Source organism: Zalophus californianus, chromosome 15 (assembly GCF_009762305.2).
Source record: "Zalophus californianus isolate mZalCal1 chromosome 15, mZalCal1.pri.v2, whole genome shotgun sequence".
NCBI classification, from domain to species: Eukaryota; Metazoa; Chordata; class Mammalia; order Carnivora; family Otariidae; genus Zalophus; species Zalophus californianus.
Genome location: NC_045609.1, coordinates 13,914,248 through 14,041,995, shown reverse-complemented (window position 1 = coordinate 14,041,995; position 127,748 = coordinate 13,914,248). Strand labels below are relative to the sequence as shown.

General features: G+C 44.2%; 2 protein-coding genes, 1 long non-coding RNA gene and 1 pseudogene across 9 annotated transcripts; 2 read left to right on the top strand and 2 right to left on the bottom strand.

The window, feature by feature from the left end:
* Positions 1 to 7,184: 7,184 nt before the first annotated feature.
* Positions 7,185 to 88,436, bottom strand: TARBP1 (TAR (HIV-1) RNA binding protein 1). 4 transcript variants are annotated; one of them, XM_027595179.2, is made up of 30 exons: positions 87,479 to 88,436; positions 82,322 to 82,419; positions 80,894 to 80,963; positions 78,594 to 78,742; positions 77,621 to 77,673; positions 75,829 to 75,926; positions 72,665 to 72,800; positions 71,965 to 72,061; positions 70,703 to 70,792; positions 65,672 to 65,813; positions 63,276 to 63,375; positions 62,147 to 62,319; positions 51,361 to 51,458; positions 48,021 to 48,182; positions 45,127 to 45,314; positions 44,481 to 44,742; positions 44,187 to 44,375; positions 42,691 to 42,881; positions 42,441 to 42,512; positions 40,506 to 40,626; positions 34,022 to 34,132; positions 31,510 to 31,659; positions 25,425 to 25,511; positions 17,793 to 17,989; positions 14,023 to 14,104; positions 11,962 to 12,133; positions 8,810 to 9,001; positions 8,503 to 8,627; positions 7,949 to 8,085; positions 7,190 to 7,637 (listed from the first exon to the last, which is right to left on the bottom strand). In XM_027595179.2, exons 1-30 carry the CDS (start codon positions 88,413 to 88,415, stop codon positions 7,469 to 7,471), a joined length of 4,848 nt encoding a protein of 1,615 aa, XP_027450980.2. In that variant the 5' UTR covers positions 88,416 to 88,436; the 3' UTR covers positions 7,190 to 7,468. The 4 variants fall into 4 exon arrangements, 2 of the variants coding, with proteins under 2 accessions (XP_027450988.2, XP_027450980.2); XR_003520087.2 differs by lacking the exon at positions 7,190 to 7,637 and adding an exon at positions 13,701 to 13,798 and having other exon boundaries at positions 8,014 to 8,085; XM_027595187.2 differs by lacking the exon at positions 8,503 to 8,627 and having other exon boundaries at positions 7,185 to 7,637.
* A 296-nt stretch (positions 88,437 to 88,732) lies between these two features.
* LOC113918746 lies at positions 88,733 to 108,393 on the top strand. 4 transcript variants are annotated; one of them, XR_003518673.1, is made up of 3 exons: positions 88,733 to 89,283; positions 104,725 to 104,873; positions 106,337 to 108,393. It is a non-coding gene; the product is annotated as an uncharacterized LOC113918746 (long non-coding RNA). The 4 variants fall into 4 exon arrangements; XR_003518672.1 differs by lacking the exon at positions 88,733 to 89,283 and adding an exon at positions 103,882 to 103,981; XR_003518674.2 differs by lacking the exon at positions 88,733 to 89,283 and adding an exon at positions 104,227 to 104,569.
* Positions 91,519 to 92,016, top strand: LOC113918737 (annotated as a pseudogene).
* Positions 108,394 to 126,348: 17,955 nt separating the features above from the next.
* LOC118356310 (10 kDa heat shock protein, mitochondrial-like) lies at positions 126,349 to 126,799 on the bottom strand. Its single transcript, XM_035724095.1, has one exon. The coding sequence runs from the start codon at positions 126,776 to 126,778 to the stop codon at positions 126,470 to 126,472; it is 309 nt and encodes a 102-aa protein (XP_035579988.1). The 5' UTR covers positions 126,779 to 126,799; the 3' UTR covers positions 126,349 to 126,469.
* Positions 126,800 to 127,748: the final 949 nt, after the last annotated feature.

Genomic DNA, 127,748 nt, shown 5'->3' with positions numbered 1-127,748 from the left:
CCCTTTCACAAGTGATTTCTCCTACCACCTAGGCTCTTTGACAGCATTTTAGCCACAGAACTTGTTTCGGAATTGGAGTCAGTCTTCTCAAACCCTGCTGCTGCTTTATCAACTAAGCTCATGTCATATTCTAAATCTTTTGCTGCCATTTTGACAGTCTTCACAGCATCCTCACCAGGAGTAGAGTCCATCTCAAGAAACCACTTTCTTTGCTTATCCGTAAGGAACAACTTCTCATCCCTTCAAGTTTGATCACAAGATGGTAGCAGCTCAGTCCTGTCTTCAGGCTTCACTGCTAATTCCAGTTCTCTTGCTGTTTCTGCCGCAGTGACTTCTCCGCTGAGGTCTGCAACCCCTCAGACTCATCCATGGGGTCTGGAATCCACTTCTTCCAAACTCCTGTTAATGGTGATTATTTTCATCTCTTCCCATGACTCCTGCATGTTCTTCATGGCATCTAGAATGGAGCATGCTTTCCAGGCTTACTTTGCCTGGACACATCGGAGGAGGCACCATCTCTGACAATTCTGGTTTTACAAAATATTTTTCTTAAAGAATAAGGCTTGAAAGTCGAAATGACTCCTTGATCCATGGGCTGCAGAATGGATGTTGTGTTGGCAGGAATGAAAACCACAATCTGGCGGTCCATCTCCAGAGCTGGTGGCTTAACCAGGTGCATTGCCCACAAGCAGTACTATTTTGAAAGGAATCTTTTTTTTTTTTTTAAGCAGTAGGTCTCAGTAGTGGGTTTAAAATATTCAGTAAACCACGTTGTAAGCGGATGTGCTGTCCTCCAGGCTTTGTTGTTCCATTTCTATAGCACAGACTTTTATTTAAAGTCACCAGCTGCATTAGCCCCTCACAGGACAGGCAGCCTGTCCTTTGGAGCCAGACACTTGACTTCTCTCTAGCTGTAAAAGTCTTAGATGGCATCTTGTTCCAAACAAGGCTGTTTTCGCTGCATTGAGAATCTGTTGTTTAGTGTGGCCACCACTGATTAGCTTAGGAGATCTGGATGACTTGCCGTTTTACCTGCCACTTTGATGGTAAGGACATGGCTTCTTTCCTTAAGCCTCATGAACCAACCTCTGCTAGCTTCAGACTTTTCCTCGGTAGCTTCCTTACCGCTCTCAACCTTCACAAAATTGAAGAAGTAGGGCCTTGCTCTGGATTAGGCTTTGGCTTCAGGGACTGTTGTAGCTGGTTTGATCTTCTATCCAGACCACTAAAATTTTCTCCGTTATCAGCGATAAGGCTGTTTCACGTTCTTCATGTGTTCAGCGGAGCAGCAGTTTTTTAAAAAAGGTTTTATTTATTAGAGAGCAAACACACGAGTTGGGAGAGGGAGAGGGAGAAGCAGCCTTCCTGCTGAGCGGGGAGCCTGACACGGGGCTTGATCGCAGGCCTCTGGGACCATGATCTGAGGCAGATGCTTAACTGACTGAGCCACCCAGGCGCCCCAGGGGAGTAGCGTTTTCAATTTCCTTCAAGAATTGTTCTTTGCATTCACAATTTGGCTGTGTGGCAAAAGCTGTCTTGGCTTTTGACACGCCTGCTTCACTAAACCCAATCATTTCTGATTTAAAGTGAGACATCGTAGGAATCTTCCTTTCACTTGGAGGCCATTGTAGGGTTATTGGTTGGCCTCATTTCAACATTGTTTAGTCTCGGGGAGCCGGGAGGTCAGAGGACCAGCACTGGCTAGTGGCGCAGCCGGAAGACACAGCATGTACATGTGCCGTCTTACACGGGCCCAGTTCATGCTGCCTCAGAACAGGTAACAGTAGTAACGTCAAAGATCACGGAGCACCGTAATGTAATGTAAGAAGTTTAAAATATTGTTGACAACTACTAAACTGTGACATAGAGACACAAGGTGAGCCAATGGTGTTGGAAGTATGGCGCCGAGACTTGCTCAACAGAGCTGCCACAGACCTTCAATTTGTAAAAAATGCAGTCCCTGCAAAGTGCAGTAAAACAAAGTATGCCTCTATCGTTAGATAATGAAGAAAGCAGGTTGCCATTGTCTGTCCTGGGAGTCAGCATTTTAATATAGGCACAAAAAAATAAGGATTGGAAGAAAAAGGTTGAACTTAAAATATACAGGTAAAATAAAGACCATGTATAAAAAAACCAACTAACATCACACTTAATGATATGACAGTAAATGCTCTTTCCCTAAAATCAGTAATGGGGTAAGGATGTCCCACTTCTGTTCAACACTGTGCTGGATTCCTAGCTACTTCACTAAAAAAAGAAAAAGCATACAAATTGGGAAGGAAGAAATGAAACTGACTCTAAACATAATACAACATTTATCAATTAAGTTCACCATTTTACAAGGTTCATGGTGCGCCAAGACAATGACAATAGTAATGTCAAAGATCATTAATCACAGATCACAGTAAATATATGACATAGTTTATAAGAATTACCAAAATGACAGAGTAAAACAATGCTGTTGAAAATACTGTGCCAAAAGCCTTGCTCAACACAGAGTTGCCACAAACGTGTGGCAAAGATAACCTCTCTGTAGAAAAATCCCAAAGAAATGACAAGCTCCTAGAACTAACTGAATCTTGGATGGCAAGAAGCAAGGTCAGTATACCAAAGAAAATTCTATTCTTGTATTACCAGCAAGGACTAACTGGAACTTAAAAAAATGTACTAAATTTATAGTAGCACTAAAAAAATAAAAGGAATACTGGGTATAAATCTATGTATAGGACCTATATCTGAGAACTAAAGCATAAAATAAAAGAGAAGATCTAATTAGATATACTGTAGTCAAGGATTAGAGAATTTTTTTTTTTTAAAGATTTCTTTATATGAGAAGAGACGGAGCGAGCATAAGCAGGGGGGAGAGGGACAAGCAGACTCCTCACTGAGTGGGGAGCCAGATATAGGGCTCAATCCCTGGACCCCAAGATCAGGAGCTGAGCAAAAGTAAGACACTTAACCAACTGAGCCACCCAGATACCCCTCAGTATTCTTAATATACTGTTAAGTTCTCCCATTTTGTTCAACACAACCCAAATCAAAGTCCTAACAAGCTTTGTGTAGACACTATTGACAAGCTGATTCTAAAATCTGCATGGAAGGGCACCTGGGTGGCTCAGATGGTTAAGCGTCTGCCTTCAGCTCAGGTCATGATCCCAGAGTCCTGGGATCGGGTCCCACATCAGGCTCCCTGCTCCTCGGGAGCCTGCTTCTCCCTCTGCCTCTCTCTCTCTCTCATGAATAAATAAAATCTTTAAAAAAAATAAAATCCGCATGGAAAGGCAAAGGACCTAAAATAGCCAAAACTATTTTTTTGAAAAGAACAGACTTAGATGATAAATATTATGTGATTTCAAGGCTTAGTCGAAAGGAACAGTAATCAAAACTATGGGTATTGGTGAAAGGACTGATACCTAGGTCAGTGGAACAGAAAGAGTCCAGAAATATACCCACATGAATGGAGTCAGCTGAGTTTGAACAAAGGTGCAAAGGCAACTTAGTGGAGAGAGAATCTTTTCAACAAATGGTGCTGGGAAGTGCACATCCGTACGCAACAAAATGAACCTTGACACACCTGACACATTAAAAAACTCAAAATGGATCATAGAACTAAATGTAAAATATAAAACTATAACACGGAAGAAAATAGGAATTCTGTATTTTAGGTTTGAAAATATTAATTTTTATATCATGACATCAAAAGTGCAATCCATCAAAGGAAAAAGTTTTATAAAACCTGAACTTTATAAAAACTGAAAATGTTTTCTCTGTGAAAGGAAATTAAAAGATAAATTATAGACTGGGAGAAAATATTTACAAATCATTAATCATAAAGAACTTGTATCCAGAATAAAGAATTCCAAAAACTCTAAAAAAAAAAAAAATAAATCACCCAAGCTTTAAAAAAAAAAAAAAAATTGGACAAATTGGGGCACCTGGGTGGCTCAGTCAGTTAAGCGTCTGCCTTCGGCTCAGGTCATATCAGGGTCCTGGGATTGAGCTCTGCATCAGGATCCCTGCTCAGTGGGGAGTCTGCTGCTCCCTCCTCCCTGCCCCCTCTCATGCTCACTCACTCTCTCAAAATCTTTAAAAAAAAAAAAAAATTATGTGATTAGGTATTGTCATTTTTTTTTTTTTATTGTTAGTGACCATACAGTACATCATTAGTTTTTGAGGTAGTGTTCCATGATTCATTGTGTATAACACCCATTGCCCCATGCAATACGTGCCCTCTTTAATACCCATCACTGGGCTTGTCACACATCTAGTCATAGTGTTGAATAATAAGTAATACACTAGGAAAAGATGCTCCACATTAGTAATGTCAATTAAAACCAGGATGATCTATCACTATCCACCTATTAGAACAGCTTAATTCGGGGCGCCCGGATGGCTCGGTCGGTTAAGCGTCTGCTTTCGGCTCAGGTTATGATCCCAGGGTCCTGGGATCAAGCCCCACATCGGGCTCCCTGCTCAGCAATGAGTCTGCTTCTCCCTCTCCCTCCCTGCCTGCTTGTGCTCGCTTGCTCCCCCTTTCTCTCTCAAATAAAATCTTTCACAAAAAACAGAATAGCCTAATTTAAAAAGCTGACAGTACCAAGTGCTGATGGGGTGCAGAGCAACAGAAACTCATATTTACTGCTGGTGAGAGTGCAAAAACAATAAAACCCCTTTGGAAAACAGTTTGGAATTTCTTATACAGTTAAACTTATACTTACCTTATGACCCAGCAATCGCACTGAGTTATTCCACCAAATGAACTGAAAACAAAACCTATGTTTACAGCAGCTTCACTTATAATTGCCAAAGACTGGAAACAACCCAGATTCCTACAACAGAGGAGGAAAAAACAGATCCATCTATGCAATGGAGTACAACTCAGCAATAAGAAGGGAATGAATTTGTGAGTCACGCAGCAACATGGATGAACCTTCTGTGCATTTTTCTATGTGTTAAGAAGCCAAACCCAAAAGGCGACGTATTATATGCTTCCATTTACAGGACTCTGGAAAAGGCGAAACTAGTACAGAAAACAGATCAGCGGTTGGGAATGGGGAAAGGGGTCAACTATGAAGGGGTCACACCGAGGAATTTTTAGGCGTTGAGATGGTCTTCCATGGCACCGTGGTGGTGGATTCGTGAGTGTGCACTCATCAAAACCCAAAGAACTGTACACACTCAAGAGTGACTTTGATTGTATGCACATTAAAATAAGGTCAACCAGGATTTCGGAGGGATTCCTGTTTAGAATGTAGGCTGTGATAAATGAACTCACTGGAATGGGTGGGTAAGAAAGGAGCTGACCTTGTAACTTTGAAAAATGGTTTCTGGCAGGATCCTGTAAGGCTAAAGACAAAAAGAACTTACAAAAATTGCTGAATTTCACAGTTTTAGCAGCTCTCAAAGTACACTAATGAGAAGCATGTTTAAGTCGGAAAAAGCAGTTAAAAATGAGTGTCAGAATGGACCCTGTGGAGCTGACTGGTGCCCGAGGTCACCTTCGCGTCTAGACCGTGTATCTGTGCACCCTCAGGGTGGAGACACTAGAGTCCCTAGCTCCAGCCACCGAGAGGGCCACCCGTGCTCCTTGCAGAACTGTCCGATTCTAGAACTGGGGTGGCGGAATATGAAAGCACCTGGAGCACTGTGTACTGTCAGAGAGGAACGAAGTTCTAAAAGAAAAAAGAAATGGGGAAAAAAAAAAATGGAAGAATGGGAGCAGGGCAGAAAGACAGGAGCCAACGACCCACACGGGTCTGAACCGAAGCATCCCGAGTCACAGATGGAGAAGAAATGAGGGAAACACAGACTGCCATCGTGAGAACACCGCAGGCACACCCACTGACTGACGAGAACCGGACTGAGTGGGCAACATGCTCAACAGAAAGTTTATCCGCGGAGCCTCCGAGTACCTCTCCCACGACACTTAGGAATCACTGTCATAGTTTTCGCAGCTGCTCCCAGTCTCTGGTCCTCCTCCCTCCAAGAGGTGAAGCGTATTTTCTACCCTTGAGTTGTAGGCTAGGCTTAGTGACCCAGCTTCTAACACAGCAGGGAAAGTGAGAACTAGCAACTTCACTGAGAAGAACGTGGCGAACGCTGCCTTCGACAGACAACCAGGGGAGTAGGTCACACTGAAATGTGATGATGAGGGCACATCAGCACTGCGGGGTCGTGCCGAAAACCCCAGACCTTAGTCTGACCACGAGAAAACACCAGACAAACCCAAATCATGAGATGTTTACACAATACCTACCCAGTGTTCCTCAAAAGTGTCAAAAGTCAGCAAAGACAAGGAAAGATGGAGACTCTGTCAGAGATCGCAAGAGACTGAGGAGACCTGACCACCTAATGCAATGCAGCGTCCTGGAAGGGAACAAGCAATCTCAGTATACGCCAGATTGGTAGTCTGCAGTTTAGTGAATGGCACCGTTACCAGTGTTCATTTCCTAGTTTTGCTAAGTGTCCACGGTTCTGTAAGATCCTACTACAGGGATCTGGGTGAAGGGCACAGGCAAACTGCACTATCTTTGCAACTCTTCTGCAAAACAAAAATTATTTTAATAAAGCCACAGAAGAAAAAAAAGTACATACTGGTAACAGATTCTGAAGTTTAAATATTATTAAAAGGGACCCAGACATGACTGAAGTTTACTGCTGGATGGGGATAAATGGTCACCCTTAACTACTGAAGTAATCTCAATATCAAACAAAAAACACCCTCAGAAGAACAGAAATAGTAAATCAGACTTCCTGGGCTCCATTCTCACCCTTGGTGATGATGTGCAAGAATAATTCACCATCTTTGGGTTGATGTTGACATTTGTCAGAATATAGACTATTTCTAACCATTATCTGAACTCTCCGAGCAAAGGTAGTGTATGAAAATTTTCCCAAAACTCCATATGAATGATAATGGCCTATTCCATGGCTTTGAAAGGAAATTAAAACCTATTATCCGAGCATCCTGAATTCTACAGGAAAGCTGGCTCAACAGCCTGTCAAGCAGGTTTCCTCCCTGGGAATAAGTAGATATAAGGCAGCAAAGAGAGGCTAATGACTCCTCTCCACGCAGGACCTTTGCTTCCACCCCACCGTGCCTCCTGGGGACGTAAGGGTGTGGTGTTCACAGGTGGTAACTGCTGTAATTCTGCCTTACTCCCATCGAAGTCCACATTTCTGACAATACTGGTTTCCAGGAAAGAAATTCTCTTCTTAAAATACATTGTTTTATTTCCACAATTGCTTAAAATATTCAAGAAACAATGCAATTTAGCTAAAAATATTTATTCAAGGGGACAACATATAGTAATATATTTAAGGCACATGAAAAAGTTTTGGCATTCAGTTGGCAAGAAAAAGAAATACAAATTATCCCGGTAAATTTCAGAATCGATTTCATTAGTACACATGGTTTTAAACAAGGTTTCAAGAGCACCGATAACTGATCTTAGATAAGGCACAAAGGTCACGACTCGGTGTCCCCATGCCTGAGCAGCTGCTGTCGGGTATATTCCCAAATGAGCAGAGCCCCACTCACGTGCACGTTAAGCGAGCGGATAATGCCCTGCTGAGGAATTTCCACACAAACATCCAATTGTTGGATCAGATTTGCTGGAATTCCCTCACGTTCATTTCTGACGAAGAAAAATGGAAGAAGAAAGGTTAGTTTTCTTGTAATACACACACTTTTTTTCCTCAGAAATCCTGAATGTCACTGAAGAGTCAGATTAACAAAGTAAAGTGAAGTCTGTGGCACCAGGGAAATAAACAAGTAACACAGATTTATGGGTCGATCTAGGTTCACCTGATCATCCCAAAAACTAGGGGTCTTTCCATAAATGTTACAAGTCAAAACTCCTGATGTGGGTGTAACGTCAGGAGTCTTGGTGAACTGTAAAATTTCCGAAAGCATTTTCTACACTGAGACTCAAAGGGATCTTCTTACCCCAACAAGAGCAGAGATCTCTCCGGAAAGCTGTACTGGGTCAGGTCTATACTCTTGGCAGTCTGTTCCACGCCAATGACGGTGTAACCTTCTGCTTTTTTCTGCTGCAGAAAATCGATGAGCTGAGGTGGTTTTACCTTAAAGTGAGTTTAAAAAGAGCAGAATAATAAATTATTCATTTACAGCCTTGGAGTAAAATCAGAGTTTCAAAAAAAAATTTCATGAGACTATGTCTTTTTATAAGGAAAAGGAATTATACTCTATTAAAAAAAATAAACAAAAAAAAACTCCCCCAACATCAAATATATTTATCAAAAGTATTCCTGAGTTGCAACAGGACATATTTACAGAATAGAAATCTAAAAATACAATAATGTGAGAGATCACAAAAGCAACGGGGGAACTAAGGGGGGGTGTATTTTACTTTGAGTATTATTTTAAGCTATTAAAGGCTGGACAACTATGAAGTACTGCAAGAGGACTGATACTAGAGGACAGAGGACCGCAGAAGATTTCAGCACATCAGTGTTTTACTAATACTACTTTCCACCCACCTCCACTAAAGGCAACCACTGCTCTGCTGAGACACTGAGGCCTTGGAACTGCTTGTCTCTGACGCACTGCAGGCTGCCCACCACGAGCGCCGAGGCCCCGAACACCTCACAGGTCCGGCACAGCCCTGCACACGACGGGCCGCGTTACTGCTGGCGGTCCTCCGCCCAGCTCACTACGGCCGCACAGCGCCCCCGCAGCTCCCCAGGAGGGTTAAATGAGGAAAATGGGCACAATGGCACTGGACCGATGACAAATTTTCAGGATCAAAAGATTTTAAGCAAGCCCCCTGGAAAACTGTAATTTTACCTCCTAAGTTAGTTGGTTTATCAATGAGCGAGGCCGCTACAATCAGTCTGCTAATCGACTTTCCAAGTTTGGCGACACGATCCTGAAATACTAGCTCCAGATCTAAATCTGGAGTGTTATTTTTCCAGGGGATAATCTTCTTCTGAACATCCATCCACTCTGACTGGCTATCTGCTTCGCCCGAGTGAGAACCTGGGAAGGAAGAGGAAATAATCCCATACATAAAAATCTGTTTACACACACACACACACACACACACACACACACACGTTTCAAATGATAGTTCAGAATGAGATCCATTAACTAAAGAACTTTACTTGGATTCAGACACAACTGCCATTTTCAAGTCATTTTAAATTTTCAAATTGAACTCTTAACAACCAATATACGACAACATTTCATGAAGTAGAAGATGCCCTTGTTGTCTACACTTTAGCATATCCCAAACTGGGAAGCATCTTAGAATTCCACAGGGTATCCTAGTTTGGTATGATTTTAGCATTTTTTCTTAGAGGTCCATAAAATAATGGTGTATCTTACAAACAATAGGGTATTCCTGAAAACAAATATACACAGTCTTTATCCTAAATTATTTTACAAGTACTTGGGGAAACTTTCCTAAAATGAAGGATATTCTCTGAAGCAATTATCTCTTAACGAATGTTAGTAACCTGTCGAATGCAGTGTTCCGAGCTGTAGCACAGGACTGAGACTGTCCTTCCAGGCTCTTCCTCAACTGCTCTACTCCAAACTGCTGACCGAGCCACCAAGGAGCACTTAGCTTACCAGCACGGAAGAGAGATGCAGATACCAGAACACGGTACTATAGTGAGAGTGTGTAATGTCCGGGGGAGGGAGGGAGGGACGGGCGGAGACGAAGACCCAGGAAGGCTCAGGGAGGAGTGTGCAAACAGCGAGTGCGGGAGGGCAGTGCAGCCCGTAGGGACGGGTGTGTGCGTGCACAGGGCGTGGGAGGACGAGACCCAGGCAGCGGCAGAACTCCGGTGTAGCTGGAGCGTGCCATGGACGGAACACGATGGCTCAGACCATAGAAAGATCATGAAAGACTTGTACAGAACGATAAAGAACTTACTCTACAGACAGGAGCCATTAAAGGGTTTTAAGAAGGGGGTAAGAGGACTGGTTTTGTGTTTTAGGAAACATCCCTCTTAGAAGTGAGGTGAGGATAAGTTGGGGCCTCTGCACCAGTCCCGGCAAAGACAAGGACAACCTGAATTAAGTCAAGGCAAGAGCAGCAGCAGCCAGATCTGGGAGGCAGAATCACCCCGATTTGGTAACAGATGAATGCGGCACAGGAGAAAAGAATGACCGAGGGGCAGCCCTGACAGAAGGGGTTTACAGAGGAGGCAAGTGAGGGCAGCCAGGGAAATGCAACTCGAGTATGTTGAGTTTAAAGAGTTTATGGTGTATCTGGGTGCAAACGTCCAGCAGGCTCAGGAAAGAGGCCAGGCAGCGACAAAGAGGAGAAGTTACATTACGCAAGTGGTGGTCTCAAGTTGGAGAAATTAAAAATGTTCAGGGACAGCATGCAGAATGAGGAAACCAGGCCAAGGGACACATTCCGGGGATACTACCAGTGAAGTCTTGGCATAAAGTCTGCATTGCAATACCCCTCTCACTTCCACACGCCAGACAAAACAAACAGAGACCTCCTTAGCCTCTGCCCCACCCGAGTGACACGTGGCTTCTCTGCTCCGACCTGCGGCCCCCAACACAATACGTGGGGAGGGCCCACGTACGCTCTCCTCCTCTCCCCTCGTCTCTGCTCAGCCCGCCCCAGCGGGGCTGCCCCCACCACACTGGTGAAGTAGCTTTTGTCGCCATTTCTGCCCTCAAATCTCCCTGTTTGAGGTCCTCTGTTTTGGGAAAGCTCTTCCCTCAGGATCTTTGCTCGACTGCTCGCACTTCACGTGGGTCTCTGCTCAACGTCAGCTCCCGAGGAAAGGTCTCTTTGATCCTCTGGCACCATCTCTACCCTGCTTTGTTTTCATGGTGCCTTTTAAGTAAGCGTGAATGCAAGCTGCCTAGGGGCGGGGACCCGGCCTTAGGTCTAGACACCGGAGGCAATCGATAAATCTTGGTTGAAGGAATAAGTTTAAGGTGAGTATGTCTTAAAATGTATTAGTGAACCATCTAGATGTTTAATAAAAAATGCACTTTCCCAGAACTCTCCTCCAGACACACTGAATTAAAATCTAAGGCGGGGGGGGGGGGGGGGGGGGCAAGTATTTGTACTTTACGCAAGTGGTCCAAGGGGTTCTTGGAAACGTTAAAATTTGAGAGAACGACAAATACACAGGACAAAGAGGGCACTGCTGGAGAGGAGCGAGGAGTCCGGTGGAGGAGGGAAACGAGGCCAGCAAGAAGCCAGCAAATGAACGCCTCGTAAAGGGTAGGGGTGATGAGAGAAGAGCGCCCGCCGCGGCTTCACGGAGGAGACAAAGACCACTTCTGACGCCCTGCGTCAGGGAGAGTGAGAACGAGGGCCAAAGGAGCGGCGGCAGTGAGGAGCATCGGGAGACCACGCTCCGCGGCCAGTAACACCAGCTGTGCTTTCAAGGAGGGGTGGGAGACTTGGCCCTGGGTCTTTCCAGGGCTCACCGGACTGTGCAGGAAAACAGGGAGGAGGTGAGCAGTCGAAGGACCTGTGCGTCCTTCAGAAAGCCGAAGGGCAGCAGTGTCACAGAAGGGGGAGAAACAGGAGAGAGAAGGCCGCACAGATGAGTAAGGGCCAGCCAGACCCACAAAGGACGAGAATCAGGAGCTCTTGCTTTATTCCTAAATGGGCCAAGAAATGAGATTTCATAATCTGACCCTTTTTAAAATCTGTACTTTTACAGAAACACATAATGGGAGAGCAGTGAATATTAATTAACAATAATATTTCAAAGAAAAGGGAAGTTACTAGCTTTATATAATAAAGCAGATCAGGCTCTCCTTGGCTTTTCATAGCAAAGCCAAGCAATTAAAAATACCAAAGTTATAGCACTTTTTCACGGTCTTTAAGTGGAGAAGGAGCAGACTTCACTGCATCGGTGAAAAGTGGCGTGATCATCTCTCTGCTCTCAGTAACTGAAGCGAGGAAGGCTATCCAAGTCAACAAGCGGGAGAATAAGAAAACATTTCTTTACCTATGTCCTGCTGAGCCCAGTCACCCGGTTTTACTTCACAGAGGCGAGTTGGCGAAAGGTACCACTGAAATCCTGCATCTAAAGGAATGTCAGTGAATCTGGTAAATTTACCAATGGCAATCCATTCGTCTTCAACCAGGCCTGAAAGGCGTGGAAGGATGTAAAATATGGTCTGAAAAGAGAATGGTAAAATCTAAATTTTTTCCCCTTGAACAGAACAAAGAAATACATGGAAACATGTTTAAAGTACAACTTATTTACTATTATTGATGTATTCTCCCAGACTATCACAATAACCATATTGTATATGTTCATTTATATCTCGTAGCAACTGTCTATACATATTTCTCATCTTCTCTAAGCCATCAGGGGATTAACTTAGGAAATGCTCGAGGGCAGGAAGATCTTCCACTTGGGTTTTTCTCACCGTATGTAATAAACCACTGTGCTCTTGATAAAAGCAAAAAGTGTTTTAGGATTAATCAATATCAATGTTGGGCAACATTTAGCTCAGGGCTATGTGTTGATAACCGAACACCTCCATAAGCGATCGAGTTCAAGCTCTTTTGATGCCAAATCTTTCCTGTTGCTACCATTAGACAAATTTGGAATCTGAACTTTGTCTTGACTGTATATTAGCTGTGACGTCAGACAGACCACTTAGCCTCTCTTGGCCTCAACCTCCTCATTTGTAAAACGAGGATAAAATCAGGTTAAAATAGCCCGTCGAGGTTGAGTAAACCGTGTGTGACACCCCTGGGCACGGTGATTGCTCAGTCATCACAGAAGCAATCCTCCTGGCCTTTTCTTACCTACTAAACGGAACAGAACCAGAAAGTAAGTCATCAAAGGTGAAAAGGTGCATACAAAACAGAGGCACAAGTAACAGAAAATCTAAAAATGAAACCGTAAACGTGTGACGATGCACACGTCTTCACAATGGTTTCTGGAACGAAGAATGGCTTTCTGCACACTGGCGCCATGTGATGACTGCCACGCAATGCTGACTGAGTAGGAACCGAGCTCAGTCCGAATGCAGAACGAGGCAGAGTTCTTGCGAGCCATCATGTTACTTCCACGGGCAGCGACGGCTCGGATCGTTAACGGAGGAGAAAATACACAGAAGGGGGGGGGACAGTGAGGCATCGGGGACAGAGATGAAACAAAGAGGGAAGGAGGGACTTACTCCTGCTGGCGAACGGAACAGAAAGGGCTGACTTAGCACTAGAGGCCCTACTATGAGTCCTTCAGAAAGGCGCCAAAGCATTCTGGGCGCTGAAGAACACAGAACAGAGCATGTTAAAATAACCAAAAAATCCTGCATTTTGCAATGAAGTCCACAGCTGCCCAACAAAGGGCATAATATTCTGTAGTGAATATCTCACAATATACAGATTTTCTTTTTATCGCATATGCACAGCAGCTACAGTCCCTGCGGAGAAGTCCTACAGGTCACATGTTTTAAATTCAAAGGTAGAACATTCTATTTATAGTTGAAAAAGGGAGAAAGTGATACAATTCATACAAATCTTAATAATTTGTATATTAATTCATATGCTAATTGTAATAAACATGTTTATGGTTCTTAAAATTACATGAACACACTCGGCTACGAGGAGGTGGTGTATCATGCGCTACACGATTCTCGTCACCCAGAACCGAAACGCTGCAAATTTAACAAAAGAACAGATCTTTTTGCTCTTTCATTAACAATGGGCTTCATTACAACAAAATCTCACCTGCACAAACGTTCTCACTCATTTCCTTTTAATGTCTGAACAGATTTCTGTTTAGAGTTAAATATTCCCCCTTCCAGACTTTACAAGCCAGACACTGCCTGAGGAACAGAAAGTGACAATGACTAGCCAATTTTCACCGCTTACGAGTGAAATGTAAGTCATCTGCATGAAGTAACAAAATTAAACTTAGAACTTTACAACGTGAAGGTGAGGTTGTAAGGGGGAAAAATTCACCTAATTATAACCCCAAGAACTGTGGCAGACAGGAGGCGCCGGGATTAAAAACACAGTAAAGAATTTACGAATGACACTCTCTGCTCACCTCCAGACAATAATCCTGCACTGGGTGAAATGCTGCAAAAAAGAAATGCTCCTGGATGCGTTGCCAATTCTTCTTGGCGTTCCTAAGGGTGAAAAATACGGTATGAGGTACAGACAAGTGAGACAACTCTGGTGGTGGTGGTGGTGGGGGCGGGGGTGGGGAACCAATTGGATAATCAGAAAGAGGTCTTGCAGAGTTTAGAATGAAAGGGAAATTTTGTGAATTTTATCTGAGGATTTATACACCCCTCCCTCCTACATCAACATGCTTTAAAAACACTGAGTTTGACCTTTTGAAATGAAAGTCAAAGACAAAGAAATAACTGTTTCAGAGCCTTACAACAAACAGCTACTCAACAAGAAGCAAACCCTCCAGCAGATGGTGCAGAGGCCCGCGCTCCGTCAGAGGTGATGGGGAGCGGACGTGGCCATCCACTGGCACCGACAAGGAAACCACAGATGGACGGCTTATGTGCTTGGGGAAAAAGAATTCTAAAAGGGAACTACAGGGGAAAAAAAAATAGATCGATCGATCGCTAGATAGATAGGAACTCTGTAAGAAATCTGGGTTGTAGTCTTCAAGTCTCCGTCCAGCAGTAAACACTTTTTCTATTCTCAAGATCCATAGCACACAGCCCAACTGGACCAGCATTCCCGAACCAAACAAATGTAATACGAGCAGGCTGTAAAGTCTTAACACATCTGCCAGGTTGTAAAAGGCAAAGGGGGTAGGGATAAAAATTACAGAACACGACAGGCAGGTTTCAGTTTAAACTCATGATCAACAGCCCAAAAGCAAAGTAGCAATTTCGAGGCATTTTCCTGCAAGACGGTTCTCGCGTGATGGCTCCCCGACCCCCCAGCACCCCCAGCCCCTCTGCGCGCCTGACAGCCGAGCCTCCACAGCACTGGGGGGAGAGAAGGGAGCGTTCACCTCCCGCGCCTCCTACCACCTGCCCTCTCGTCCCTTTGCCGCAGGGCTCCAGATCCCACTCGCTCAACTGTCCCCTCGTTGCTACTGAGCCTGTTCAAAGGGCTGTCTGTCCGATCAAAGGAAGCAGCCTACCACAGAGCCTTCGGTCGGTGCGGGAGAGAGAGCTGGGGGCAGTGGGCAGCGTGGGAAGAAAAGCCACTCATGAGAGACACCCCTCTGGGGGGAGGAAGGGCAGGGACGGGGAAGGAGATGGTCTGGCCTTGACCTGACACCTTTCCTTGCTGTTTGACTTCCTAACCGTGGAACCCTTATTTAAAACAACTAATGTGACCGAAAAGAAAAGAAAAGCTCTCCTCAATGCACACTGCTGCTACATTTCACAGAGGAGGTTTTGGAGGGAATTAACTTGGCTGTGTTTTACCTTCTTCATCGTCCTTTTTTTTTTTTTTTTTTAAGACATGAAGTATTTCAAATATTCAAGTAAAGAAACGGACAGCAATGAGCCTATGCCTGGATTGAACAGATAACATATTGTCCCAACCACTCCTAACCCACGCTAATTTGGTGTTCGCCCCACCAACGAGGCTGCTGACAAGCTCTCGCTTAAATCCAGTGGGTGCTTTTAGGCTCTCATTTCGCTTACTCCAAACCCATCCATTTCTCCGCACCCCACTCATCTAACACACCATCTCCTCCCATTTTCTATGGCCTGCCTCTGGTCTGCTCTTCCTACTTTGAAAAATGGCAAAAGCAAACCAGTAGAGATCATGTCCACGTTTAACCAATCTGCTCACCGGGAACCCAACCGGCCTGGCCTCCGCCCTGTCCTGCCCGCACTCACCGCTCTCGAGCCGGACCAGCCCCGTTCAGCCGCACAGCCCACCTCGGTGCTGCCCAGAAATCACCGTCCCCCACTCCTCGTCTGCCTACTTCCTACCCATCCTTTACAGGGCAACTCACATGTTATGTTACTTAGAAAAGAGTGTGCACTTTCTCATCACAATCTTTACTTTTCCACTGGAGGACCTATCACGATTTAAGTTATTTTCTTTGTGTGACTGTTCACTTGCTGTCCCATCCACCCTGGCTGGGAGCCACACGAGACCGGGGCATCTACCTGGCCTGCTGCCGATGCCCTAGAACTCAGCCTGCACAAAATGACTCTGCTGTGTATTCGAAAAGCAGGGATGGTCTAATGCCCATGGTCCTTTGTTTTCACTGGTTACGTCTCCTACCCAGTACTAGGATTTTCAAAGGAGTAAGTTATTTTGTAAAAGGGTATTCTACTGCTTAATAAAAAGGAGCTGAACCAACTGTTTTTAGAAATCAAAACACAGCTACCCAGGAACTTTGAATAGGATCAACCACCAACCAAAACACTGCAACACCATACAATAAATCATGATTTCTTCACAGAGCAAACTATAAACTGACAAATGCCTATTCGCATGTGAAATTTATTTAATTCCCTCACCCTTCCCTCCACTGAGGGACTGCAGTGCGCACATACCCACCAAGGAGAAATGGGACATTCAGGATTGCCTGAAAAGATCAGCAATTCTAGCTGCTGGAACATGCCTGGAAAGGTGGGGGCTGTAGGCACCGCTAAGGTGAACAACTCATTTTAATAACTAGTCTTAGCTGGGACCAGAACTTGAGGCGGCCGTCTATACACCCAACCGTGTGCAACGAATCAGAGGCATCTAGCTCCTTCCTTTGCACTTTGTCCCTCACCTGTGACCGGTCCTATGTCCTCACCTCTCTTCTCCGGTTTTCTCTAGTAGCCCATGTACTTATATTTTAGCATTTATATTATATTTGCTGAATTGAGGATCTTCCTCCTGGACTGCCACACCTCCTTTGCCCAATCACCTAAATGCTCTTTTCAACCAGTGGGTCGAGAGTAAAAGCGTGCAGAAGGGCTGGGAAGGCAGCCTGTGGCCACGGAAGTCCTCCGTCCTGGCCCCACAGGGAGCTTCGCGATGACTCAGGTCTCAGTTACACCACCTGTTACCTTGAGGGTCAAGCAAAGACCCCCTGTATGTTACTGGTTTTCCAAACACTATTTCATATTCTTAACATGCTGCTTCCAACCTTTATCTGTTTATAAAAATTTGTGAGGGCTTTTGAGCGTCTGGAAAGAAACCTTTTATACTGATTGATAGTGCCTGGGTCTCTAAAAATTATAAAAATCTGGGCATTCCGGGATAGTGATCATCAATGATAGTAAGAGAAGAGTAAAACAACAACACCACCACTCCCTGAGAGCCGGGGCAATCAGTTCAGATACCAGGAGACACTAGGGGACCGCTGCCTGCCCTTGTGTGGTGTGAGCAGAGCCGGTAGAGAACGCGGAGCCGTGCAGCCCCCTCCTGCTCCGTCCACAGCACAGCATCGTATCTGCTTGATATCGAGCATCTGTGCAGGATTTTGTCTGGGAAATAAAGACAGTCTCTAAGAAAAGGAAAAGAAAAAAGCTTCCATCATCTTTAATTAGTACAACTGAGGGGTTGAGAGCATGTCTAAAGCCAGATTGTTCTGCTTCTCAGCACTTCTTTGACAACAGAGCACAGTCACAGTCAGCAATACCGAAGATAGAGATATCTAAAGGTGTGTAAAAGATTATTTATAAAACAAAGGACCAAGGATAAGAAAGCAAAGAAAGGTCAGGACGGAGCTGACCACACTTAGAACCGTAACGAAATCACGCTCTGCCTCGTCCGAGCTCTGCTCTCCGAGCACGATGGAATAATGAGAAGCTCACAAGGCCGTGGGACCTCTTGGTCCCCTCTGTGTGCTCTGCTGGAAGGAAAGTGAAGGGCACGAGCTTTGCTTACCCTGTTCCAGGCATGTTTTCCACCTGGTTGAGACTGGATTCAATAACAGAAGTCAAAGCATCAAATTCTTCAACGTGCAGGGTCTTACACATGCTCCAGATCTTCTTAAGAGCGACTAAGGCATATAGTCGGATACTAAAGTTGTGACTGAAGCACCACTGCAGCACGATAATAAGGGCTTGCTTCAGAACTGGTTTCTGGAAAGAAAGGGGGAAAATTCTTCACATGTACACGTGGAGTGTTCCACCCCCGGTTGTGTGACCACCAAGTGGACAGAAGGTAAAAATGCTGCACAGTCCAGCTCCCTCTGGTTCTGCGGGGGCAGGGCTCCTCCTTCCTTCGCAGACACGCTAGGTGTGCGGGCATTAGCGATTTCCTCGAGGAAGAAAGACGCTCCCAGCTCTTTTGTGTCCGTTTAGGAGGCGGCCACAGTCCATGTCCCCCACACCGCAGCGCCCGGGCTAGTGTGGACGGAGTGCCTTCACACTAGCCGCCATGCCCCCACAATGTGCTAACAGCAGCCCCCTGGGCTGGAAACGTCAGAAAGGTTCTCTGAGCCCCCCTTCTGCTGCACTTCCAAGTGCTTCTAAAGCCAGGGACCTCCTATGGTGCTGTTTTCCTCCTTGTCTTTGTGAACAACTGTTTCCCTCATGACGCTCTTGGACCCGCAGAGTGCTGAGGGGTGGCAGGAAAATTAAAAAGTGGGGAGAAAAATAATAAACGTCTTAACTTCCCTGTGGTCTTTTCCTGTGATTTCGGACTGTTGCATCTTCACAGCCTGATTTCAGGCAGCGACAGTCCCTGACTTCCCAAACCACGGAGTTCCACAGACCATGAAAGGCAAAGGAAATGACCCAGATTAATGTGGAAACCAGATGGATGCAAACTTTTAATAGAATATCAGCAGCTACCTCGATGCTCGTACCAAATGGCTCATCTGTAAACGTTCGCGGGGCTGCACCTAGCTGAGAATCCTACGGTTTCTACTAAGAGCAACCGTGCTCACGGAAGACTTTACCAACTCACTGCCTGGTTAACAGCGCATTTCAACCTCCCAAAGCTCCTGTTAGAAGGACAAAATACAGATATATATGATCCTCCCTATTCCAGTCCTCTGTTCAAAGTACGGTCAACATTTATCAAAGGTCGCTGTGCAGTCAGCGTCACAAGGACACCCGGGGGGAGGATATGTGAATATATGCACACGTAACTGTAACATACATCTGACCATCCCCACGTGAGGAGCAACTTGAACAAACACCGTGCGTATGCGCAGCAAGGTCAAGTGCAGGAACCAGTCAGATGGGCCCAGCAAAAAGGCTACGTGGAGGAAGAACAATTTTTAAGAAGAGGGGCAAGGAAGGCTTGCCATACCAGATACAGATCTGAGAAAACCAGGAAATGCAGCACAGAGAAAATAGATGTACCTGGCTAGAAGGAAGATAGAAATGTCAGGGGTGGCGAAGGAAAGCGGCAACTTCTGAATGATACATAGTTAAGTATTTACTTGTATTTAGAAGTTGAGGGCGCCTGGGTGGCTCAGTCGGTTAAGCGACTGCCTTCGGCTCGGGTCATGATCCCGGAGTCCTGGGATCGAGTCCCACATCGGGCTCCCGGCTCAGCGGGGAGCCTGCTTCTCCCTCTGCCACTCCCCCTGCTTGTGCTCTCTAATAAATAAAAAAATCTTAAAAACCTCTATCACCATCTGACAGTATAACATCTATTTATCATCTCTCCCTGCACCCGAATGACAGTGGAGACGGTTTTGTTCACTGCAGAATTCCTAGGACCCGGAACAAGCCACCAGGACACATGAAAGGCACAGGACAAATACTGCAGGGAGGAGGAGGGATGACTGCTCAAAGCACCCCTCCAACGGGGCCTGTGGCCAGTTACCTACACTACAGCCCCATCCCCGAGGTCAGAGTCTTCTCCCCAAGGAACAAGCGCTTCCTCTCCTCTGAGCGGCTCGCACTGCTCTCCCGGCCCTTCTAAACCTTTCCACGGTGGCTTCGGAGCCCTCCTCCCAGGATGGTCTCCAACCCCTCACTAACCTTTCTCTCCCCGCCCCCGCCCCAAGTCACAAGAGGGTCTGCGCCCGTGCCAATCCTCACCGTGACATTCAGGTCATCGCTTCCCTGCCATCAGAGACACAGCCATGGGGAACAGGTTTGCCAGAGTCCACCCCTTGTCACAGAACCTGTAACTATTCTTCTTTCTAAAACCTTAAAAGCAGGTATTCCAACTTTTTTTTTTCTTTAAAGTTATTTGTTTTAAGAGGAGTGGGAAGGGGCAGAGAAAGAGAATCTCAAGCAGCCTCCCTGCTGGGCACGGAGCCTGACACAGGGCTTCATCTCACAACCCTGAGATTGTGGCCTGTCACAGTCGCCTCGGTCCATCTCCTACCCCACCCGTTTCCCTCCTGTACCCCTCCTGGAGCTCGCCCCAGTCACATGCTCCTTGCTGCTGGATACTGTGGATAAAGCCCCTGCCTTTCTTGACCTCTGCAGGCACTCCGCCGTCTTGGTCTTTCTCTCCTTGAAAACAGTTCTTCCTATGACCTTTAGGACACCCCATTCTTAAGGCTGCCCCCCTCGCCCTCCCATGTTCCTTCTCAACCTCTTCTCCTGTCCCTTAAATGCCGGCGTGGCTCTGGGCTCTGTCCCTGGCTTCCCTGTTTTGTCAGGCGGCACACGCCCCCCGCGCTCGCTCCCACGGCTTCGGTCCAGTCAGGGCTCCCAAGCTTGGGAGCCGCAGCACGGCTACGTTGCCTCTCTCAACTGACACGTTCCTGCGTTCGCTGCGAGATGTTCCTCGCACGCAGCTGCAGGAAATCACACAGAGGTCCCCTGTGCCCGGCGTGCTTTGTCCAGTGTCCCCTCCTGCTAACATTTGGCAGATCACGGCACAGCATCTCAACCGGGACACGGTCACTGACAATCCACTGATGAAATCTGAATTTCCCCAGTGTTCCTTGTCCTCAGTTGTGCGTGAGGTGTGTGTGTTTGCAGGTCTAGACCATTTTGTCACATGTGTGGGTTCACAGAGCCAGCATCACTGTCACGAAACTGAATGGTTCCAACGCCCAAGGATGCCCCCTGTCGTCCTTTTATAACCACCCCCTCCCCTTCCCACACTCCTCTCCCCACAGCCACTTTGTATACAACTGGCAGTGTTGTGAAAAGTATTTGAACCTTAACCTGTTAGAGGTTAGCTGCAGACACAGAATCTGGTGGCTAGCTCAACAGAAATGGATCTTCATCGCAGAATCACTGGAAGCACTGAAGACATGGGCTCTCGGCTCGCAGCTGAGCAACCAGGAGCTACGCTGCGGAGCCAGGCGACCACCACTCTCCTCCCCGACCCAGAAGGCGCGGCGACTGCGTGCAGGGGCCTACCGTGACTCGCACAAGCAGAGCCACAAGCTGTGTTCACCGAACCAGGATCCAGCTGGGACCTACCCCAGCTGACACCATCCCAAGGGAAACAAAGGCCCCCACGACTCAGCTTGTCAGCAGAGGCCCGCTTCTGCTTCCAAATCCTATGCAAGTGTGGACGACCTGAACCCCTGTCTACACGATGTTTTCAAAATAGAGGTTTCTGTGTCCTGGGCTCAGCAGAAAGAAGGTGTGGTGAACCCCGAACCTTCAGCAGGGGCACGAGAGCACCCTGGTTCATCCACAGTCCCTCCACGCCCCCCGAGCTAACGTCCAAGTCGTATTTCCTAGTTGGACGTCTTCCTGAGCCCCAGAGCCCTACGTGCACCAGCTGCCTGCCCTGCCCCTGGGGCTCCCCACGGGTGACAAACCCACAATTCCATCCACTCATTACCATCCTCTCGGTCTGCTCTTCGTGCTGCTTCCTGCTCCGGTAAAAGGTACCACCGACGCTGGTGGCCCAGGTCACTTCCTTGCTTCCTGCCTTCTCGCCACCAAAGCCATCCACTGAGCCCTGGCATTCCTTGCTAGCACATACCTGTCACATCCATCCATCTGTCACCTCCACGCCATGTCCCAGCACAGCTCATGTGACAGCATGAAGATCACTACAGTGGCTTCCCAAAGGTTTCCAGATTCGTCCCCATGACTAAACCAATCCTACACACCATACTCACAACACACAAGTCTGATCATGTCACCCTTCTGCTTAAAATTCAGCAGCATCTGACCCAACGCCCTCTGGATAAAGTTTAAATTCCTCGCACAGAGAGCATTTACGGTATGTCCATACTGTTGTGGAGCAGCTACTTGTCCAATTTCACACACCAAGGAGAGGTAGTGCTAAGATGTGAGGCCAGGTCTCCTTGACTCACATTCTGTGCTAATAACCTCCTTGGCCTGCTTTACAAAGGCCCTTCTGCGCTGGGCCCCGCCCGCTCTGCAGCCTCCCACTGGAGTCTCCAGCGTCTTCCCGACCTTGACCGTGCCCCGCTTCCTTGCACTAGCCCGCCCCCCTGCCCTGTCCCGCAGGGTCTTTGTGTTGAACCCGAAGTCCTCCTGTGGGCTGAGATCTGGAGGTCTCGCGGGTGCCCCCACAGCCTTCTGCACTTCCCCCTCCACACGCTCCTAGAGCTGCATGTTGCTTCCCTACCTCCACGGTCCAGGGCAGTGCTCTGTTACAGGAAGCACTAAAACCGATCCTGAATGAATGAAATAGAAGCCTTGATCCCCAAATCTGACAGGCACAAAGGAGGACTAAGGACGATTCTGAGAGGCGAGAACGTAACTTCTCTGTTATTTAATCCTTACAAAGATACCGCGAGGTAGGTAGTACTACATCCAGTTTACATCAAAGGAAAGCTGGAGGAATCAAGTAAAAACACCTACCTTCTCTTCAATTTCTCGCTGCTCTCCTATAACCTTAATCCCCACTCCGTGCTTTACTCAGACGTCCTCAGTCTTTACTAACGTCCCTGTCCTGTTCCTAATCCATCCATCCAGTTCTCATGTCCCCTTACTCTCCTCTTGGCTTTGCTTGTTTTTGATGACCTCGTCAGTTTTGAGGAGCAGTGGTCAGGTTGGCTGGGATACGGGTGATGTTCTTCTTGTGCCTAGACCGGGGTTACGGTGTTGGGGAGGGAGACCACAGAGGCCATTTCTGCCACATCCTACCAAGGGCACGGACTATGGTACGAATTACCGCTGTCACGGGCGCCCCCTTCCATACTCTGCTCTGTGGAAGGACATTGCTAGGGCAGCCCACGCTGGGCTGGGTGGTTATGCACGCCCCCTCCTTGAGGCCAGAGTGACCACGTAAGTTATTTGGAATTCTGCACAGGAGGTTTGTTGTCTTTCCCATTTGTTTATTCAATCATTCACTTATATCAGTAGAAACTCGTGAATATTTATTTTATTGGGTTGTAATCCAGTGTTACTGTATTGTGTTGCTTGTTTCAGCTTTGCCACTAGGAGGTCTCTTGGCCCCTGTGCCTCTCTGCAGATCCACCCCACGTCCCCGTGCCCCCCCCCCCCCGCCCGGGGCACTACTTTTCTATTTACCTCGTGTATTTTCTGCCCCAGTTCTAGAATCAGCTGTTTCTCCAAGAAGACTTGGTTCCTTTTATAAGAGAATGGCATTAGAAACCAAGATCTGGGAGCTAGGTATAGATTACTTGTTAAGTGCAAAAAAAGGAAAGAAAAAGAAATACCTAGTATAATTCTCAACAGGGAATACATTCCTTTTATGAATCCTATACTCAGATACGCTAGTACTGCCTGTGATCATTTGCCTTGGCCAAGACTAAGATACACACCATTTGGGACTGAACACCAGTAATGCCATTTCATATTACTGACGAGGTTTGGACACACTGAACAAGATGACAGGACAATACACAACCATGAGCACACTAAGGAAGGGTGTTTTTCCCCTGTGCTTTCGATCTCCATAGAACATTTAGCATTCTGCCCTCTGTCCTGTTTGGCGGTAGTTTTGAATCTTCTCTGACTACTTAGCACAGACCCGTACAAGTGCAAATATTTCCATACTTTGAGGAAAATGGAAAGTCCTGAGTGACTATTTCCAAAAAGTCTTTGAACAAAAACATATTTGTTAGGTAAAACAGACCTTGCCACAGACACTGTGAAGGACGTGGACATAGACTAACAAAACATACTAGTCTGGTCTTTCCTTAGATGGCTCCATTTAGGTTTCTTATTTTTCCAGAAGATACTGAAATTGAGATTATTCTATTCCACTAATCAGCAATCCTTCTTCTGGATGCTTTGAAAATAAATAAATCTAAAATATGTAATATACAAGGAGTATAAACAGAGCTGAATGGGAAAATAACCTGTTATTGGGGCTCCTGGATGGCTCAGTCATTTAAGTATCTGACTCTTGATTTCAGCTCAGGTCATGATCTCAGGGTCATGGGACTGAGCCCCACGTCGGGCTCCACACTGAGTGTGGAGCCTGCTTGGGATTCTCTCTCTCCCTCTCCCTCTCATAAATGAATGAATGAATAAATTATAACCTGTTATTCCAGATTTAGTAGAAGCATCTCCTAAGATGAATTCATTTTCAGAACTTGTCTGAATGGTTCTTGAGTTATTTCAGCCACCCTGACAGAAGACAGTTCCTTATCTACCCTGCCCCTCTCGGTAGATGGCAAGCAAATCTCTTTCCTGAACATATTTAAGATAGGAAGGTAACATGTGATGTTACCTGATAATACAGCTTGCCTGATTTCAGAAGAGGCTGTGAACCCAAGTTTTAAGGGAACTGTAACTCACACACTGCCATCTGGCTGACAGACACTGTAAGACACCTGGGATTTCAAGATCTCAGGATTTTAGGAGTGAAATTGTGGTGGGGGAAAAAGATCGCGGTCTTAGAATTCATGAAATGGGTTAACAACTAAATTTGACTCTTACCACTGTCTAAAGACAAGAATACTTGGAGAAATTCTAGGAAACCTCTTCTCCCCTGTATTTTTCTTTTGCTTTCAACACCAAACAACACTTCTTATTCCATATATTCAGGTCTCTCCCAGAGTTCACAGCTCAGTGCACTCTTCCCTGTAGACTCAGTAATGAAGTTGCTCTACATCTCACTGGCAGGACTTCCTGAATTCTTAACCGCTTTGCCAAAGTGATTAACCAGAATTAGCTACGATCTCTACTTGTCTGTGGGCTAAACCACTAGGGAGACTGCTTGAAGCCTGAGAAAGAGAGAAGAACTGGATTCACACTCCAAACGGTGACCCACAGCACATCAACCTTCAGTTACCCAAGAGCTTTTAATACTTGGACCGTAAGCATCTTTGCATGAGCACCTATTCAATAACTATGTCAGTCAAGGAACAGTTAAATGCAATAAAGGAAGTCTTACTTAAATCATCTTATGTAAATACTTGTATAAAGTTAAGAGTCTATTGCTAGAAATTGCCCATCAGTCTGTCTACAGATTTAGGATGTGCTCAGGCACACACGCCTCGGTGTGTATGTGTGCAAGTGTGTAACACCTGCCTGTGGATTTGTGTCTAAGTACGTATGCACAGTAGGTGAGTAGTGGGAGGGAAGACGAGAAGTGGCAAAAACCACAAGAAATACTCTACATTTAAAAAAAATTAGTACAAATATATACAATTCTATTTTGTAGGTTTAAACTCTTCTTACCATTTAAACTCACCTTTTCTGGGATATTTTGAGTGATGATGTCCAAATGTGACAAAACGGATAAAAATGTACAAATGCTTGTTTTAAAGTTTTCTTCACCCTGAAAAAAAATCAGATAAATCAAACAGTCACTCAAGGCTTAATGTGATGCCGTGGGGCCCAGGACGGCGACCGCACGTGAGGCGGGATGTGACGCAGCCCTGGCCTGGACGGGGACCCTTCCACAGGAGGGAAGTAACTTCCGGTAGCCAAACACCAACACAACACTCAGCAGGCATCACAAGGTAGGAACTGACTTAACTGTGAAGAAAGTGGTACAGCCAAGGGTGTGCTCACCTCAGAAGAGGCGCAGACGGCCCAGGGGAGCAGGAAGGAAAGAGAACAGTCCAAAAGTGAGTAATATGAACAAAATCAGAGGTGACAGGAAGGCGGCGGCAGCGAGGCAGGAGTTGGGGGGCGGGGGGGGGGGGACGGCAGAGACAGGCTCCAAAGTTAGACGGGAACTTGCAGACGACTTTAGAGCCAAGGACAAAAAGCTATGTAAGTGTTCAACTGGGATGCAGAAACCTGCCCAATTACAGGGATTTGGAAGAACACATCATTCTAGGGGTAATAAGCTGATGGACCCCAGAAAGACTGGAAAGAGACTACAGACACTATCGTCCAGAAACTGCTGCTAAGGCAGGTTAGATGACTTATTCAGCTATGAATGTCTTCTACATGCCAGGTCCTGTGCCAGAAAATCAGGGAAAACAAAATTAGACAAGGTTCCTGCCTTCAAGGACCTTAGTCTAGTGGGTTAGAAGGACAAAACCGCAGAATAAATTAAAATTCCAATTATAACAAGCACTATTTACATGCTACAAAAACCTCTAATAAGGGGATCCAAACCATTCTTCCTTTAAGAAATGACACAAAGGACGTATGGACGGAGATCTAAAGGAAGAGAGACAGTTCTGTCAATGAAGAGGAAAACGGCCATTGCAGGGAGAGGGCACAGCACGTGCAAATGGCCTGAGAGCCAGAGGACATGTGAGGAGTGTGAAGGCTCAGAAAAGGTCAGATTGCCTCCAGGGGCCCCGGCCTCCCTGTGCCCATGCCCTAATGCAGGCCCCTCCCACCCTGCGAGGCTGGGTCTCGCCATCTGCTTTGGCCCGTGAGACATGAGCAAGCAGGATGCAACCAGAGGCTGGGGAAGCACTTGCACACCATGACATGTCGTCCTGAGATGCTCATTCTGGTGATCCTGAGCCACCAGAGAGAGGTCCAGCCACCCTTGCCGGTCACATGCAGAGAGAGCCAGGCCCGGCCACCACAGGTCCTCCCCATACTGCAGCTGAGGTGACCAACGTGGAACCGTAGCCCCAGCAGGCACCACATGGAGAACCGCCCAGCCAGGCCCACGCAACCCAGGGTGGCGAAAAACGTTACAACACCGTTTTCCGCACTCACGGGTTCTGGACTGTTCTACCAACAGGAAGCAGAGCCCGTCACAGGACGAACGTGCAGACGGGGAACGTGGCACACAGAGGGGCTGGAGGGGGAGGGCGGCATACCATCACCTACGACCTGCAGGCCATTCTGAAGAGCCTTGGTCTTTATTCTGAGAGCAATGTTTGAAGCAAGTGGACAACCTGACCAAATGTTCATTTTGAAAACCGTGCTCTGGCTTCCGTGTGGAGAATGGACTGAGATGGAAGCAAGAGTGGATGCAGGCGGCCCGAGAGAGAAGCCCTCCCTGCAGTGTGAGGCAGAGGCTCGGACCAAGACAGACGGCAGAGGCAGGAGAGAGTGAGTGAGAAAGTGAGAAAGGGTCCGCAAGGGCACGTCACGAGTCACGTGAGGCACGAAAAGCATCAGGGTGTCTGCTTGGTGCGACCATGCGGAGGATGGCGCTGTTCGCCGCGGGCAGAAGACCGCGGCTGGGGCAACAGGAAGCGCTTGGTGTTAGACGTCCAGGTTCTGGACGGTCTACAAACATTCACGGAGAAGGTCCGGAGCCGGGTCAGCCAGCTTCTTCTGGAAAGGACCAAACAGTAACTATAAGCGTGGCTCCGCAGGCTCCGTTGCAACCACTGAGCTCGGTCACTCGGCACAAACAGGGCCACAGACAACACGTAAGCAAACAGGCAAGGCTCTGCTGCACCGAAACCAGGAGGCCCGACTTCACTGTAGTTGGCCAACTCCTGATTTAGCATGTAGGGGAAGAGGTCTGGAACAGAAAGAGAGATCAGTGAGCCACTGCATCAGAGCAGTGAATCCTGCTGATACAACAACGAGAAATGAAGGGGGCACGAGGCCTCGCCTTGAGAAGCACTGACATTCGCTAGCTGCTAGGGCAGGAAAAGGCTGGAAAGGACCCAGAGAAGAGGGGAGAGAGAGACAAGAGGAACCTGGAGAGCATATCGCTGAACCAAGACCAAGGAGGTCATCGAGAGTGTGGACCGGGCTGAGAGAAGAGAGAGCAGGCTGACAACGGACGCCGGAGTGCGTCCTCCGTGAAGCGACAGCGCTGGACCGCAGGGTGGGTGGGAGGAGGTGGGAAACCTGTGGCAGGGGGTCTGACTGCCACACGGGAGGGAGAGAGCGTGACCACAGGGGAGGGGTGGGAAGTGCAGGGCAAACATCCATCAACAGCAGAAGAGACATGAGCCCGTGGAAAACAATGGAAGGACACGGGCTAAGAAGGAGACGGGCGGGGTACAACAGACAGACTGAAGGCACAAGGCTCCTAAGGCAGAGGAAGAGGAACCAGGGAACAGGCAGAAGAATGCTCTTCAACAGAAGATCCAGGTCCTTTATGCTACAAGGAGGGAAGAAGTCTCGGCCAGATACGGACACAGGCAGAAGGGAATGACCGGTATGGAGAAGGTAAAGGTGTCCTACGTGAGGACTTTCGTTTCCTTTAAAAAATAAAAGTTGAGGTCATTTGCTTCCGATAAAGGAGGAAAAGGGTGTAGTGAACGTTTGCCGTTTTTTGGGGTATCTGTCCTGAACCCCCTTCCAAGTTCAGGGAATTCTCCCACCTTAGGTCTGTGGGAAGCTGAAGATGCCAGGTACATTCCTTTTCCCAGCCTCTTTGCACCTAAAGAGAAGGTACCTGGCACTTGGATCCAGAGGCATCTACTCTGAATCGCAAACTCTTAACCCAGAGAGGCAAAGCCCCCAGAGGTGGCAGGTGCACCACGGGCTAAGGTGACGGCTCCACGCCCCCCCCCCCCCCCCGGTGGGGCAAAGCAGCACCTCAACTGGACCAGCTCCATGGCAGGGAGCTGCTGAACCTCCTTTATTCTTATTTCCCAAGCCTGATTCTGCCCCAATTCTGGGCATTCTGCACACCTCCTAATGCCCTGCTCCTGCACTGCTTGTTTTAAGAATCCCTTTCTGATTCAGTCAAAAGTTGTTTTATTTGCTTACAAGGAATACGCCCGACTGGTGTCCACAGACAATATACAAGGTCTGAATGCTCTTTAGGAAGAGAGAGACTGAGCTAAGTAGAAAAGCTTCAGAGAAGTGTGGCATTACTGGGGATACGGGAGAGTCAGGATGTCTCAGAAGGACACCAGAGCCAACCTGTTGTTCCTGAGACCTTCTGAGGTGGTACTCCCCCGCTGGAGAGCAGACAAAGCAGACGACGTTAAGGAAGCAACAGACAGGAGAAGCAATTCAAGGAAAAATGGCGGGAGTATTTTTCTTAATTCCACGGACATGAGGAGGGGAAGGGGGAGCCAGATGAGGAATCCTGGAATAGCAAAAAAGAATGCAGCTTTGGGAATGACACGTCTGAGTTAAAGCTGTGTCATTTCTTCCTGGTATGACGAATCAATTCCTCTCTCTGAACCTCAGTGTCTTCATAACTAAATTGTAAAAAAACAAAAACAACAACAGCCCGACCTAGCGTTCAGGATTACTGTGAGGCTGCCGGTGCCACCACTTTACAGGACAGCCAGGTTTCAAGCGAGGACACTGGGAGTGAGGACGACAGAAAGGAGACCAGCGTCAGGGAAAGATGCTCTCATCGGTTCAGCCATGCGGGGACTGGAAGCAGTCGCGTGAGCAAGTCTGGTGGGGGGCCAGGGGCGCAGGCGGCCGCAGAGAGGGGTCCCCGAAGCAAGGGGAGTGCAGAGGGAGAAGCACCTTGGCTAACGGATGATGCTTCTTGTTTTCCTACTGACAGAGGTGTAAGTCTATTACAATATACACAGGGGCATTCTTGTATATCTCTTCTCTTTTCCATTAAAATTTTCCTTACTTGAGTACAGCTGATGCACAGTGCCGCGTCAGTTTTAGGGATTACAGTTTGTGCTGCCGCAACAAGTTTATACGTTATGCTTCGCTCACCGCAAGCGTAGAATGATTCTTAGGATGTCACGCAGCATGAGGGTTAGGAGAAGAAGAGGGAGCGCATGAGAGGGATGGGGAAGTCATCGACCTGACAGGCAGGGGCCACCAGGTGCAGCGCGGCGTGCGTCACGTCATCTGTCAGCCTGAAACGTCGGGAAGAGGAACACCAACGAAAAGGCTGTGTGTAGCTGAGATGAAACCCTCACCGTAGCTGCCCACAGTACTTTAAGTAAAACAAGACAGGGAGGCAAAGATCATTCATCTCAAAGTTTAAATCGGGCACACCTCGGAAATACGGTGGGATGGTTCTGGACCATCCCAACAGCAAGTATCGCAGAGTGAGTCAAACGACTCTTCTGATTTTCTGATGCGTGTAAAAGTGATGTTTATTAGACTATAGGAGACCATCACGTGTGCAATAGCATTATGCCTAAAAACACAATGTGCATGCTATAACTAAAAAAATACCGTATTGCTGAAAAATGCTAACCATCATCTGAGCTTTTGACAAATCGTAATCACTGATCACAGATCACCATAACAAATATAATAATGAAAACATTTGAAAAATTGTGAGAACTACCAAAATGTGACACAGAGCCACATACTGAGCAAATGCTGTTGGAAAAATGGCACCAACAGATTTGCCTGACGCACGGCTGCCCCGAACCTCCCATTGGTCAAGGACGCAGTGTCTACGGAACGTAGTAGGCAAACCACCATCAAATGCTGTGGCCATAGTAAAGGGGAGACAGCACTAACACAAAGGCTGGACAGAGGAAAAGTCAATAGAAGAGTAAAGTCCCCAAAAGAAAATACAAATAAGGACACAGGGACAGATGTGACAAAGACATCAATTTTTTCCCCTGAAACAGGAAGGAAGACATTGAAAAAGATACTTTGAGGAAGGAAGCCATCTCCATTTTCACATGGAGCAGAAGGCAAGGTTATTTATGGGAAGAAAGGGAAGGGTGCATTTGGGAACCAACAGAAAACATTCAAGACAAGTATGCAGAACTCATGTTTAGAAACAGTTCATCATTGTCAGGAAGCTGCAACTGAAACCCTATCACTTATCCATTCCTTAAAAATGATTTTCAAGATATAAGACATGTCGGGGACAGGGGAATTTGGGGTGCAGATGAGGGTACAATAAAGTAAGAATGGTTCTTAGCTGGTGATCGGGGCTTCCTTTGAGTCTCTCTACTGTGCTTGTTTGAAATTTCCCTATTGAAAAACTCTGAAATGTAAAGACTGTATTTAATTCGTCATCGTTCTTATTTCTAAAATCAAACAAAGACACCACTTGGTAAATAAGGATAGAGGAGGCACTCGTTTCTTTTTATTTTTGAGAGAGAGTGCGCACGCACAGGGAGGGGCAGAGGGGGAGAGAGAACCCCAAGCAGACTCCACGCTGAGTGCAGAGCCTGACGTGGGGCTTGATCTCACGATCACGACCTGAGCTGCAATCAAGGGTGGGACACGTAACCGACGGAGCCGCCCAGGTGCTCCTCTTACTTCTTACCAACATAAGCCTATCCATCTTCACTTTGTTGGGACAGAGACTGATAATGCAAGAGGAATGCCAGGGATTTCTGTCTTTCACATTAACTCAGATCTTGCAAAACAGAACTTAGTCATTACGTTGGAAGAGAACAACTGACAGTCCAAAAAGCAGCTATGAAAATGAACCAAATCCCCCAGCGTAGCCAAAATTTTAATTCCAAAAATTATGAAAAGTCTCTTTTACTTACATAAGAAAAACAATCCCAGAACTTCAGAAGAAATTGAGGAAATTTATGAAGAATCAATATAATAATCCATTCTATAAAATATTTTATGGATGCTTGATTATTGATGAAACCGGCCTGGAAAATCTTGTCAATAATTCTATTCAAGAAACTCTGAGAAAAATAAAGTTCATAAATTAAACTGTTAGGTTAGGGTTATTAATTCTTTATTTTATTGAGATACAATCGACATATAACACTGCGTAAGTTTAAGGTGTCCATCTGTTGATTTTACACGTTCACATGCGTGTACCATAGCATCACCTCTAGCACATCACAAAATGATTTCTTTTTTATGGTGGGAACAATGAAGATCTAGTCTTGTAGCAACTTTGAAAATAGTTAATTGTAACTTAAAAAACAGTCACCATTAAAAAGAAACAAGTGAAACTTTTTGTTTTGTTTTTTGTTTTTTTTAAAGTAATCTCTATGCCCAAAGTGAGGCTTGAACTCACAACCCTGAGATCAAGTCACCTGCTCTACTGACTGAGCCAGCCAGGTGCCCCCAAAGAGCTTCAAGTTTCACTCTAAGTAATTAACGGATCTACAACTCTCTAAACAACCTAAAATCTGTTTACTGAAATATAATGATAAGGTACTAAGTACTTTACACTCTACCTGCACATCGATTCTATGAGGAAGGTTATTACTCCGTATTTTTACAGGGAAAAGATTCAGGAAAGTTAAATGTTTTCCTCAAAACCTAGCAGGTGGCAGGATTCAGATTCAAATAAGCATCTGCCAAAATGTCATGGGCTTATTAAACTTGGAACAAGAATGATGGATGCCTCTGTCCGCAGGAGGCAAACGAGGCCCAGGGGGAAGCGGTGGCGGGGGGGCCCTTGCTTCTCTCTGTGGACTGCTCATCGCCCACCCATACAGCCTCCGAGACCTTGGAGCTCCCACGTCATCCCCCCAGGGGGGGATCCCGCCCCAGGCTTCTCTTCAAAACTGCACTTCCATCTGGAAAACTGAACATATCTGAGTAGCAGGTAAAAATACATAGATCTACCTATATAAGATATAAAAACATACATACTGTGTACACCGTTCATTTGAAAGAACAAGCTATCTTCAAGAAATTGCTAACTGGCAGAGAGGAGTAGAGCAGCTCACTTGGAGGCCCCGAGACAGCGCTGTAAAGGGCAGCACGGCCTCAGGGAGGCCTGGTTTTCAATTCCAGCCCCACCATCCACCAGCTGTGTTCTGTTACAGGCAGGCCCTCACCTCCCTGAGCTGCGGTACCCACTGGACTAGATGGGAATACTCATGCCTGCCCTGAAAGACCGTGACGAAGGTGAAATGCATCCACCAGATACAACGATCTAAAATTCTCAGCAGCGGCTGCTCCATCACGGACGTGCTAGTGCTCGGCTCCCCGACAAGCCCGCCTGCTGTGACAGGCCCCCCACCCTCCAGCACGACCTTCTCCCCGGGGGCCTCCCCATTCCAAGGCAAAACGTGCTCTCAGTAACCTAGCCAAACATCTCTAAAGCACTGCTTTCCAAATGCATTTTAGAGTTTAAGTGTAATATGTACAGTATTTTAAAAATCAAATAACATGAAGAGGCCTATGATGAAAATCAGCAGCCCCCACACATCCACTAATATTCCTCCCCAGAAAGAATGCTTTTAGCCATTTCTTCTTACCTTTATCCAAACAACTGATTTGGATATACTTCTATACTTCCAGTTACTGAAATGTTTCTTACAGATATAAGGCCTCATAAAATTGTATTAAAAAGAGTTTGATATGTTTTTAAAATTCTCTGAAACATTTAAAGGAGAACAGGAGGGAGGAAAAGAACCTGAGGTCAGAGGGAAACTTTCTGTATTCAAAAATGCTTTTGAAAATTGTGTGAAATATACCATAACTTTCATATAGTGAATCTATTTTCTTACCAGGAATATTACGCAAACATGATTAGTAAAATCAGAGTCCATTCACCTGTTCCTTGCCTCCTCGGGGAAGAAAAAAGGGAACTGTGGGAAAAGAGTCTGTTGTAAGAGCTCGAGATCTCGGTCTTGACTTAGCTGGTTTACACGACCACAGCATCCGTGAAGCTAAGGGGGCAGAATCAGCCGTGGGAAACGGCAATCTCGTCCAGAACAAGAGCACTCCAGAGTAACTCAGCTGGGGAAAATTAGCAGCTCATATATGGGTATCGTCTACTCGCAGGGCACACCAGACATTAAACAGTTAAAATGTTACTTACGTTAAAGAACGAGAAAAAGAAAAAAATACTAAGTGGTGCCGTGTAAACCAGTTTCCAATTGATTTCTACAATTCCTAATTGCCTTAGGATTCTTTCAACTAAAAAAAAAACCACTCCTGAATAACTTCAATTTTAAGAGCGAAGGTATAAATTTTAAGCAGATTACTTTCTCAATTTTAAGACAGCACATGCCAGTTTCTACTGTTTTTTTCCGTATGAAAACACGATGCTTCGAGGGACCAGCAGAGTCAGAACCATACCTGATCAAAGCTGGGGAAAAGCACCAGCAGCGTCTGCCATATCCGGTTCTTCAGCCGGTGCTGCTGGGAGTTCACGTAGTACCGAGTTCTGGACTTGGACACCAATTCATCCTGGGGTGGGGAGAGAAGCAGCACCGAATTACCTACCGAATCTGTGATCCATGAAAACAAAACCAGTGACAACTGCAAATTCAAAAGCTTTAAGCAGAGTACAGGAGCTTACTGCCCTCCCAAAAGCAGAAAGGAGGATAAGAAAGACACATTCTTAAAAGCATTTAGTTTCCTTTCAAAACAATGAATTTTTTGTTTATCTGCTTTTAAAATTAGACTATTAACTATAAAACTGTATTCGGTACAAAAGGATTTGTACCGGTACAAATCGGTACATTCGGTACAAAACGGATTTGGAAATGTCCGTCTCTATCTTTGTGGCCACTTCAGGTGGGAGACACGGGGTCACCGGGGTGAGAGGAGGTGAGAAATGGGACACAGTTTGCGATGCACCAATACAGGCACCGTGCACATTGGCAGCGATGGTGTCTGTGGTCAGAGGTGAAGCCCACTAGGGAACCAGTGTGACCAGTGCCTGCCCCAGACACCAGACGACGGCAGTACGGAGCCCTGTCCAGAGCGGAGCTCGCTCTCTCGCCGGCGATGGGTCTGTGCGGTCTAAATTCGGCCAACTGCCACGCTGACTTGTGTTATTTTTTTTTAAGATTTTACTTATTTATTTGACAGAGAAAGACACAGCGGAGAGGGAACACAAGCAGGGGGAGTGGGAGAGGGAGAAGCAGGTTTCCCGTGGAGCAGGGAGCCCAATTCGGGGCTCGATCCCAGGACCCCGGGATCATGACCTGAGCCGAAGGCAGACGCTTAACGACTGAGCCACCCAGGCGCCCCCTGACTTGTGTTCTGTAACTACTAGTGCTTAGCGAAGTTATGATGGCACTAAAGGGTGTATCATATTCAAATGTCCTAATGATGGAAGAAGTAGGTCATCCGCCATCTCCAAAAGCACTGTCACCTATTGGCCCTAATGTAGACAGTCATTACTTGGTAAATTCTGCGATCTTTCTTATTCTGTGATCCCATTCTATGCACTTCACTGTGTATAAGATTTTATAACAATAGCTAAATTAACATAGGTTTTAATGACTCCTCCTCCTCATGATTAAAGTTTCACCACCAGGCTCTCTAGCTACTATTTCTTTGGGGACATTTTCTTCTGATAGAAGTGTTTCCAGCGTCATCTCCAGCTCAGCCTCGATGCAGCTAAGAATGGCAGCCTCACTGGGGCGGCTCACACAAGCATGGGGGAGCATCTGCACCCCAGGATCCCTGCCCTCGGGGCCTCACTGGAGCCACTGTCCTCACCCCACCTTCAGCTCAAAATCCTCTGTCCTTTTACTTGTTCCACTCAATGTACTCTTTTATTCAGAAAAATCTTTCTTTTCTTTACCAGTCTATCAACCGCTCTAGTTTCATGCACCTCTTGACCCAACCTGAGCCCCAAGAATAATCTCTACGGTATCTTCAAGAGCACATTCCATTCTTTTCACTACAACCTCACACCCAGCTGCAAATTCCCTTCTTTGGAACCAACCCAGTGGTCTTAAAGATCCTGATCCTCCCTTCAAGCTGTCAAGACGGCTAAAGAAAAATCACCTGCCCCCACTGACTTCATTGAAAGTACGTGTTCTTGCTTCAGCTGGGCCCTCCCGCCACCTCACAAGGGGTCTCCAACTCTGTAGTGCTCAGAATCACCCCGAGGGCTCCTTAAAACAGACTGCTGGCCCCACCCTGAGTTTCTGATTCAGGAGAATGCGGAGCCCAGGAATCTGCATTTCCAACACATTCCCGGGTGACGTTGAAGCCGCAGGTCCAGAGAACGGAAGGGCAAGATTCCACTCATAGATGGAATCTAAACAAATGAACGGACAAAGCGGGATGAGAACCATCAGTACAGAGGGGAGGGGGCGGGAGGATGGGCAACACGGACAAAGGGGAGGGAGGTGCGGGCGGCCAGCTAGGGAAGGAGCGCGTCACAGGGCTAAAAAGCAGAGCGTAAGGAACACAGGCTGTGACACCGGGACAGTGAGGTAAGGGGGCAGCCGGCAGCTGTGCTGCGCACAGCATCACGTGTAGAGCTGTCCAGTCACTGCGCTCTACATCCCAGACCGACGGGGCGTGTGTGTCAACTACGCTCACAACTGCGAGAGAACGAGCGTCGGCGCCAGTCATTTGCTCTCCTCGGGTCTCTTGCCATTCCCATTTCCACAAGGAGAATCTGAAATCTTCACTAGTCCCCTCAGGGCTTTAACCCCGTCCAGTCTCTCACTCCGGCTGCCCCTTCATTCTACTGCCCACTGGCCAGACCCAGTGTGCTTCTGGAAACTCAGAAAATGCCCCCCAGCTTCTGCCGCCAGCGCCCAACCTGCCCTCAGCCACAGCGGACGACACCGCCCGTGGTGGGAAAGACAGGCCTGAGGTTAGACTTTATCATCACGGACAAATTCAGAGAGGTTCCTCTGCCAAATTTTCTACGGATAAGATTCTTCAGCGAGCGAAGTTAAGGTCAGGAGCAACACCAGACCAACACCATCCAATCCTGGTTCTATCCTCACTTCTCAGACCTCTTTCTCTGGTTCCCTTTCCTACCAATATACTTCAAGTGTTGGTGTTTCCTAAATCCCCATTCTCGGCCTCCCTCTAGAGTCCTGTCCATACTCAGCACTGGGCACGGTGGCTTCCATTCCTTTTCTAAATATCATATTCCTAGTTGCCCGTTACTGGGCAATTTCACATGGATGCCCAACAGCAACTCAAATGTAATACATCCAACGCCAAGTTATGTTCTCAGATCTTCTCTTTCACCTGACCGAAACTGGGGTAATTCAAACACTAATAATTATGACAGTGGACGGAAACACATCAATATGTTTAAGCTAAAAACAAAAAATCTCACTGATCACCCTCAGAAGAAACTAGAAGACACTAGGAAGCCAATTCATTATTTTGAAAACTGATAGATAACAGGAAAAGATCTAGCACTGATCCTGCCTTTCCTACAGGAAACATACCTCGGAGTTCCCTAAATACTTCGTATCTGGATACAGATGGATTTCAGCTAATAAACGAAAAAGGAGTAAAAGGATTACAATATCGCCGTTCTGCTGCTGCTCTTAAAGAATTAACAGAATGAGGCAATTCACCAGTGACTAACACCCCAAAAGGAGAGACAGTCAGATAGTCTACACTTCCTGACAGATGGACACTCTTGCCCCACCTCCACCCCCCCCAAAAGGACGATCAAGCCTACACGTGATCCAGGCTCTAGATCTCAACACCATCTTGTATAAAGTCAGGGATCAGAGAAACACCATAAAAGACACCACAGAAACTCAAATGGCAAAATCCAGACTGTGGAAGTCCCTAAGAGGAAAACAATCTGCTTTCTCCAAAAAATACATTTCAAGTTTAAAACGAATGAGGAGAGTCTGTAGATTAAGGGACATCTCAACCAACCAACAGCAGGGTATGGACCTTATCTGGGTCATTGTTTCAAACAAAGAAACTGAAAAAAAAAAGTAAAATAATCAGGTAAATTTAAACACTGACTGGATATTTGATAATATGAAGGAATTAAGAATTCAGGTATGAAAAGAGTACTGTAGTTACGGCTAAAAAAAGAATTCTTATCTTTTTGAGATACATGTTGAAACATTTATAGATGAAACTGATGTTGGGATTGGCTTCAAAATAATGTGGGCTGGGGGGCAAGTCAGAGGTATACCCTTCAAGACTGCCCATCACTGGCTGCTGCTGAGGCCAGGCCAGGAATGGATCCCTTCTAAAGCTACTTTTATAAAATATTTGCAAGTTTCCAGGACAAAGCAAACAAAAAACTACCTGCATGTGCCTCAGTAAAACCTAAAGAGAGGAGAGGGGGGAAAGGCCTGCAAAGGCCAGGAGCTGAGTAGTGCTCGCCCGCCGGGTGGCCAGGCCTCCATGCACCTGGAGGTCCTTGAAGATCGCCCCAGCCGACCACCACCTCCACCTCCTCCTGGTTCACGCTCTCCATCCATGGACTCAAAACTGAACCTTGCAGGTGACACCTCAGGCACACAGGGTCGAAGCAGACACAGCCGTGCGTAATCCCCACCCCCTGTGGCTTCTGCACTCCGGTGGGAAAGACTGACTTTAAGCATTACCCTGTATTAATTCTAACTGAGATCACTGCTACAACTTCAACCTTCCCCTCGGTTTTCAAGGCCAACCATGTTTCTGTCTCTTCCCTCTAGAAACGACCCTACTTCCGGGCTCAGAACACAAGTGTGCCAGGTGTTCCCTCCCTCACACCGACTCACTGCCACCCGCCTGGCTCCTCTCTCCAGCTCACAGGAAGAGGTCAAAGAGGTCACTCCTGACTCCAGTGAGCTGGCCCACTCTGCTCTGGATGAGATCCTTTTCCACTTTCTCTAGGATTATTCTTTCATTTTTCTTTATTTTCAATTTACCCTTTTATTAGTTGCTCTGCTCAATTTTCTTCATCTTCAAAAAACAACTGCTTGGCCTGAGCCAGTGTCTAATACATAACTTTTCTGTCTTTGCTTTTCCATTTCCTAAATAAAGCCAATCCTTCTATTGGACATAAGAGCCAATCTAGACTACTCAAATATTTAAAAAAAAATATATATGATTCACGTACCATAAAAATCACCATTTTGAAGTGTCCCACTCAGTGGGTTTCGGTATATTCACAGAGCTGTGCAAGCATCACCACTCTCTATTCCAGAACATTCTTACACTCTGGGAAGAAATCCTGTGCAATCGCTTCCCGATCTCTCCTCACCCTGACCCGGCAGCTACTGATCTATTCTGTCTCTACAGATCTGCCTACCCTGGACACTTCCTGTAAGTCACACGCTGGGTGGCCCTTTATGAAGGGCTTCTTCTCACTTAGCATACTGACTTCAAGGTCCCCCAATGCTGGTTATTTTCAGTCTGTTTGTTGTAACAGCCATCCTAGTGGATGTGAAGCGGCTCCTCGAGGATTTCGCCTGACCATTGCCACCCTCTCCTTAACCAGCATTTCTCCCCTCTATCGGATCATTTCCTTCAACATACCAAACAAGCCCCCTTCAGACCCCATCCCAGCCACTCCTTCTCATCAGAGCAAAGTCAAGAGGGCCTATATTCACAGTCTCCACTGGCTCCCCAACCATATGTCTCTCAGCCATTCCACTGAGGTTCTCATTCTCACCCTCCCAGGAGAAGGTCTTTGTAGAGGTGACTAACGACAGCCTTCTTGCCGAATCTGACGGCCAGGGGGCAGCTTCATGTCCCTCCACGCCTCCAGTCAGCACCTCCCTCATTTGCCTGGGGACACCAGCCTTTCCAGGCAGCCTCCAACCTTATTCATGGTGCACCCAGAGTTCCGCCCAATGGCACCAGTCAGAGTGGCCCTCCCTGACCCTATTCCTCCTTATCCTGCTTTACTTTGCTTCCACACACTCTTACATTTTTATCATGCATCAATATTCACTATCATACATCTCTGTGTTCTAGCTGATGGAACACCTGCTACTCTACTCATCCTTTAGGGAATCAGTAAACACTATTTCCTCTGAGATGTCTTCCCTGACTCCAGTGGTGCAAAGGGGGCATTTTTACGTAAAAAACAAAACAAAACAAAACAAAACAAAACTTCCCAGATTGCATATAACTGGAGCTGACCCGCTACCTTCAGAAAATAAATGTATGATGAACACTGTTATTTCAATACGAGTGGCTTAAGTGGGGGCTACGGTCATCGGTTACATCCCAGCGTAGCCCAGAGGTGACAAAGCAGACCAGGACTCTATCTATCCCGGTTTGAAATTCAGAAGAGAGCACTGTATTTGACTTTACCCCTTCCTATCTTCTCCGCAGATTTATAAACGATTTTGCACCAAAAAATACCAATTCTTTACATTATGCCACTTCCTAAATCTTTTACCTTTCAGTTCCATTTCTTAGACAAAATAACGTATGGATATATCACTCTAAACACAACTGCTTTTGACTGGCACTAGGAAATACACCGAGCAAAGTTTAGACAGTACAGGAAAAACATTCTTCTCTAAAACCAAACAAGTTGGACAATCACTAACGAAAAGTTAACTAAAACTAGGGAACATAAACCTCACGTTTCTTCCTGATAAAAAATGTTTAGGGCGCTTGGGCGCTCAGGCGGTTAAGCATCTGCCTTCAGCTCAGGTCATGATCCCAGGGTCCTGGGATTGAGTCCCGCATCAGGCTCCCTGCTCAGTGGGGAACCTGCGTTTCCCTCTGTCTCTGCCTCTCCCCCTGCTTGTGCTCTCTGACAAATAAATAAATCTTAAAAAAAAAATGTTTAGAATACATACTATGTCAACATACAGAGCAAATGTTGGATTTTGACGTGTTAGTTGCATAGAAACAAAGTAAAATAAGGCATATTTACTTTATCTAATAGCTTGATTGCAAGATCTTCCATAAACAACTTATGAGACACATTTGAGCCATGTAATAAACACAGGAATTTGACAGCGCAAATTCTCACATAGTGGTCTTCTCTTTTAGTACTAAAAAAAAATGTAAAATGACAAACTATGTTAATACATTTTCAAAACAGAAAAATATGTCAAGCATTCGTTTCAAAATATCGAAACCTTCCAAGGATTTCCAAACTTAAGCAGCTTCATACTTAATGACAATGCTTTTTCAATTCAGGATAACAGAAGATAACAAATGAATATCTCAAAAGGAGAACCTGAACAGAGTCTGAGCAAATTCCTCCAGACTTCTGGCAGAACAGTGCACACACTACCCATGTGTGTGGCCAACGAGCTCTTCTCTGTAGACGAAAAAGATCATAGCTCATGAAACAATTCCTTACAGAAGACCATGGACACCTGACACCTGATGTCTTTACTCTGCGCGGACACGGATGTTCTCCAGGTGCAGGGCAAACTCGGGAGCACCACGGGCTCTGAGTATCCCAGTATGTTCTGTGTCCAAATGTGGGAAGATCAATTCAGTCAAACTGTTAACAAGTATTTCCAAAGTTCATGATAGCTGCTAAGACGTGAAAAAACGTCTAACAAAACATCTGTCTAGTAGAAATCAAAATATTTTGGAACCAACAACTAAAAAATTTCACTTTTAGTGCTAAACTAAACCTGCCAAGAAAACAAAAAATCAATTGAAGCAATTAACTAATGAAAAATGTATATAGTTAATGAGTGCAAAATGATTTAAAACACAGCAATGACTCTAACACTCTGTGATACCTATACACAATTATCATTTGTGTATTTTTTTATGAACATCTAAACACAAAAATTTTTAAAAATTATGTGGAAAAATAAAATGAAAAATACCTAGCTGACAAGCTCCAAAAAAATTAATTTAGAGGTTAGATAAGAACAGTGTTATCCTAGAAATGAAAACTTTAACATAAGATACTGAAACAGCCTTTAAAAGCATGTTAGGAGTAATTTTATTTTTGTGTGTGGTATATTGACTTGTTAAATGGTGAACTGTGACTCCCCCACCAAAAAAGAATAACGTGTGTGTGCTGAAGATCAGCCCCTACCTAAAAGAAAGAGAGGAATGGGGTTTTATGTTCCCCATAGTCATTTTCTTTTTTTTTAAGATTTTATTTATTTATTTGAGAGACAGAGCATGAGAGGGAGCAGCAGAGGGAGGGGGAGAAGCAGGCTCTCAGCCGAGCAGGGAGCCCGACCTGGGGCTCGATCTCAGGACCCCGGGATCATGACCTGAGCAGAAGGCAGACGCTTAACCGACTGAACCACCCAGGCGCCCCTGTCATTTTTTTATTTATACTGGACTTGACACCAAAATTTTTTCCCCCAGAAAATTTTCATTTATTCCCATCAAGAATGTAGTAACACTGTAGAAAAACATCTCCCGATGTCATGTTACACTTTCTTCTCACTTTTTCTTCATCTTTAAAGAATTGTTTAAGGTTATCAAATTTTAGGGCGCCTGGGTGGCTCAGTTGGTTAAGCGACTGCCTTCAGCTCAGGTCATGATCCTGGAGTCCTGGGATCGAGTCCCACATCGGGCTCCCTGCTCGGCGGGGAGTCTGCTTCTCCCTCTGACCCTCTTCCCTCTCGTGCTATCTCTTATTCTCTCTCAAATAAATAAATAAAATCTTTAAAAAAAAAAAGGTTATCAAATTTTAGCAGAGTTTTAGATCTGAAATATTAGCAAGGGAACAGGATTTCTAACATGCCTTGAAGGCTCTTTCAATATCTTATAGAGATCACTAGTAAACATTTATTAAATTTAACAAATATAGGATGTCTCTCATCTGATGTTAAATTTTGAATATTCCATTTATATCAAGGTGTGGAAAATCCACCATACTTACTTTTCAATAAGTGTGTTTGCTGCACAATCATGTCCGAGATTTTCTATGTAGGTCTGCACATCCTGAATAAGTCTTCCCATAAAAAATATTTGACAAAGAACAGGTTTTAGATGGGAAAAAATTAAAACCCCAAATTTAAAGTTAATTAATGTTTTATATTCTTCTAATTGAAAGCCTCAAAATAAAGACCTAATTCTACACAGGTAGGTACTTAATATGAATCATGACAGGTTGAAACAATGGCTTTTACCTTTGATCACGCCTAAACACAGTTCCAAATATACAAGCCTCAAGGACAAGTTCGCTATAATTTTTAGCACTTGATAAAGATACTTGGGACACATTTGAAGCAGAAACTATCCAAGATTTGCAGCAATAACTTATGAGTGTATTGAAGACTCCAGTTTTTACAGCAGACATTTCAATTATCTTGTACATAATCTGGAATGAAACACAATGGTCATTTTATTCTTTTGCCTGTTCAGGTAAGGGAAAAAAAAAAGTGTTGCTGAAAACTTACTTGAATGGCTTCAAATGACAGTGTCGACATAACCACAGAGTATGAAAAATTAAAAATTCTTTATTGTTAAAACTTTGTGAGATGATCAATAATCACAGAATGCTAATTTTTCATTTCTCAATAATAGAACTAAATGAAATTTTACCAATAGTGATATCCCCCCGGGACTTTCCAAGAGAAATGACTGCCCAAGTAATAGAAGAAAGGAAGGAAAAACATGCCCCTCTTGACATTTTCCATCCTCTCTGCATTTCGCCAGTGCCCCCTTCCGCCCCCACGTTCCCCGAGGCAGCAAAGACCCCAGTCTCCAAGTGTGTCCTGTGTGCAGTACAGCCGCATAATAAAAGGACTTTATCTTCCATTCCCCCTTTGGATAACGAGGTATACATGAATTCCTAAGCATGATGGCATCCACCACGTCATGTTCCCTACTATCAGTGGTTGTAAATGCAAATGCTACCAAGAACCAGAAGGACCTTTTGCTAAGGTTATATTCAGAGAAATATTTCTCTGTACAAGAAAAGCAACAGCACAAAAGTGTGACAAATGGCACCTGCCGTCTGCCTTCAGTATTCAGGAGTCAAGGGCTCGCTGTGGAGTGCAGAAGTAGAAGGGGCATGCCCTCTCTGGATAGGCAGCTCCTAGGAACGGCCGGTGGGCCAGGCCATCCCATTTTCCAACATTCTAAGAGAAGGGAAAATACAGATTTTCTTGCAAATTTCCCAATTCTTAAAGGTTGGCAACTCATTTAAAAATGTTTAAGCATTATATGCATCAAATAAAGTAAATCTGTGTGGCACGTGTGGCTCACAGGCTACTCTTCCATCTCACAGAGTTTGTTCTTACTCATGACACTGAAGAAGGTTCAAAATATCTGTGGACTGAATGAGTGAATACACAACAACAAATCTAGTATGTAATTACAAATAGAACTCTCTTCTTCCTTGTGTGCTACAGGTCACACAAATTAAAAAGAAAACAAAAAGTGACCTCCTTTGAATCTAAAGTAGTCAAATTCATAGAAATAGCAAGTAGAAAGTGATTACCAGGGGCTGGGGGAGGGAGAAGAGAGTTGTTTAAGGGGTACAGAGTTTCAGTTCAAGTTAAGAAAGTTCTGGAGACCTGTTACAACAATGTGAACATACTTAACTCTACTGAACCGTACACTTAAAGATGATTAAGATGGCAAATTTACATTTTACCCCATTGTAAAAAAAAAAAGTTACCTCTTTTATTTTGAAATATGCCTGGCCCTTGATTTTCGCAGCAATGGTAAGAACTTTGGTATCAAAAACAAACTGAACAAAAGCTTTTAAATTAGACCAGAATATCAGCTGAGTGTTGCTTAACGCAGATATAATTTTCCAAGCCATGTCAAAAGACTCTACACAGAGTGATTCAGAGGAGGTCAAAAGCTGGAAGGAGAGAAGAAAGAAAGAAATATATAAGAATGACTTCATTTCAGAAACTGATCTCTGGTCCCACAGTTATTCTTCAATCCCTGTCTCACTGTATCTTACCTTGGGAACCAGAACTTTCATGCAGTGGAACACAGGCAGAACTTGGTCCGAAGGCAGGACTGTGAGGGCTCCTAGCGCGGACTGCAGAGTCCTCACCGGCATCTGAATAGCAGGCAGGATGTGCTCCAGAACATCACCATCCGACACTGGGATAAGGGTGTGATATTTTCTCAACAAGAAAGAGAGGCAGACCCACTGATCATGAATATATTGTGCGACTATTTTCCCCCATCCTTGGGAAGCTGATGATTCTTCAAAAAAACTGAAACAAAACATACAGTCACCATCCCTTGCTCCTTCAAGTCTGGCTCAGTTCCTTGTGCATGGAGTAATGATACTTACAAGAAATCACAGTCACTGTTAAAGATCCCGGCCCACAAAAAGCAAGGAAACCACACAGACACCTCAACGTTCTAACTACTCTGAATGTAGGTACTTTCCTTCCCTGTAAGTGATTCACTGAGAACTACATGCAGTAAAGTCAGTGGCTTTCCAGTAACAGAGATGCCATAGCTTCAAATTCCCATACCCTATAAATACAGCTGGGCAATCACTCATCATCTCAATGACGAAAACAAAAATGAAATTTTAAACATTAGCAACCAGATGCCTTTCACACATGTGCTACCCTCCAGGGTGGACACACCTGCTCTGCTCCTCCACGTGGGGCTTCGGCAGTGTGTGGTTGAGCGGGAGAGAGGAGAGGAACCTTTCCATGGGTCCGGCATCCAGGGAGTCGAGCTGTAGTTCTGGCTTCTGGTCAATAGCCTCACACACCATGGCCAAGGCAGCCATACTAATGACCCTCTGAATCTGCCTGGCAAGTGTCGGCTCCTGAGGGGGAAACAGAACAATCTCTTAGTTCATGAGAGCCAATCTTGACCATCGGGACCTGAGGCCCAGCCGAAGGATGCCTCCCGCCCACCTTCCCCTCTCCCTGCCTGTTACTGAACATCAGAGGTGACAAAAGGAAACCCAATACTACAGTCCTTCAGTGTCACCAACCTCTGTGCAATTAGCGGTGACCAAATTTAAAGTGGCAATAAAAATTCGGCAGTTCCGACTAAGACAACAATTTGATCTCTTCGGTTTGGCAGGGGGATTCCTGGACGTGATCCATGACCGAGCAGCTACATACTGAACATCCAAGTGTACGTGAAGCCCTACTTCTCAGTCTTTTTCCTACTCATGTACACATTTGGATACACTTCTGTGGATGAGTCTTAACTTTAACTGTTTGGCTGAATTATGTTAAAACAACAACAACAACAACAACAAAACCAAGGCTCCAGGCATCCATGTAATAACTCCTTCACCAGCTGTACACTGTTTCTGGAGAGGTGACACAGCCCCACAGCTCAGAGCTCTTCACGAACCTCAGGGACGAGACTGAACCCCGGCTCTGCACTTACTACAGTTTGGCTGCAGTGGACACACTGCAGCTTAGTTTCCTCACCTGTGAAATGGGGACAATAAGAGAATCTACTTCAGAGGGTTACTGTGAAAAGCACATAAATGGGTGATGTCATGGAAAGCACTTGAAACTCTACACGCAGGAACAAAAAGAAAGGAAAACAAGACAGCCTGGCTTCATACTTGGAGAGAAAATCAACTGTGTCGAACCAAGAAGCCAGGAGTGCCGGCAGGAACCCACACTTTGAAAACAGCTGCATGGAGGGACCACGGGCAGTGCCACCACATACAGCCAGCCAGACACATCTCTACCCGAAATGAACTTTCTACTCCTCACTCCATACCTTTCCTCACCAACCCCCCTAAAATAAAGCAAGTATCTCTATGTATAAATTTTACATGGTAACACTGTCAACACAAGAAATAAAATGTAAGGGTGCCTGGGTGGCTCAGTTGGTTGAGTGTCTGCCTTCCGCTCAGGTCATGATCCCAGGGTTCTGGGATCGAGCCCCGCATCAGGCTCCCTGCTCAGCGTGGAACCTGCTTCTCCCTCTCCCTTTGCTGCTCCCCCTGCTTGTACTCTCTCTCTCAAATAATTAAAAAATCTTTAAAAAAAAAAAAAAGAAAGAAAATTTAGTATTACTTTTAGCCAATATGGTCCCTGTTGAGCTTAATGTAATTCAGTGAATTACTAAAACTAGCAAGCCATCTTTAAGAATTACTGTGATATGGTTCATGATTTTGGTCTACATTCAAAACTCACAAAGTCCTTTTACAGCACTAACACACTAATACGTACTAGACAGGATGCTGAAGTAGTAACTAGGTCTCCTTATCATTTTTTGGGACAGTTCTTGAAAACTACTTTAAAAATCAGATTATTGGGGCGCCTGGGTTGCTCAGTCGGTTGAGCAGGTGACGCTTGGTTTCGGCTCAGGTCATGATCTCAGGGTCTTGGGGTCAAGCCCACATTGGGCTCCGTGCTCAGCGTGGAGTCTGCTTAAGATTCTCTCGCCTTCTCCCTCTGCCCCTCCCCGCTCCTAAAAAATTAGATTATTAAAGCAATCAAGTACCTTCTCTGTTTTAATTAGCAGCCTGGACTACTCTATGATTTAGCTCAATTTTATTAAACACTTATAATGTGTTAAGTGAAAATAGCTAACATTCAGTGAGGACTTTCTATGCGCTGGGCACTGTTCTGAAGTTTTAACACGTGTGAGCTTGCTTTAATTCCCATTGTCAACTCTATACCCCTCATTTTGCAGGTGTGGTAAATGAGGCACAGGGAGGTTAAGTAATTTCCTCAAGGTCACATAGCTAGCAAGATTAAAGCCAGGATCCACATCTAGGAAGTCTAATTCCAAAGCCTGTGCTCATAACCACTATACCTTTCTATGCCATGTTTAAGAAAAGCTTCCAGGTACTAAAAAGGATCCAAAGGAGAAGACACATACACATAAGTTATTGCAAAAACAAGACAGACAGAGATAAACACTACAATGGTGGCATGAAGAAAAAAAGATAAATGAAGGAAGCAAGGAGACACTGATCCAAGTTGGGCCCTAAGGGACGGACCGGATTTTTGACAAGTGCATACTGGAAGGGAGGGAGCTGCTGGTGACAGGAACAGACAGAAGGAAAGCCCAGATGAGGAGGAACGTGGTATGTGCTTGTGATCCGTGAAGATCTATGAGGAGGCCCCTGTGCATGACTGCAGCATGAGAGCACTGGGGGGGGGGGAGGAGGCAGCAAAAGACCAGGGTAGACAACAAGGTAGACAGCCAAGGATACGGGCTGCTGGATGTATTAATACACACCATGTGTTATATATCACATATATGTCAAGTATCATATATATATTTAGACATGTTAAAGTGTCCCTTACTGGTACCTGGGCAAAGACTCAGTTCAGTGCAAATCCACTATCTGTACCTAAACAGTTCTAAGACTTAAGTCACCACACCTTTGTTATATACCTACAGGAGTCCCAATCTTCATCAAATATTATGAACAAAGGATACTATTTTAAATTTCAGCAGATGCTTTTCATATCAGAATGTTAATAATCAAATCTATATTCTACGTATGCTTATTCAACATAACTACACACCTTGAATGAAGGATTACCTGTCCACTGTCGATCTCTTGAAGATGCCGAATGGATGCATTTTTCAGAAGAGAAATAACTCTCCAAATGGGGTTGCCTCTTTTCCACCCAACCTTCAAATGGATATTTATAAGCTCAGTTAACACCATCAGGTATAAATGGCAACGATCCAGATCCGAAACCTAAAGACAAACAATAACAATTAACACGCAGGGTCCATGATTTTTACCAAACTATGAGAGTTCAGACAGGAAATAAATGACCTTATTTAAACGTACTAAGACAAGAATTGAGAGAGAAAGTCATTTCCTCCAAGAAGCCCTCCATGATATCCCCATGCAGAGCTAAGGACTCCCTTCTCCGAGCTTACACAGCGACTCTGCATTCAGCGTAACTGCAGCACACGCCACGATTCACTCATCTGGCTCACGAATGTTCTACCAACTCTTGCATCCCAGGGCCAACAGATCATAAATAACAATTAGAGCGGTGACAACTGCCTTTGTTTTAGGCAGGTTATGATCCTCCATTCTTACTAGGAAGGTTACGGTCCCATTTTGCTAAGACAATGAATAAGTTCTGGAGAGGTCAAACAGCTCAGCCAGCATCTCAGAGCTGGTAAGTGGGAGAGAAAGAATTAAACGCAGGTCTTTGTGACGCTGAGTCACAGGGTTCAGTCCAGTGCTACCACCGGCCAGCTCTGTGACCCAACCTCTGTCGGCCTCAGATTCCTTATCCACAAAATGGGGAGGCTATCATCTACCCACCACGGGGATGGATGCTAATTCTTTTCAAAGAATTGAGAAAGTATGGTAAGTGGACTAGCCTTATCATCAGTATACCAATTACCATATCCTTGGCAGACTTTTGGGACACCAGGAAGCACGATTCCTGTATTTAATTGGTGCTCACGGAGCAAGCACGACATGTCAGGCACGCAGCCAAGTGCCAGGACACGGCATAGATGGAGAGAAACAACCACAGGGCCTAGTGGAGACTGAACACCAGCTGTGTGAGTGAGGGATCAAGTGCCAGAGAGGATTCCTGAATGTGGGGCTCAGGAAGCTGGCTGGATGGGGGGACATTCCTGAGCAGGGAATGGCGAGGGGTGCAGTTCTGAATGGCTTAAGTGTGAGAAATGCAACTCAAGTTGTCCAAGAGCACCTGGCTGACGGAGCGGTGAGCTCGGGAGAGCCGCCGGCGGTGGAGACAGAGACATAGGGTCCCTGGCACAGCTGAAGCTGGGGGTGCAGCCCAGACTGCCTCACAGGAGGAACGGGAGAGAAGAAGGGCCCGGGCCATGCTTTCTAAAGCTCCCATGCTCGAGGTTCTCTAGTGGAGCACGCACGATTGAAGGGAAGGTGGGGGTGATGGTGGAGAGGTGGGGCCACCCCCGGGACGGCTGGTGTTTCGAGGGCAAAGTGGCTGATGTGTCCAGTGGGGCTGAGGAGTCACAAAAACCATGGATTGAGGGGCACCTGGGTGGCTCAGTCGGTTAAGCGTCTGCCTTCGGCTCAGGTCATGATCCCAGCATCCTGGGATCGAGCCCCACTTTGGGTTCCCTGCTCAGCGGGAAGCCTGCTTCTCCCTCTCACACTCCCCCTGCTCATGCTCGCTCTCTCTCAAAAAAAAAAAAAACAAAAGAAAACCATGGTTTGAAAAGTATCCATCAGGTTTATTTATGACAAAGGAGTCACTGACAGCTCGAGAGAGAGCCACTTCTGGGCTTCAACAGAGGCAGAAACCAGGTGAGAATGGAGCTGTGGGGTGTGTTTATAGATTCAGCTTATGGAGAGAAGGAAATTAGGAGCTGAAGGGACCAGGGAATAGAAGAGTGGGTTCCTTGAGATGAGGGACTGTCAAAGCTGTTTCGGGGCTCATGAAAGAATCCAGGAGACACGGAGAGGCTGAGCATATGAGAAAGAAGGCGTGGGGGACCGTCAATAGTCAGGTCCTGGAGCAGATGCAAGAGGACACAGGCCAGACTCCCAAGGAGGCCGGAGACAGGTTCAGAGTCTGGGGGCTGCGCTCCCTGGGGGGCCGAGGGCAGACACCCCTGGGAGCAGCCCGTAGCAAGCACCAGGGCCCGTCCTCGCTCCCCAATGCTGGGGCCTCCTGTTTGTAGCTTGAAATCAGCCACGGAAACAGATAAATACTACAAACCAAGGATTTCTTCCCCGAGAACAGTCGTTAAACAAAATCACATGAACCCTTCCCCTTTTAAAAGCTATTTTTAGCATCAAATTCCGAACAAAAAGTTATGTTCTATAATGGATACATGAAGGTTCATCATACTTCTGCGCGTGTCTGAAAATTTCCCTAAAAAAGGTAAGGTAATACTGATGATAATAAAGTGATGTTGAAGCAAACAAACCAAGAGAGTTATTTATTAAATGCCTTCTTGGAAATGTAGGCATAACAAAGCCACTATTAACAGCTGCTTAGTAAGAAGACAGTTAACACTCCCCACTCCAGAGGGCTTTTTCTTCATAGTTTCCTTACCTTCCTACCCTAACAGCTCAGGTCCTTCAGTATAGAGCTTGCCTTTCTGTATTTTCACACCTGCTCATGAGCCTATCAAACAAATGTACTTAAGTGAGTGTTCTAATAAAAATTAAAATAAGTATATTTTCTCACTTTATTAACAATCTACTTATTCTAAAGCTTCAACATTTGTCCCTAGAGATTTCAACCAAAAAAACAAAAACAAAAACAAAACAAAAAACTAGGAATAATAAGCATTTCTATAAGAATCAGCATTTTCAAAACACTCCGGAAGAAAAAGGAAAAATTTTTTTTTTTTTTTAACTTCCAGTGCAGTTCACATGCAGGTTATATTAGTTTCAGGTGTTCTCATCTGTCCTAGAGGGAACAATGTAGTACGTGGGGAGTACAGACAGCAGAAAGGGACACTCACCTCAGACCGACTATTATCTACTCTGTGTTTCAGAATTGCTTATGGAGCTTTAGAAACAGACCCATACTGATACCTGGTCCCGCCCCAAACCTGCCAAATCCCACTCTCTGGACCCTAGGACCAAATACACCTGAATACTCGAAGCACTCCAGTGAGGGCATACCATGTGGACCTCTCAGCCCCTGGGGAGCGGATGTATTATCTCCATTTTGTGGATGAGAAAGCGGAAGCTCAGAAGAGCTACATAACTCTCCCAAGGCCTCGGTTATGACATGGGTGGAATGGAACGAGGAGACTCTGAAGCTTAGAGCTTTTTCTGCTTCCTAAGGTGGCTTCTCCAGAAAGAATCACATTAATTTTCTCAATTTCATACAGTGCCTGCCAGTAAGTAATCACTCAAATATTGATGAAAAGAATGGAAAGTTGCTCCCGTGAGTACTTACACTACTTAGTTCATTCATAGTAAGCCGTCGGAGGATAAAGTCGGAAACACTCTCGGTGGTAGACATGACAAAGCTCTGAAGAAATGTAAACACCTCATCTGTACGGGGGGAAAAAGTGTGTAACTGAAATGACAGAAATATAAGTTCCTTGGTACAAAATATGTCAGATTTTCTAGTAAAAGTGCAACTATGTTAAGCATATGGGTGCATCACTTACCAAAAACGAATTCCAATAATGTAACAGTCATTAGTACCATGGGGCAATCTATAATTCACCTTAAAGATCATTTAGGAGTTTTAGTTCTGGGTAAGATGGAACAGGGGCACACCAGCCTCTCTCACTATAAAACCTGGACAGAATAGCTGAGCATCTATGTGGAGACCCTAAAAGGTAAAAAGCAGCAGACGGATTCAGAAAGCAGTAACACCCAACAGACTGAAACCATGCACAGGAGCAGTCAAGAAAGTGTGCAGCACGATGGGCCCCGACTTCTGACCAGAGAGTGGAAAAGGGGAACCCCAGAAAAGCAGACAATAAGTCCTTAGGAGGTTCCAGAGGGGGAGGCGCTCAGGAAAATGGCCCCAGAACATGGTTTGTGAACTGCTGGGCTCACCCCGCGCGGCTATGCATGGACCTGCAAGTGAGCAGCATCCCAAAGACCTTCTGAACTGAACTAACAGAGAGACAGCCACCCAGGTCGCAGACTGCCCACTGGGTGGATCACGTGTGGTGCAGGTGAAGACAGCACCACAACGCTGACAGTGGAACCAACAGGCACAGAAACTGGAATGTCAGGAATTAAGGGCTAACCCTAAGCCGACCGTCTGCTTACACAAGATTATCAACATTCTCCACAGGATTTAAATAAGACCCAGAGTCTCATAATATAATACTAAAAATATCTAGGATTCTATCCAAAATAACATGGCACATGAAGCATCAGAAAATCCCTAGCTCACAAGGGAAAAGACAATCTTTCAATGCCAACAATGAGATGATGTTGACTCCAGAAAAACCTGACAAGGACTCCAAACAGCTAATGATAAAAATGCTTCAACAATCAATCAACACATCCTCTTGAAACATATGGGGAAAAAAAAGTCTCAGCAAAGAAACATAAGATACACACAAAAACCATATAGGAATTTTATAACTGAAAAGTATAAGTACTGAAATTTGAAGAACTCACTGGATGGAAACAGTAACAGAAAGAAGAAGCACAAGGAAGGAGTCAGTGAACTTGAAAACAGATCAATAAATCATATGCAATATGACAAGTATAATCAAACTGCTGAAAACTAAAGACAAAGAAACAATCTTGAAAGCAGAGAAAAACCGCATATTACCTAGGTGAAGAACACACTGAATTACTACAGAATTCTAATGAGAAACCATGGCAGCCAGAAGCAAATGGAATATGTTTAAATTGCTGAAAGAAAAGACCCATCAAACCAGAATTTTATACCCAGTGAAAATATTCCTCAGAAGGTGAAATAAAGACATTCTCAGATGAAGGAAAACTAAGAGAATTCACTGCCAGCAACCCTGTTCCAAAGGAAATGCTAAAAGCTGTTCTTCAAACACAAGGCATATGATGCCCCAGGAAAACATAGGACGTCAGGGATGAAAAAAAAGCAAAAGAAACTGCAAACATCCAGGTAAATGCAGTAGGTTCTTCTCTTGTGATTTTAAAAATCTCTTTGATGGTTGAAAGCAAAAATGATAACACTGTCTGGGAGTTATCAACAAATGTAGATATAAGACAACTATAATACAGGGGGGAAGGGCAAAGGAGCCCACAGGGTGGTAAAGTTTCTACATTCATTTTACGTGGTAAAACATTAACTCTAAATAGATTGAAAAGTCAAGTGTGAATACAGTAGTCCCTAAAGCAATCACAAACACACGGACACACACACACAGAATATTATTTAGTAAAAAACACAATAGGTAAATTAAAATGGAATATGAAAAAATGTTCAAACTGCCCAAAACAAGCCAAAAGAGGGAAAGACAGAAATGAAAAACAGAGGGAATAAACAGAATACAAAAAAAATAAAAGACTGAAATCAAAACATATATGTAATTATATTAAATGCAAATAGTCTACACCAATTAAAAGACAGTGTCAGAATGGATAAAAAATCATGACCCAACTATATGATGTCTATAAGAAATTTGCTTCAAATATAACAATCTAAATAGAATAAAAGTAAAAAGCCAGGAAATACTACTATGCAAATTCTAACCAAAAGAAAGTAAGAGTGGTTATATTACTACTAGACAAACCAGACTTCAGAGTAGAGAAAATAACCAGGGATAAAAAGGGACACTGCATAACAAGGAAAGAGTCACCTCAACAAGAAAATGCACTATCCTGAACGCATAGGCACCTAACAACAGAACTGCAAAACATGAAGCCAAAATAATAGAACTAGAAAGAGAGATAAACCCGAACTCAGAGTTAGAGACTTCAACACTCCTCTCTTAGTAACAGAGTAAACAAAAAACAGCAAGGACATAAAACTGAAAAATAGCATGAAAATCTTGGATCTGATACTTATAGGACACTCCACCCAACAACACAATACACATTCTTTCCAAGTTGCACATGGAACAGTGTGCAAGACAGACCATACCCTAGATCATAAACAAACCTCAATGAAGTTTCAAAAACTGAAACTGTACAAAGTATGCTCTCTGACTAGAACAGAGTTGAATTAATAATAACAGAAAGATAACAAGAAAATCCCCAAACACACTTCTAAGTAATTTATGAGTAAAAGAGAGTGTCTCAAGAAAAGTCAGAAAATACTCTGAACGGAAATACAACATATCAAAAGTTTTTGGATGCAATTAAAGCAAAACTTAAAAAATTTACAGCACTAGAGTTCATTTTCAAAAAGAAGTTCTAAAATCAACAACCTAAACTTCCACCTTAACTTTTTTAAAAAGGCAAAATAAACCAAAAGCAAGCAGACAGAAGCAAACAAAAAAACAGAAATCAATGAAATTGAAAAAAAGAAAAATCGAGAGAAAAAAAAGTCAATGACATCAAAAGCTGGTGTTTTGAAAAGGTCAGTAAAATTGATAAACCACTGGCCAGTCTTAGGAGAGGCAGAGATAGAGAGAGAGGATACAAATTATCACAGACCCCAGATGCTGCACACATTAAAAGGAGAAGGGATTACCATGGGCCCTGGACAACTTTGGAAATATAAATGTTCCCATTCACAAATGCCATGATTGTCTATAAAGAAAAATCCCAAGCATTCTATTTAAAAAAGCAAAAAACAAAAACCCCCCTCATAACTAATAAGTGCTTCAGTGAGGTCAGAGAATACCAAGGTCAACACACAAAAACCAATCACATTCCTGTATACTGGCAATACACAACTGAAAACCAAAATTTTAAAAACTTTATCACTTACAATAGCTTCCCCCAAAAGACATACTTGGGCACAAATCTAACAAAACTTGTACAGGATCTATATGCTAAAAACTAAAAAGCTCTGCTGAAAAAAATCAAAGACAGCCTAAGTAAATCGAGAGACACATTATATTCATGGACTAAAAGTCTCAAAATAATAAAGGCAATTCTCCATAAATTGATCTACAGATTTAATGCAATTCCCGTCAAAATTCCAGCAGGATTTTTTTTTTTTTTTGTAAATACAAGCTGGTTATAAAGTTTATATGGAAAGGCAAAGGAACTAGAATAGCTAGAAATAAGAATTTGGAAAGAAGCATCCTACCTATTTAAAGAGTTACTGTAAATCTACAGTAACCAAAACAGTGTGGTACTGGTGACGGGATAAACATATAGATCAACAGAAGAGAGTCCAGAAGTCGATCCACACAAATATGGCCAATTAATTATTTTTAAACAACTTTATTGATATAATTCATGTAACATCATTTACCCATTAAAAGCGTGTAATTCAATGGTATCTAGTATGGTCACAGATATGTGCAACCATCACCACAGGCCAACTTTTTAGAACACTTTCATTACCACAAAGAGAAACCCCATACCCTTTGACCACCACCTTCATAAGCCCATCCCCCCCACCCCTGCCCTACACAATCACTAATCTACTTTCTGTCTCAGATCTGCCTATTTTGGACATGTCATATAAATGGAATTATATAATATATGGTCTTTTGTGACTGCTTCTTTCACTTAACGTGTTTTCAAAGTCCATCCACGTTGTAGTGGGTATCAGTAATTCATTCCTTTTCACGGCCAAATATAGATATATGACATCATTTATCCATTCATCCATCCATCTATTTTGGACTATTTCTGCCATGCCCAATTTTTTTTTTTTTTTTTACAACAGTACAAAACAACAGAGAAAGGATAGTCTCATCAACAAATAATGCTGAACAACTGGATATCCACAGGCAAAACAAAACAACAAAACCTAAACCTAAACCTTACACCTTAAAAATTAACTCAAAATGTATCATAAACCCAAAAATAAAAAACTATAAAATATTTAGAAGAATTTCCTAAACATGATACCTAATGCACAATCCATAAAACAAAAGAAAAAAGCAAACCGGACTTCATCAAAATGAAAACTTGTGCTCTACAAGGGAGAGACACTTAAGAAACTGAAAAGCCAAGCTAGATTGGGAGAAAGTATTTGTAAATCACATATCCAACAAAGGATTTGTATCCAGACTATATCTTGAATTCTCATTATATACATTTCATACAAGTGTATATGAAAACAAATAACTCAATTTTAAAATAGATAAAAGATTTGAACACTTTGCAAAATGTGGTATCTATCACTCTTAGAAATGTTCACTTTTTTTAAAGATCACATAGCATTAAAAATTACAGAATTAATTTAAAATGTTCATGTTACTTATTATAGAGACAATACTATCTGGCCTCTGAAGTACCTCATAAATCACTTGTCAGGTCAAGAAGCCATGAGCAAATGGTTGAAAGGTAAAGGTTTTTTTTTTGTTTGTTTGTTTTTTAAGATTTATTTGACAGAGAGAGCAAGCACAAGCAAGGGGAGCAGGAGAGGGAGAAGCAGGCTCCCCACCAAGCAGGGAGCCCGATGTGGGGCTCCATCCCAGGACCCTGGGACCATGACCTGAGCTGAAGGCAGCAGTTTAACTGACTGAGCCACCCAGGCGCCCCAAAAAGTAAAGCTTTTTACTATAAAAGCATTATAACCAAGGAATATGCTAAGAACAGAATATTCCTCTCCTTCCAGATTGTCTGCCTTTCTTTCTCCTATATATACTCAATAATAGTATCAAGAAATGAAAATAAAGTTAACCTGAGGTTCCAAGGGAAAGCTGAGGGCTTTCAGGACAGAGAACGAAGTGACGTGAAGAAAAGCAGGGGCTGTGTTTCCAACGTCACCCTCACTCTCATGGTGTTTCCTGTTAGTTACCCAATACAGAAGACTCTCCCAGGCCCCCAGGCACTGCCACCTCTCCAATTTAACAGCTCATCACAATACACAAACTGCAAAAAACTTCAACCAGAATGGGGTATATGGTTTTGTTTCCTCCTCTGTGCCTCATATAATCAACAGTGGTAACCTGAATCCCAAAAGTGGTACCAGAATTGGTCAAAAGCTGTCTCATCAGTCAAAATCACAAGATACCGCCTCACACCCATTAAGATGGCATTATCAGCAAACGAACAAACGAGTGCTGGTGAGGATGTGGAGAACCTGGATCCCTGGGCACTGCTGACTGGGCTGTGGAACGGTGCAGCCGCTAAGGAACACAGTATGGCAGTTTTTCAAAACATTAAACAGAATTACCATGTGATCCAGCAATTTCACTTCTAGGTATACAACCAAAAAAAAAAAAAAAAAAAAAAGAAGAAGAACTGAAGGCAGGGACTTGAAGAGATATTTGCATATTTGATGTTCACAAGCAGCATTATTCACATGGCCAAAAAGTGGAAATTACCCATGTCCATCAACAGATGAATGGATAAACAAACTATGGCATACACGTACAATGGAGCATTAGCCTTAAAGAGGAATGAAATTCTGACACATGCTACAGTACGGATGAACCTTGAAGACATCACAGTTTGCGAAATAAGCCCAACATAAGAAGACAAATACTGTATGATTACACTGATTTGAGGTCCCTAGAACAGTCAAATTCACAGCGACGGAAAGTACGAAGGTGGTCGCCAACAGCTGGGGCTGGGGGTGGGGGAGATGAGGAGTTAGCGCCTAGCAGGTACAGAGATTCAGTTTGGCATGACAAAAAAGTTCTGGGGAATGGATGGTGGCATGAGCGTACTGAATGTCCTAACTGTACACTTAAAAATGGTTAAAGTGTACATTTTATGTTACGTATATTTGACCACAATTTAAAAAAATAAAAGCTACCTCGGGAAGAAAAGGTCAAGTAGACACAGGGATTAATCAAGGCCAGCAAACAAAAGCCCCCTGGGAGAAAAGTGAGACCCTGCACCGCGGACCCCAGGCCCGCTGTGGCAGGTGCAGCAAGCACTTAGGGCAGAAGGCATCTGCTGCTGAAGGCCAGGTACTCCGGCCTGTATGATCCGATGTAACCAAAGAGGGGGCTGTAATGCAACTAAAGGTGCATTTCCACAAACATAAACGGGATACGGTTATTTTGAATTTTGAAAAAATAACGATTAAAACATCATTTTACAAAAACTCATTTATGTGTACCATGGATGCACCAAAAGGAGAATCACAACCCGAGTCCGATCCGATTAGATTCACAGATGAGACTGGAGGCAAACTGCCACACGCCTGCTCTCACTTCGCATTCGTGAGCGCTAGCTCCACGCGCACCCCCCCACCCAGGCTTCCCCACTTCCCCAGTCCACCCACTAATCGTCCTTCCCAGGCGAATATGCTCCCCCCATCCCTCGGCTTCCTCTTTCACTAAGATAACACCACAGTTAGAAAGGGACACTGCCGCTCCGGCCTCTGCCCACCCATCCACACGTGCCCCCCATCGGCACCCCGTCGAAGGCCGGCCCCTCTGCTGGTGCCCCGGACCCCGAGCACTTTCGCCTCCTCTCAGCCACCAAGAAGCAGACGTCCCCTCCTCAAATCTTCAAAACTCCCCTCTACTGAATCGTTTCTATCAGCACAAAACACTGCTATTTTCTCCCCCGAAGGAAGTAAAACCTCTCCTGCCCCAGAGCAACGGTCCCATGTCTCTGCTCCCTCACACATGACAATCCTTGAAAGAGCTGCCCCCACCGCCACCCAAAACGTTCTGTCAGGGTGACCCTGATTTCCATGTTGCCAAAACCAATGGTCACCTTCAGCTCACCAGCAGCATCTGGTGCAGTTATCACTCCTTCCTTCTGGCTCCAGAACAGCACATTCTCCTGGTTTTTCTCTTTTCATGCTGTAGTGAATTCCTCCTAAATGTCCTCTGCCACTTCCTCCCCAACCTCTAGACACTGGTGCTCCCCACGCACCTGGACCTCTTCTCTGTCTACACTGGCTCTGTGGGTGTTCTCGTCCAGCATCATGGCTTTAAATACCACCGCTATGCTACGACCCCCAAATTCGTATTTCCAACCCACACTTCTCCCTGAACTCCAGACTCAGAGGCAAATGCAAGCTCACCAACTCCACCAGGATAGCTAACAGGTGCCCCGCACTTAACCTACCCAAAGCAGAACTGCCCATCTTTACTCCAAAACCTTCTCCGACTCCAGTCTTTCTCACCTCAGTTAAAGGTAACTCCCATCTGTCCACCTTCTCCAAAAGCTAAGTGGCCTTTGAGTTCTCTCTTTTTCTCACAGCCCACATCCAGACCCATCAGCAAATCCTGCTGGACAAACCATCAAAATACATCCAAATTTCTAACTCACTGCATCCATGGCTAGTACGCCGTGCAAGCCCAGAAGCTGGTCTCTGCAGCTCTGCCCTTGCCCCTCTCGCGCTCTCTCGACACCAGGGCCCAGTGAGCTTTCTAAAACTCAACCCAGGGCTCAGCACTCCCCAGCTCAAACCCTCTAAGAGCCACACTCTTAAAATGGCCCAGGAAGGGAGTCCTACGTAACTGTCCCCACTTCCCTCTTTCCCTCTCAAAGTTCAGGTCCTGTTATCCTTCCCTTGATGCCTCCTAACTGTTCCCCAGACAGCGAGCTCTCCCGCGGGCTCCTCCTCACTCGCCTCCCCTACGTGCGTGCAGGGCTCCATCCCTCAAGAGTTAAAGTCTTTGCTTAACCGACTGTTCCCTTCACAGCCAGGGCCTCCTCGACCAACCAACTATACCTGTAACCCTCCACCTCTACCCCAGCACGCCCCGTCCTCCCTTCCCTACCTTATTTTCCCCCAACACCTACCCAACTACCGTATATTGTATATGGCTGCTGCTTATTACCCCTCTGCCCGCCACAGGCCAGACCCGCGCAATACAAGCGATCTCGACAAGGGCAGGGATTTTCGCTCTTTTTTCACACTGACACCCTAGCGCTCACAACAGTGCTTGGCATACAGATCATCAGTACATATCTGCTGAATGAGTTCCCCAACACCAGCTCAAAGACTTTCCACAGTCGCCCCCCCCATTAAGATTTAAATAACTTCAAACCCTGAGGATCAGCACAGTAACCACTGCAGGTTAAGGGGAAGAGAAGGGGAAAAGGCATCTCGCCAGACACGGCACACCGAGCCCCGTCCTCCCGGGCTTTTCTCCCCACGTGCCGTTCCAAGCGCTAGCAGGATAAAAAAAAAAAAGAACAGGAAGGAAAAAAAGTAGGACAAATGGCAATGACAGGAGTTGTACGCGCTCAGAAAGACGTAGGAATGACAGATGTTGAAGCGGTTGTGGGTACATGGGGATTTATGACATCTCCATTTTTCTAGATATTTAAGGATCTTCCATTAATAAAATACTGAAAATTAAAATAAAAAAATTTTAAACACAACAAGGCAAAGTTGCTCCAAACAGCAGGATACTGCCAAACCTCAATCCCACCTGCTCACAGTAAGCATTCCTGGGTATTTCTGACTTTACCATTACTTCTTCATTGCCCCCTGGTAGTGGTAATTAACTCCCAGACGGCCTTCTTGTTTATAAAATGGAAATAAGTATTTTCTATTTTCCTCTTCTCTCATAAAAGGAATCTTTCAGGATTAAGATCTGTTTACAGGTAATGAAGCTGGATACGGTTTACCGTATGGACGCCAAAGGCTAATATAATTAAACAGGTATTTCCTTGGCTCTTGGTGATATAAAAAAGATCTGCATGAGGTGCTATAGGAACTCTTACGTTCTGCTGCTGCTAAGAACATAAAATGTGTACACATTCTGGAACGGAAAACTGGAAAAACAAGTTTCATTATCTTATAAAGCTGAATACGCACAGGCCCTAAGAACCAATACACATGCTGGAGAGACGCACACACGAGTCCAGAAGACAAGTGTTCATGGTAGCACGCTACATCACGGTAATCAATTACAATCCAAAGTCCAGCACTGGGAAAACGCATGAACTGTGCTGTCTTCATACAAAGGAAGATTATACAACAGGGAAAATAATGAAGTCTAAGAAAGGACGTGCATGAATCTTACAAACACGTGATGTGAAAAAAGTTACAGAAGATTTCCCACAGTAAAGTAACATTTCTACAGAGCTCAGAAGCAGGAAATCAAGACACCATGGTGTTGAGGAATATCTATAGATGAAGTAAAACCACTTTTAAAGTGCATGGAAGTGATAAAGACAAAAGTCAAAATAAGGAAGCAAAAGGGGGGATTGAGGAGTAACAGGTACATTCATTCTTAGGTTGGGTAATAAGTTCACAGGTGTTTGATTATTTGGCATCATAACATATATAAAACCATCACACACTCGTGTGTGTGTGTGTGTGTCTGTGTGTGTGTGTGTGTCAAATATCACAATTTTCCGAAGGGTACCCGTGACCCAATCCTGCTCTTGAAAGCACTAACCCTATTAAAAAGTCAAAACATGTCAAATGAACCCAAATTTATGCCCTTAAGGAGACGAAAACCTTATAAAAAGTTACTGTTATGTGTACAGCATTTGGTTTCACTGCCATTATTAAAAATATCACAATCTAGAAACTAGCTTTAAAATTTCCTAAGCATATATTAAAATCTAATCCCATCAATGTTATCCTATGATTCCCTAGGATTCTCAAGTAGCAGATTTCTAAAAATCCAAGTGAAACTGGTGGGAAGGACTGGGAATCAAGGCTCTTCGTTAAATAGTGTCTCTAGTGTCCGTGGTCTTCACCGGCTGTCTTCCATGCATCTTTGTTTAAGGAGAGAACAAAAAGCTCAATGCTTCTACTACCACTATACTTTCTGTATGAAGTATATTCTATTTAAAAGGTGCTCAGAGATGAACGTATCTGAAAACAAGTAATTATGAAATTACTACCATTCTTGTGCTTTAATCTCTGCAACATCTAGCAGAGTGGCCATTAGAAATGCATCTTGCTTAAACATATATGAAACAGGGATCATTTTCATGTCTGGAAATTAAAGAGTGAGCAAAAATTTAAAAAAACAAAAAACAAAAGCAAATAAAATCACATTTCAAAACAACAGTAACCAGCAAATGTAAATGCTATGACGTCAGCTCCATGAGGGCAGACGGTCTGCGCCTTCGCTACGGCATCCCCAGCACCACCAGGGGATACTTGGTCCATATCTGCTGAATGCATGAGGTGATCCTTTTATTTAAAAGGTCAGGAATTTCCTCTCATTCTAACCACAAACCATATACCAAGCAAGACACCAACAGAAACTATGTATCCTCACCATCTTGGGCACTGGAACCTTTCAACATGCAAGTGTGCAATAACTTCAACAGGACCTGGAGGCATCTGTCAGTTTCCAGCAAGGGCATGTAGGCATTTGTACCAAACTTCATAAGGGATTCCAGAAGAGGATCTAAGAATATCCTTAATACATTCTGTGTTCTCCGCTTTTCACTAGATATTAAAAGACATGCCCAAATCAAGCATTTCAAAAGCATGAAGATATTATTTTCCATCTATAACTTGTGGAACTGGTTAGCTACTGGATTCAATGAGGTAGAATTAGTCTCATGGATGATCCAGACACCTATGCACCTCCTGGGACTGGTCTTCCCCTCTGGCCTCCTCGCTGACCTCTCAGTCTATGTTTTCTCAGTAAATTCTCTGTGTGCTTGCAAAGAAAAGCACAGGGAAGAACATACCGCACTCGACTCTAGGCACAAGTAGGAAAGAGATCCTATACCCACTTTATTTGTAAATTAAAATGCTTAGACCCTGCTACAATAATTCAAAAAAAAAAAAACCAAACCAAAACATAACTAGTCACAGAAACGAGACATTAAAAAAAAATACAAAGAATTAAGGGTTTATAAAAAACCATCATAACCAACCTTCATACTAAAACTTTGTCTACAAAAGAGATTCGATGTTAAATCAAATTAACTGCGTATCATGCAAATACACTAGCAAATGGAACCGCTTTTTGCAATACTTATAATCTGGTGAGAACTAATTTGTGCATATTCTCAAAATATGAGTTTTATCTTTATAACACTTAAAAAAAATTACACATTTTACAAAGGGGTCAAACCCTGTAAATTTCTTTACCTAATCTTATGCTAGAATCTTACAACCTATTCTTCTAATATTCTCTTATAAAACCAGTGATTACTATATATAGTTTTTCTGACCTTCTCTAACAGTTGAACTTACCTAAAAAGACTAACAAGCCCCTATTCCTATCAATTTATTGTTAATTTTAAACATTTCTCTAGCATACACACTGTGATCAATTCCATACCTTTACACCTGACTCAATCACGGAAAAGTGTGAATAGGCACCATAAATCTGAGTAGCCTTTTTTTTTTTTTTTTTTTTAAGATTTCTTTGCAAGTTGGGAAACACTTACCTGTACTGAGCCTTCATTCCTTCCACATCTACGGCCAGCAAGACCATCATTGCAACAAGCTTGGCTTCAAACCAGTCAGGCATAAGGCAGTCTTCTCCCGCTTAAATAACAAGAGTTGAGGTTTGCAAAGCATTAACAAAATCCTTCAAAGATGATGTTTCAAGAAGAAAACAGCCAGATGATTATGCTTTATCAATACCAAATTATAAGCAAGGAGATGAAATGGAGATGAAATGCAGAAGAACACTCCTGGGCATAGCTCACTGTTACAATGAGAGCAGTAGTGAGTGGTATAAAATGGTACCGTGCCCTCACCTGTCTGGGGAATAAGAGAAAATCCCCCAAGGAAGGACAACCAGGCTGAGCATGAAGGCTGGGAAAGAGTAAAGTAGGTGAAGGGAGGCAAGGCTTCCCCAAGGAAGGCAGAGCATGCCGAAGGCCCTCTGGAGGACAGAGCGTGCCACATTCCAGGGGATGGATGGATGCCTATGCAGCAGGGCACGTGAATGGGAGGGAGTGCCAAAGCTGAGGTGACACAGACAGCCAGGGAAGAGACCAGGGGACTTAGTGGGCCCATATCCACCCTTACCTCCTACCATTCCTTCTTGGGCTCCATGCCACAGACAGACAGATACATAAATACACAGACAGACGCCTACCTACTTTCAGCTCCCTGGATGCAAGTTCATCCAAGCCTTGTGGGATACTCCTTTCTACTTTTCACCTTCATTTCTGCCCACTGGTCAGATGTCACCCATCTGGTAACCTCCCACTACCGGTCTACCGTTCCAAGTAGGTACTGCATTCACAGGTTCCCCAGCCTGGTGCTGACTATGTCTTTCAAGGCACTGTGCTGGGATTATCTGCTTACCTATCAACTACCTTGCTAGATAATGCTCTGAGAGCAGGGGATACAGCTTTTATCTCTGACTCCAATGCCCAGCTCTTAAAACACACTTGATATATGCCTGCTGAATCAACAGTGCAAAATCTATCTGTACTAACTATGCCAAAATTCAAAGAAAAAGCTACTTTAGATGTAGAACCTGACTGAAAATAGTATTTTGGCCAATAAGTCCTTATATAAAAACAAAATTGAATACTGCATGTATTTTATACTCAGAAACTCAAGCTAAATTTTGTTTGTTTTGGAATTTATTAACTTGCTCTGAAAACTACCCCAGTAATTGCTAATTAAACTTTATAAAGGCACTCAGCCAAGCGCATTAAAAGTCAAACAAAAATATTAAAATACACACAAACGCCTCCCCTTTGCACTTGAAATCAAGTTTTAAGTTTTTAAAAAACTTAAAATAGCCTATTATATTAAACAGTATATTTAAGTCCTAGAAATATTAAAGAAAGATTCTAAAAATCTTGTTTCATCTGATTCTGAAATATTTACTCAGATCTGATGCTGTTTTTTACTTTGAATTATAAAACAAGTTCTGAAGACATTTTAGGGACTTTAATGTATGTTTACTCTAGTAGGGATGAAACTTTCTTTACTTTTATAGGCCTAACAAAAGAATCCTCCAAGTAACAACACAGAGAATTTACTAGACAGAGGGAGAATGAAAACATGAAAGAGAAATGTTCTAAGAAGGAAAAACAGATAAAGTCATGTATTTCGGAAGGATAATTATCTGATCATTTAAAACCTACTCCATGATCAGATTAGAGAAATCAGTACATGAAAATGACTTGGTCTGAGACAAAGCCAGGAAATTTCAGACATGTTAAATTCAAAGATGCAATTTACCCAAATTATCAACTAAGGACTTTAATGAAGAAGCATTAGCAATGTAAAAAGAATCCTAATTAATGAATCTTCTAATAGTTCTTCCCTCAATGCAGTCTTACACATTTCCCTAAAGAATCTGGAAAATGGATCTTGACTAAGTTATCTGGTAAAAACAAAAAACTAACAAAACCATCCTTTCAAACATAATTTTTCTCTAAAACTACATTACACAATCAGTTCATACTACATGTAATGTTTTGAAAACAAACACACAGAAGATGCACAGATTTATCTACAAATACTTCCACTTACAGAGGCTTTAAAAACACATCTGCGGTATCTAGCCCATGAGGATTCAACGATTGTAGAATAAATTTGTTTCTGTCCAATTCCTACTCTGGCAACTTACTAGTTTCTTAAAACATACAAAAGTAGTTTAAAATCTCAAGTCCTAGACCAGATAAAGTACAAGTTAGGAAACATATTTTTACATTCCCTTTATTCACATTATTTGGCTGAAAATACAAGTTTGATATCAGTAAATTGGCACACGTTTGGTTAAGCTTCTATTTGGACTGAAGAAACTACTTAAAAGTTCTTTGAAAAGAATTTGGTGATATCAATCCATATAAATGATTTCAGACTTACTTACTTTCCCAAGCAGGTGACTTAATATAATCTTGAACTAGGTTCTTCACGTAAGCATTTAAAGAGGATGTCTCAGGAAGTCCGATGGAGATAGAAGCTGAGGCTCGCCTAAAACAGCTTTCATTAACACGCAACCAATCACAGAGCTAGGAAAGAAAATAGTTATTACTTTATTTTAAAAACCTAACTGAGCAAAGGGTTTCTAATTTCCCTAAGTCAATTTTCTTTCTTTCTTCCACGATAAAGTGAATTTAAATATCTGAATGCAACAGGGGCGCCTGGGTGGCTCAGTCACTTAAGCGTCAGACTTCGGCTCAGGTCATGGTCTCAGGGTCCTGGAATCGAGCCTGGGGTTGGGCTCCCAGCTCAGCATGGAGTGTGCTTGTCCTTCTGCCCCCCGCTGCCCCCGGCTCATGTCCTCTCTCTCTCAAATAAATAAAATCTTTAAAAAAAAATCTGAACACAACAAAGTAATAGAACTGTAGAACTACAGTTCTACAGACAGTGCAGATAGAAAGAATGTGTATCCGTATATATACGTATGTGTGTGTGTATCTACACATGAATGTATAAACTTCATTTACAGGCAAGAATTTTTAAAGTACCTAATATATAGCGCACATTTTAATAAAGTTTTCTAAAGAACATTTCTGTGAAAACTGACACATTATGTAAACCAAATTACAACCTTAAATTAAATTAAAATTCATTTCTGCTTCCTATACTGAAACAGGGATATGTTTGTTTTCTATTAATTACAATTAAAGTTCCTACCCTCCTCACAAGTCTACTTTCTATCATATGTGCATTTTAAAATATATTAAATAAAAAGAGAAATACTAGTCCTTCTCTGTGGCAACTTTTAGAAGATTTGCAAAACTCAGAGTTCCAAAATTCATCTTTGGTCACATGTAATTGTGAATTTTGTTTTGAAATTGAATTATGTTCTCAGTTTTGTTTTCATAGCATATCTCTTACTGTGCAAATTCAACATATGAATTTAAATACGAAGTAAATAATTATGAAATAAGTCTTTCTAAAAAGTAAGAATTTTTTAAAAAGTATTCCTTGCATTAGGGTTAACCAAAATTACATATAAGGAGACAATAATACATCGCTTGACCAAAGACAAACTTGATGAACAAATGAATCAGTCAAGATTAACTGACATCCCATCAGTGGCAATAAATGAGCAGTTCCATAACACTAAAGAAGTTGCTCTGTGTAGGTCTTTATCAAGTTGGATCATCATAAAATCTAACAGTAAGGTCAGCCAGGATACTGATCTTTCGACAGGATATACTTTTTCTTTATATTTCTCTCAAACTGGCCAGACTAAGTTTCTTAACTATTGCTATAAGATGTATGAGGTTTTACAAATCATGCATTTCCCACAAGCACCATCCTATTATAACAAAACTGATAAACTCAAATTCATATTTGTTTCTTCTATCAAATCTGTCACAAGATTCTGAATATTGCCTCTCCAAAGAGTTTTCATGTCAGAATTATGGCTTAAAATGGCATCTACCTAGCAGTCTCTGGGAGACAGGTTCCCTTGATTTCCCATTAAAAGACAAATCTCAAAAGTTTATTTGCATACTGCCAAGACAAGGAGAAGATGCCACAGAGTGGGAGAAAATATTTGTAAAAGACACATTATCTGGTAAAGTATTGGTTCAAAACATACAAAGAACTCTTAAAACTTAACATTAAGAAAACCACCAACCCGATTTTTAAAAATGGGCAAAAGATCTAAACAAACACCTCCCCAAAGAAGATATACAAAGAGCAAACAGTATATGAAAAGATGCTCAGTATCATATGTCACCAGAGAATTGCAAATTAAAACAAGATACCACTACACACCTCACAGAGGCTAAAAGCCAAACCACTGACAACACCAAATGCTGACAAGGACGTGGGGCAACAGGGACTCTCCTTCACTGCTGGTGGGAATGCAAAACGGTACTACCACTTTGGAAGACTATTTGGTAGCTCCTTAAAAAACTGAACATTTTCTTAACATATAATCCAGCAACCGTGCCCCTTGGTATTTATTCAAATGAGTTAAAAAGTTATGTCCATACAAGAACTCGTATGTGAATGTTTATAGCAGCTTTATCCATAATTGCCAGAATTTAAAAACAACGAAGATGTCCTTCAGGACATAAATAAACAAACAGTGGTACATCCAACAACAGGATGTTACTCAGGGATAAAAAGACATGAGCTATCAAGCCATGAAAAGCCATGGAAGAACCCTAAATGCCTATTTCTTAGTGAAAGAAGTTAATCAAAAAACGCTTCATAGTATAGGATTCCAACTATATGACATTCTGGAAAAGACAAAACCATGGACACAGAGAAAACATCAGTGGTTGTCAAGGGTTTGGGGGTGGGGGACGGTGGCACGAGAGAAGAGAGGGATGAATCGGTGGAGCAGGGGGGATTTTTAGGGCAGTGAAAGCTAACTGGTGTGCCCCATTAGTGCAAGATGTTAATAAAAGAGGGATGGGGGGTGAGGTGTATGGGAACTCTCTGTACTTTCTGTTCAACTCTTCTGCGAACCTAAAACTGCTCTGAAAAATAAAGTCTATTAATTTAAAAGCTTACTTAGCTTGAGCTACATGAAATTGCCATTTCCTCAGTTTAAAACTGACTAAATATCAATGATCTTATATGATTCAACATAATAGAGATTAACACGATAATGAGAACACTACTACACTGCAAGTTAGACACTACAGCCAAGTCTACACTAAGGGACGTGTGTGTGTGTGTGTGTGTGTGTGTGTGTGTGTGTGTGTGTGTGTGTGTGTGTGTGTGTGTGTACGTACTTGCTTCTGTTTTTAAACCAAAAGAATTAAAGTTTGGGTTCAGCTATGAACCACCTTGGGTTCAGCTATGAACCACCAGACGTAAGCTTCCTGAAGACAGTGGCCATGTTTATCTTGCTGACCACTAAGGGACGTGTGTGTGTGTGTGTGTGTGTGTGTGTGTGTGTGTGTGTGTGTGGTGTGTGTGTGTGTGTGTGTGTGTGTGTGTGTGTGTGTGTGTGTGTGTGTACGTACTTGCTTCTGTTTTTAAACCAAAAGAATTAAAGTTTGGGTTCAGCTATGAACCACCTTGGGTTCAGCTATGAACCACCAGACGTAAGCTTCCTGAAGACAGTGGCCATGTTTATCTTGCTGACCATGTATTCCTGAAACTCAGCTCAGAGCCTGCTGTGTACAAGGTGTCCAACAGTTTTCAAAGAATGAAGACATAAAGAGAGAAGCAAACCTACCAAAAGAAAGTTAAAAAGAAGGAAAACTATGAAGACAAGTTACTGAATTCGAGAACGGAGAAAATCAGGAGAACAAATTAGGAAATCTAGGGGGGCTGCTTGCTAACAAACAATAAAACATCTGGCTGGTCAAAGGGGAAAAGACCATAATGGTAGAGTGTGCTTACGCTCAGTGTGGACCAAGCATAGCCTGAAACATCTTCACATGCATTTTCTCAATGAAACCTCACAGCTCATACCATACACCGAAATAAATTCCAGATGGATTAACCACAATTTACAAACCACACATATCAATGCAATGAATAGACCTCATTTGAACACTTGAACAAAATGCAAAGAACAAACACATTTATTGGACATCTGGAGCAATTTAAACACCAAATATCTGAAATCAAGAAATGATCACTAACATTTTTTAGGTACAAGAGCCTATTTAGGCCCTTTGAAAGTCTTTATCTTTTAGCAACACATATTTCCAAATGAAATAAGATCTCAGACAAAAGTCCAACAAAAGGAACTGATTGAATAAATTCTAAAATATTTTTAAATATTACATAGTGGTGATTTAACAACATGTTAAAATGCTCAAATGTATGTGAAGATGAAAAATAAAATTTGGAACAGTATAATGGTTACTTTGTTTAGAAAATCATGCACGTTAATATATCACTTTAAATATAAGCCTATACAGTGAGAAAGCAAGACTAAGAATATGTGTACTGAAAAAATTAATAATTAAGCCAAAAATTCTGGATTTAATTTGATCGTAGACATTATAGGTGACTTTTATTTTCTTTATACGGTTCTGTATTTTTCAGATTCCACCTAATTAGATGCATTATGATCAAGAAAATAAAATCAAATTCTAATTTTTAAAGACCCCAATTTTCTTTTTCTTCATTTCCTCCATTACCTTACTCTATGCCCTTATGATTTCACACCTGAATTATTTTAACACAGTTCAAGCCGATTTCTCATTTCCCTCTGTGCGTACACAGATGGACTTGCCTTCTAAAAGAAATAATCAATCCCTGCCCTCCGTGATCTCTTAGGTACTGGAGAAATAGAATTCTTTTTTAAAAAAGCTCCCTGTCCTCAAAAACCATAACCTGTAGTGGACACAGATCAGAATTCAACCAGCCATATGATGGGTAAGAGCTAAGAGGAGGAGCGTGAACTGAGTTCCAGAGAGGAGGAAGCAGACCCCCGATGACCCCATGCAGAAGAGCAGCCCCGTGAGCCTGCAGGACCACCGCGGGGAAAAGCACTGGTGCAGGGGCTCCACGAGAACAATGGCTGCAGAGGGGGAAAGGCGTTTAGGATTTCATGATGGGTTTGATGCATAAAGTCAGGAAGAATCAGGAATTACCAAAATGTCAGACTCAGGCAACTAGGTAGATGGAAGTGCCATTAACAGAAAAAAACAGAAAAAGAAGGTCTGTGTCACTGTTTTTGAGTCTAACGTCATCCTTACTCCTGATCCACCTCATCCAGAATCGAAACCTGCCCACAAGCACTACCTTCTCTTCTAAGTCTGTCTCTATCTCATTCTCCAGTCTCCCCATAAGATTCTTAGTAGCATTACTTAGGTTCACTCAAAGCAAATATACAGTATTTAAAAACTTCTGTTGGTAGATAACAAAGCCATCACTATATCTTACATAAGTGACTATTGAGTTCAATTAGAAAACAATTTTTTATAACTTTTCAAAGACTTTATCATTAAATTATTTTCCATCTCACCTCTGTCCACAATGAGGTTCCTCGTCCTAAGGACTCCTCTTGTCTCAGAGACATGAGAAAAGCTGAAACATCTGAAAGTGACACCTTCTCCTACAAGGGGGGAAGTAGGGGGAGGGCGTCAGGGCAGTTTAAAAAAATTACTCATTTAAAAATTTTTAATAAAATGAAATCACTGTAAAAGCAAGCTAACATACCATTTAAAGTAGACTACTACTAGTTAAATCAAAAGAAAGTTTTTAAAAAAAATTCGACTTTAGAAAAGATATTGACTACAAGCAATCAATATGTTATTATATAAAGTGAAAGATTATTTTCTAAGTCTATGTTCCTTATGATCAAGAGACAAGATGGTCAGAGTCTAAAAGCGAAAACAAAAACATTCTATAAGAAATTACTTATTACTTAAGTTGAAAAGTGAAGCTTACTTTCAAAGCCATGAAAATGACCCCCTGTCTTATGAAAACCACAGAAGTCTTTTCATTCCCTTAAGGCTGTACATCTTGAATTAAGATACCTTGTTCTAGGCCAGGTGTCGGCAAAACCACTCACAGCTCTTTTGTAAATAAAGTTTTAGTGGCACATAGCCACTTTATTTATAAACTGTCTATGGCAGCTTTTAAGTAATTGTAACAGAGACCATGGGATGTGCAAAGCCTTAAAAAAATGGACTTTTTCTGGACCTTCACAGAAAAAGTGTGCTGACCCCTATTCTCAGCAATAGTAGTGAAGGGGCTCTGTAAAAAAGACAGACACTACAGACTCCCTGAAAATCAATTTACAGGAAGATGTCCAGAAAAAGTATAGAGGAAACTAGGCAAAAGCTTCCAAGAGTCCTCTCCCAGTGGAGTCACCCAAGATGGGTTTAATTCCCCCAGCAACAAGCCGCGATAACGTGTGAACTGGTGTCTACCAGGGAAGCTCATTACAGACTCACGGCTCAGGGTTTTTACTGGGAGTTGGTCCTACAGGCACCTCTGCTGAGCACCTACCAAGATTCCAGGCTCCGAGAAGGAAAGCAGGTATTAGTAAAAACCACACTGTTTGTGTAAACACCGGGCACAGTCCATCACTCTTCCTAGTTACCACAGGGCAAACCCTCCCGAAATCCATGTTCTTGGCCTCCAGCAAGGGCCAGCTGACCTCACGAGCAGGGCTTTCTAATGACAGCATCACAGGCCTGCTACATTGACACGTTTTTGCACACTTACTCATGGGGAAAGACTTGTAAACTGAAGTATCTTGAGTAAAAAAGATAATCTTACCACATCTACCAAATTCATAGCTGTCTGAAGAAGATAGCACTGAGCTGCCCCTCTGAGTAGAATCTGATGGGTGATCATAGTGCACTGAAGAACATCCCTGACGTCAAAAAACAAAAACATGCATTTCCATGTTCCCAAAGACAGTTCTGATAACTTGTAAATACTGACAAGCTGATTTACAGTATCCACAATTCCCAATGTAGAAAGTCACAGTTCGTACATCTTCAAAGCTATTATTTCCCAATAAGGTCTCTGGTAGAGCTCAATTTTAATAGGAACTATATCTCTTTCAAAAGACTGTAATTAAAACACTATTAAAATAAGAACTTTACATTTTTTGAAATACTTTGCAATCAATCTTACTGTTTGATATTTTATCTCTAGTTTTCTACATATCAATGTAATTTAAGAAAACCTTACTGGCCTTGTTTTAAAATGATCAAAATCCAATAGCATGTATCATGGCACATATTTAAATTAGTAATTCATAAAACAAAATAAGTCCAACCATATAAACAGACGTTTTACTTCTTAATATAAAATTAAAAGCTCAGAAGTAAGAGCTCAAATCCCAATGCCAATATTAACTAAAACCACTCCCTACAGATTAAAGCAGAGGGGGAAACAAAATTTACTGATGGAAAGACTGCAGATAACCCTATGTGAACATACAAACATATGTGAACACAGAGTAAATTACCTGAGAGCAAGAAGCCCTTCTATACCCAGGGCTTTACATCTTGGGACACTTGCCAAAGCCTTAGACAGAAACAAAATGGGAATGGCACACCAATGTCTACTTGTCATCTTCTGAATAAACTTTAATAGGAAACTGCCTGAAAGAAAAGGTTTTAAAATATCACTGTTGCCAAGAATCGCACAGAAAGCTGCCCAACATCGTTAGAAGGTATGAAAATGCAAATCAAAAACCGTATGCAGAATATAAGAAACAGCACGGAGGACCACAGGGGCAGGGAGGGAAAACCGAACGGGAAGAAATCAGAGAGGGAGACAAACCATGAGACTCTGAACTCCGGGGAAACCAGCTGAGGGTGGCTGCAGGGGAGGGGGGTAGGGGGATGGGGTGGCCAGGTGGTGGGCATTAAGGAGGGCACGTGATATGATATGAGCACTGGGTGTTACACACAACTGATGAATCATTGAACACTACACCAAAAACTAATGATGTACTATATGTTGGCTAATTGAATTTAAATTAAAAAAAAAAAAAAACCCACAATGAGATAGAACTTCACACCCACAAGGATGGCTGTCATCAAAAGGACAGACATTAACGAGTGCTGATATGGATAGAGAGAAATTGGAACTCTCGTACAATGCTGGTGGGGAGGCAGGATGGTGCACCAGGGTAGAAAACAGTTCACGAGTTAAACTGAGTTACACCAAGAACTACCCCAGGAGCCAACAATTCCACTCCTAGGTATACACTCGAGAGAACTGAAAGCATGTGTTCATACACAAACCTGTATGTGAATATTAACAGTAGCATTTTTTGTAATGGTCAAAAGTGGAAACAATCCAGATGTCTACCAAGTGCTAAATGGATAAATAAAATGTGTGATACCTGTATAGTAGAGTATTATTCAGCCACAAGAAGAATGAAATACTGACATGGATCATTACTGGATGACTCATTCATGGATGATGAATCTTAAGAACATGCTCAGTGAAAGAAACCAGACATAAAAGGCCACATATTATAGGATTTCATTTACATGAAATGTCTAAAATGAGCAAATCTGTAGAGAATGGAGATTAGTGGCTGACAGAAGCCGGTGGGGAAGGAGAATGGAAAGGGAATCGATGATGGGTGATGAAAATATTCTTTCTGGGAGTGATGAAAATATTCTGGAATTAGTGGTGATGGTCGTAGAACTTTGTGAATGTACTAGAAACCAATGAAACGAACGCTTTAAAAGGATGAGTTTTATGGTCTGTGAATTATAGCTCAACAAACCTGTTGGGGAAAAAAAAAAAAAATCAATGCTATTTCAATCTCATTCCTGTAAGATAAGTACTCTACTATATTGTAGAGATTCTTTTTTTTTTTTTTTTTAAGATTTTATTTATTTGACAGAGAGAGAGAGAGAGAGAGCACAAGTAGGCAGAGGCAGGCAGAGGGAGAGGGAGAAGCAGGCTCCCCGCCAAGCAGGGAGCCCGATGTGGGGCTCGATCCCAGGACCCTGGGATCATGACCTGGTCTGAAGCCAGACGCTTAACCGACTGAGCCACCCAGGCGCCCCTATATTGTAGAGATTCTGATAACCATGCGGCTATAATAAAAAAAAAAGTTTAAGGTGTAAGATCAATTTTTTTACTGTTAGAACCAGTCCTCTGTTAGAGAGGTTAAAGAAAAACAGAGCAAGAATTACTGATGGTAACTGCCCTCTGGTATCTGTGTACAGTAACATTAACTCTTTCTCATACGCCATTTCCTACCTACTCTGGATCTAGTCACTAATTTTCTATCTTGAGATACCAACATACAGTGCTCCGTTCTGCCTTCTCTGCTAATATGTGATTTCTTAAAGACCCTCAAGTCACGAAATTAGTGAAGATGTCTGTTTCCTCAGATCATCACTGTAGACTGACTTAAGAAACCCTTGGAAGCTCCTGAAAGGAGCTTGTTTTATTTATAAAATAATATTTTATGTTATTTATAAAATACCATATATTTTATATCTTCCAAGTACCTAGAGCAAAACATTTAAGATACTCACTGGAAACTGCTGACTGAAAAATCTACTAAGTAAAAACTGAGTAAACATTTTACTTGCCCTCTCTTCTGTTGGACTAATTAAGTTGCCACCTCTGCCTAATGTCTCACTCATGGCACAGGGAAGATGGCGGGGTGCCGAGCTTCCACTGCACCTTCAACACACTTACAAGCGTCCACTGCACGCTGGCCCTGGCCACAGAGAGCAGGCGCTCAAACCCCAGGGGCACTACCACCATCCTCTCGCTCTCCACACTGCTGACCTGGGATGTGCCAACATGGTCAGCAAAGCAATCCCCAGACGGCTTACACTTCTGACTTCTGGCAAACTACAGAACATCTGACTGGACCTTCTCCATGAACTAATCTTTAAAAAAAGTAATCAAAAGAGCCAATTTTCTAGAAACCTAAAGTTGAGATACTTTTTCATCCATGACTTCTGAGTAGATAGTTCCACTGGTCATTGTTTCACCCTATCTGCAGACGAAATACAAAAGGAAATGTGTGTCTGTTTCATACCCAGAATTGCTTTATAAGCCACAAAGCCACAAGGGAAAAAAGGACCCAGGAAGTAGAGTTAAGTGCTCCTGCTGCTCAACAAACAAAATAACACTGGGTGTTGCTCTTTGATTACCAACTTAACTCATCAGAAAGGAAAATAAATCCCCAGTCTGAAGAAGTGGGTATTTCTAAGATACAAGGTCTACATAAAGCAAGTATATTTTTCGTTTACCTGTCAAGTTCCTATCTATAGAGGGGCAGTTTTGCCACAGTGGATATTCTGTTTACAACTTTTTCCTAAACCCAGGTCTCTCTTTCTTCAACCAATTATACTAATTTTTGGAAAGCAAATAGAGAAAACTAGAAAAGATGGCCAACGGCAGCACACGTCCTAAAATGACTTCCACGCTCCTCACGCCAATACCGGTAATACGTCTTATGTATAAAGGCAAAAGTGTGTACCCAATTACAATGAACTCCTGTATAATTCTGACAAAATATGTATATTCCCGAAAAAGAAAACTATTTTGACAACACTGATTATAATAGTCATACGATAGCACTTATCACCAATATACTAAAAATTTTAAAGCTAATAAATTAAAAAACTCTTTACTGACACATACTCTTTATTTCTTCTGGAAGAAGAGAAACATAAGTGACTAAAAACTTCTGTAATTTCAATCCCAATGGAGAACCACTTCCTATCAGCTGGCCTGGGGACCTATAGACAAATGAGGGGAAAAAAACAAATATTTAAAATTTATAAATAAGTATACTGAAACTAAATGAACTATGGCTCAAAAGTCTTTCAATAACAATCAGAACATCTTTTCCTGAACCTGCATTTTATTCTTCAGTGAAATTCTGAAGATCCTTCTGAATACAAAAACATCAGGATCTTCTAGGAAAACGGACATGAGTTAGTATTGTAACATACTAAGTAGACATGGATTTCCTTTTTATGATACTTTCCCTGACACACACTATGAATCTTGTTAAAAAAGCATCATCTTAAAAAAGTCTAAAAAAGTGATCATTTTCAATCATATTTTATTGTTTCCAACATATAATCTAATGATTTTAAATCTTGAAGTATTAAATAAAAGAAATAACATTCATAAAAAAACATATATGAGTAATTAATGACTTTTGTGAAAACATTTAATTGTTAACATCTACTAAAGTCAGGTCTTTTTCCCTGCTATATGGTTCCACCAGGGACATTATCTGTTAATTGAACACATTAGAGTGTGAGAAAACTGAAGGCATTTCATAATAAATGTGTCTGTTGACTCCTTTAGAGGCACCAAGTAGGTTTTACTGCTCTCCAGCTGTCTAACTGCTTCACAGAACTATTCAATAGTAATGAGTTATTTGAAAACTAATTGGCAAATCAAGTGTTGTTATGCTCTTTCAGTATTTATTAAATAGGATTAAATATTAGTATAACAGCACAAACTAATTTAAACGTTTTAAAGAAACTGGCAATGGGGGGGTTGTCTATTTAGAGGCATAGTGAACAGAAGACTTGGAAGTATATGTTTAGTTCATCAGTATTCAAAAGACCACCTAAGTTCAAAGGCAGGGGACCATTCTGAAGGTGTAATTCAAGGGTACAGAGAACACTCAAAAAACGAGGCTATGGCACAACACTGACAAACTCTCCTCGTTGTCTAACTGAAGAGAAGGGGCAAGAAGTGACATATTTGCGATAGTGGCAGCCTCTGTCAGATTTGGAAAGGGCAAGGTTAGTGAGCCCTGTGGCATTGGACTGGAATTGGATGTACTGCTGTGAACTCGGGGTTTTTCACATGGATGGAGGTGGATGGATGGAGAGACAGACCCTGAAACAGACACAGATCAGCAAGTCTGCTCAGGAGACAGAGCTGGGAAACCGAAGTGCACCCACAGGAAGAGAAAGGGCGATTAAGCAAACATGGTGACACGGTGACATCAGGGGGGATGTGGATGAAAGGTACATGGGAATTCTTTGTATTATCCTCACAATTTTTAAGTCAAAATAAAAAGTTAAAAAAAAAAAAAAGGAAACAAGTTTAGAGTGTTGGTTATGGTTAGCCAACGTCACTATAATTTCCAGGAGAGCTGAAATCAGAGCAAGGGGAAGAAAGTAAGCTTGGCGAGATGTACTTTCCATAAACCCCAAGAGTGGAAGGGTTCAAGGCAAGAAAGAACACACAAAAAAAGAAGGAACACTCGATATAACTAATAGAAGAAGAGCAAGAAGAATAACACACAAAAGGGACTTCATAGTAAGAAAAAGTTGAATGTCTATTTGGCAACACGTGTGATATACGAAATGCATTAAACAGCCTGGTGCTATTTCACAAACACATTACATTTCTATATCGAGGACATATTACTACACGGCTGCTAGATAACACAAGGTTTGTTTACCTGATGTATAGAGAGCTCTCTGAAAGTGCATCCATTAATGGTCCAATAATAAACTAAAACAAAACAAAACAAAACAAAAATGTAATTGATGTTAAGTTACAGCTGCAACTCTGAAAAGTCGGCTTGCCTTAGCTGCATATCCCAGCAGGGCTGCAGACGAACTGTTCTGAGCAAAGCTGAGCTCTTCCACTGTGGACTAACTCAGGGCTAATAATGGAGGGTACCTTAACTCCACCGCTACAACAAAATACGTACAGAATCTTCCCACCTGATAAAAACTGAGGAAGAGAGATCATAAAGGGCCAGCAAGGAAGGAAAGGAGCCCAAAGAAGAAATACATGGTGGAAAATAAGCATAGTTACAAGGACAAACCAAAAGAGATAGATACTCGAGAAAATGTGAGCCCCTGTGCCTGGAAAATAAAACGGGAAAAAAACTGCATCTTCAAAAATATTACAAGACATTGGGTCAAAAAAGCATGTGTCTAGGAAGTGCAGGAAGGACAGGAGATTGTGGAAAATGATACATATCAAAACACGACAGCATGTCATCAGTTAGGAAGGTTTCCTAGGGTACCTCTAAATGCGGGTAAATTACCCTAAGTGATCATGTGACTCACTGGCACTGCAAGTCTTAAACTCACAGCTATAATTCTCAGTCTCTGCTCTGTGTGATTTCTGACAAATGGAAGTACAGATGCTAATAAACGTAGCTCAAAAGGCAATCTCTGCTTAATATAGTAGCTAACAATAATTCATTGGTTCAGAACTGGGGGAGGAGCATCACTCAACAAATAGCAGTGATTCAGAGATTCAGAACTGTGAAAACAGCATCATTATGCAAATCTATAGAATGTCAATTGCTATGAGAGCCCTAGTATATATTTTTTGAAGATCACATTACGATGCAACAAATGTCTTTACCTCTCATCTCTTGACAAAGAGAGTAAGGGGGAAGAAAAAGGCCTCATTACCTCAGAAAATTCTGGTGAAAACGGAAGAATCTTTGTTTCATACAGCTCCAAAAAATGGATGACACCTTCTTTGGTCAGGATTTTATTTTCACTTTCAAACATTCTTTTATAAATACATATATGCCAGGACGGGTGAAAGAGCCAACACCCTGTGGAGATAGAACACGTGATGTTGACACTGATTCTCACACTCTTGTTGCTCCACATAAACTTCAGTTACACAGGAACACACTGACTTCGTTCTAACATACAGTGAGTTTACAGATCGATCCAAGGGTGTAACCACACTCAGGCAGTCTCATTTAGGAAGAGAGCAAGCCACTTTACCACTACCACAGCGCACAGAAGTTAACTGTTGCCCCACGCACACAGATTGGACCTTCAGATTTGGGGTGCTTTCAAACAACCCTTCTGTCACCCTACTTCCATCCGTTTTTCCCACAGAAATCTGAAACTGTCACTCCTCTGCTTAAAACCCTTGAATGGCTCCCCATACTCTCGGAAGAAAATCTGAACAAGGCATGAAGCAACCCTGAGAACAATGACGACGCCACCCCAGCCTCCCACGGCCACCACCCTGTGCCACGCTGGTCCTTCGGGTCCTCTGCCCCACCTCAGGCTTCTTACATGCTGCCATCTCAACTCTGAGCTCTGATGTCACCCCTGAGGTGGGCCTTCCCTGATGACCCTAAGGGATGGCCTCATTCACCGTATATTCTATTTCAGTCCCTTGTTTGGTACCTTCATAGAACTTACGTTACAACTTTTTTTTTCATGGAAGAGACAAAAATTAAGTGAAAAATAGTACATCTGTCTCCCCACTTTATCCCTAGCACTTGGCATACACTGGACACTAAGTGAATTTCTATTAAATTTATAAATGAGTGGGAAAAAACAAACAAACCCAAAACAAAATAAATATGTACCTCAGATATTTTTTAACTTTTTTGAATTATCTTTTAATTCTTCTAGAAAAAAATTATTCAGCATTTTTAACTCATGGCATTCTAGAAATGAATTGGTCCATTATTTGTAATTTACACCAAGATGCTTGCTTGTTCAATGCTTTGGCAATGGTAATTTTTCCAAACCTGTCACTGCTATCTGATTTGGTTTGCCAAGAGCTGTGGGCAAAACATGGTAATAAGAGAATCATCTTAATAGTAAATGCATAAGTGAAGTCACAATAGGATTCAATTAAATTCTAGCTCCAGGTGACTATAGATTCCTACAGTCTGTGAAAAATCCCAGTGTATCAGAAAACAACAGCAGCACTCGACTGGATAAAGCTCAACTCCTAGGGGTTGAACTATTAAAGTTGTAATTATCTGGAGTAGGCACTAAAACCCATTTACCAGGTTAATTTTCACGGGTAAACACGATAATACAGCAGTTTATCATTCATATGCATACAAAACACTGTCAGCCTGCATTTAGCTGTTTTGTTGATAGAAACAGAGTCTCACAAAATAATTTTAGGAAGCTCCAGTTTCTATTTCTCCTAAAAAGCTCTCAAAACACAATGCTGATTAAAGGCTTAAAAACCATACTTAAAACTATACCTTGGAATCTTCCTAAAAAGTCCAAGATACAGAATAACAACTGAAATCCCAAAAAAGTAACAATGAAACAGAGAAAGAGAGTAACAATGGAAAGCAGTTAAAATACATAATACCAAAGAGCCATTATTAACAATGTAGAGCACACCATCCTTAAAACATTCCTAAAGAGGCCTTATCTCTTAAGAGTGTATACTCATATACTCAAATGATTTCAGGCAACAGGATCTACTGTGGGAGGCAGTGGGGGCGGGGGGGGGGGATGCTTCACGGTCAATGGTGGGGAGGAGGCGGTAGGGGAGGCTATAGAGGGTTGAGGGGCACAGGCTGGCCATGTACCGGTCACTGCTGACGCTGGGTGGTGAGGCTCACTTTACATATTCCTCTCCTTCTGTAAATGTTTGAAATGTTCCGTGATCAGAAGTTTACAACATTAACCATTACTGCTAAATTACAGAACACTCTGCAACCATTTAAAGGTATGTTCTCAAAGACTAAGGATACAGGTAAACGCACTTGGACACACTGCTCAGTAAGACAGAACATTACGAACGATCAGTCCAGAAGGCACGTATCTGGAATGTTAACAGCTGTTCTCTTGGTGGCAGCAGATGCATATTTTCTGCTACACTTTGATGGTTCTTCCAAATTCTCTATAATGCCTAAGAGTTAGTTATAAAATCAAGGAGGGAGGAAAAAAAGCTCTAAATGTATAAAAATCAAAATACAAGTAACCATTACCATTTTCTTCTGACACTGCATATTCAAACAGACTGTTTAGCTTTGGTAAAACTGGCTTTATAACGTGGATCTGAAAACAAAAACAAAAACCCACATGAAATAAAAACTCACCTTTAAAAATTCAGACGAACTTTAAAACTTTAAAAATTCAGATGAAACTTATTTTCATCTATTGTACAATAGCAGCCCTACTACGCAGAAGGTACCTGATTCTTCCAGTTTTTATATCCTATAAATTCCAGTCTATGAGACTGAGTGTGGCAAAGCTAATGAATACGACCTAGGACATAGTGACAGTAATGTCACATTTGTACAGTGAGTATCAAAAATCATGTCATGTAATCCTCAACTGTCCTGGGAAATAGGTAGGGCTGATAATACCAAGAGATTACAAAGAGGGCAAAAAAATAAAATAAAATAAAATAATTCCCTGAGTCACTCAAGTGATGTTCAAGGCCACACGTGTAGAGTAGGGTCAGACTACTCTAGGTAAATTAGAGTTTCTAAATAAATTATAGGGGTCTTAGGTATCTGATTAAGGAAAACCATAAAAGCGTATCTGAATTTGGAAATGCTTTCTTTGCTCCTCGTGCACATTTAGCACATGCGTAATTCTTTATTTCAGTCCACGAACAATGCCTGGTGCACACTTGGGGTGATGGCTAACAATGAGTACCCGGACAGCCAGCCCCTCAGAGGTCTGCAGCAGACAGACTGAGAGGCCCTGCACCACCACGGGTTCTCCACGAGTGATCCCAGAGCAGCAGAGCTATCATCCGGGAACTTGAGAAACACCTGACTTCTCAGGCCCCGCCCCCAGACCTACTGAATCAGGAACTCTGGGGACCAGACCCAGCAATTTAACAAGCCATCTAGGTAATTCTAAGGAATGTTAAAGTTTGAGAACCACTCTACTAGATTAGGTCATCTTAACAGATTCTGCTCAACTTAAAAATTCTACAAAAACAAATTCAAAGTTAAATGAAAATGATCTTTCACGTTTCCCCTTGCAGGACCAGTACACACAGCTCTAAGAACTAAAATAGGAAGGACGGAAGGAAGGGAGGGAGGGAGGCAGGCAGACGGGGCAATTATTTACTTAACAATTTACCTCAAATTGCCTTAAGTAACATTTTTCCTAAGTTTGTATTTCTTTGAAGATTATTCATAACGCTGAGAAACTAAAAACTAACACTTCGGAAGTAAATGTCAAGGGAAGAACAAGTAAGACTAAAACTTTTTGAGTGACAATTTAAGTCAATTAGAAGTATGCTTTAATTTCCTGAGTTAACATTCAGGTTTAAATTGCATTTATGCCAGAAAACAAAGTACATTTGTATCCTATTATGCTTTATCCAAATTGGTCTTTTTGCATTGCTTTTATAGACTGCATCTACACAGGACTTGTTAAAATATGAAAACACTTACCTGATTTCCTTCTAGAGTTTCCATAATTAAAATATAGTTTTCCCAAAACTTTAGAAGCTCATCTTTCTTCTTCTCAGACCACCAAAACAGACTTGGGCCTGATATGGTTTAAAAAGGAAAATTAGTTTCTCTTTTGTAGATTTCATAAGTTTCTTAATGACAACCATTTTAAAAATAATGCGAGTATTACCAAATACTGTATTTTCTAATAATGGAGAGTGTCCCTGTATCAAAGCCTAGATAGCAGGCTTGGGCTAACAAGAATCTCAAAAGTTTTTTTTTTTTTCTTCCTTTTAATTAAGATTATTGTTTTAGCGTTCTTGGTAAGAATCACGATTTGAACATGTAAACCCCACTTTCTCTCCCTAAGAACCTCACTGTAACAGTCGAGGATGTTTCAAAGGCAAAAAACCCAGAAGAATGGCGAAAAACAGGGGGGGCAGACAACAGCAGTGAAACTTAGTTTGAAAATTAGAGAAAAGCCAAGCAGACTCAAGAAAAGTGAATATAAAGTGGCACATGGAAAGCCAAGAAAAAACCTGATTTACACTGGAATATCTCCCCAGACCTAAGGAACTGGCAGCAAAAGTTACTCTGTAAGTGGTGAACAGCAAGGCTAAACTAAAGAGAATTTTGTTCGGTGTGTTTAAGAAACAGATCTTCAGTGCCCTTTCCTATGCTCTGAGCGGGAAAAAGCCTGGAATTTATTCTCTGGAGAAGGTAAAATTGTGGGTCTCTGGACTGAGATGCACTGGACCCTACTAGGGTTGGGAGAAAGTGAACCCCTTCCACCTGCCCCTTCCACCACGGAAGCCCCTCATGTCCCAGAATGCTGGCCAGGCCTTCACTATGCAGCAGCAGACTGGAAGGTCTCCATGGAATCTGGCCAGCCCAAGAAAATACTGCTATCAGAGATTACCCAATACTGTGGGGCTTGGCCATATCACCTCGCAGTGAAGTTCACGGTCAGCAAGCACCACTTACGTGTTCAGAGCTTTAAACTTGATTTTGGGTTCCTTATTTTTTTTTTAATTAAAGATTTATTTATTTGAAAGAGAGAGAGCTCATGAGCAAGCAGGGGGAGGGGCAGAGGGGGAGGGAGAGAAATCCTCAAGCAAATTCCCTGCCAAGTGCAGAGCCTGAAGTGGGGCTCGAACCCACGACCCTGAGATCATGACCTGAGGAGAAACCGAGAGTCAAAACTCAACCGACTGAGCCACCCAGGTGCCCCATTGATTCCTTATTCTTAAATATAAACAGGTATCTAAGGATCACCAGCCATCTGGGGAAACATCCACATTGAAGATCGAGACCAAAACAAACAGGAAATATGGAGAGAACAAAACTAAGCCGGAGCACGAAAACCTCATGCTGTCCTAAGAACAGGATACGATTAATAAGGGTACATTACAAGAACAGAAAAGATCTCATGAGAATAAAAACTGGATAGCAAAAACCAGAAACTCAAACAAAGGACTGGAAATAAAGTTGAGTCACCCAGGAAATAGAACCAAGAGACAAAAATCATAGGAAACAGGACAGGAAAGATGCTTTGATAAAATCAGTCCAGGAGCTTTGCTATCCAACAAGAGAACAGAAAGCAGAGAGGAAGGGAGCAAAGAAAGTAACTCAGGAAAAGTTCCCAGAACCAAAGAACATTATTTCCAGATGGACCAGGTCCACTGAGTGCCCAGCGCAAGGATGAAAACTGACCGGTACCAAACTGTGAAACTTGAGAATGATGGGGCACAGTCCCCACTGACTTCCATGCAGAAGAAACAGAGCACATATAAACAAACGATTCGGAACGGTTTTTCAGCAGCTTGACAGCAAGACTGGAAGCTCGAGCTTCTAAGACAATAGATCGGAGCCTTCAAAGTTCTGAACGGAAACGTTTTCCACGCTAGAATTCTATCCCCCATCAGACCATAAACCAAATGGGATGGGAAAACAAAGGCATTTAGACACGCTTGGTCTCAGTTTCCACTTAGGACAGAGAAAGCTACAGAAGAACACTCCTGCCATACTGACAAAGAGAAAAGCCTGGACAATACACACAGTCCTAACCCCCTGACACCTGAGACTACATAGTATGCCTCCAGGGGATCGGAACTCCCAAGGGCAGAAAGCCTCTCTCCGAGAACACACAGGACACACAAACTGAATCTACCTCTGGCCAAGTGCAGGAAGACGACGTGGTCACCAAAAAGTACTTTAAAAAAAATCAAGGAGCGGCACCTGGGTGGCGCAGTTGGTTAAGTGTCCGTCTCTTGGTTCTGGCTCAGGTCATGATCTCAGGGTTGTGGGATCGAGCCCCATGTTGGGCTCCGTGCTCAGTGCAGAGTCTGATTCTCTCCCCCTCCCCCTGCTCACTCTCTCTCTTACTCTAAAATATATTTTTTTAAAAAAAAGGAAAGAAAAGAAAAAAACAATGAACGTTTGTTGAGTTTTTCAAGGTGAGCTCTGGGCTAGTTTGACAGCCTAGAACCCTGGGAACCCCAAGGGAGTCTGCAACCACTCACCAGCTCATTTCCTTAGGCACTCCCCAGATGATCTGAGAAAGACTGTGGGAAAGGCAAGAAACTTTGGCGCACATGCACGCAGGGCCCACACAGGTCTGGGAGGACAGCAGGACTAACTGGGGCAGCCCAGCCCTACAGGAGTACAAGGTGGTGGTCAACTGCTGAAGCCTGTCTGGACCCAGGACCCTCCTCAAACAGAAGACCAAAGCTGTCTGCCCCTGGAGGAAACCCTGCCACATCCCCACACCTGTCCCAGCCCCGACACTAGGCAAATGTTGGCCACCCGAGGGGATGGAGAGAAAATCTGCTCGCCCAACCCTGCACCGACAGGAGGAAACCGCCTCATGCCCAGAGTCCTGCACTGATACAAAGCAGTGGGGGGAGGCCAGGAAACCAGCAGTCAAGACCTACCACCGATAGGAGCAGAATGCAGCCACCACAGGAGAGGGTGAAGGAACTCTACACCCTTCACTAAATAGGAGGCAAGGTTATTGCTGGGGGGGAAGCGGGGGGGAGGCAGAGATGGCAAGAAAGCTGGATGGAACCCTGAGGTTCAGGCACATGGGGCCTAAGAAAAGTGCCACCCCCCCCTCCCCCCTCCATCTCAAGCCTTGCACCAAGTAATGGACATCAGCGGTCTACCCCGAGACAAGGACGCCATCTGTGGTGTTAGCATCAACGGCTTCAGAAAACAACAACACTGAGGAAAAACCTTTAGGGACTCCCGGGTTCCCACTGAACACGAGGTAGCAACACCCCACAACCACAGCAGCAACAAGATCCAAATCCAGCTTCACCATAAACTAGTGTGACCCAAGCCCCAACACTAAGGGCCTCACAGAAGAGGAGCGCTCATCTCTAGACATAAAGATCTACTTCATGCTACTAAAGAGTGACCCCCTTGCCCAGAGATAAAACAAAAAAAACTCCGAGATGGCCCATGCAGAGGACTAACACAGGACTGCGATTCACGCGTTAAAGGATCTACGGGAAAAGGTAGACAACCTGTATGAACAGATGGGAATGGAATGGAAGGGAATAGAAATTAAGGGTCAGATGGAAATACAAGAAACAGAAACCTATCCGGGGCGCCTGGATGGCTCGGTCAGGTAAGTGCCTGCCTTCGGCTCAGGTCATGATCCCAGGGTCCTGGGGTCCTTGCTCTGCGGGGAGCTCACTTCTCCCTCTCCCCACTTGTACTCTCTCATTGTCTCTCCTGCTATCTCAAATAAATAAATAAAATCTTAAAAAAAAAAGAGATTTAGACTACTAGCTAACACTTTAAGGCTCAATTACTGAGAAATATAGAGAACCAAATCTGCAAATGATATAATTCCAGGAAAAACCTGCAAGAAGGAAAAAAAAATCACCATAATTTACTACACAGGTCACCTGTGACGAACATCTTCAGTCGTAACTTTGTAAACGCTGAACTCACATGTAACCGAAGTATAACTATGGCAACTGATGTTGATTTACCCAGATTATTGGAAGACAAGTACCAAAATAATCAGCTAAAAGAGGTACAAGTGGTCACTCTGCGGGGGCAAACCAGGGGTGGGCAGGGAGCAAAGACTACTGCTCATCTTTAAAACTCTGCAGAATGACTCTTTGAAATAAACGACTTTAACTTCAGTCATTTAAAATGCGTGCTCCAGGGGCGCCTGGGTGGCTCAGTCGTTAAGCGTCTGCTTTGGCTCAAGTCATGATCCCAGGGTCCAGTGAAAACTCTCGTTGGATGATCACCAATTTGAGGACTGTCAAAATATTTATCTAACATTTTAGACAAACATGAAAATCTACTCACAACTTCAACCCAACAAATGTCCGTTACCAGTAAGAGGCGGCTACAGTTGAAAAGGTAGAAATTTTCTATGTATTGGGACAATTTTGAATCATTCTATTTTGGTCTCGGACAGCTCAGAAAGATGACTGAAGCGCCCTTTCACACACTGCAGTGAACAATCAACAGTAAGTACCAAATTGAAGGGCGTCCTTGCTAGTTCGGCCACTCTTGTAATAAAGGAGTTGGAAGCGGAGTCCCAAAAGGTTTAAAAAAAATTACTTAATATCGGACTCAACCTATTAAATCAATAGCAAAAATGCCCTCAAAAGGTCGACTTAAGGACCCTACATTTAACAAATTTTAGTCCCAAGAGAATTGCGAAGGGAAATTTCCAAAGAATGTGCTGACTTCTAGGACAGAATTCTAACGTTCAAAACTCAATCCACCGGTCAATACAGGTAAATAATTTTTCTTGCAATCTGATGGGAGCTAACCATTCCTTCCTATTAGGACGAACCTACCACGAGATCGCTCAAATTTGGGCTGTAAAATACTGCTTGGGCTCAGTCACGTTCCTAATCATTCCACAGGTGCAGGGTCCCGCCCTGCTTTGGGTCAGAAAGAAAGGCTGACTGTTCTCAGCTGCAGGGATTTGGGTCACTTGGAGAACACCCTCGAGGCGAGCTTCCCAAGGTTTCCAGGCTTTAAGGTTAACGGACACCCATTAGAGATGGATAGCGGAGAGCTGGTTTTTGGAAACAGGAGCCCCCCCCCGCCCCGCGCGCCCCCCGCAACCACCGCCACCACCAAAGCCAAGTGGGGCTGGGCCGGAAGCCAAGAGGCAAGTACCGTTTCCTTCCTGGGGGCCGCAGGTGCAGTGAGTCCCCAGCTCCGCCGACACCTCCACCGCCCTCTGCAGCAGGTAGCGCGCTCGCTTGCGCGTCAGGGCGTCCTGGGCCTGCGCCAGCCCCGCCTGCACCGTCCTCCAGAAGCGCCAGCAGCGCCGCGCGTCGGGGTCCTCCTCGCCGGCTCCGGGACCGCGGTCGGCGCCGGGCTCGGGCAGCAGCCTCTCGGCCAGGGCGCTCAGCACCAGCAGCTGCAGCCCGACGCGGCCCGGCCCAGAGGGCGCCCCGGCCGCGACCAGCCCGCTCCATACGGCCCCCAGCACAGCCCCGCCGCACTGGCCCAGCGCCGGCAGCAGCCTCCCGGCCGCCAGCGCCGCCGCGTCCTCCGCGGGCCCCGCCTCATCCCGGTCCCCGTCGGCGCCCAGCGCCAGAGCGAGGGCGGCCTGCGCCACCCGCTCCAGCAGCGGCCCGTCCTCGCGGGGCCGCAGGCAGGGCCCGACCGCCGCCAGCACCTCCACGGCCGCCTCGGCTCCGGGCGCGGGCCCCCCGGCGAGCAGGTCGCGCAGCGCCTCCTCCGCCAGGGCGGCCGCCAGCTGCGGGCCCCCAGCGAGGCGGGCGCACGAGCGCAAAGCGGCGCTCGCCGCCCTCAGCACGCGCCGGGGGTGGCGGGCCGGCGGGCCGGGGTCCGAGCCGCCCGCCGGGTGCCCGCGCAGGCCCCGCAGCAGCGGCACCAGGTACCCGACTGCGACCTCGCGCGCCGCCTCCGGGAGCGCGCCCGCGCCCCCGCCGCCCCCGCGCGCCTCCTCGTCTTCGAGTCGCTGCAGCAGAAAGCGCAGCGTCTCCAGGCGCTCTGCGGACGCTTCCCCGCGACACAGCGCCCCAAGCAGGACCCGGGGGTCCCGGCTCTGCGATAGCAGCGTTTCCGCGAGGACCCACTCCATTTGCCGTGCGCGCGCCGCCGACACCCGGCGCCCAAATGAGGGGCCGGCGTGCGCGAGTGCGTGCGCGTGCGCGGCTGCACGCCTGCAAGGAGAGGGCCTGCATCCCGGCCCTGGTCCGGCTCAGCGCGCCCTGGGTTTCTGCCCGTTTCACGGCCTGCAGCCTGATTCCTTTTTGCCCCTCCCTTACTATTTTTTACAGGAAAGGTGCCCCTCGTTAAACGTTACTGTAGTATGTTCATCAACTCCATCAACTCCTAATTGGAGATTGGCCTGCCTCAGGGCCCTAAATCGAGTAGGCGTGCCTCTGAGCGGGGGAGGGGAGAGCCGAGGTACACCTAGGTGCACTTCACAGCCACCTAGAAGCTTGTTTTCCAAAAAGGCACAGGCCGGCACCCCCCCACAAAGAGATTGACACAGTGGGTCTGAAATGGATTCCGGACACTTGCAAAAACAAAACAAAACAAAACAAAAAAACCGAAAACGTGAGAATGGTTCAGAGGCCCTGAAAATTACTTTAGCTATGTGTTAGGGGCAGGGCTGAAAAGAAGAGGCCCACCCCAGCCTTTGCAGTCAGTGCCCAAAGCGGACTGTAACATGCGGATGTTTCTTTATACAGTGCTTGTGTTCCCCTGTGCAATCTCAAAAATGGTCCATCCCTGTATTTTCTGTTTGTGACGTCATCTACTGCTACATACAAAATCGAAGCCTCACACTAGCATGGTTTGGTTCCTGACTTAATCCCAGGGAAACTGACTCTGTGGCATGGGTTTTCTTTGCCTTCTAACCATGAAGATCTCTCCCGTAGTCAATGGAGAAGACATTATCCCATCTTCAAAGAGTCTGACATGTAATAAACATATTTAATAAGGTATAATTTAAAGTTATTTAAAGTTAAGGTTACTTTTACATAATTTAAAGTCATTTTTATATTTTGGATTTTATATAGAGGTATTTAAATTTAAAGTTACCGGACATCACAGATGCCCAGATTTTTTTCCCCATCTTTCAGTCATTCAGTTTTTCATTGACCGAATGCATAAATGGTTCTATTGTAAACCCACTCAGAATAAATATCAATTGCCTTCAACATATAATATTCCAGTAAATATCAATTTTCCTCAGCATACATTTTTCATATACCTATCAGAAAAAAGTGGACAAAACTTTCGGAGCAGACGCTTATCAAATGAAGACATGCAAAAGCAGACCTCTGAAAAGGTGTTCAATATTCATTGTTAGAGAAATGCAAATTAAACCATCAAAGAGATACCACTTCACACCCGTTAGAAAGGCTAAAATTTTAAGGATTGAAAAGAGCCAAGGATGTGGAACATTGGAACTCTCATACATTACTGGTGGGTGTGTAAATGGTACACTCACTTTGGAAAGCTGTTTCTAGTGAAGTTTAAGTGCACCTACTTGATGACTCGGCAGTTCCACTCCTAGATATTTGCCCAAAATAAATGAAAACATATTACGACAAAAATGCTTGTACAGGAATGTTTTTGCCAACATTAGTCATTATAACCAAAAGTTTATTACAACCTAAATGTCCATCGATGGAGGAATAGATAAATTGTGATCTCCTCATATAATAACGCTTGCTATTCAGCAATAGTGAGTTACTAATCTGTGCGACAATATAAATAAATCTCAAAAACATTATGTTGAACAAAAGAAGCCAGAGAACAAAGTTTACATACTGCATGCTTCCATGTCTGTGAAATTCAAGAATAGACACAAGTAATCTTTTGGGTAGAAATGAGAATGGTACTTGCCTATAGGAAGTGGAGATTAAAACAGAACAGAACACAAGGGAACTTTCTGAGGTAATGGAAATATTTTTCTTGATTAGGGTGTTGGTCACACAGGTTTCACACTTGTCAAAAGTCCTTGAAATGAATCCTTGAAATCTAGGCATTTCGGTGCATATAAGCTTTACCTCAGTTTTAAAAAATGACTTATTAAAAACATACTCATAAATTGGCCTACGTTGCCTTCCCCGTTACCTACAAAATAAAGCCCCGCCCTGGAGCATGCGCTGAAGGCTTCTCAGCATGTGGTGAAAGCCAACCCACCTCCTAACGAATTCCCCCTACTTTGCCCTTTGTTTGAGCCACACGGAACAAGGTGGGCACGTGGTCTCCTAACCACAGAGCTGCCTTTTCCGTCCTTGATGGTTGAGGATTTCCTTTTTCTGAAGCGCTGTCTTCCTCCAGGTCTCATTTTCTCATGACGCAGCTTCTTCCTGTTTTCTTTTCCCAGCTGTTTCTTCTCCACCTCTTTGGAGGAAGACTCCTGTTCCTCTTCCTGACCTGTTTCCAGAGTCACATCTTCAGACCCCTGTTCTTCTCACTGTATAAATTTTACCGGAGTAACTTCGTTAAAACTATAGATTGCAGGAGCGCCTGGGTGGCTCAGCTGTTAAGCGTCTGCCTTCGGCTCAGGTCATGATCCCAGGGTCCTGGGACTGAGCCCCGCCTCGGGCTCCCTGCTCAGCGGGGAGCCTGCTTCTCCCTCTGCCTCTCCCCCTGCTTGTGTTCCCTCTCTGGCTGTGTCTCTCTGTCAAATAAATAAATACAATCTTAAAAACAACAACAACTATAGACTGGGCTACCATTTACATGCTAATGATGGGGGAAAAAATCAGTATCTCCCGCCCAGATCTCTCTCCCGAGCCCCCAGTGTGTCTACCCAACTACCTACCAGATGTCTCCATTGGCATACCACTCAGGGCCTCAGTCTCACTTTACACTTTTACAAACTTAAGCCCATTGTCCTCATTCCTCCAGCATCCTAACTCCTTCCCAAGTATTTCTAAAATTCTAGTGTCCCCCCACTTTGTCCCCAAGCAATAAATAAAATAAATAAATCTTTAAGAAAAGAGAGAAATGCTTACTGATGGACTAACCATCTCTAATTCCTCCAAGAAGACCCAAATCACAAGGCATTTCCACAGGAAACCACTCCCAGTGCCCCGAATCATAGTAGCTTCTATTTCTGTATTCTCCAAACCTTCAGTTGTAGTAATAAGAGTGGCTAATGAGTTCCGTTCCTTGCTGCTGTGGACTCTAGGCCGCCGGGGTCGGTGAAGGATCTCAAGATGGCTGCGTGAAAACTTGCTCTAAAAACCATTGACTGGGTAGCTTTTGGGGAGATCATACCCCGAAACCAGAAGGCCATTGCTAACTCCCTGAAATCCTGGAATGAGACACTTACCTCCAGATTGGCTACTCTCCCTGAGAAACCACCTGCTATCGACTGGGCTTACTACAAGGCCAATGTGGCTTACTACAAGGCAAAGGCTGGTTTGGTAGATGACTTTGAGAAGAAGTTTAATGCCCTGAAGGTTCCTGTGCCAGAGGATAAATATACTGTTCAGGTGGATGCTGAAGAAAAAGAAGATGTGAAAAGTTGTGCCGAGTTTTTGTCTCTCTCAAAGGCCAGGATTGAGGAATATGAAAAAGACCTGGAGAAGATGAGGAACATAATTCCATTTGATCAGATGACCATTGAGGACCTGAATGAAGTCTTCCCAGAAACCAGATTAGGCAAGAAGAAGTATCCCTATTGGCCTCACAAGCCAATTGAGAGTTTATAAACTTGAGTTGGGGAGAAAGCTCTGGCCCTCGTATTGTAAATGCTGGACATTAAAAATAATGATACGGAAAAAAAAAAAGAGTGGCTAACAGTTACCCATCATACTTGCTATAAAGAAGACGAGGTAATATTTTTCTATATGTATTAATACATTTAACCCCCAAAACAACTCATAAAGGAAGTGCTGTTATTTTTCTCATTTTACAGAAGAGGAAACCAAGAATGGCGGAGGTTCAGTAACTTGCCCCAAAGTCACACGACAAAAAGGCAGCAGAGCTGACTCAAAGCCATGCACCCTGCTGTGTGTTACGTCTAAAACATCAAGAGAGAGAGGTACACAATTAACATGTCAGGTTTACTGCCTCATAATCTCTGCACTTCCTGTGTCTAGCACAGAGTAATTACTCGCTAAATTATTGTTGTATGAATGGACGAATGTGTATGTTTCTGCCTCAGCTTATGAGCCCCTTAAGAATTAGGGTTTTGCTTTAATTCATTTGGTATCCTACACACCAAACAAGGTACCAGAAACACGGGAGCCATGCAGTAAGTTCTTGAACCTGGATAAATAAGAATCCAGTATTTTGTGGTGACAGTATGATAAATTCATCAGTCGGAAAATTTGCAGTGACACAATTACTCTTGAAACAAGAACATTCGAAAGCTGACATCCTTGTCATCTGGATCAACATGTAATAATACGCTGCTCTGATAGAGGAGACCCAGAGTCTCCAGCTACCCCTCCTCATCCTTGCAAAGGTGCATGGTTCATTGCAAGTGGTAGAATGGGGGTTAGAATCATTTGCTGTCCCTAATCCTTGCAATTTCCCTGCTTCACCCATAAATGAATAGAGCTTATCACTAGTGGTTATTTTAACAGCAAAAGCAGGTGCCGGTAATACAGGCAAGTGTATTAGAGTCTCTCCTGCTTTCTTAGCTACTTCGGCGCGAGGATTCACGTATTCAGCATTCTCTCTTGCATCCTTTACACCTAAAGCCTGTCACAGGCTGTTTCCTCCAGCAAGGAACATGTCTGTTTCCGAGAAAGAGACTCTGCCTGTGCTTTGTCTGGCAATGGCCCCTGGGATGTGCTCCCTGTCCCACCTCTGGCTCTCACAGCTGAACGACCCCTTTGCTTAGGCTCTCACGACACAGGTTGCAACATACAAATAATTCAAATTTATGGGCGTTAGTTGCCTACGCCATATATTTTAAATCTTCCCATGAGATCTCTAAAGATGTATATCCTGGATTCCCTTCTAAGCTGAATCATTTATAAATGTGATGGTTTGGCAGTGCCTCTGAATTTTAATCCTGACTCTTCTCCTATTTCCAATTTACAACGAATACCGCTTCCTCTTTGGAAAGGCAAAGAAGAGAGTTGAATGGGGAAGAGGAAGTGTAAGTTAAGGAAAGTCATCCAGGTCAATGTTTTCTGAAATGTCTCTTACTTAGAGGAGTGTTTGTATGAATGAACTCCCTGTTTGCTGTTGCTAAGGCTCCCTGCAGGTACTTAACTGGATCTTTCCGGATGCTGCCTGGAATGAGTGAGCAAGAGCACCACAATCCTGTGGATAATAGAGAGCCACAGAAAATAGTGAATGATGAACTCCCATTCAGAGATAGGTACACAGGGCTCAAAACGCACTGGAAAAGTCTTTTATTAAATGCCTGCATCTTGTATGCACGCACCCTCCGGAACGGACGCGCAGATCTGGTTAGAAGCTGACATTTCTCTGGATAGAAGATGGTGCTGTCGTCAACACGGTGTGCTTTTCCATCCTTGATGTTCACAGTTGCAAAGTGGAAGACACGTATAGAAGGAAAGAAGAGCAACTACTAGCAAGATTTCAGCTGGAGCCTTCAGCTGTTTACCTCTGAGGGTCTAAAAATGGGACGGAGCTGCTTGATAGGTTCTATCTGAGATTTTTTCCTTGTAATGTCTCCCATGAAGGCCCTCAGAGAATATCCGTGGAGAAAACTGCTGTACCCAAATCAGGATATCCAGAAGTCTCAAATTTCCTTTGGGGATCTGTGGCAGACAGCATCGGTTGTTAATCGACCGTCTATCCTCCCTTCTCCCTTGCTCATAAGACCCTGATTTTGTTCCAGGTGATGGTGTGTTAACCCCACCCCCACCCCCAGACAACGGCTTATGCGTAGGCAGCCAGCAGGACAATCTTGTTCCCTACTTTCCTTTCCTTAGAGTTAGGGAATGGGGGCTGGTTGTGTGTCCCAGTTCTTGACAAAGAGACCTCAGCAGAAGTCTGCTAGCTATATGTCTGGGAAAGCTTTTGCTTTCTTTGAAGATTATATTTATTTGTGAGAGAGAAAATGAGAGAGAGCACAAGCAGGGGGAGGGGCAGGCAGAGGGAGAAGCGGGCTCTCCACTGAGCAGGGAGCCCGATGTGGGACTCAGTTCCAGGACCCTGAGATCATGACCTGAGCCGAAGGCAGACACTTAGCCGACTGAGCCACCCAGGAGTCCCAAAGCTTTTGCTTTCTGATAGAAGAAGAGAGACCGTCACAGCCCCAGTCTGCCTCTACTCCTCGCCCGAACACAGTGTGTGCCCTGGACCAGGGGCAGGCGTCTCAAGCCCATCAGAGAACACGTGCAAGGTGACAAACTCTGCATTAAAGGTGTCAGGGAAGAAACCCTGGGAAGACCCTGGTTTCCTCAGAGCTGCTCGACTACTGCTAGAAAGTATCTATTTTGGGACTTACTGTTAGATGAGAAAAATAAACTCCTGTTTGCTCGAGCATCTCTCGTTGAGTTTTCCATACTTAACAGTCAAGTATTCCTATGCGATACAGAACTCCTGCCCCACTGCACATTATTTTGTATTATTGCCTCGATTAGTTCTGAGCATCTCACTCTTTCCGGGCTGAGGAGCCTCTTTCTGACCAATTGTCACCATCATTTCTGCCTTGAACCCTGACATTCACTGTTGCTAAACCCTGTGACTCATGGCCCCATTCAAAAGGAGGTGACATGATTCATTCTAGGCACCCATTCTTCCTTTCTCTGTTTCTCAGCTCGTACTGAAGTGGGTGGTCACGGTGAAGTTCATAAGGGACTGCCATTAGCGTCCCATGAATATGTACCTTTCTAGGAAGTAAGATCTTCACTTGTGTTGGTCTCACCCAGAATCTGTTGGCTTTCAACTTGGTGCCGAGGAGAATCACCAGGCATTTTGAACCCCCAGAGCAGCCTGCTCATTACAGAATGTCTGGCCTCCCTCATGCAATTCCCAGTCTCATGGTAGATATTCACCGTAAATTAGGGGAGGAAGGGGGACAAAGAAAACTTAAATATTTGGGGATAGGCCATCCTTTGGACACTCAGCAAATCAGCCAATTAGAGACGGACACTGTCTTGCCTCTGCCCCAGACTGCCTCGCTCATTTGAAGATGCAGAGAAAGAGAAGCGTGAAGAACCGAGTCAGTGGCCTAACTGAGGGGAGGGAAGGAGGTGTGACCGTGTTCACAGCAGTCCCCAGGAGGGACACATTCATTCCCAGTATGCCATGTGTTGTCTCCGCTGAGATCCCAGTGAACACTGGGATGCTACGAGGGCCGTGAAATTTTCCATCAGTTTATCTTTTAAACACAATCCAAGAGCTTTTAAAGAAAGAGAAAAAAAAAAATTGTCTTTGCTCCTACCACTAGATCCTTGCCTCTCCTTTTTTGGTTTTCTGCAAACAGAAGGGGTTCTGCATAAGCATGCTTCCCTGCTCTAGTGAGTGCAGAGTGCCCCACTGAGGCTGCTCTCATCCCAGGGCCTGCATCCCTCGGAGTTTGGCAGACAGAAGGAGGAGGATGAAGCCTGCTCATCCTGTCTCTGAGGCAAAATCAGAATTCCCGAGCTTTGCTCTTGCTGTCCGCCTCTCTCCCTCTGTTGCTGCTGTCCCCTGGGGAGGTGATGGCCAGATCTGCCGTCACACAAGGATCCTGTTAAATGATGAATCGCAGCACCTCACTGCAGGGAGAATTTGAAGCGGAGGGAGTTCTCGCCAACGCCAAGGCGGAGGCCAACGTGAGCGCGTGGGAGGGGCTTTCATGGCTGCATTTGCAATAAGGAAGGAGGTGAAATCCATTATGGACTCTCTTGATTTTGCTAGCCTGCTGATGAGCATTGAAAGGCTGCATTCAGCCAAACTTGGATATACCAGGCCAATCAAATTCTCCCCAATAGTAGCTGCTACCCAAGGAGCTTTTTCTCAAAATACTGGGAATTTCCTTTCCCTGATAGATAAGTAGGTGTCCTTAGAGATGGTTTAGCATATGAATTTAAATTTTTGCACCTGGGCTCAGAGCCAGAGGGCATTAAGTAGATATTGCTAATTCCTCACGGGCGGGGGGGGGGGGGGGGGGGGGGGGGTAGGGGGGGTAGGACAAGGCTTTTAAGGTGAGCTATTGAGACAGTTTTCAAGATTCCAGGCAAAGATATTGTATGGTTTATTATTTTTTTTCCTGTTGCTTAGGGCAGGAGTGGCTTACGGCCGACAAGGTGTCACTCACCTCCACGAGGGAGCTTCCAGCCTTGGTCCTGGTTCTTGTGCAATGGGGCACCTACAATTTTTTTTTTTCACTGAAATATGTCCTCTGCTGGGTTCTCTTTCTTTGTCAATGTGCACATACAACATGTGATAGTTAATTTGATGTGTCAACTTGAAGGATGTTTTTGGTTGAGATTAAATATTATGTGGACGAACTTGGGGTAAAGCAGATTGCGGGTGGGCCTCATCAAATCAGTTGAGGGCCTGAATAGAACAAAAAGACCAGCCTCTCTAAGCAGGAGGAAATGCTGCAGCAGGTGGCCTTCAGACTACATCTGCACACTGGCCTTCTTGAGTCTCCAACCTGCTGACCCACACTGCAGACTTGGACTTTTCAGCTTCCATAATCGTGTGAACAAACTTTTAATAAATCTCTTTCTCTGGGGGCGCCTGGGTGGCGCAGTCGGTTAAGCGTCTGCCTTCAGCTCAGGTCACGATCCCAGGGTCCTGGGATCGAACCCTGCATCGGGCTTCCTGCTCCGTGGGAAGCCTGCTTCTCCCTCTCCCTCTCCCCCTGCTTGTGTTCCTGCTCTCGCTATGTCTCTCTGTCAAATAAATAAATAAAATCTTAAAAAAAATTCCTTTCTCTAGTATATATCATACATATATCCTATTGGTTCTGTTTCTCTGGAGAACTCTGATACACAAGAGTTCTTATGAAAACATTGTTTACAAAATGCAGTGCTAAGTAAAAAAAAAAGTATTTGCTAAATGTTAGAGATTCATTTTAAAGATTGCTGTGTTTTTAAATTGATAATCTCATATCTTTCTAATGATAGGTAGTTTTATTTTTTAAGTTCAGCATTGCTCTCATTGGCTTATAAATACCACAGTGTTTCTGAGTCTGTAAGAAATCGGTATTATGTAATTGTTTAACTTTTCTCAATCAACCACTCAACTGAGATAAATTTATTCAGCATCCATCCACTATATACTCCCTTAAACGGTTTGTAAAAGTAAGTGTGGTTTATCTCTCAGGTGTGTCTTCCTCTCCTTTCTCTGTGCCTAAAAGAAGGGAGCCTTTGTAAGGCAAGACACAGGTGGAAGAAGACATAACACAAGAGCATATGCAAGAGATGTTAGCAGGAGGGGTGATTTTTTGGTGAATTGTTTTTAAGATACTCTATCCAGAGACCTGATTTTGGAGGCCGTCTTCCTGCTTCCTTCCTCATTTTCAGCATTGAAGACCACCCTATCCTTCACACACACACACACACACACACACACACACACACACACACACACACACACAGCATTCCACCCCTTATCCAGCAGCAGATGGTGAGAACAGAAAAAGACTGAATGTTCTAACTTCAGGAGACCGGATCCAAGAGGAAGAAAACTTTGCGAGCAGGTGGAGTGAGGCGGAAGGGAGAGGAGAGGTGTGAGCCAAAGTGGTAAAAAGGACAAAGAAATAGTGGGAGCAAAACAACAGTAAGTTGTTCCGGAATGTTCCGCCCCATCACCAACGCCCAGTTCCTTTTGCGAAGAGGAAGCAGAGTGCCAGGGTTTCCTGGAGGGGAGGTAGAAGACATAGTCCTTGATCTTGTTTGCGATCAACGTGAAAATCTAGGTATTGGTAAACTAACGTGCCATCTCGTCTGTGGGCAATTTCTTTTTATATCTAGAGCTGACGTTGTGAAAAATATTAATGTCCGTGTGAATAAGCAGGGCCGTGCATTGAGCACCTGACCACAGTTGTCTGCAAATGCTGATCCCCCTTGGTTAGGAATGAGGGCAGAGCTTGCGACTTTGACCTTTTTTGCTTTAGGGGATGACCCAGGGCTGCACGTGAAATGAATTTACTTTGCCTGGGGTCTTAGCAGGTGTCACACCCCTGACGATGGGGCTGGCAGAAATTGTCCACATCACAAAGGACAATGTGACATCAGGCTCATTCATCCAGCAAATGTCTGAGTGCCTGTGACGGGCCACGGGGGCAGTCCATGTCTCTGTCCTCATGGGGCTTACAGTCTGAATGATTTTCTGAACGATTAACAACTGGTATGCTAAGTACTATGCAAGACCAAGCAAAGAGCATGCAGACAGCCCACAGCCGGAGGCCCCAGCTGGCCTGGGTGGTAGGACTGGCTTCCCTGATAAAGGGTATGTTAGCCGATACTGAAAGAATGAGGGGAATTAGCCAGATAAGAGCTGACGGAAGCTTTCCCCAGGGGAAACTACAGGAAAACCGTGAGACTGGAGGGAGCGGGAGGAAAGACAGAAGAATGAGGGAGGCATGTGTGAGATGAGGCAGGCCCCGAAGGCCAGGCCAGGCCAGGCAGGCCAATGGGTTGTGCTAAGAATTTCAGACTTGATTCTAGGTGGGAAGCCAGTGGAGGGCTTTTCAGGGGGAGGAGGGAATACCGATCATCGATATCGAATATGATTTACATGTTGCAGAAGCGTGATCCTGTTGAGAGAGCAGGACTGCACAGGTGCAGCAGAAATCACTCATGAGCTCCCTAATTCGACATTTAACGAAGTATTTCTTTTTCTTTTTGAGTCCCTGCCTTTGAGGGACTATATGCCCTCAAATATTTTTCTGTTTTAATTGTGGCAAAATACACAAACGTAAAATGTACCATCTTAACCATTTCACTGGCATGAAGCACATCCCTGCTGTTGTGCAAAAAATCACCACCAGGACCCTTTTCATCTTGCAAAACTGAAACTCTGTCCCCATCAAGCAATAACTTGCCTCTCAGCCCCCAGCTCCTGGCAGCAACCATTTCACCTTCTGTCTCTCTGAATTTGACTCCCGTCGGAACCTCCTGTGAGTGAGATCATACAGTGTTTGTCCTGTGACTGGCTTATTTCCCTTCGCAGAATAGCCTCAAGGTCCCTCCAGGTTGTAGCCTGGGTCAGGATTTCCTTCCTCGTAAAGGCTGAATAATATTCCATTGTATGGATAGACCACATTTACGTGTCCACTAATCCAGCGAATGCTAGGACACTTCCTCCCCTTGGCCCTTGTGAACAATGCTGCTGTGAAGACAGGTATGCAGATAGCTCTTTGAGTCCCTGCCTTTGAGGGACTATATGCCCTCAAATATTCTTTTGAGTATATACACTCAAAGTCTATTTCCTTTTTTTTATTAAAGATTTTTTATTTATTTGACAGAGAGAGAGCGTGAGCAGGGGGAGGATCAGAGGGAGAAGCAGACTCCCCGCTGAGCAGGGATGCGGGACTCCATCCCAGGACCCTGGGATCATGACCTGAGCCGAAGACAGACGCTTCACCGACTGAGCCACCCAGGTGCCCCTCAAAGTCTATTTCTGGAACCCCCTTTCCAGGAATGACACTACGCTAAACACTGTGGAGGTTTAGACAAATGAATATCCCAGGGCCTCGGCCATCCCAACACAGACAGGAAAATTTAAAAACAGAACAATCTGAACTGAAATGGGCTACAGAAAAAGGATTGGGGAGTCCCTAAGTAAGACTCACTGCAGTGGGCAAAACTATCCAAAGGACCTGGATATGATGATAACCTAGATAAGAAAAATCCATGTCTTAAACAGCATGCTCCCAGTGGGACGGAAGAGAAAGGCAGTTTTTTTTCAGCCTGAGTGTTGGTCATGGCCAAAGCCCATTCACTCTTGTTGATTTCACGGTGGTCAGATCTCTGAGCCTGCACTGCTCCTCTCCCTTCAGGACCGTCAGGTTTGTCAGAGGTGGAAAGTCTCCTCCTCTAGGGCCTCCTTCAATTAAGGAGCATCTCCGTCCACTCCAGCCCTTGCTTCCTTGTGACCAGATGAAAGGCAGCCCAGGAGAACTCCGTGACTCACACACTCTCGGGGCTGTTCGGGGCTGTTCGGAGGAGCAGCTTTGAAGGACAGATTCCCCAAGCAGGAACTCCCATTGGGCAGCTCAGGAAGCCTCTGGGCAGCACCGTCCCGTGAGCTATTTTTAGTGTGCCTTTTAGATTTAGAAACAGGCAGCATTCTGTAAAAACTCATTTTTTCTGCTTCCCTCAGGCAGAAAATTTCAATCCCAAACCTTCATGCTAAATGACACAGTGTTTGAGAATGTAGCTTACTTTCTTCCCTCATTGTTACCTGGCCGTTCATACCTCTAAGTATGCTAACCGCTCCAAATTTCACAGTCCCAACTCAAGCAGCAGACACATGACAATTCATGGGGGTCCCTAACTGCGTTAAGGCCATGATGTCATTCTGGGGGGGTGGGTTAATATAATATCTGTGCAGCAATTGAGAGACACAAACCTCAATGCCCACTCTCAAAAGTTGTACCCTAAGCTTGAACATGAACGTCCTCCAAGCGGTCCTCAAATCCTGGGCTTGTTTGAAAATATTTATTTATTTTATTTTATTTTATTTATTTATGATTATCTATTATATATTTGAGAGAAAGAGACAAAACACAGAGGGAGAGGTAGAAGCAGACTCCCTACCGAGCAGAGAGCCCAGGGTGGGGCTTGATCCCAGGAACCCGAGATCATGACTCCAGCTGAAGGCGGACACTTAACTGACTGAGTCACCCAGGTGCCCTAATATTTATTTATTTTAAAAGAATTCTTTGGGAATATGAGAAATCTGGTTAAAAAAATTCTACCTTAATATCTTGTTCACTTGGTACCATTTAAAGACTCTAAAAAAATTGAATAGGTTAGACCATTTTCTCCCTAAAGTTATTTTGTCAAATGCAGTATGTCAAGAAGCACTTCAAAGGTGGAGGTGGGGAAAAGGTTTGACGTCAATAAAATGGAAACATCAGTGTTTCATTTGCTTATTCTTCTTTGTGGCACGGACTCCGAAGAGTCAGAGAGCTAACAAAGGTCCGTAATTGGCTGCTCTCAGAAGTACTGGAGAAACACCCACAGATCTAGGTCATGGGATTGGCTCCATGCTGAGCTGAGAATGTGACATAACCTCATCCCTCCCATTTTTTATTTGGAAAATTGTCAAACCTACAGAAAAGTTGAATGAGTGGTGTGCCATTCCACTGCATCATGCGGCTTTCACCTAGATTCACTGGCTGTTAATATTTTATCATATGCCCTTTCCCTTTCTCTCTGTCTTCCCCTCATACACCTTATGTATGTGGAAGTATGTATGCACACACGTGTCTATACATGCATAACGAAGCATTTGGAAAGTCAATTGTAAGCGTCATGACACGCCCCCCAAATGTTTCAGTATGCATCTTCTGAGAACAAAACCATCGTCCTTCATAATCCCAATGCTATTATCACACCCAAGCATAATCACATTGACATGTTAAAGGAAAATTTTCAAAAAGGTAAAATTATGACTCTCATCCAGATATAAAATGACCATGTGTTAAAGATTTTATTTAACTCATGATTAATGAGGGTACTGCAAGAGGTCACAACCAGTTCAAAAGAGAATCCAAAGAACCACCACGTTTATAGGTGAGGAATGTTGAAAGGAATGAGGAAGAGGGGGCAGAGCTGGCTTGTTTGTGTCCATAAGCAAAGATTATTTTGTATTGCTATCTATTATCTACAACTTATTGAGTTGTAAAATAGCTCAAAAGCAATGAAAGGGGCAGAGTCCCCACAGCATCGGAATTAGATAGCCCTGAGGGATGTGCTCTAGACCAGGCATTGGTAAGCGTGTTCTATAAAGGGCCAGATAATAAATATTTCTGGTTTTTGCAAGCCATATACGGTATTTGAACATGAAAGTAACCACAGACAATCTGTGAAGGAATGAGCATAGCTTTGTGCCAATAAAACTTTATTTATAAACACAGGTGGCAGTCCCTATCTGGCCCCCTGGCTATAGTTTGCTGGCCCTGCTCTAAAGAATGCATAACTTTCCATCGATGCACACATTTTCTCCAACAGATATAAAACGAAGATGCTATCATGAGTTGAATTGTGTCCCCCTTCAAAATTCATATACTGAAGTCCTAACCCCAGCACCTCAGAATGTGACTGTATTTGGAGATAGGATCTTTAAAGAAGTAATTAAGTTAAAATGAGATCGTGAAGCTGGACCATAATTCAATAGGACTGGTGTCCTTATAAGAAGAGGAGATAGGACACAGACACACACAGAAGGAAGACCATGTGAAGACACACAGAGGAGATGGCCACCTACAAGCCAAGGAGAGAGCCTCAGAAGAAACCAGCCCTGCCCACACCTTGATCTCTGACTTCCAGCCTCCAGGACTGTGCGAAAATAAATTTCTGTGGTGTAAGACCACCCCCCCCAACCCGTGTGTGGTACTTTTGTTATGGCAGCCGGAGGAGACTCACACAGTTTTTCACTTATGAAAAGACGGCGGTCTAATCAAGTGAGAAGTTTAGACCATTTTCTCCCTAAAGTTATTTTGTCAAATGCAGTATGTCAAGAAGCACTTCAAAGGTGGAGGTGGGGAAAAGGTTTTGATGTCAAGTAAGTTTGGCAAACTGTAGCTCCTTCTTAAAAATCTGCTATGATCTCAGAATGTTGAAGCTCTTGAGACGTCCCACAATAATATCTGTTTTAACTTGGTATAACCCAGAGTTTCCCAAGGTGGATGGCTTCTTTTAAAGGTACGATTCTTTTTTTTTTTTTTTAAGTTTATTTATTTATTTAAGTAACCTCTACACCCAACAGGGGGCTTGAACGCAACCAGGAGATCAGGAGTCGCATGCTCTTCTGACTGAACCAGCCAGGCGCTCCAAAGTTACAATTCTTAATAATAAATCCAGTATTCTTGGAATATGCTTTGGAAACGCTAGGGTGAGCAAAAACTGAGACAGGTCTTCTGAGAATGTAAAGATGCTTGTGGACCGAGCCTGCAGAAATGCAGGACCCAGAGGCTGGAGGGAGGACGTAAGTGGGTTCCAGGCAGGGGCAAGAGGGGGCCTCCTGTACCCAGACCTGGGTGATCATGACATAGGAAGGAGAACAGGAAGGGCCAGACCGCTCAGAGATGATCGCTCAAGGTGCTGTGTCTGTGGAAGGCTGGTCCTAAAGGAAGGATAGTTATCTCTGTTTTCCAGGAGAACCCGGGGGCTCAGTATCCTGTTGTGGAATAAAGAATGGAATTCAGAACACCCGGCCCTTGGTGTCTTCCTTTGGGGCCCTGGTGATCGCCTCCCAACAGAACTTCAAAGCCTACTTAGCGCTCCTTGTGTGAATGAGGCCTCAACGGGGTGAAAGCCCAGACGGTGCTTGCCATGTCAGCTCCGAGCCACCAGATGGCGCGCGGAATCCACAGTGCACGTGCATGGGGCTCTTGTTTGTCCCAGCCCTGGCCCAAGGCCCATAGGAAATGTGTTACTGTGTCTCCTTTTACCGAGTGTCCTGCAAGGTTTTTACTCTTTAGAAAGCTCATCCATAGAGGAGCATGTGAAACACCATCCTGCACAGCTGTGCTCTTCCCGTCCTTTCGCTCCGGGGGACATGTCAGCAGCATTTCCCCTGGTCTGGAGTCTCGCGTATTTGTTCTTGCTGGAACTAGCAGTAGGGAGTACTTAGCTTCCATTTTGAAATCCGCAATCCTGATGAAATGTAATCGCTGGGAAAAAATATCTCAAGGACTGTTTATTAGGGCAACCGCATTTCTGGCATGAAAAACAGACTGCAAACACTCTGTTACTCTGGTATTCGGACTGCTAACACAGCGGGGTGTAAGGTTTTTACGTAATCCCAAACCTCAGCCTCGAAGAGTTAATGATGTTACTCATGCCACTGGGGCATGAAAGAAAAGCTTGCATTTTTGGGTGGTTATTGCTTGCCCAGAGCGGTGGAATGAGCCATACGGCTGAAGGCCCAGGGACTCGGGCCACCCATGCAGTGAAATAATCCCCAAGAAATGCACTGCTTGGAATGGAAATGAAAGGAAAGTGAACAGTCATTCCAGGGCATCTACTAAATATTACCGACAGTCATTCAGTCTAAAGTTTGCCTGATTCTTAACACTGCAAATCTCAGATTTGGGATATATTACATAGATCACAGGAAACGATTGAAATCAAGCAGTTGGAGCCCTGTTCCTGTCAAGCTCCGGTCGTAAGCAGTGAGCTCTGTTCTTATTTCAGTTCCAATAGGAATGAATAATTAATAACCTAGTTTTTGAATGGAAAGTACATTTCAATGGATGGGTGATGCTTTCAGCAGAGCCAGTGAGGGTTATTGTTTATTTCCTTCTTTCCTTCTTTCTGAAGTGGGACCCTGGATGAGAAGAAAGAAGCAATATTCAAATGTATGATGGCCTACATTTTTGACCCATCGGAGACTCACGTGAAAAAAGAAAAGCAGGATTTCGCGTTGGCATCAGCATCTACTATATAGTAGGCACTCTGTTCCATGTCTCGTAAGTATTTTCTTAATCTTTGTGGCAACAGTTTGGTAGTTGGCATTGGCCCAGCTTTTCAGATAAGGAAATCAGGCTCAGAGAGGTTAAATAGTTTGCCTGAAGTCACACAGCTAGTAGATTCGAGAGCTAAGAGCTGGGACCAGGTATGCCTGCCTTCAAAGCCTGGGTTTGCTCTCTTTCTGCCAGGGCATTTCGTAAACTCGCAGAAGCGCCACATTGGGAATGATCTGGGGGGTCATTTAGGTGAACCCTCGAAATAACGGAGGCATGATTCTGGTCGTCTCCATTAAGTCGAAAGCCAAACAAGTATAAATGTGCCTGAAATCCAAGCCGAAGCCTAAAAGAAAGAAGAGCAGCACTTCAGAATGCAGACAGAGGGCAACATATAAATGGTGATGCGGGTGGGGTGGCCATAGCATCCTGAAGTGTGTGTGCTGTAAATAAGACTCAGAGGGATGCTCCTACCTCAAAGTCCTCCGCCCTGTAGCCCCCACAGGGCCCAGAAGGAAAAGTCAAGGTCAAAAGCACCCTCTCACTACTAGAGAAAGTTACCTAAGGGGAGTGAGGGTGGGTGACGGGCTTCAGGCCACACACGTTGGTGGCAGAGCCCGAAATAGAACTTGAGGCCGTGCGTCTCCGTTGAGTCTCAGTGCCGCTTGTCCTAGCTACCTCACACGTCTCTTGCCATGACTAGCTCTGTGTAAATTTGGGGAGGAAACCCAAAACCAGGTTTCAGTTTTCATTACATACCGGAAACTTGGCCTCAGATCACTAAGAAGTTGACTGTGGTTTGTGAACCTCTTAAGCAGAGGGAGCCAGGCTCCTGCCATGTTCCTGCCCCTCGCAGAGGCCAGCAAGGATTTATGGGTGTAAGCGGGAAGGTGGGCACCGTGGTGCCCGTCTAACCATGTTCCAGGTACACGCTGGCCTGGCGGGCCACAGGCCACCTGGGAGCCTCTGCAAATCACGGCTGCCTTGGAGTTTTTCTGAGCTCCCATCAATTGGGGAATGGCTTCCAGGAGAGAGAGAAAAGGAGGGGATGATTTAGGAGGTGTGCATATTCATTTGCAAATGAAGTTATGGAAGTTGCTAGTGAGATTTATGTTGGTAATTAAGTGATAATGGCTGTGTGAGGCTGCTGGAGTTGGATTTCCTATAAAATAATGAAGGGACCCAGGCCCTTTGGAGAAATGTCTTATTGTTTAGCATTTTCGGAAACAATTTCGGTTTCTATGGTACTTTAGACCCACTGACTAGTAACTCCTCAAAGCATGCTTGGAGCGCAGACCACGGGCTGGCCCCCTTGCGCATCCCTCAAAGATTGTTGGTCTCTATGCAGGGCAAGGGGTAGGCAGCCCCACTCCGGCCCCAGGCTAGCAGAGGAAGGACAAGATGACATCCTTCCAGTGGGCATGGCCAAGTAGATAATGCTTTGTTGTGTTTTGTTTTAAATCATCCAGACCCTCTGAACAACCAGCCTGAAGCGATCTGGTTTAATTAAGGGTACCAAGGAAACTATGAAGAAACCAGGTACAAACATCACGCAAGGATCTTGCAAGAATTCGAGTCCAAACTACTATGTCAAAGAGTAATGGCTGTCTTCGCATGCAGGCTGCCCATGGGGGCTGTGATATCCACGAGTGTGGGGTAGAAAAACGTACATATATGACCAAGAGTCTGGGTCAGATCCAGACTGGATAATCAGTCCTCAATTAATTAATAGCTGCCTCCTCTCTCTATATATTATTTTATATTTCGAAAAACAGAAAGACTCACTTATCTACATAGGTGTGCTAGAATGAGGTACATCTCTTAGAGAGGAATGGGCTGTGGTTTTCTGATTTCGTATTTTCTCCTTTCCTCTAATGGTGGAAGTCGAAATAAATATTCAGACCTAGGACTCAGCGTGTAGAAAACACTTTAGGAAATAATTTACTGTTTTGAACATTCAAGGTGCAGCCTGCTTCATGGGAAGTGCTGAAAAGCTCAGCTTCTTTTCATGTTTTGCCTCTTTCGGGGTTTTAAAATACTCTTTCAATTCTTTAGGTTATAGGAGAGAGGGCTCGAGGGCTTGAATGTCTGTAAGCTGAGAGACAGGTTTTTAAAATTATGGTGCACCTTGATTCAGTGAAAGAAGTAAGTGCTGACTTTTCCCTTTTGCGTCTTTGGGATTGGTATCTGCAGCCAACATCTATAAATAAATCTCGTCGTAGGAGATTCAGCGAGGCACAAAAGCACGGCAGTGGTCCATATCAGACGCTCGCTCGATATCTATCTAGTTGGAATAGAAAAGAAAGTGCCAAACAAGAAGCACCATCAGGAGTTCAGAGGGGGCCTCTTTTGGAGGCTGCAGCAAGATGAGGGAAGTTCAAAGAGAAGAGGAGGTGGTCTTGCTGGGTCCTGAAGCAAACCTGTGACGAAGGTCACAGGAGAGAGAAGAAAGGGGGATCCAGGAATCAAAGCTCAGCTGGGCCTGCCGATGCCCGTCAATACTGAGAGGTCGCTGTGAGAGGCAAATCAGAGGGGTGACTGCCAAATAAGGAATTCCAAACGTGCTCATTTACTCAAGAGGAGACTTTATTGTCCTCAGAATCCGGGAAGAAAAGAAACTAAATTAATAAAAGTTTCATCAAATGTCTAAAAGTGTCACATGCTAACGCAGCATCACGACTGAACTCAGCCCTGATGTAGTGATCGATTACTGTAGAGGGTGGGGGGGGGTATCTGAACGTGCTTGACCTAACGGGGGAGGGGGCACCTCCAAAAGTAAGAGCGTCTGGGATCCAGCCCTGGGCTACGTGATACGTGGAGTTACTCCGAGACACATGCTTTTAGGGGCTATGGTATATACAATATTATATATATATTATATTATATATACATATAAGAGCAAGATCTTTATTAGCGCAGAATAGTATCTGAACTATATTTCGAAAATGACTGTTTGCTCAGGGTTTCCAGACATGAATTAAATTATTGTATTATGGTTAGTACAATTTGTCACATTCTTCTTCTCTTGCTTGGCTAATTCTGGTTCTTCCTCAAAGATGTTGGTTTTAAAGATTTACTACCAATCTCCAAAACTAAGGAGCAGGCCAAAATCTTGGTTCTTAAAAGACTGTAAAGCACAGTGATCTTTCAGAATTACCCAGAGACACATCACAGAAGACAGGAAGAAAAGAGGTCAAGTGGGCATCTGAATGCACAGACGCATTTGTAACAGGGAGCTCCTTCTCGAAAGCTGACTGCGTGGCAGACACGTCCCCGTGTACCTCGCACATGCGAGTCCCTTAATTTGGAATAAATGAACGGCCGCTGTGATCTCATTGCCGGCTCCTCTTTTTCCCTCACCCCTGGCCCCCACTCGGCTTTTCACTTCATCATTGAGGATTTAAATATCTGCTTTTGGCTCACTCCTCCCCAGTTTACGTTATTTTCTGTGTCTTTTTTCCTGTGGCTGCAAGACAGCTTCACCTGTAACATGAAAGAGGGGAGAGAGCGTTCCCAGCACCAGCTCCCTGTGGACCGATGGCCTGGGGGCCTGGGTCAATCCCCAAATCTCTTGGCCTCGGCTCCCTCACCAGCCAGATCTCATTCTCTGGAGGAGGGCTTCAGGTTGAATTGTGTCCCTGAAGAAGATGCGTTGAAGGTGACTTGAGGTGGAAATAGGGTCTTTGCAGATGGAATCAAGTTAAGACGAGCTCCTGCTGGACTAGGGTGGGCCCTGAATCCAGTAGGACTGGTGTCCTTTGAAGGGACAAAGAAACATCCACCAAGAAGTATGGCCGCCAGGAGGCAAGGGTTGCTCGCATCACCAGAAGCCAGACGAGAGTTCAGGGTCCTGGCGACACCTTGATTTCAGACTTCTAGCTTCCAGAACCACAGGATGGTAAGTTTCCTTTGTCAAAGCCACCGAGTCTGTGGTACTTTGTTAGCGCAACCCTAGCCAACTAACACAGCGTCGACGCTGTGGGGAGAGGGGTTGAGGACCCCGGGCTTTGAAATCAGACAGATCTGAGTCCAGGTTTCATGACTTCCTAGCTGATGATTTGGGGCAAAATTTCTCACTGAGCCTCATTCTTTCCTGAGGCCTAAGTGGCTTATGAAGGGGAGCCATGGGCCCGCTCCCCCGGAATCTGTGCACACCGGCTTCTTCCTCATCCCCTCTTTCCCTCCTCTCTCTTCAGACCTTCTACCTTCCCAGTCTTCCAAACGTTGCCTCTTACAGCTTCAGCCACCGGGAAGAGACTCATTGGAACCACTCTCGGTTTCCAAATCCAAAAGTCCAACCTCGGGGTCTGGTGCCCCTGCCCCTTGCCCCAGTCAGCAGTGCTTGGAGAATGGGGCCGTATCTTCCTAAACTTGTCAAGAAAACCTGACAAGTTGTGGTATGTGGTGAAGTCACAGGACACACGACACGTAAAGTTACTCTGAGACCTGTGATAAATGTAAAGTAGCGCTGTTTTTTGTTTTGATTCGTCACATCCTGGTGAGGACTTCCCATCCTTCTGGCTCTTCCACCCTCAGCTCTCACCGCGCCCTCCCCACGTCCTTCCTCCCGCCACCTCACTCTCCACCCAGATCCACCCCAGGTTTCACGGGCCTTCTTCAGGACCCTCTTCTTGCCAGAGCTCCTCCAGCTAACCTCGTCCACATCTGTCTCTTCCTTTTTAAATTCCTACTGCCTTTATGGTTCTTGTCACATAGCTTAGCCCGTAAGTGTCTTCTCATTGGTCCCCGGCCTAGATTCGAAGCCACCTGAGGGTAAACAGAACAAGAGCCCTTGCAAACCTTGCAAACCACAAGGTTTGGACGGAGTTGTGGCTCTTCTAGGTCCCAGAGCGGTCTCCCCACAAATACCTGGCCAAGTAACGGATTCACCTCTGTGCATCCCATTTCAACTCCAGGCTCTTGGAGTTTCTGTCTCCCCAAGATACCAGATCCAGGGAAGCTACTAGCTCTTATCTAACCCGGCTGTGGGACTGCCCATGGCCTGTTTCCTACTTTCTTCCCCGGGCTTGGCCTCACTCACGAAGCCTGGGCAGGTGGGATGGGGCCCCCTGGGCTACCACTGGCGTGCGGTCAAACTGGGGGATGTGAGAGAAAAGCTCCATGATGAGGGCAGCAAATTAGGACCTTTGTCAAGAGGAGACAAAGCATTGCCGGGGAAGAAGAGAGCACATCTCAGAGGCCAGGACAAAACTTCACAGGCCAGGGCGACCCGAGACTTCCAGCCCCAAGCAGGCGACGGGGCCCCTCTCCAAATGTAACTGGATACAAGAACGACACTAAACATAACGTTCAGGTACGCTGAAATTAAAACAGCTTCTTGCTAGGCTTTTCTGTCAATGAAATTCTAAATATGTTCATTGAAGCTGGACTTTGGTTTCCTCCCTCCCTGCCTCTCTCTCTCTCTCTCCCTTCTTCCTTGCCTTCCTTCTTCACCCTTTCTTTTTTTCTTTGTTTGCAATTTCCCGGAGCAAGAGCATACGCCATTTATGCAGAATGCTGGGAAAGGATTCCTGCCTCACTCAGAGGGCTCCTCTATAGGATCTTCCAGATCCCTTCCAGCTTGGAGGTTCTGTGAGTCTATGAAGTGCCTTGATGAAGGAGAACAAATCCAGGCTTTGAAGTCAGACATACCTGGTTCCAGCTCCAAGCTCTCATGTTTACTTGCTGTGCGACTTTGGGCAAGCTACTGAACCTCTCTGAGCCTAGGTTCATCATCTGAAAAACTGGGCCAATGCCGACCGCCAAATCACGGCTGTGAGGATGAAATGGAAAAATATTTATCAAACACACAGCAAGGATGGAAACGGAAGAATGGCTCAGAAAATCTCCTGCTGGGGAAGCTGGGATGAGGCCTGCCTGAACAGAGAAGACGGGCCGCGGGGCGTGGTCTGTGGGGAACGCAGAGCCTGAACTGCACGTTCCCTTGGCTGGCGCCCAGGGGATTCAACGCTGTTGCTGAGAGGAGATACTTGGGTCCACTCCTTTCCCAGGGCCTGGCCCTGCTTCTGTTCTCTCTCTGTACTTTGTGGCCCCGGATTCTTGTGACCAACCCAGGTCTGCGCCTGGGCCCTCTGCCACCATTGTGCTATTCCTCCGAGGCCGCACACCCCGTCACACAGATTTCTCCTGGGCTTCGCTGCCCCTAACTGGACTGAATTTATCCCACCCCCCTTTGGACTTTCTGACAGTTGTTCCTTCTTATTCATGGAGTTCATTTGTTCCACGAACATTTGGGGGGGGGGTCCACCGGGCACCAGGGCCTGTGCTAGGCTCCCAGACCCCCTGCCCTTGTTCATCTGCCCCAGGATCCTGCTGCTTGCTCTCCTCGGGCTCTGGAATAACACCCACCCTCAGAATCCTTCCTCCCTTCCCTTTCCGGAGGCTGGCTACGCTGCAGGGTACCTTCACCTCCCGCCAGGAGCAAATCCTGACACTCTGCCGATATTTGTTGATTAAATGAACACATAGAAAAGGATTTTTTTTTTTTTAAATTACCACCCCTTCCAGATCCCCAGTCCCCTTTCAGACTGATGTAATCCAAATTACTGTGCACAGTGATGAGTTAAATGCTAGCAGCTTGGTGATTGTGCATAAGCGAGTTCTAGCTCTCAGGCGGCCGTTATCAGCACCTCTGTGAGTTTCTGATTTTCAAGTATCCCTGGGGCTTAAAAAGCTAATGGTGGCTCTCTTCCTATTACTGTAATAATACTTAGCACTTATGTCCTGCTACATAAAATCAGTTCAAGTGCACCCACCCCCCCTGGCGAGCTGGGTCCCTTATTAGCACCCTGTTGTCAATGAGCAGCTGAGGGGTGATGGGGTTTGGCTAGGGCGCACTGGGCTTTGATCTGAAATTGTCCTCCCCACTCATGCCCCAGAGGTCTATACTGTCCCCCAAGAGTATAAACAGGCGGCACCTTTCCAGAACCCCAGCCCCCCCACCGCCTCCTCAGAGGTCTGAGCAGGAGGGTGGCTCTCACTTCCAGAGGCAGAAACCCTGTCAGAGCTGTGACAGCACGATCCTCTGTCCATGAAATTAGCCATGGAGATCGTGCCGATTAAGTTACAGTTACAATTGACTGTCAAAACAGCGACTTCTCCAACAGCCTTGAAAAAGTTAACGACCTGTGGGAGAAGGATGAACAGGGCGCCCCATCGTCCCAGGTTAGGAAAGCAACCTGTCAGGAGAGGCATGGGTCCAAGTCACCCAGAACAGTCCAGAGGATTGCAAAACTGACACCCCCTTCCCTGGCATGTCGTGCACGAAAACGAGAAAATCTGTGTGCCCCAAAGCGTCCCCACATTGCCTTACCGGGAGGGTGGGCTCGACTCCCTGTGGCCCCCTCTTCCCCGAAGCCCGCCTGTGGGTCTGAGCTCTTGGCCTGGGGCAGCAGAGCCCTGAAAGGCTGGGAGGTGAGCAACAAGGGAGAGCCGGAAGAGAGGTTAGGAGAGGAGGGGGAAGGAGGCTCGGGGGGGTAAGGCAGAGTCCCCAGAGGGATCCTGAGGCGTCCTCAGGTACCTCCCAATCAAGTTGTGAAGTTCCGCCCCAAGCCAACCCAGGCACACTTCAGGACCACAGATACATATATGTTTTTTCCATTGGAAGGAACTAGAAATATTCTAGCCCCATCGCCTCCTTTTACAGTTGGGGGATCTGAATTTCAAAGCCTTTTTTTTAAAATTTATTTATTTGACAGAGAGAGACACAGCGAGAGAGGGAACACAAGCAGGGGGAGTGGGAGAGGGAGAAGCAGGCTTCCCGCCGAGCAGGGAGCCCGATGTGGGGCTTGAACCCAGGACCCCGGGATCACGACCTGAGCCGAAGGCAGACGCTTAATGACTGAGCCACCCAGGCGCCCCATGAAGTTCAAAGCCTTTAAGTGACTTCTGAGAGGTCACAGGCCACATTAGAGCCAGAGTTAACTTTTTAATATGAGGAAGATTGTCAAGATTGTTAATAAAGTTGCCACGCATATCATGTGACAGTGGAATCGGAAAACATTATTTCGCTCAAGTAAAAGAGACGGGAAAGGATAATCACAAAAAGGAACACAATTTGTTTAAAAGCAAAAATATGAAAACCAAAGTAAGGAAAAAGAGGGGCTGCAGTCAGGTCAGCATTTTGACCCAAAAAGCAAACCAGTTGATTGTCCCCACATTAGTTGACAGGGTTTAAGGCAATTCGACGTCATGGGAGCAATATGTGGTTTTTGGCCAAACAGGATTTGGGATTCCCGGTCCCCGAAAACTTTTTGCACCATCTTCTGTAAAAAAAAAAAAAAGAAAAGAAAAGAAAAAACACAACAAACTTTATGCCACTTGAATTTGTACTGCCTGATTTATTTGCCTACAAACTGGAAACTTCACCTCATTATAAAGATGTGAGTCAGTGCTAGGAAACGCCAAAACCAGTGTGCAGAACAGAAGATTCTGGAGAGGTGGGCTTGGGGGTTGGGCAGGGGCTTTTTCCTGGTCGCGGCAGCTTTCCGTGGTGTCTCCGTGGTTGGGAGGGAGGGGGTCTCTGTGTCCCAACAAGGATCAGCCATGCAGCCCGCTCGAAGCATGGCTCCACCTCTGTCAAAAATCCTCCAATGGCAAAAACGAGGTGCTCGGTGTGACCGAGCAACGAGAAAAATAGATGTTCCTATTCTGAAGCTGCCTGCTAATTATTCCAGGGACATTCTTCCTGTCAATCTTTTATTAATTATCCGGGGAAGTGATTCTGTAAAGCAACACAGAGTGAAATGATTCATCTGACATAACTTCCTTCATTTTCCGTCCAACTGAAACAGGTCCAGAAGCCTCAACGAGGAATGGAGGGGAGAGAAAACGAAACTGAATGTCCTCCAAACACAGGGCCGTGTTCTGAGCTGAGATCCCCAGCATCAGCCCTGGCGCGAGCTCAGGCACTGGGGAAGGTCTGTGTACCTTCCCTTCCCCAGATGTTTATAATGAATAATGGATTCCGTGAATAAATTCTAATAGATGCCTGAATACATTTCAATAACTAATGACTAAAATTAGGAGTGAGAACGCCACAGAGTCTTAAATATATATTTAAAGTGCTACAAATTATAAGCTTTCAAATATTATAGAGGAAATTTTTAAAAATTAAAAAAAATTGCTGTACTGTTAAGAGCGATGATGTGATGAACATGAACATTGTAAAAGGAATCCCACAATTGAGTTAATGAACACCGCCAACACCTCAGATAGTAACTTGGTTTTTAGCGAGAATACATAAATTCTACTGTCTTAGCAAATTTCAATCACGCAATACAATATTATCAGCTAGAGTCACTGCGATACACGATATCCTCATATCTTGTTCATCTTATCGCTGAAAGGCTGTACCCTTTTACCAACCCCTCCCCATTCCCCCATCTCCCCTAGCCCCTGGAAATCACCATTCGCCACTCTACTCTCTGTTTCTGAAACCCAGTTTCTGTGTCAGCTTTTTTTTTTTTTTTTTTTTTAAGATTCCAAATATAAGTGATCCCATGCATTATTTGTGTCTGTCTGGCTTGTTCCGCTTAGCATAAGCCCCTCCATGGGTGAACGCCCATGCCGCGAATGGCAGGATTCTTTTAAGGCTGAATAGTATCTATGTGTATATATGGATATCACATTTTCTTCATTCACATTTATCTGTCAGAGGACATGTAGGTTGTTCCATACCTTGGTTCTTGTAAACAATGCTGCCATGCACATGGGAGTACAGATAATCTTTTGAGACGATAATTTTGTTTCTTTTGGATATATATCCGGAAGTGGTATTGCTGGATCCTAAGGTAGCTCTATTTTTAATTTTTTGAGGAACTTCCATACTATTTTCCACAGTGGCTACACCAGTTTGCATTCCCACCAACAGGGCACAGGGGTCCCTTTTCTCCACATCTTTGCCAACATTTGTTATCTCTTGTCTTTTTTTTCAGATCTCCTAAATTTTATGAGCGCTCCTCTTTTTTTAATTTTAGTTTTTAATTCCAGTATAATTAATGTACAGTATTATATTAGTTTCAGGTGTACAGGATAGTGATTCAATGATTCTATACACTCCTTGGTGCTCAATGTGATACGTGTATTCTTACTCACCTATTTCACTCAGCCACAAGCCCCCATAACTTCCAGTTTGTTCTCTATATTTAAGAGTCTAATTTTTTGTCTCTCGTTTTCTTTGTTTTGTTTCTTAAATTCCACAGAGGAGTGAAATCATATGGTATTTGTCTGTCTCTGACTAGCTTATTTCACTTAGCATTATATCCCCTAGATCTATCCTTGTTGAAAATGGCAACATTTCATTCTTTTCATGGCTGAATAATATTCCATCATATATATATATATATATATATATATATATATATATATATATATCTCACATCTTCTTTATCCATTCATCTATTGACGGACACTCAGGCTGCTTCCATACTTTGGCTATTGTAAATAATGCTGCAATAAACATAGGGGTGCATGTATCTTTTTGAATTAGTGTTTTTGTATTCTTTGGGTAATTAGCCAGTAGTGGAATTACTAGATCATATGGTAATTCTATTTTTAGTTTTTTGAGGAGCCTCCATACTGTTTTCCACAGTGGCTGCACAGTTTGCATTCCCACCAAGAGTGCACAAGGCTTCCGTTTTCTGTACATCCTTGCCAACACTTGTTATTTCTTGTGTTTTAGCTGTTCTGACAGGTGTCAGGTGACCTCTCCTTGTGGTTTTGGTTTGCATTTTCCTGAGGATGAGTGATGTTGAGCACCTTTTCATGTACCTGTTGGCCATTTGTATGTCTTCTTTGGAAAAATGTTTGTTCAAGTCCTTTGCCCGTTTTTAAAGTTGGGTTATTATTATTATTATTATTATTTTGCTATTATGTTGTATGGGTTCTTTGTCTATTTTAGATATTAACCCCCTATCAGGCATACAGTTTGCAAATATTTTCTCTCATTCTACGGGTGCCTTTTCATTTTGTTGATGGTTCCTTTGTCATGCAGAAGCTTCTTAGCTTGAGGAATCCCACTTGTTTGTTTTTGCTTTTGCTGCCTTTGCTTTCAGTGTCAAATAAAAGAAAAATCATTGCCAGGACCAATATTAAGGAGATTTTTCTTCAATGAGTTTTATGTTTTCAGGTCTTATATTCATGTCTTTAATACATTTTGAGTTGATTTTTGTGTTTGGTGGAAGATAAAGGTCCAGGTTCATTCTTTTGAATGCAGATATTTAGTTTTCCCCCTACTGTTTATTGAAGAGACTATTCTTTTTTCTGTGTACAACCTTGCTCTCTTTGTTGAATAATAACTGATCATGTAAGTGTGGGTTTATTTCTGAGCTGTCTATTCTGTTCCATTGTTCTGTCTGTTTTTATGCCAACACCATACTGTTTTGATTACTGTAACTTTGTTTAAAATCGGGAAATGTAGTGCCTGCAGCTTCGTTCTTCTCTCTCAGGATTGCTTTGGCTATTCAAGGTCTTTTGTAGTTCCATACCAATTTTAGGATTGCTTTTCCTATGTCTGTGAAAAATGCCATTGGAATTTTGATAGGAATAACCCTGCATCTGTAGATTGCTGTGGGTGGTATGGACATTTTAATAGTCCTAATGGTTCCAATCCATGAACACAGAATATCTTTCCATTTATTTGTGTTCTTCTTCAATTTCTTTTATCAGTGTTTTCTAGTTTTCAGTGTACAGCTCTTTCACCTCATTGGTTAAATTTATCCCTATGTATTTTATCCTTTTTGATGTTATTGTAAATGAGATTTTCTTAATTTCTCTTTCTGACAGATTGTGGCTAGTGTATAGAAATGCAGCTGATTTTTGTACATTGATTTTGTACCCTGCAAATTTCCTGAATCTGTTTATTAGTTCTAATGGGTTTTTTTTGGGGGGGGAGAAGAGTCTTTAGGGTTTTTTAAATGTAATATCATGTCACCTGCAAATAGAGACAACTTTACTTCTTCCTTTTGGACAAAGTATTCTTTTCAATTCAGAGACTGAATTCAAGGAAGGGACATGCGTGAAAAAGGATGGAGCTGTGCCCACAGTACGAGGCTAAAAATATGCTGCCCCTTAACCACACTTGGTTGCTGGGTACATTGAGTTTCAGGAGCATTTAAAAAGAAGATTTCATCAGTCACTCAAAGGCATGGATTTTAAATGCAATTACTGTATGTAATTAGCTGTTTCATCTTCAGTGCCAGTGAATTTGGAATTTAATCTCTGACGGCACAAAATAGAATACTAAGCAGCTTCCCCCATAGAAGGGCTGGTGTGGTTGTTTACTGGGAGCTGGATAATGTGGCTAAATTCCTTATAGCCACCACGGACACATGTCAGACAGGAGAGGATAGAGACCAGGCACCGGCTCTTATAAGGTAATTATTTTTAAACTCATGTTAATGACCCAGTTTGAGTGTCCTCTCTCTGAAGACTTGCCCCATGCTCGGTGAAGCCCATCACTCAAGGACAGCACGTAGCATGTAGCTACCCGACTGTCTCTATATCTGCTTTTCCTACAGGATTTTGAGCTTCTTAAAGGCAGGGACCATGTCTTATTAAACTCTGTGCTTCTATCACAGAGCACAGTGCCTGGCCCACTGCAGCGTCCAATAAATAAATGAATAATGAGTGAGCCACCCATTAAAATCAGCAAGGGCCAGATTTGCAAAAATAAGCAGTTCTTTTAAACAGTTGTTTTCCTTTTCGTCCTGTCATTCAACTAACATCTCCCTTTCGTTAAGATGCGTGTTTTTACTTTTATTTTTTTTTTCATTTTATTTTAAATTCCAGCGTAGTTAACATGTAGTGTTGTATTAGCTTCAGGTCTACAATATAGTGATTCGACACTTCACTGGGTGCTCATCACGACAGGTGCCCTCCTGAACCCCCACCCACCTCCCCTCTGGTGACCATCAGTGTGTTCTCTAGAGCTAATGGTCTTAGTTGTTTTCTATGTCCCTAAAGAAAAATGAACAATTTAGAATGTTTTTTAAAGCTTTATTTATTTATTTGAGAGAGAGAAAGAGAGAGCACAAGCAGGAGAGGCCGAGCAAGAGGGAGAGAATCCCAAGCAGACTCCATGCTGAGCGTGGAGCCCAACTGAGGGCTTGATCTCAGGACCCTTGGATCACAACCTGAGCTGAAACCAAGAGTTGAATACTTAACTGACTGTGCCCCAAGAAATGAACCATTGAAATTATATTTATATAATTTATAAATTATATTTAATCCTTTTTAATCCAAATTATATTTAATCCTCTTCTGAGATAAACCTTCAGCAAAACCCAATTTTTTCATAGGTCAGGTGGTGTCCTCTCGGCCCTCTAGCCAAGCTCCCATCATCACCACAGGAGAATTCACAGAATCTTAGACTTGCTGTGATACAGCCTCCATCAACAAGCTGCCTGGTGGACAATTGTGGAGAGCCCAGACCAGCCAAGTCAGGAGATGAGCTCCGGGTTATTGAATAGAAATGAAGTCTGAATCCTCAAGTTTAAATGTTTATTTATTTATTTATTTATTTGGATAGAGAGAGAGTGTGCACGGGGGGCAGGGAGGGGCAGAGAGAGAGAATCTCAAGCAGGCTCCCCGCTGAGCACAGATACTGATGCGGGGCTCAATCGCACGACCCTGATATCACGACCTGAGTCGAAATCAAGAGTCGGACACAACCTACTGAGCCACCCAGACTCTCAAGTTTAAGTGAAGCTTCAGTGTGTTCACCTTAAGTCTAAGTTTGGTTTGTGGAATATCTATGAAGTTTTTTTAGTCATTCAGTAGAGCTTCCTTAGGACAAGAAGTGTGTTAGTGTTGTCCAGTACGATATCCTCAGCTCCCTGAACAGTGCCTAAACCATAGAAGGTGCTCAGAAACTATTCCCGAGCAACAGAGTTTGTATGTGTGACAGCTGCTGGGATGGAAGATTGCTATTAAAACCTTATGGGCTACTTTCTTATTTCCAGGAAAGAAATTTTCAGTGAGCCAACCATAAAAAAGAGCCTAAGAATCAGAGGCACAAAAAGATTTATGGTTTTATGATAATGAGGGTGAAAGCGACCCCTAAGACCTGTAGAGAGCACGAAGCAAGAAAACTCCCCCCAAAACATGTCCTGAGGGTTCCCAGAGAAAGCCTTTCCCTTGGCACTGTGGGAAATGCAGAGGCACCTCCTGAAGCACCATGGCTGAGCCCAGCTCACTGCTGGAGTCGACGGGCCAAATCTGCTTTTCCTGTGGCAGAGGCAAGAGAAGCAAAGCTGCAGCTGATGGCAGAGGAATGGGATGACCACTGGAAAGAGGAAATCCCAGGGCCCTCCAGCCTGAGCTCCTTGCGCGCACCTGGAGGTGGGGTGCACGTGTGCAGCACGTGTGCGTGTGGTTCCGCGTGCCCTCTCGCACAGCAGAAGTGAGGATAACGGCGGGAGAAACCCAAAACAAATATAAACCCCACATGGTTTCCATAGGTGACACGGAAGGTTTGTAATTTCCCCCATGAAGCTATTTGCCAAATGACTCATTCCAGAGTCTGAGAGAGAAAGATTGATTCCCAAGGTGGCCCACTCTCGCTTGTCACGATGGCCAGAGGCACATCGGGAAACACAAAAGGGGACATTCCAGTTTTTCCTGTGCCCCATCTGTCAGCCCCCGTCCCTTGGGGGACCGGCTCCTAGTTCCTGGGTTTCTCTGATCCTCAGGGCCATGAGCCCCGAGCCCTATGTCTGCTGCCACCTCCCGGCACTGAAGACTCCTGGGGAACCCGTGGAAGCAGAACCCATTGCAAATGCCTGCTCTTCCTGGCCTATGTCATGCCCATCTGAGTGTGTGTGCGCGCACACGTGTGTGTGCATGTGTATGCATGTGGGAGCGTGTGCTCGTGTGTGCAGGCATGCGAGTGTGTGTGGTAGGGAGGAACATTCCGGGGAAGGAGAGTCGAGGCCTGACTGCCAACAGTTATTCACTCTTCAATCTGAGACAAGTCCTATGGTCTAAGAATGTGGGGTTTTTTGAAGATTTATTCATTTGAGAGAGAGAACAAGTGCACGAGTGGAGGGGGGAGGGGTAGAGGGAGAAGGAGAAGCAGACACCCCGCTGAGCAGGGAGCCTGACATGGGGCTTGTTACCAGGACCCCGGGATCATGACCTGAGCTGAAGGCAGATGCCCAACCGACTGAGCCACCCAGGTGCCCCTAAGAACGTGTTTTTTAATTTGCATAAAAGATAATAGTATAAAACCCTCCGTCATCTACAGAGATTAAAACCGTCCCTACACTGTGCGTGCCGATGCTAACCACTGGCCCTTTTGCGCTTCTTTTATCTCTTTTCCCCACAGTCATGTCCAGTAGTTAGACTGCATGGCAGACCCACGTCCCATAAGCCAGTAAGGCTAGAATTTGGGGCTCCCTGGCAAGGGCAAGCTGGCTCTAACCCTTTACGTGGGATGTGTGTTGCTATGCAGCTTGGTCAAGGTCAAGGTCTAGGTAACTTGCGTTGTTCCCACCAGCCTGTCTCCTTGTGTATAGCTGCCCGCCCCCGCCCCCTGCCCAGTTCAGCAGGCTGATACACTGATTACCAGTGCATTCCCACCTGATAACGGAGAAGATGTGTGTTTATAAATTGCCTTGAGAATTCTCTCCAGGAGTTCTTGAAGTGATGTGAATAGCAGCGACTGAGGCGTTCTGATCGCTTTTGTGCTGGTATTCATTAAGCTAGTGTTCTCTCCATTTCCCGGATGAGGAAACTGAGTATAAAATCTTGCCCAAGATCACACAGCTGTCAAGTGGACGAGTGTGGACTGAAACGCAGGAGGTTGGACCCCCCAAAGTCCTCCCTCTGAATCATGGTCACCAAGCTCAGTGCACCATCCCAGACCATAGAGGATGCATGGACTTTGGGGAAAGAGAAGTGAAGGGTGAGAAAATCTTATTCTGGATATGCAAGCCTTATGTGAGGGTTAAAAGTCTTCCTTCCACTTTCTCATATGTATCTGTGTGGTTTTTTTCCTCCTGGGATCCCAAGGGAAAGGAAGCAAGAGTTTCATTAGATGCTGTCCTCAGCACCATCCAGGTTCTGTGCCTCTGGCTCCACAGCCACTGCTGGGCTCACTCTTGCTGCCCACCCCCAGTCCTGCCAAGGGACCTGTGCAGTCGCGGATGGCGTGCCCTGGCTGGTGTAAGTGGAGTGCCTATAGGAAAGCTCTCCTGTGGACCCCCAGCTAAGTGAGGAGAAGTAGAAATTGTTCAGGTGACACCCTGCTGGAGTTGAACCCTATACTTATTGCTCATTTCCACACTGCACATGGCCTTAATGGGCTTCAAGCCTCTAAGTCCTCTAACAAACTGGGGAGAAGAGTACCCCAGTCTGCCCCAGGCCAGCCCTGCCCCTGGACAAGAGCTGCTGTGCTAAGAAGGGCAAAGGCCAGTGCAGAAACACAGGTCCTCCTCCCAGATCTGACACCAACTGGGCCATACCAGCAAACTTTGGACTTCTCATTCTTAAAATGAACGTCGAGCTTTGAGTTTCACTAAATCTCTAAAAATCCCTTTCGATGCGAAAACCCAGGGATCCTAAATCTCTCCCCTTCTGGGCAGCTCTGTTTCCATTCTCCTCCAGTGAACCGCAGGGACCCTCTTCAGTGGGGATGATCAAGGGGCTCCCAGGAGGCTGGGGGCTGGGGGCATAGGACTTGCGGAACAGAAACCCGATTGCTACATCAGCTGGCAGAATGAGGAAGCAGGCCTCTCAGGAGACCTAGCCCAGAGGCAGATTCCACGACCACAGAGCTCTCACGGCTCTTCACTTGTTTCCAAAAGGACAAGATGTGCGCCCGCTGGGTGGCTGGTGGTGAGAGGCGCCCCTCTGACAGTGCGGCCTGGGGCTCACCCGGGGAAGCAGCTTTTCCCCCAATTATGTACTCCATCACGGTCACTTATGATTAAGTGGATTTAATAACACCCCCACACTAACCCTCCACAAACCAAATGACTTCTTTCCAAATTGAAGTTGCTCAAACTATTGACTGTAATTAACTGTTACAGCAACTGCATAACGATCTGGAGGGTTACTTGGGCAGGGGGAAATAACCCAGTTTCAGTGAGCTACGTTTACTTGCAGGGAGAGAGAGAAAGAACGTACGTGAGCGCGAGGCTTTTCCCCCTCGGATATGGTACTTCTCGGCCATAAAATTTTCCAAGATGGAAGTGGTGATCGAGTTGCCAGGACAGCAAGAAAAGACATTGGGAAAATGAGGAAATAGATTTCACGTGGGCAACGGTTGACAAATCTTTCTTGTTTGTGGTTCTCGGTACACAGGGGACGACGTTCAAGGTCGCTGCCCACACCTTTTTCTGTCTCGCTTCTTAGAGCAAGGTCAGAGAGCAAATCATAAATGGGGGCAAATTCCAGCCGGGTCTTTCAACCAGCTGTTTTGTTCGACGCAATGTCATACTGTAACAGGATAATTGGAGGGTTTGGATAAGCTGGTGAGGGAATAAGGGGTTTTCCTAAGGAAGATAAAAGCCAAGCAGCTCTCAGCACTAAGCTGGCTGCCCTGTTTCTTCAAAAATAGGTCCTCTAACATGGAGAAGCAGAAATCTAAACCTTCTTAAATCCCCTCAAATGTTTTGAATAGAACAAACACCTATCTCCTGAAAGAACTACATTTCAAAAGATCGTAGCAACAGGATGCACCACCAGCTGCTTGGTCACCTAAGTGTTTTTGGAAGAGGAAAAGAGCTCTCCAGCATTAAAGATTCAGGAATGTCTGTTGACATATTAAGGAAACAACCTCAGGGGACAGCCGACAAGGCTCCAAGAAGCATTACCAAGGGAACGGTGACGCAAACACGGTCCGTTTTTTACAGGCTGGCAGGCTGCCAGGCTTCCTCGCCTGACAGCTGATGTAATGCTAATCCCTATCTGGGTTAGCGTTGCTTAGATATCAACTCAAACGACTCAGTCAGCTGCAATCAATAGCGGGCTCCTTTTATAGAAGATAGTAAAAAGAAAAAAAATATAAATATACACACATATCTCTCAGAGAGAGAGAGAGGACTGCAGATTCTGCTGTGCTGAAAACCTATCCATGGTGCCAAAAGTGGGAAAAGAAAAGGCAAGAGGGTCCAGTGTAAACCCGAGAGGCACCTTAATGCACACAAGTGTCTTTTTCTGAAGGAGGTCCAGTTGTCTACGAAAGATACTGCTCTTTCACAATACCAGTTATTTTTTTTTTAGTGTAACTAGGGAATATGCCTAATTTCCAACGGAGCTAAATAATGACAGGAGAAAACAGAAGACATTAGGTGGCAATGTGAAAAATGCTTTTTTTCATTATTGAATAAATGGTTGGTTCCTTTGGAACCAATGCATAAAATATTGTTTTTTTTTTAATTCTTTCTTTAAGACCACTGCTTTTCAATTATTTTAGAATAAATAATAAGTATAATAAGTATGCAAATTTTAATCAGTCTTGGATTGAATGCGTGTGTCAAGTGTCCTCTGTAACATGTTGAGAGGCCACTTCCATTTTCTCTCAGTCATTGTAATTTTAACTGTCCAAGAGTGATAAACAAGAGCCCATTTTAACAACTCACTTTCTACATATTCTTATTTATTTACTCAATTATACTTAGATGGAAGAGACCTATTTTATCTTACACACAGGACCAGCAGCAAAGCATTCTTGGTTCCAAGGCTCTTAGAGTGTAAATAATAATCATAAAAAAATCAGGTGCTGGGGGCCAGGGGGAAGGACCAATATAGATGGTAGTGTATTTTTAATAATAACGAAATGAGGATAGTGGTGATAACATAGTACATGAGATTCACAAACACAGTCCATGGGATGGCAGTGACGTGATGAAAATGACCCATGATTTATCGTTTACACATTTACAACACTTCCCTTTTAAGGCAGGTGTTTGTTTGTTTCTAACTGAAAGGAAGTTTAAGCTTCAGGGAATCTATGAACCATATGAGTTTATATGCAAGTTGATGGTTATGTACATATTGTTCTGGGAGGAAGGTTCCTAGCTCTCACTGGATTGTCAGAAGGTTCCAAGAGCCCTCTTCCCCAAAGGTTAAAACTGAAGCATTCTAAGGAGCTAAAAATCCTTCAGGAATTTGATCTTAATTATCACTCAACGCCCAGTGAGATCATTTATTTACAGGTAGAGAAAGTGGGAAATTGAGAGGCTAAGTTGCTTCGCCCAAGGTCAAGGAAGCAGTCTGGTCTGTTCTTATCTATGACGCTAGATCAGATGGCCTCCTGGCATGAGTTTCTGTGGCATGTCCATGAGTGAGGAAGGTCCCGTTAGAGCCACGCCCCCAAGGGAAGGACCAGAAGAGCTCAGGATGCCTGTCGATGACTTCCCCTTCAACTCAACTAACACATCTCCCTCTCCACCATCTCCCTTGCCCACCCACCCTTCCCTCCCCATACTCCTGCTACCTAAAGTCTCCTTTTAATGAGGCCAAGGCCAAGCAGAAAACTCAAGGGCAGTATTTCAACATTTTAGCAACGTCTCCCATAAGAATGTAATCTTAGTGTCACCTTTCTTTGATAAGGCACTGTTTGCTTCAGAATCTTGAAACACTCCACAGCTGGCCAAAAGGGTACAGAACAGGAAACTAGGGCACACAGATATGAGGGAACTTCAGTCTTCTAGACTCACAGTCTGGTCAGTTCTACATTGACTAACACCAGCTCTGCCTGCGAATAGAATGCTGCATTCTCTGAACCTGCCTGGGGGCAGAGGCCAGCAATGAATGGCCCAGCAAGGTCCAGTCCAGCTTCAAGTAGGGAGTAGAGACAAAGGAGTGGCCTAGAAGGAACGAGGATGGGGATTTTGTTCCTTGTTTACAGCGATAATATTTAATGTCATTTTATAGTTCTAAAATAATATTTTCTCATTGCAGAAAATTTGGAAAAAAGCACAAGTCAAAAGAACAGGAAGAAAAAAAATACTTGTAACTCCCTCTCTCCCAGGTAGCATCCTTTTTTTTTTTTAAGATTTAATTTATTTGAGAGAGAGATACAGAGAGAGCACAAGTGGGGTGAGGGGCAGAGGGAGAAGCGGACTCCCTGGCGAGCAGGGAGCCCAACGCGGGACTCGATTCTGAGACTCTGGGATCATGACCTGAGCCGAAGGCAGATGCTTAACCGACTGAGCCCCCCAGGTTCCCCCCCAGGGGGCATCTTAAACGAACAAACAGCCCTGTTGTTTGGTTTGGCATCTCCTTTTTCTAAGTGTGACCCTGAAGTCACAAACTCTTGGTTTCTTTGTGAGGACATTGTGAATGATAAAACCTTTCTTGCAGGCCTCACAGGGCTGTTCCATAGCTCAAATAAGATTATGGATTTGAAAATGAGAAAACTCACTTGTAAATCATACATGTCTATATTACAAATATAAGGAATTCATATCACTGCCCTTAGAGGTTGCTTTGTTACCACTCTACTCATAGGTGCTAACACTCTCTCCTTAAAAACACTGCTTCTCAGGGTAAGTCCCTGCTTTAGAACATAGCATGGATCTCTATTCAAATCCAAGAGTCTCTGGTCAGATTTTTCTCAGTTCAGAACCCAGTCTCGTCTTCGATGCCACAAACCATGATCAGCACCAGTTTGAGTCCATCTAAGTGAATATTCACATCACTGGCACACATACTGGTTGTTTTATATCCTGAAATTTTCTATACGTTTTCCCTTATATGTGACATTTTAGCCCACCCTAAAATGCAAATCACGTCTAATGCTTCATTTACTATCATTTCCATCAAAAGGCAGCATGCTGGGGAAAATGGGGTAACCTCTCTAGTGTTCTACATGCTAATTACATGACATGTCACTTAAATTTACATCCGTCTTGTTTTTTTTTTCTTTTGCAAACTTTTAATTTCATTCCCTACATCCTTTTCTAAAATGCTTAAAAAATAGATTTTGCAAAACATGGGACACGAATGTCATTTGTTGTGTATGAATTTGCTAAGAAATAGGGTGTAGCACAGCTGTTATTTTTCCACATATCCTACTCAATCTGTCATGCGTTTACTGTGTTTTATAAATATGTGTCATATTTGGAAATATATTGTTCACATATCTTGCATGCTTTCCATTCACAGCATGCTAAAAATACGGTATCAGTTTGTCAACACGGCTTTCAAAAAAAACAAGATCCTTTCGTTTGAAAATTCCAACCAAGTCCATAGTCCAGACCAGGTGGTTATTATAAGACATTTTGTTTCCTGTTTCTTACTTGGCCCTCGTCTGGCTCTGTTTTTGCGTCCCGTCTAAGTTGTGCTTTAAGCATCTCCGATACGAAAATATCTTAGGTGTGTGACTCAAAAACAAGGTGGTGTATTCAAATTGCTTCATGTTCTTTTTTTTTTTTTTTAACCACTCATTTATGCATTTTTATTTACTAATGTTTGTATCAGTACACTAAAACTGAATTTTAGAGACACTGGATATCATTAGTTTGGATACCATTAGTTTATTATAAAAGAGAGACATGAAAATTATTTACATGATGAAAGATTTCACTTCACTGGAATGGGCAGCTTCACTTCATGCCATTTTAATAATGATTTCAGTCCACATACTTTCCGAGAATGTCACCATCTCTAAATAAGAAATAATCCTTGTCATCTAGAACTACTTTGGTGCCTCCATATTCTGGGAGAAGAACTTTATCTCCAACTTTCACACTAACTGGTTGAATCTCTCCACCATTTCCTTTAGAGCCCGATCCAACAGCTACTACTGTTGCTTGTAACACTTTTCCTTGAGATTTTTCTGGAAGCATAATACCTCCTTTGGTTACAGTTTCAGCTGCGCTCCTTTCAACTAAAACTCGGTCAAAGAGGGGAAGAAACTTTCTAAACGCCTGCCCTGCCATGACGCCGACCGCCGCAGTTGGTACTCTCTCAAATTGCTTCATGTTCTAAAATGCCTGCTTAAGTTGGTGCAGGAATACAAGAGAAGTTACACTCTGGCTTCCTTCATCACGGGACTGTTCCTTCTGATGAGTCAGGAACAACGCATTGAGATAGCGCCATTGGGGTGTTTCCACTAACTGAAAGCTCTAAGGTGTGCGAATCATAAACTGAGCTGGCTTCCAGATCACTAAAAATGCTTGTTTTCTTTCAAGTGCAAATGACCACAGCCCTGGGTTGAGGGTGAAGTCACGTAGCTTCCTGGAGAATTTAGAACTTGGGCGTAGCGGTGCGGGAAAACTGAAGACAGGGTGGGAGATGAGGAGGGTAGAATCTGAATATCCGTTCTTTCAGAAGACCAAAACTTCCTTGTCCTTTCTAAGCCAAAAGAACAAGGCAACGGCTAAACAAGGAAAATGAGTTGGTGTTCTTCCATTCTTTCCTTTTTAAATTATCTTCCACGTAATAAAGTACATCTGTCAGTTTCTTTTAAATAAGGGCAAGATTAGCCTAGGAAATCCACACTCTGGATCTCATATTTTCAACAGACAGAACCATCACAGTGACAACCACTATTATTACACTGTTATTATTACATGTTTATTTCCGACATTAATCTGATCTTAACACATCATCAGCTGACTTGTTTCCTTGTAGGAGGGAAGCTTGCTCGGCGGGCAGGCGCCGTGCAGAGCGGGCTCCCCAGCCTGGACCGTGTCTGTGCTCATTCTGTGCAGCTGCACCGCTCTGGCCAACTGAGCAGCAAATCTCACGTGACCAAGAATGGCCCCAGACTCCGCACTATCTCACTTCCTTTGTGTGCCTTGTGGAGACCCACGGGGGGGACTGTGGAGGCCGGCTGTAGAGGCTGCACGGGAGGTTCTGGACCTAGAACTCAGCTTGGGGGTAGAACTCCGGGGGAAGTTTGGAGGG

What these genes read in the sequence shown, in the direction of transcription:
- LOC118356310 (XM_035724095.1), bottom strand. Translation starts at nt 126,778, where the DNA reads ATGGCAGGGCAGGCGTTTAGAAAGTTTCTTCCCCTCTTTGACCGAGTT.
- TARBP1 (XM_027595179.2), bottom strand. Translation starts at nt 88,415, where the DNA reads ATGGAGTGGGTCCTCGCGGAAACGCTGCTATCGCAGAGCCGGGACCCC. An exon ending in TGAAAGTTCTGGTTCCCAAG is followed by an intron (nt 44,376 to 44,480) that starts GTAAGATACAGT and finishes CTCTCCTTCCAG; the next exon opens with CTTTTGACCTCCTCTGAATC. An exon ending in TCTGGGATTGTTTTTCTTAT is followed by an intron (nt 25,512 to 31,509) that starts GTAAGTAAAAGA and finishes ATTTTTTTTCAG; the next exon opens with GGTGAAGAAAACTTTAAAAC.